The sequence below is a fragment of the Agelaius phoeniceus genome, chromosome 5 (assembly GCF_051311805.1).
Source record: "Agelaius phoeniceus isolate bAgePho1 chromosome 5, bAgePho1.hap1, whole genome shotgun sequence".
Lineage (NCBI taxonomy): Eukaryota > Metazoa > Chordata > Aves > Passeriformes > Icteridae > Agelaius > Agelaius phoeniceus.
This window is the reverse complement of record NC_135269.1, coordinates 49,764,250-49,908,428: the sequence shown is the minus strand read 5'-3', so window position 1 is coordinate 49,908,428 and position 144,179 is coordinate 49,764,250. Positions and strand designations below refer to the sequence as shown.

Below are 144,179 nucleotides of genomic sequence, written 5' to 3'. Positions count from 1 at the left end.
TCCCCTAGCAGTCCAGCATGTGCCACGTAATGGCACTCAGGATGATCTCTTCCATTACTTTGCCTGGAACTGAGATCAGACTGGCAGGCCTGCAGTTCCCTGGATCATCCTTCTGGCCCTTCTTCTAAGTGGGCATTACATTCACTAATTTCCAGTTAGCTGGAACTTCTCCAGTAAATCAGGAATGTGGGTAGATGATTGAGAGTGCTTGAGAGAGTGATTGAGAGTGGTTGGAGTGTCTCAATGTAGCCTTGGAGAGGCTGCTTTCCCTGCCTCAGAGGTGCGTTGCTGGCTCAAGTTCAATTGTTTTGGCCACCAGGATTTATAGTTTCTTTTTCTGCCAAGTTCCTTCCCAGGTGATCAGCCTAGTAGAGTGTACCAATCTGGAATACTGTATTTATCCTTAGGTACAGGACTTGCCATATTTTGTACTTCATTAAATTCTCATTTTCTATTTGTCCAGACTGTCAACATTTTTCTGAATGGCAGCACAGCCATTTGGGCCTCAGCAAACTCCCTAAGGGTGCATTCTGTCCTATCATTCAGGTCAGTAGTGAAGGTTTTAAACTCTATTGGTCCTTATATCAGCCTCCAGAACTAGTAACTGGCCTCCACCTGTACTTCAGGCCACTGACCAGAGCACTTGGAGCACAGCTGTTCAAGCAGTCAGGCCATTTGCAAGCCACATCCCCATCTAGACTGTACTCTGTCACTTACGTAAAGGTAAAACATAATCAATGGCAGTTTAGATTCCTTAGGCATAAAATTCTAGATCATCAGTTCTAATCCTTCACTCCAAGGTGAGAAAAAAATATTTAGACCATTCTTAAGAGATCTCAGAGAGAAATATTTAGACCACTCTTAAGAGATTTGTTCTCAGAAATTTTCATTAACGGTAATCCCACCCCATGCCTTGGGGGTAGCTTGCTCCTGAGGAATCCTCATAAGTAGAAATTGCCACCAATCTCAACTCTCCCTTAGAGAAAAGTAAGGAAGTTAAATTCTTGCACACAATGGACATGTGAAGGTTTTCCTTTTGTGACCACTTTTATTCTCCATTTTTTCTCTTCTAGAAGAAAACAACTCAGATGTTCAGCCTTTCATCCTAAATTTTATACTTTAAACTTCTGATTATTTTTATTACTCTCTTAGCCCGCTCTCTGCAATTTTTCAGCATCTGCTTTAGCATGAAATACCCAGTATGGTGATCAAACCCCAGCTGAAACCTTACTACTGCCTGCCAACTTAGCAGAATGATTAGTTGCCATGCCCCCAGTAGAAAACTTGCATTAGCATATCCCAGAACGACACCTCTTGTGAATGGCTTAGCATTGTGCTGCTTAGTCAAAGACAGTTTGTATTCACTCAAATCCTTCTTTTCTATATTAGGTGTAGTACTTTGCTTTATACTAATTCTTAGCAATGAATCCTTGTTCTGCCATTTTGTGCAATGTCATCTTAATATCCATCATTAAATCATCCTGACACAGAACAGTTGTTTTCTCCTTATCCTCACCATGCACTCAAATGTATCATACACAAGGGAAGAGTGTTTTCTACAGAATCATTTCACTTTCAATTCAACTTTAGCAAAATATTGAGTAAAGTGATAGAAATTATACAGTCAAATATATTCTATACCAGTGACATGGATGACAACCCATGAAGCAAAAATTCTTCCCAAAAGAATTAACCTTTCCAAATTCATGAACTATGTAACTGGGACAAGTAGAACCTGTGAATTAATACAAAATGCTACAAAAGACAACAACTTATTTGTCTTACATGCTTAATTGCTCATGTATAAAATACAAAACATTTTAAATTAAAACAACTGAGAGAAACAAGATGAAGGCTAAATGTTAAAATACAGACACGTAGCTCTAAGAGATATTCAAGCTAAAGAATGTAATATCAGAATATTTATAAAATTAAAAGGAAAAGTGAACTGTAACAAAATGGAATCATCTCAACCAGGGCAAGAGGAAATTAACCCCACTACAAGGTACCAGTCTGCAGCAAAATTTAAAAAAAAAAAAATAGAAAGGTGATTGTGTATTTAAAGACAGAAACGATGTCAGCTCAACCAAAATTAAAAAAGTCCTATGAGGCAGACTTACAATCCAATACTTTGGATTATTTATTGATGTCACTAGTACACATGAGCTAACAACAGTAACAGAACAAAAAAATATCCTCACCAAAACCAGGTACTCTGCTACACACAGTATGGAACAATAATGAACTAACAAAGAGCCAGACAGACATACTGAATAATCCAGCCTCAAGAAGAAGACTACATTATAATTTTCTAAATCATTTAGTCCAAATATTCAGTAAATGTCACTGTAGTTATTACACAGTAAATTGTCAGGGAGTTTTCTATGTCTTATGAAGAGGAGGTCTAGAAATGCCATCAAGATATGAAGATTGTATTCATGGAGGTTTTCTTTTTCTTAACTGTGTTTTTACTATTTTTAATATTCTTTGGTTTGTAAATGATATCCACTTATGCATTGCAGTTATCTCAGTAAAGAAAATACACTTTTATTTGGTAGAGGGGAAACAAAGAAAGCAAGGGAAGATGTTTTCCTTCTTGTAACTTGCATTTGACACAATGAATGAAAACAATGGCTGCAGTTCAGTAGTCTACAGGCTTTGTACTCCAGAAAATAAAACAAGTTACTGCAGTCTTAAAAGGAATCATTTTCTCTGGGATCTCCTCAAAAAATGCAATTACACAAATCTTGTCTGTTTATTCAGATGTGTTGGTAAGGAACAGATGTGGTTTTTTGGCAATACAAATATGAGGACTTGGCATAATTGATTTGTCCAAGGACCTGTGTACAGAAATACTTCACTGGGTTTCAGTTCATCACCTCTCCATTTTAGTGTCAAAGACAAGACAAAGAGAAAACTGAGAGGTTCAAGTCTATACAGTTATCAAAATTCAAGAATACTTAGCAACACACACACCTTTCTTCAAGTCAGATATTTTTCTGTTTAATTGATCATCCAAAAGCCTAAATGTACAAAAGTGGAATTAATTCTAATAGAGTTAAACCAGAATGCTTCCACTTGTGCAATAAAGTAATTCCCTGAGTCAGGTTTCAGTAAAATCCACAGCTAAAGTAGATTCACAAACACCAGTGGTGACCAGTGTTGATTTTCATAACCTCCAAGTTCACAGAAAGCTTCATTATTTTTTCCAGTGTGGGGTTTTCCATTGTCACCTGTTCTTACACATTACCTCCAAACTGAACTGTAGAAGGTTTCAACTTTAGATCACTTTAAAATTACAGCTTTAGAGTGCATTTCTCCAAATTTAGACTAGTACAAATTCCTGCAGGCACAGATCATCTGCTCTGAGGTCTGCATACAACTTCCCTGATCTGACAGTGCAACTCAAAACACTGGTCACTGTGTTCAAAGACTAAAAACCTTGCAACCTGAACTCTGAAAAAAAAAGTATCATCTCTTGCTGCTCAGAATACCTTGAAAACCACCCCGAAGCCTCATTCTGCAGTCATGACTGTTGTGCTCCCTTTTCTGCCTGTACCAAAGAACATGAAACTCACTATCCCCATTGCTTTGGAGTTTGTCTGCAGCCACCATGCACTGCTCATCTCTATGTGCCTTCTCTTTCCTTGCATCTCTTTGCACCTTAATCTTTTTCCTGCTATGAAATTTTGGTCTAATTTACTCTACTAAATGTATGTATCCACTAAATTGGTGATAAAACAGTGGAGAAAAAAAAAGGTGTATACATTCATGTTTTGGGATTCAATCTGAGTAGTGTAAAGCATTAACCTCTGCATTGTCTTAATTGCTTTTGTCTGTTTAAATGTACTCACTTTTAGATATATAGCAGTTTTTCCCTGCTTGTAGAAACACAACATTGGGAACCAATGTTCCATGCATATTCAGGACCAAAACCAGCAATAAATAAAAATTACTCTGATATAGTATTTTCTGCCTAGTTCTCCAATTTTGCTTTTGTGTGTTACTCCCACAGGTTGTCACACTAGAAGAATGCAACAAATACAGTGTTTTGCTCCTTTTAGAATTAATTTGAAGTCTCTATTTATTGAGGGTAAGTAATATGTACACAAGTAACTAGCAAAAGACAATTTTTTCTCCCAACAATAAATAATTCAAGAAGGAATGAACAATATTATTATCTCTTATTATATTTTGTGAACCAGGATATTAGAAACATTTAAGACAAATTTGCAAAACTGGACACAGATTCACTTTTTTTAAAAGGAGGAATAAAAACATGTATCATTAATTTTCTGAGGTTCCTCTATTTTTTTTTTTTTCCCAAATAATGAGTTTAAAGAAGTGCCATTACAGAAACATAGAATCAGAGAAGGGCCAAGGTTAGAAGGGGCCTCTTGGGATCAGCTTGCTTTCCTATTGGTCAGCCCCTATCTATTGATGCTTATGTCTTACCCAGTGCAGGGTGTTGCACCTCCCTTTGTTGAACTTTATGAGGTTCACAGCACAATTCTCTGGGATGTAAGTCAGTCCTCCTGTGCTATTGGTATACGTGGTAAGGGTATGTTCTGTCCCATCCTCCAGATCACCAGTGAAGATGCTGACCAGGGGCTGCTAATCATCAGCCTCCACCTGGATGCTGTACCATTGGTCACCACCCTCTGGGTCCAGCAGTTTTCAACCTCCTGTCTGCTCATCCATACTTCATCAGCTTCTCTGTGAGGAAGCCTTGTCTGTGTCCACTAGTACATACATTTATTTTGATTTTTAAAAATCAACAGAAGTGATTATTTTAACACTAGGTTTACTTTTCCAAGGGAAACAAAAGTCAGAGTTCCTAATTTTAATTATCCCCTTCTACATGATACTAACTTACATCTAATAAAAATAAGACAGCATCAAGTTTTAAGGGTTTGAAATGCCTTAAAACTTGGATACCTTTAAAGATTAACCTACATGCTTTATTTATGCATCTGAATTACAGATTTGGCTGTGATGGAATTAGTGCCTTCAAGCCCTATTGGGAGGCACTGTTTGAACACAGTGTTTTGAGGATTTTTTCATCAGAAATAAAACATATGATGTTTCCATTTCAGCCTTGCTTGTTTCAGCTGCACCTGAAGGCCTTCCTACAATTGTATTTCCTCCAGGAGAAGAGCAACAAATAACTTTATAAGATTGCATTTCAGGTTACTGTCTCTTACCAGTCCTGATAATATCTAATTTACTGAAGTGAGAGCACAGGAGGATGGAGAAAAGTGAAAACAATTTGTTCTTGACCACAAAGCTTAGTGTAAATTATTGGCCCATTCAAGGCAGATATTTAATACTAATACTCGTGAAGACATGTCATTATTACTCATTAAGTTCTCTGAAAGCAGCCAAACTGCATCTTATTTATGCCTGTTTACTGACCAATTCACCAGGAGCTTTCTACAATGTATACTGTGGCTTTTGTTTTGCCAACTGCAAAATTTTTTTAAGTATTCTTTTAATTACAATTAGACAATATGAATAAGTTTCTGCACTTGCAAATATTTGCAATGTTTCTAAGTTTTATAAGAATTCATTGTGTTTTATTCAATTTATAAGATGTGTGGACAGCAACTGTTTCTTTAATTCCTAAAACACACAAGTTTGTTTATGCTTTGCAATTAGCTACATTTCATCTTACCATATATCAAAGGAAAGGTCAAAACATTCCATTTAATTGATGACAAACAGAAGCCATGTATACTTTTATGGTTCTTGGACATCTTTTTCCATTGAACTGTTTCACCTCATTTGGGAATGATTTGGATTTATTTTGATCTACCCAACCATGTAACAGGAGTGCAGTGCCTGCTTTGATGTAAGTGTCACTTAGCTGTACCCATGCACAAGAGAAAAGGACTCATGGCTCCCCATATCACTAGAGTTATCTACTGCACAGCACCCTTTCACATCTTCACTGAACCTGAAATTCCTGACATTGTCATCTTGCCATGGCCAACAGTAACGTGTGAGGAAGATAAAGTGTGGGCATAGATGCCTTCAATAAGAAAACAAGTTTTTAGTTGGATATTGTTAATCCATAATGACTCCTCTCTGACTATGAGACATTATAAAGAAATCTAGGACAAGGATCCTGGGAAGTTTGTTACATTGGGTGGTTATTTTGATGACATCAGTCATTCCTTGCTCTGTGCAGGCTGCAAGTGGCATGTAAGTAAACACACTCTTCAGCAACCTCAGCCCAAATACCAGAATCTATTCCAAGACAGTAGCTATCCACTTGCTACAGATAAAGCAGAATATAAACCAGTTAAAATCAATCCAAGGTTCTGCTAAAAGCCTAAAAATTAACACTGCTTTTCAAAAAATCTATTAAGCTCGTTGAAAGTCTAAGAATTATTCAGTGCCTAACTCATGAGGTTGATCTGTGATGCTAGCTTTAATAATTCTCTGAATCTGCTCTTACCTTTAAATACATGCTACCTCTGCTCTGCAAGCTGTCTCCCCCTAGGAATTTCTGGTGATTTTTTTGTTCCTGTAAAAAAGAAGGGTAAGAACATTTCAGACTACCACTCCCCCAAAACAAATCTCTCTTTTCTTTGTAAGACCTACAAAGTCATTGTACAAAACTGCTATAAGCCACTGGGTCCTCCTCAGGCTGAGAAAACTGAGGGAAAACACTGAGACTGAAAGCAGTCTACAACTAAATTTAATTCCAAGTAATAAAATTTTCTACATCTCCAATATATATAAATAAAAATACTCAAAAGTATTATTTTAACTAAGATCTTATTTTACCTGTCACACCACTTGACCTGATCCCATATATTGACCTCAGTCTGCAATAAATCAGTCACCCAATAACATTGCAGGACAGGGTCATGTTCATGGAAAAATCATTCTCAGTCGCTATCCAAAATTGCTCAGCAGATTATTTGTAATTTGGTTTTGACTGTAAAGATTTCCTTGAGTAAGTTCATTAATATTTATCCAATGCTTAGCAATCAGAATTTAAAATCAGTAATAGAAGCAGCACAATTAGCACATATGTTCAAAGTCAGAAGGGTTATTTTTATGGTTAAGTAGAGTTGAAGAAACTTGTTTTACAGTTTAGAATTCATGCTAGTAGGAAAAACCAGTGCTTAGATTCAATTTTCTCCCATTAAAGTGGACAGGAGTCTTGACAAGTTCAAGGACAGTAGAATCATGCCCCAGAAAGATAGATGTCAATAGTCAAATTCAGAAGTCATGAATGAATATGAACTTAGCAGTAGAAGTTTATACCCTCACCCATAAGAAAATGAACCATACTATGGTTTTTATTAAAACCATTCTTTTTAAAACTAATTCCAGGAAAATTATATATCTTTATCCTGATTTACTTTGCGTTACATATTGTGTATTGAATACACAGAGTGCTTTTCAACAGTCTAAACCAAAAATCAGACAGTGCTTTTGCTTCATCTTAGGTTTTAACCTAATTATGGCAGGGCAGATATTTCTAGGGCTTGTAGGTACCAACACAGATTGAATTAATAAATGCAGTGATAACTAGGATTAAGAAATCCATCATGCGAGTGGGATCAAAACTGAGTATTCTTAGGGGGATTTCTTCTCAGTACAGTAAGTATCCTGCTACTTTTTAATCCTCTAGCAATTATATTACCATTAAATTGCAATTTCATATTTGTACTGCTGTACATAACCAATAAGCTCTTCCATCCTCCAATATATGAATAAGGAGCTGAACAGTAGGTCAGTCAAACAACCCATCAAAAAAGGGTATTATTTTGTGTGCTTGTGGGCAGCAGAGGCATGAAAGACACCCCACTCTAAATGGCAAAGTGACAATGCACCATGCAAGAATAAAACACTGCACCTATGGCATGGAGCCAGCAGGCTTTGACAGGGAAGCCAAAAGCTCTGCTTTTGCTCTGCAAATCCATAGAAGTCTTGCCTGTGTGTTTACATATGTGCATATGTGCACATACACTCCTACCTAATCAGACATCCCACGCTGCATGTGTACTTTGTATGAAAAATATAAGACCTTGTCCTGGTTTCTCCTGCATTTCCTTCACTTGTCCTTCACTTCAGAGGTAGTGACAGAGGAATATATTTGTGCAGGCTGTAGCATCCTTTTTTCCTCATTTAAACCTGGAAAATTCTGATATGCACATTCTAGGGTATATGAGAGATTGATGTGATGTCCCTTTTTCTAGCAATGAATCAACTCTTCAGTGTGATACGTGTACCTATTAATTATGTAGTGCTCCCATTTTATAAAATCTGTTTGCAGACTCTGTCTGGAATACTAATTAATTATACAGTACATATTATATGCTTTATTTCTCTCCAGCCTACATTCAGCTAGCCTCCGTTATTCATTAGGGCTGTATTTGTATGCCATATACACTGTTTAACCCTTAGCTCTTCCTGCATTGTACTGAACCCCTAACTCTCAGCTACAGAATCCCTAACCAGGGTTCCTGATAGAGCTGAGGTCACTGCCTGACTAATACTTGAGCAAGGGAGGACTTCACAGTCAGGAATACATGTAAGAGAGACGATAAACCCCATGCCTTACACAGAGAGGCAAAAGGAAGTGTGATCATCCTCTCCAGGCCAAGCCCAGGGGTCAAGACTAGATTAAACATATTCTGTGCAGACATTTATGCCACCTTCCAGATGTATTCAGTGTAGTCAGAGCCTGACTGGTATTATATGTTTTCAATTTGAAATCCCAAGGCTTATATACTTGTATTTCATAATGATTTATCCTATAGCCACTGATTTTTTAACAAGACACTTGATATTTGCATTTCAATCTGTTCTTTTCAAATATATCATCCTCTATTCAAGATGGAAGGGAAATTTCAGCTTCTAGTGGTCAGCAAGACATTTCCCAATTATTGTTATGGGATTTGATCACTGTCTAGATGAGCAGCCTGTCCTTGGCCCATTAACAGAAAAAAAGTCCAACTAAGTGACTGAAACCCACAGTATGAATGAAAGAAACAACAAGTGCAATTCTTTCTGTTGTCCCAGTTCTTATTTTGTCCAAACCATAACACATATAAAAATATATTTTGATTCAGATAAGATAGAAAATGAGATGTCTCAGTTCCCCTATGGAATTTCTTAAGCAAAAGCAGAAGAAAAAATGGAAATAAAAATATTCTGGCTGTTGAGATCTTGTTGCTCTAGTTCTTCAGGAAAATTGATATTTAAGATTGATAAGAAAATCAGATGTTCAAAAGCAACAGGATCTGTGTATTCAGTTAACAAGGAGCGGGAATACCACTTCAGATGCTTGAAAGTAACACATAGAAGAGAGTAAAATAACTTATCTGAACTATTTAATGTGACCATAGAAAGAGTCATTGTGATGTTTTCTTTTAGTAATTCTCCCATTAGTTAATATACTTGATGTAACAGAGAGCACCGCATAGCCTTAATGTCACATGGGAAACACAGATTTCTCCATAATTTCTGTACATCAATGGATAAAATTAATTAATTACATTTCATCTTGTGAAAGAGAAAGTAGAATTTTGTACTAAGATATTGATTCAATGATTACCGAAATTTACAGGGAAGATGTCTCAGAGGTGTCATCCTGTAACACTTCATCTTTGTTACAAGATGCATTATGGAGAAATCTCTGACATACTGTGACTTGTTCCCAACATTCTTTCAGACAGTTTTCACGGAAGCTATGTAGCTCTTTTTCCTCACCTCATTTTCCATTTTCTTACATATTCTTTGCTTTCCAACCCAACTTTTGCAGAGATTACATCTTACTAGTTCTGAGATCAGGTAATGTTTTTTTATTAAATTAATCAGGTAATGTTTTTTATTTATTAATTTTTTATTCTATCTATACATCTAGAGTATTTACAATTACTCTCAGAAATCTACAGACATGTTCTCCAAGAATTCATCTCTTGACTAGTTGTTAAGACTATCTAAACTGCAGTATGTTCCTCTTTTAGGTCTCCAGCTAAGTCTATGTCAAAAAGTTATAAAGAACCACTGAAAGAGATAAAATTCAGTGTCCCAGTTCTTCACTTCATAGGATCTGCATGCAGTTAAATTTTGAAGACTTGTTTTATTGTGTTCCAGGAAGGCATTTAAATCCCATGAGGAGACAATCAAATTGTTTTTGACGACAGATGCATTTGTTCCTTCCCCCTCTTTCAGTGAGTTATGAGGTCCAAATTAAGCACTTCTGGCAAAGACTGACATTCCCTTCTGTCCTTCATTTCAGACATTTTTATATTCTAAGGCCACTTTCAGCTACCTTTTCACAACATGTGGGTATGAATGTAAAGCATTCATTGATCAATTTTCAGACCAAATAGGACAAGTTATCCAAAGCTTGTGCTCTTCCACACTCTGCCCTGAACATTAAAAGCCTTTCAGGCACTGATCTTTCAAACACTTATTCATGCAATCAAGTTTTACAGAGCTTCTTACATGCTTGAAATTAAGCACCTACTTCAGTATCACGTTGAACTAGACTCTAACTCTTCTTTATTACCAACAATTACTAAGCCTCATTTTTTCTTTTAATTTTACCTAGCCTGTCAGACAAACACACCCATAAAACCCAATCTGTTATTGTCATTCATACATACAATAATCCCCAGCTGCCATCATCTGAGCCTGAAGTAGATAAATAAAGAATCTTACACCTGCCAGGGATAAAACAAGACAGTTGCAGCAATGAATTTGCACTTGAAACATTTTAAATATTTTTAGATTATAGCAAGTATAGTATTATTCTCAAGAAAAGGAAAACAAATTAATGTTCCTTTAGTATTAGCTCTTGAACTATCAAAGAAGTCTCTGATATCATGAAACATAAAAGAAGCCTGCAAAACAGCTCTGTGACGAAGACACAATGCCTGATGACAACATTGTCCATAATTGTGCAAATCTGATATGAAGCTTTAATTTGTATGCAGACACAACCCTGCAAATCTGTTCAAGTAATCAATTTCTACCAGATTTCTGGGAGTTTATGACATCATGTGCACCTGAATTTGAAGGATGTAGCCAGTGTCCTTCATACCTTCTTATAATTGCCCATCATGCAAAATCACTGATCAGAAAAATCAGTGGAGCTTTAAATTCATCTTTTCTTTTTTTTTTTTGCAAAAAATTTGGGTATGACATTTAAGCATATCTCATCTGATGCAAGCTAATGACCTTTATATCTTCCCACTCTGTACTTAATCTCTCCAAGGCTGTTATCAAAGTTAGTAGGCTGATACCTTCAACAACATATAAATTCCTACCTGTCAAAATACATGGACTCACACCACTGCCTCTTTCCACACTCCATCTGCTGCTTTTGTCATTTCTGACCACACCATGCCACCTCCCACTTGGGCCAACTTGCCTGTAAACTGAGCTCAGTCAGAAATTAGGAATGATCCTGAACTTTCTTGTTCTGCCTCTGCCTATGTTTCTGATATTAGATGAGGGCTATGCTGCCACCAGGATACTTTCTATGATAGAGGACCAAATCTTAATCTTGTTATTACACTAGAACTTCTGCAGAGTTACATGATGGGTTGTTAATAAACACTCAGGGAGTCAAAAATGGGAGACCACCTAGATCCCCAGGGAGCTGAGGACAGCACCCACATTGCTCTTCTCAGTGGAAGCATGTGCAGATCAGCAAGCAAAGAAACTATTTCCAGATTCCATCATGAATCATTCAAGTGATTCAAGTTTTGCAATGAGGGTAGACTTTTCACTATTTTTATTATCGCTGCATTGAAGTGATACCAGTAAAACTGAATAACGCGCAATGTAGTCTCTTCAAACAGTTACCATGACGATACTCATTAGATGTTCTATGCCAAAACAAAATGCTTCAGGTTACTTTGAAAATGTGAAAAAAGCTTGAAATTGTTCAGTTTTGTCCTAATTCTGTCACTGCATGTATGACACAAATAAGCAGTACTTTGATTTTTTTTTCTTACTTTTTACAGCAGTGTTTTCCCAAAATAAGATGCTTTGCTTATGCCTCACATTAAAAGGAAAGGGAACAGAATAGGATATATCATTAGGGGCACAGAAGCAGAAGTCAAAACAGCATTAAAAAGGAGGAAAAAAGAAGAAGAGCTCAACAGTAGTTGAGAGAAAAGAAGCGTTTCATTTCACAGTGATGTAAGGACAAGAGAAAATCCTCCATAAAGGCAAGATATCCCTTCACTTATGTTTAAGAAAGAGGAATTCAAATGTGAACAGAATCAAAGAAGTACTATCACAATGATTATGAGAATGGAAAATTTTTGAGAACCCTTAATATGTCTCATGATACAAGTTAAAATACTTTTATCTGCTTATCCTAGAAAGGAATATGATAAGCTTTTATAAACACATTAGAAGCAGTATTTGAGAGGGTGGAAAATTACCCAGATTAAAGGATAATAAATAGTACAGACACAAAATCAACTGTCAATTAATTGGCCAGAAATATATTTTCACTGAAAAATAGAAGTGTTCTTGTCATGTGCAAGGCTGATTACCCTATGATCCTATAATCTTTTCCAAAGGAAAATTAAGATATTTAAAGTTTAGTGCAGGCTCTAAGGTAGGGGCTCTAGCAGAGCATCTCTAGGAAACTTTCATGTAAGAAAATTTATAGAAGTTCTGCTAAGCTACACAGGTACTAATAAGCTTCCCCTGCATTTTTCTAATAATGGGTTTGTATGAGGCATGAACCTGTTTGGTTACCAATTGATACTGACATTGTTCTTCCAGAGAGGAAAAGTCACAGGTGACCCTAAATCTCATCTCCCAAACAAAACTTACATGACCCTGAATCTGATGTCTCAGAGCAGCACCAGCCAGGACAAAGAGTGGCTTATCACAGGAACGTTTCTGAGTTGGGGAAAGGTCAGGTAACTTAACTCTGGGGAAAACCTGAGGCTTCCCAGCTGCACACAGCCATGCAGCACCAGAGCTTCTCCTTTGCTGATGGACAAAACAGCTCAGCCATGAACAGAAGGCATCCTCCCCTATAGGTATAGCTACCAGCTGTGCCCATGCATTGTTTGGAGTGGCACAGCTGGCATGGGCCAAAGCCAGGACAGGGAAAGTGTGAAAAGTCAGACTACAGCATGTCCTTGATGCACGTAGCTGCAACGTACAGGTTTAGCTAGAGGGAATTTATCCTGTGCCTTGTGACCCATTACAGCACTGCAGCAGCCCTGTCCTGTTTGTCCCTGTAATGGAAAGCAGTGCACAATTTTAACAACAATGCTCTCAGGTGAATAAAATTCAGCTGACACCACTTAGTTATATTGTTTCTGAAGTGCTAGCAAGACTGAAAAACTAGTAAAAATTATTTGTAACGCTCACAGGCATGTTTATGAACAGAGAGAGGGGAACAGATTTGCTGAGTATGGAGGTGCTGTTGTATTTGAGAGCACAGCTTCTTGTAAGCATCCATATTGCCTAAATTTAGCATATACAATATTATCCACCATCAGATCAGCAAGTACTGTGTGAGTGAGATCAGCACAGGCAATTTTTCTACATGAGACAATCTTTAATGCAGTGTTGGGTGAATAACACTTTTTTTAATCTATTCTCAGAACAGGACAATGTTTCTTATTTACAAATAACACCTCCAGTCACTACTTTAATCTACACCTTTCATTCATTATGGATAGGCTACAGCATATAGTGATAGATCTCACAGTCTGGGGATTCATTAATCTATGGTGAGCTGAGAGGTGATTTATCTATGGGATAGAGGAGTCTCCTGGGCTCCCAGAGAGTGACAGTGTTACTGCTGACTTACTGTTATTCCCCCACAGCTGTTCACAACCAAGCCTGCACCTCTCCAGCCAGCAATGCAATCTCCAGCCCCAAGGATGTAAGGCTCAGTTAGAGTCTGGATGAGAACTGGCAGTGTGTTTGACACATGGAAAAGATCCCAGGCTCCATATCAAAACTCAGCAGCAGCCTACCTATACATGACACACATGCAGAAGGCCACACCACAAGGATTTTGCATCATAAGATACAAGACTACTGTTCCCTGGACTGTTGTTATTGTTGGGGTGCAGGAAAAATGTCCCCTGGTGTTGCCTGCCCTCATTGTCCTCAGGCTGATGCAGCCTCACTGCAGCAGCAGAGCTCCAGAGCACTCAGTTCTGCCACCACAGCCCACAGAGCATACTGTAAATTAGCAGGTTTCAAAACACTTCTCTCTTTTTTTTTTTGTTCAATGCATAAATGCCAAGCACCCACCTTCTCAGCTCCACCCACACCCACCACTAAATTCCTACCAATCATCTTTCTTGATGGAGAAGAAAATTCTGTGCATAAGGTGCTCTAGATAAACAGAACTAAGAAAGATGAACAGGATTTTCTTGCTCAAAAGTACACTGATGTTTTTTTTTTTTTTAATTTATGGCTATATCAGTTAACCTTCTTGTCATCTACAACTGGACCTGAAAGTAATGTCTTTTCAATTTCAGAACCCTGGGCTATAGCCATTCATGCCAGAAGTTTCTTTTATTTGAAATGGGGACTAAGTCTTGCTACACATTGCAGCTGTCAGATGTTTGCCTGAATGTCAAAAGCAGCTGAGTTGATATACAAGCAGTTGTTTATAGAACAGCTTGATTTGCAGACACCTCCTGATTTTACTTTAATTGTCCTAGAGCACCTGAACTGCAATGACAATAATAGTGGGTAGCTGCCATGGAAAGGTTTGTAGCACACAAGATATTTAATCAACAGAGGGAGGAATATATTTTTCATTTTCCATTAAGATAAATATGCTTTCACCTCTGATTGTATGCCACAGTTTACTACAGATAAAAACTACCTCCAGCCTGAGAATTAAAGAATCATTATGCATCTGACTTTTCCTGAGGTTTAAGGCCAGCATTCATGTTGACTGTCCCAGGAGCTGACTGTTCAGCACTGCCTGAAAATGAGACATTTCAGCTACATACACGTTAAGTGAATCAGGTGGCTGCGCACTGCTGCTCTCCTGTGGTCTACAATGGAGTTTCCTAGGAGAGGGCTGGGAAGCAAAGAAAGTCAAGTTCACATGGAGAAGGGTCATCACAAGGGACAGACAGGTGGGTAAAGGATGCTGTATATAAGGGGCAGCAGCATTGGGCCGCCAAACAAACATCAGAAGTCGTTTCTCCTGGGGACAGGAGACAGAAGAACAGAGCCAAGGGCAGGAGGAGGAGGCTCTCTCCTGCATTCCTTCTCAAAACTGCAGGCAGACAGCAGCACAGTACCCTGCAGTCAGAAGAAGCAGAGGTAGGGAGGGGCTGGGCAACTTATCAACCCAAAGTAGCATTATCATCTGATAAGGGATCTTCTTCAGAGATTTTCCAACAGCCAACTCAACGAAATTGCTCCCGGTACTGCTCCACCCTGGGTGGGGCAGGCACTGAGACCCAGCCTGATCCATAACCTACCTTGACCAAATATTTGTGTACTCTTGCAATGAATTCAATACCCAGTGTTTTGCACAAAACAAGTATGATTGTAATGTATACAATAAATGCAAGTGACCACCAAATTTCTTTGAGACATTAAGGGTACACCCAGAGGTGCAGCCTGGAAGGAGGTAGACAGCAGGCAAGTGAATTATCATTTTGTACCTTATGTTCTCAGAAAGGTAAGTGAGATAAGGGAGGAGAAACTGGGCATGCGAAGCTCCTGAGTGGAGTTATAATAGAAACTAAACTCCTTAGATAAATCTGTAGCAAAGTGGTAAGGCTGTAATGGACTGCTATATTTTATGTAGTGTTCTGCCCTTTAAATGGAACCATTCATTTAAGGAAGGACTACAAGGTATTAGGACTAAATATAAATAAGAGGGAAATAGAGGAATTTGTTACTAAGAAGAATAAGATATATCCAAGTGGGCTTTACTTATGTACATTCAGCCAGCTACAGACTCCAGATAACCACAGCAAGATTGCAGAACAACAAGCATTTACAAAATTTTTAAATTCACCACAATCCCAGAGGAGGAAAACTGTATTTGTGAAATGGACTTCAGCATCAAGCTTACATTTAAGGATTCTGTAAGTTTCTGAGACTATTAGGCAGGAGACTAAAGGGCAATGCAAAATACTGGCATTTGGAGGCCAGGAGAGTCAAAATTCCTCTAACAGCAGAAGAAGACTGAGAAACACCCCACTCTTTGGACAGCAGATTTTCTTTCTAGAGAGGTATCTTTTTGAGTTATACTGTATGCTCCTATAGGTTTGTGAATCCTCTTCAGCTCTCCTTCTGGTTTGCCTCTATTTCCTAACTTATGGCTAGCTTGGGAGAGAAAGCAAAATACACTGACTACCCAGACACATAGGAGTTTGCACCCACTACATCTTTGTATCAAGAGTTCACAGGAAAAGAGAATGTGTCCAATCTTCCTTGGGACCACTCATGAAGTCCATGAAGCTTGTTCTTACATGTGCCGAAAACCACCAACTCCAAAAGTAGAGGGAATGGTGTCTTCATGTGTCTCTAACTTACATTACTACCCATAGAGTCTCTGCAGGTGATGGACATCAATCTTGGCTCATAGGTAAGCACAAAATATAAATTAAAATACCCAGGTTTTGTTAAGTACTGTGTGTTAGAATCAGAACCTTAAATAAAAATATAGAAAACTGGCAAAGATAATGTATCTAGTGCATTGAAAGCCACAAACTCAGATCAAGATTTATCCTAGCTAGATGTCAGAATCAGCTGAGGATCCTCCATAATCCATAGGCTGGGGAGTATGAGGAATCTATAAGAACCCTCAGATACCTGAGTGCTGACACTCTGGGGTCTCCCTGGAGCCTTGTAGGACATGAGCCTTCTCAGGTCAGAACTAGTTTCTGCAGACACTTATATTCATAAATGCTGAGCACTACTAAATGTGAAGGCTTGACCCCAAGATGACAGACACTTTATCTTCTTTCTTCACAGAAAAAAAAAAGTTTAAAAGCAGAAATCCAAAACATTGTTTAGTAATGACAAAGAGCTGAGGACTTTTAAACATACAATAGCAGAATAAACTTTGAGAAGTTTCAGTTGTTAGTTGTGTGCTTTAGACCACATTCCTGATGATGATTTTGGGATTGTAGGAGCAAAAGTAGAAATTTTCAAAAGAAGGACAGTATTTGCCATGGAAAGTATTGAAATCACTTTGATGAATGAAGTAGCAAGTTAACTGTATAAAAGTCATGCATCCATCATGTTACCACAACCATCATAAGAGACTGCTCAAAAGATGCTAGTTTTAAAAAACAGAAGAACAAATCAAACAAAAAACCCAAAAAAAATGCAGAATGGCAAAATATGTAAGTAAAGTGGATTTATTCCATTTTAAACATAAAAATTTAAAAGTGTTTGGAGGGTAAGCCTGAAAGAAGTAATTCTGAATTTTAACAGTAGCCTCATCCTTGAACAAATGCATTAAAATAGTGAAAAGCCTTCACTGTACCAAGAGTAACAAAAAGTTCTTGATCATTGTATAGTAACATGCAATATTAGTATTATACTATTGGACTCCCTTCTCTCTCCAAAAAGTAACTGTCAGCAAAAAGAAAAAACAAATAAAAAAAAAACCCTAAAAATTTTTTCCCAAGACTAGATTACTTAGCTTTCATGGATTTGCCAAAAGGAGACTGGCCCTTTTTGATTAGAAAGGATGATAAGTTTCATTGCAGAGAAGAAAGAACACATGCAATTATTGAATCAGTTACACAGATGAGCATGGTTTGCAGAAAATGCTAATTTGACTAATGCCTTCTTCCATATCAATATCTTCACCATATGGTGACAGTTGAAGACAAATGGTTGTTCCTGTTTTTTAACAAAAAGTGACATGGTTGAACTATGATATCAAATTATGATGAAACTTAAGTAGCACACTGAAAATAGTACACAATGGAAAGTCATCTGTGTTGTCTGCAACAACAGTTTTTGTAATCTCAAAAGAACATAACTGGTACCAGACTTAGAGCAGAAGGAAAAAATATTCTCAGAGTTACAAACAGGCTGAAATTATTTAACCAAATATTCTTAAAGACTATTCTAAAATTGTAAGAAATTTCATTTAAAAAGTGTATATCAGCATTTTTGCCATGATGATACCCACACAGATATATCACATCACTTAAGCGCAATCTTAAGTAAAATACTTTGATGTTTCATCAAAATATTTGTACTTAAAAATCAAGCTTATTTTTGCTAAACTCTTGACTTGCTGAATTTTATGCCCACATGCTTAATTAAAAGACACTGACAGACACAGAAATGTTAAAAGTATTTTAATGAAATTATATTAATATAATGACATTACTCAGAGATATTAACTTTAGATTCAGGAGACCACTTCATTCCATGAGTTTGGGGAAGACTCCTATGAGACTAAACGAATAATAAATTTTGGAGAGGTTGCTCACTTTCCAATAATTCTCCATTATAAACATAGAAACTTCACGCTTAGAAGAAACATTTTTTAAAGTATGGGGGAAAGAAGATCTTTGAACAAACTGGGGTGAGGGAGGTAAAATTAGTCATGGAAAAGCTAAAGAATTAGAACTAAAATTATTTTAACAACAATACCTTCTTCCCCTTATGTTTGCATAGTATGACATTTTTCAGTTACATTGTGGACTCCTGCATTGCTTGAAGATCTCTGTGTCCCCCATTGCAATGGTAGTACAATTTCCAAATAAATGATCATAGGAAGGTGAATGTCTTTCTTCTGTGTTGAAAACGTACTCATCTACTGTCTATGAGTGACATGGAAAAACAAACAGACCATCTTTATCTCTCTTCTTGTCTCTCGTTGACTGGAAAATAGCTGGTAATTTAATTGAGCACTTTTAATGGAGGACAGATGTGATAGATACAAAATTCAGTTTGGTTTTACCTATAAAATGTACAGTGTTGAATCAAGCTAGCACAAGGCTACACTGTTGCATGAGGTCACCAATTAAGACCAGAGAACCTGACAGGTCTTTTGATATGAGCAGCCATTCACATCACCCCTTTGCTTGCTTTTTTGCGGGGGAAGAAGTTAAGTCTGAGAAAATGGACTCTGCACAAAGGCAAAGAAGCCATTGCTGCTGCTCTAAGTGCTGAGAAACAGCAGATGCATAGGGAACCCTATGAGATGGATTTGTGTCACCTTCAATGCCTATTTTACAGATATTTGTACACAGAGCTTTGCAGGCTACATTTTAATTTATACAAATAGAAAAAAATTCCATTTTTTCACCAAACATAATGAAAAAAATATGTACAATGTGTAATGTCATCTGCCCTATAACTAAGAAGTTTGTCTGACAGGCCATTCACTGATATGCATGATGCTATATGTTTTTATATGGTGGCCTTCTTGGCATATAGTATCACCAAACACTTCAAGGGAAAACTATTCTCCTCAGAGACAGGTCCATTTTGAATAACATTTGAATGACAGAAAAAGAGGTGGAAGGAACTGTCCAGTCCACATCTGTTATTTAAGCTGTTTTTAATAACTCTTTTTAACTGTCGAAATTATGGTGAGTGAAGGCAGAAAAAACAGTGTTCCAGATTAACTTTGCCTTTTATTTCATAGGACAGGTATTTTGCTGAAAACTGCTCATTAAATCGTCAGTCACTTTCACTGGCCAGAATATGTCCAAACCCTATTTCTCAAAAAGCAGTTATTAATTGCTGTACTAGAACTATCTCAAGTAAAAATGTTACAGGCAAAACTTCTCACAAGCTTTAGAATATGCTTGGATGTATCCCAGAAAATTATTTCTTTTTTATAGCTAGGATATAGACTGAATTTGCATTAAGCACCATATACCTGCCAAGCAGGCAGCTTTGTTCAATATCTAAACTTATTTTTGTTATTCGTGACTTTTGAATGAGTAGAGATTCTAACAAGAAGTATTATGTGAAAATTGCACCAGCTGAATAATAACTTCTGCACAAGTTAAGCACTTGCTTGAGCAAACAAGAGCTATTACAACTGCCTCCTGAGGAAAAGAACAGCCAACAACTTATGTTTTCAATGAGCTGTCCTGTCTTCTTTTTAACCATGATGGAACACATTGCTCCAAAACCAATCAATAAAAGACAGCCTCAGTAGTAAAGACAGCACTACATCTGCCCTCTATCTAACAGATTCCACAGAACAGAAAGCTTTTCAGTGAGACTCTTACATATGCTGATGTGACAGAAATATAGAAGAAGAAAAACTATGGTAATTAGTTCTTTTCATCTCAAGAATAATCTCTTCCTGTAGTATGAATGGGTTTGAGATAAGAGTGGAGGGAACTGGCTAGAAACAGATTTGCATCAATGCTTTGCACTAGTTAGGCTTTAATACTCCTTTTGGCTGGGGCATTTCTGTGTACACACTCAGGTTAGAAAGACTACACAAACCCTGCCTTGTAGGTGGAATCACAACAACATAAAGTCATTTCTGAAAGGGGAATAAATCCTGTGCCAGACACTCAGCTGGTTCCGAATATTTTCAATTTAATGATGCACCTTTCATGTCTATTTGACAGAGGTGAATTGTTAGAAAACAAGTAGATGTAATCAAAAATTAAGAGCTAAACCCAGAACCCATTCACCACTGACAGCCTTTGAAGGCTCTCAACACAAAGTCCACAGGAAAAGTTTAGTTTGGTATCATCACTCATGTACCCTTAACCAGTATAACCTTCCCTGTGTATCAACTGTTCTATTAATTATTTACTCCTGCTCATATAAATTCTTTTTTAGCACTGCAGTAATAGTGGTTGTAATATGATTTAGTGTTGATCTGTATAATTATGAAAGTATAGTTGACGTTTGAAAACATGTGTTGCACATCTGGGAAAATATCACACTTCAACACACACAGTTTAGTGGAATGGATGCATACAGAAACAAATCTGTCAGTGAAGGTGATAGGTGTGCCCAATTCTCTCAGTGGGTACACACAAACTCTCTTTGCTTTATGGACACTCTCCCCATAAAGAAATGCTGGCATCACTATAACTATCTCATAACATTACATGGACATATTGCATCGCCACAGGTGGCATTTCATTGCAGAAATGATGGCCTAGCTGACTGTAAGGTTGCTACATGAAAATCATTAATTTTAAAGCTTCCCTTTGATTAATAAATGTCTGGGCTAATTAATTTTAAGTCACATATGATATTCCCTTAGAAGTTAAATCCCATCTTTACCACCACTACTGTCATAAACTCAGTCACAAGCTCAGAATTCAGCAAAGAAATCTAAGCATTTCCACATAAAACAAAATTGTAAAGCAGTAAAGATCAGAAATAAACATAACATTTGCATTTTTTTATATCATGTTTACAGATTCCACTCAGAGGAACTTTTCATGCCTAAGGAAAAAAAAAAATCATAGATATGACTCAAGTTTTCTGGAACCACTGACAGCAATCATATCAGTTCCTGTACTGATGCCCTGATAGCATTCCTAAGGACCACTACTGCCCATTCTGGAAAGAATAGAAGAGACTGATACAATCAGAAACTTATTTGCAAACTTCTATGAAAACTCCAGAGGCTGCATTCTTAGTCTCAAGCAAACATTATCCCACATGAGCTCAGACTGGGCAAACACTTTCAGAAATAACACAATGGGTTTTCCCCTAGCAAATGCTCACCAAAGCTAACAAAATAAACCTGCACAGAACAAAGAACACTCATTCTTCTTCATACAGTACATGGTTTTAGTAATCCAGCTACTCACTGTTGCAGTGGAGACAGCCACAATACGCAGTATTGCCACACAATTTCAGAGAGCTTCAACCCATACAGAGCAACACCAAACCACATCAGAAGGCTTCAGGCATCTGCCCATACAGAGTAATACCCTATCACTTCAAAAGGCTACCTTGCTTGTTCTTTAGCCCCACCTTTTATATCCCTCGTGTTCATGCATTGCACCTGTGTGCCCTCTGTTCCCTTTGGTGGTTGGTCAGTGCCCCTGGGCACTCCATGGCTCATTGCTGTCAATGCTGCTCACCTGCTTTTCACATTGGGGATGAGGCTCAGTCACAGCCCCACTCCCAATTACCACAAACTGCGCCTATACCTCATCATCATTTGCTCCCTAAAAATTATAGGTGTTCAAATGAGAAGCAGTAACAATACTGCTGGACTTCAGTGACGAGTTCCAAGATGAATAGTAACAGAGTGCCTACCAACGGGAACATTTTGGAAGTGATCCATGGGAGGAATGGCTTGAGGTACCCAGACTATCAGCAAAAGTCACAGCTCCTAAGTGTTAGCACTCCCAGTCAGGCCAACCAACACCTTTAGCCACATGCAGAGAGACCCTACAAGCATACACTTTGTTTAAACTAAAAAGGAATTGTTTATTGATCAAAAAAAGCATAAGACTCCTCTGTATTTTTCTCCTCTGAGATTTTAATAAATTTTCAAAATGGATTTTATTTTCTTCTCAATCTCTGCCTCAACAACCCTATATCTGATTGCAATTTCACATTCCTTATCTCTCTGTAGACCTCTCATAGCTGGTTCTCCCCATAAGGCAATTCCTTCAGCAACATAAACCAGGGTTATACATCTGGCCCATGCAAAATAAAGCCAAGGATCCTCAGACATCACCAGTGCCAGTCTGGGCCAGGGGAAGGCTACAGAGGGGGTTACAGTGTGAACAGGTTGTGTAAGTGACTACTTAAATGAAATACTAAGTTATTCTATCAAGTACAACTACAGTTCTGGTTTTTTTAGCACTGAGAGGAAAGGTTTTTCTTCCTGCTAGCAGCCAAGCACCCCATCCTACTTCAGAGGCAGCACTCAGGATGACCAGCTTCACAGAACAACCTCTGCTGAGTCCTTCCAAAAACAGCGCAGTCAAAGTGAACTTTGCACTACAAGGATCTGCCAGATACAATATAAAGAATGAAATACTCAGACATACAGCACCAAATTACCACAATGACAGCTACAGTATAATGTCCCAAAGACTGATACAACTTCAGTCTTACTTGAGGGGCCAGATGGGTATATAGGCTGTGCATCCACAAAACCAGGGTCATATGGAATAATGCAGGAGAAAGGGTTATGCTGCCTAGTGCTACATCCATTCAGCTTCTCCCATCTTGTATTCCTTCCTGATGGCAGATTTGTCCATAAGATTGTGGGAATCTTTCAAAAACATAAAGGGGTCTTGATGTGGTTAACTTCCATTGGATGCTCACAAAAACTTGAGTTCTTACAGTTATTTGAACCTCTCAAGATGTCACTAAAATCACTTTTGATTTAATTATTGTATGCAAGGATAATAAAGTTAATTCTGCTTTGTGCTGTTAACAATCTGTGTCCTGAATTACACTGCCAACATATTACATTAATAATCCCTTTGCCATTTAATTTCTCTTGACTAGCTCTTCAGAATTGATTCATTTATTCCCCAAAGCATTATGACTTTGAGCACACAACAGAATACATTTAGGATTAGACTTTACATTTGCTGTAGTACTTTTAGGCTCCTGGACAGTCAAAACTAGTAAGACCATTTCTATAGCCAATTCAGTTTCTTATTTGTACAATTCCTCCATGCTTTTAGCTTACAAGTGAAGAGGTGTAGGTTACAAAGATTTGCAAAATATAACTTAATTATGCAAAATTTAATCAAGAAATTACATTTTTCTTATAGCTTGAAGTAATTCCTAAAAATCTAATTAAAATCTCTTTAATTACTGCTGGCAAAATTGTTCATGTGTCAAAGCAGATCATATTCCCCACCTCTAGCAGAAGTGATAAAATCATTTTACAATCTATATGCACTATTGCTCCTGGGAAAATATAGCCATTTGACACTTTCTAAACACTCTGTTCAAAAATGTTCAAAGATAAACTGTGCAATGAGTCATGCTGGCATTGTACCTCACGCACATGACAAGAATAAAAAATCATGATTATTCTGGCAAAAACAGTGTTCTGGGATGTCAAACACTGTGTCAGTCAGAAATGTTATCTGGAGTGTACACTGATTTATTACCAGTTGGGTGAGGCAAGGTACTCCATTCTGTCTAACGTGTTTTCTTGTTTTATTCATTAAACAATAACTTTTGAAACTTATGTCTGATCAGTGTCAAAAAGGTAGGGAATGCCCAGATAAATCTCATTCATTGTGGTCAAAAGTCAAAAAACATGAGAGGAGAAACTGGGTACTCACAAAAGCTATTTGTCTCTCTGTACCAGCAAAACCTGCACAGGTATACCTGTTCTTGGCAATATTGGCATGCTCCAGTGACATGCACACAGAAAAGAGCTTGAGCCTTTGCGGTGCAGGAGTTGTGTCCACTCAGCCTTTCATCATGTGCGGCACTGAGTAAATAGGGGACTCATTTTGTGCATCTCACCCCACAACCCTTTGCCAGCTGCACGTTCCATGACCACCACAGCACGTGCCACAGAAAAGACTGCAGCTGTCACAGCCTCCAGCCATTTCTCTGAATGTCTTTCCAAATCGTGCTACAGCCTTCTGCACTCATGGCAGACAGTAAGATGTGGACAAACACTAGGGCCAGCATCTGAGGAACATCCTCTCCTCCTGACAGGAGAAACTGTAATTGCACAGTGGTAAGTGCATGGCTGACAGGAGATGCACAGTGGAAAGACAAGAGGGAGTGGGCAGGGAGGGAGGAAGGGGAGGAAAAGAAGGAATGGAGATGTGGAACAACACAGTCAAAACAGAAATGGGGCCACAGAGAGTCAAATACTATGTCCCTGGGATTTGCAGCTGAGGGTGCACCATTCCTGGTGTCAGCTGTTCCACTCCTTTCCATGCAGCATGGCAAAAAATGCCAGGCACACTCAGCAGGTCTTCATTTCAGTGCACTGGTATTAATGCAAGACCCCTCCTGCTGTTTGTTCTTCTGCCTAATGGAAACTCACCTGAACAGTTAGTACAGACACTGTGTACCAAAAGATCTCTGGCTCCCAGCCCAGAAGAGCTATCTTCCTCATCACTGCCATGGATGTGGTCATGCAAGACAGCAAAAATTCAGGAATACAACAAAGGTAAACAGATCATAGAATCATGAAATCTTTTAGGTAGGAAAAGACTTCTAAGATCATTGAATCCAACCACTAACCTAATACTGCCAAGTCCACCACTAAACCATGTCTCTAAATTCCACATGCAGACAGATAAACATGCAAACACACATCCACACCTGTAAAAAATCCTCAGCAAAATTTCTCCTAATTCCATGACATATGATGAGATTCTTCTGCCTTCCCTCAGCCAGGAAGTGAAGGTATAGAAAAAGTCTGGGGGCACAGAGCTAGTAAGAACATAAGAGATCCAGGTCTGGTTGATTAAAGGTTTCACCTGGAGTTCCTACCACAACCCAAAACTGAGAGCTCCCTCTTCCTTTTGAAAATACTTTCCCTGCCACAATGGAGAGAAAACCTATCACTTTCCAAATAATGAAATGTTTTCTAGCAACTTCATTTTCCTTCTTTTTGATGCATTGTTCAGAACCTGAGCATCAGTTCTGCCTCCTTCAGGTCAGCAGGCTGTCTTATTTTGTGAGTACCTCAATTAGCCAGTAGTAGTAGTAGCAGTACATTTCTCATATCAACTGTCTTTTTCTGATTATTCTTTGAAATATCTAATATACATTGGAGAAGTTGGTGGGGGTAAAATAGAGGTCTGAGGGGTATCTCTATAACTGAAATCTGATTCTTTCAGAGTTAGAACACCTGCAAACCACAAGACATTTGCAATAAATGTTGTTTCTTATTCGGCATGAGCACAGGTGCTCTGGAGAGGGATCCAGTGATGATTCCCTGCTTAGTCACAGCCATACAGCCATTCCTCCTGACTGGCTGCTGTTATGGTTTTTACTACTATAATTAATGCTAACAACAGTAATAATAATATTATCTAAAGCTTGGTAGAGCTCTCAATTAGTAGATCTCATAATACTTCCAAGGAACCATTAACTTCTCAGTTTGTCAGTGGCATAAATGAGATGAACTAAAGCGCCACTTACTTTCAAATGTGCATCACTGTCTGACACTAATAGGACTGGCAATTGCCTTTATCCATGTATGTTAGCATAATTACTTATGGTTGTTGTCTCAAGTGCTGCCATAAACTAAGAATTAAAAAGTCTCAAACGCTTTTAAATAAGCTGCCTGCCAGAAGAATCAGGAGGGACATCAGCGTACAAAATCTTTAGACATAATTTAGACAGTGAAATGTTTCAGTTGGTTTTTCATATTTTCTTTCTACCAGACTGCAAATGGAAACTTTCCATTATTATCAGACACTTTTCTTATCATATATTTCTACTCAAAAATTTCTGCGTGGACTAAGTCCACGACTGGCACAAAGCCAATGGCACCTCTGTGCCTCAGCATTCATGCACCAGTGCAAACCATGTGCTAGTACAGAGCATCAACACCACAGCCAGTTCCACAGAAGCCAGCCCAGCTCAGAACATATACACCCTTATTCTCCCTAATAAGCTCTGCTAAGAAAAATAATTACCTGAAGTATAAGCCACCTGAATGAAGGCACATGGTGTTGAAGTTAGTGGGAACTTTTTGTGAGTTTTGATGTGCATTAGAATTTAAAGTTATGTCATGGTTTGACACTGGCACGATGCCAGTGCCCCCATGAGAATACTCTCTCCCTGGTTTCTGCTGTGAGATGTGACCGGGAATAAGCAAAGCAGGCTCCCACTTAGAAATAAAGAAGAATTTATTAACTAAACTACAAGGGAAAGGAAAAAAAAAAACACACACAAGGAAAATGAAAACTTCACAAATACATCTCCTCCTTCTCCCCACCAAATTCCCAATACAATACATCCCCCAAGTCATCGACTCTCGGTCCGGCACCACCCTTCAGAATACCCTCAGTTCATCAAGAGGAGAAGGAGTCCTTCTTGTGCCAATGGTGACCTCTTCCTTTCATGTCCAGCGCTCTCACCACTGAACATGGACCAGAGCTGCTTCTAGGGTCGACTTTTAAGGATGCTTCGTCCCACTCTAAAAAGGCACAGTCTCAACTTTGTCCCCCCCATATTTTTCACCCCCTGGGGCCGAGGGGTACCCACACCGAATCCTCTTGGTCCTGAGGCTTTGCCTCCCCCTAGAATGCAGTCTGTATCACAAGGAAACATGGCTCTGTCCATGGCTACACAAAAAGAGTCCAGCATAAGCTACTCCATCATCTCTTCCACTTGCATTCTTCTCTATTTCTCTCATGGCTCATTTCCTCTTATCTCATCTCTATCTCTCTTCTCATTCAGCTCCAGGAAGATTAGCATTTGTAAGGTTTCCATCATCCAAGAAAAGGGTTAAAAATCTGAGGCTCTGTCTGTCCAGAACTCCCACAGCTGCCCTGCCGGGCACCTTCTCGCACCCCCCCTTCTCCTTCTCGGCCGGCCACTATTCAATTTCAAGGTGGCACAAGCACAGGCACAGGCTCTCTCTCTGTCTCTCCTGGGGGGGTGGGGGGTGGCTGCCCGATGCCTCTCAGTGCTCCTCCACCCTTCCATCCTGCAGGGGCCTTCCCCTCCCTTCTGTCCAGGCCCCGGCCTACCTCACCCGGCCCCATGGCTGCCCCTGGGCCTACCTCACCCGGCCCCATGGCTGCCCCTGGGCCTACCTCACCCGGCCCCATGGCTGCCCCTGGGCCTACCTCACCCAGCCCCATGGCTGCCCCCGGGCCTACCTCACCCGGCCGCATGGCTGCCCCTGGGCCTACCTCACCCGGCCCCATGGCTGCCCCTGGGCCTACCTCACCCGGCCCCATGGCTGCCCCTGGGCCTACCTCACCCGGCCCCATGGCTGCCCCTGCCCCGCCCAGCCCACAGCCAGGCAGGGCAGCTCTGAACCTTTCCCTGACCGGAACCCAAGAGAGCCTCCCAGGGCAGAGCCCTGCTTTAACCCCGTGCTCTCAGGCGGACCCAATGTCCCAATGGCCACATTAGGTGCCGATATTAAAATCTGAGCACCCATTGGCCTGACCACAGCATCCCAGAAAACATATTTCCTGTCAAACCACCACAAGTTAGCAAAACAGTTTTTAAAGCCTAACTTCTTGTTCCTTTTATTATGGATATGAGCAGAGAATAAAAGGACATAAAAATGAGTTAGAAGAGCATTATTTATGTATATGCAATGTAAATTTATCTGCTGGAAACATGTTCCCAAGCAGAGTAATAAGCGTTATATTTTCCGGATTATGCCTAGTATCTTAATTTCTCTTTTATAGTCAAGTAAAAATTTCTCTTTATTATATAATGATGATATAGTCCAAGAAATAATTACATTTTTAATTAATTATGACAAAGGTATACATTGCAGGATTTAGAACAGGCTGGAAGAGATGAAGAACTATGCTATTAGTTGACTCATGTATTTCATGCTATAAAAACACATAACACAAACATAGCAGTTATAAAATTTACCCTAGATTTTAAAATTAATACACAAGCTGCTAACTTGGTCACTGCAAATAAAAAGAACATTCAGTTACACAAGCAAGTTGGACTCAGATGATGTTGAACACTGCGGCTGAGCAATCACGGTGCCTTTTGCTCCAAAAATGAGTAATTTTTACACCATACTCAGTACAGCTACTCACAGCATTATTTTAACTTTGTTTGAATAATGCATTGGAATATCTGCCCTGAGCTATGAGTTTGTGACATAGTACAAATTCATAGCTCAGGGCAGATATTCCAATGCATTATTGCAAACAAAGTGAGTCTTGTGCGGGCTCAGTACAAGGCCCAGCTGTGACCTAACAACTTTCTGTCCTCATGTTGCAGGCAAAGCTTATTAAAAATTGCTAACAAAAGTTGTTGCAAAACTGCATAAAACCAGATGTAACATGAAGGCATATAGGTTTTCCTTTTGGATACTTTTCATGGACACACTAAGAGAGCCAAGGTATTTCTTTCTGGTTTACATTTTTTTAATTGCCAGACTGGGTCTCCCCAGTCTGGCAATTAAAATTGTGTGAGATTCAAATTTATTTCCCCCAAATGTCTGTGCTAAAATTTCCCCCTCAACATCTCCCTTGACTATGCAGAAGTGTTGCACTGACCTGAATGGAAAATCACAAAAGCATCATTGTAGGAAAGAAATATTGGAAAAGGTAATAAATGCATAATCTTTTCCTCATGAACATTATCTGGTTCCTGTTAAGAGCAGAGTTGCATACTGCAAAATATGTTTTGGGGTTTTTTAGACTGAGAAAGCCCATTACTAGCAGTTCATTCATTCATTAAGCACTGTGGAAACCAAACTCTAATTGTATTAATTGACTCCTTATGCATGCTAAATATGGACAACACCTGTATTTAGCAGATTTCATTGATTATCACTGCTCCTGAAGTGTAAAGAAGTGCTGTGTACATTTAGGCCTAAAACATGTACATGCCTCTTTTTTGTTATCAGCCAAGGGCAGTTAATCCCTGGAGGAGCGGAGGTACAATGTACTTTTAGTTTGTTGTTCTCAGTATCAAACTTGATCGTCTTTAATTCTCCTCCATTACTTCCTAAAGCAAACAACTGGTTGTCTGTTTCCTATTCCCCTGTGGCTCTGCTATTTCAGGCTGCTTGTCTGAATTTCCTTGAAGAATCCACTTTCTTCCAGTCAGACTTCAAAGGAGAATTATCAAGTGGGCATGGCTATGTAACTAAAGATTACTTTTTCCCTTGGCATCCTCCTCACCTTTTTCCACACACAATTTTTTTTTTCAAAATCTCAGGTTCCTCTGTACTTTGAACAAAATCTTAATCTTCTTTCTCTGTCCTATATTTGTCTCCAGTTGCATGGAGACAGAAGTTTGATGGGAGCACACAGCTGTGATGACTACTGAGGGACTGTCTGAGAAAGGAAGAAGTTGGAGATGATGGTTCTTAGCACAAAGACTGTTGTTGGCAGAAGTCTGAGATGAGGTCCTGAGGGAAGCACTTCTGCTAGGAGGAGTGCTTTGAGGAAGAGGATGAGATAATTTAAGGTGGAACTGTAGGAAATGGAAAAAATTGGGAAAGATTAGGAGAGGAGGAGAATACAGTGGTGAATTCACAGCAGGATGAGAAAGAAATGGTAAGTACAATTCAGTTTCTGAAATAGAGGCATTTCGTGCTATTTGAGATACTCTATAGTATTTTAGACATCTCCATGGGACTGGCAGCTAAAATACGGAACACAAGTGAGCATTCCTGGACTTGCAGGGTGAGATTTCCAAGGACATTTCAAAGGAAAATAGATCCCTATGAGTATTTGATTGAACTATTCCTGGCATATGTGTCAAGACATAGAAATTAGGGAGAAACAAGGAGCACTCTATAAAGAAAGCACAAAAATGTAATCACAAGAAAATGGTAAAAGCAAAGTAGAAAAAGGAAAACTTGACAGGTCATATTAAAGAGAGAAAACATGCTGAAGAGTAGAAAGCACAGAAGCAAGGGATCTCTGGGGTAATAGTAAACAAGCAGAAAACTGCAGTGCTGTATCTTTTTTCTTACTCCACTAGTGAACTACTGGCTGAAACTCTGTACACAAGTCAGGTTAAATTTCAAAAATATCCATGTCCCACAAGCCCTCAAGTTCAAGACAACTCTTATTCTGTAATGTCAGGACCTCATCCATGGGTATATAGAATTAACATGTGGAGGTTCTAATGATACCTTTTACTTAAAGGTAATACATTTATCATTTTCTAAATTAAAAGCTAAAACTAAGGACATATGTAGGTCAGCCATTGAAGCACATACTTTGCTTATATTTGAATCCATCTTTCTTTCCAGTTGGTAAGAGTGAGCAAATAAAGCATCATAAAGTTCTTTATCCAGTAGAAGGAGAGGGGAAGGAAGAAGGTGGAAAGGAAGCAGCTTCATCCTCTTGCCCTAGATCAACTGGGCATGACTTCAGGCAGTGGGCTGTTTTTCAAGCTGGAAGCAAGAATTTAATTGATATGTTCAGATCCAGGCTCAAACTGAACATTTTTCACCATGACTTGCATTTGCATATTCAATTCAAATCCTGATTTAGTTTGATTAAGGACTTGAAAAACATGCTATTTAATAACAACTCTGCCTGGATAGACTGGAAAATAAAGAAAGATGGCAAATAATTCAGCCTAATAGGTTTTTACTATTGCCAAACATATTTACAGATTTCATTGATTCTTCTACGGGAACAAGGAATGTATTCAAGATGGGAGATAAGGGCATACATTTAGTGGCCCCAAATTGCCCATCTTAGGGTTTTAAGTCTGTACAAAATGCTAACGTACTGGAAGGAAAAAAATAGAATTTATTGACACCCCTAATGTCTCACCACATAACCAAAATTCTGTAAACATAAATTGTTCTGTATAAGGCACTTTAGCAGGCAATATACTGCATTAAGAATCAAACTAGCTCTGGCAATGGCTTGACATGCAAACTTGACTTCCTGTGTTCTTGTGTACCTTTATCCATTTTTCTTTCACTGTTAATGAGCTGCAGCACTTACAAAGTGTTATGTAGTACCCTGACAAAAGGAGAGTCTCAGTTCCTATGAGATTTGTGAATGCAGAAATAAAAGTATTAAGAAAGGGTATCCATAGCATCCAACTGTGTGATCCTAATCTAGCCTAGGAGCCCACTCTGTAGGTCAGTAAGCCACAGTTCCTGGGAACTGCCTATGGCTCTTTACTGCTAGGCAAATGTTATACCTGTTTAGTGAAGCATGGTGCCTGTTGCTCAGCAAGAGAATATCCTCTCAACAGAAATGTACCCCATGTTTGGAGAGGCCTCGTGGGCCTAAAATGCAGCAAAACAAAAGTAAAATAAGAAAACTTCTGCTGTTGACTTCCTATTGTACTTCTCACAGAAGGGGAGAGTAAGAAAAAAGATACAGCAATGTAGTTTCTATTTCAGAACAACTGAGAACCACCCACAGATCACTGTAGCATACAGTCATTTGATACATGTGAATAGAACCATCAGTGCCCAGCCTGGGAACACAGTTCATGTTTTCCCTAAGAAATTAAAGTAACATTAATCCTTGATGAATTGAAGTGTCTTCTAAATACCAACCCTTGTAATTTGTTTTAAAAGCATTTTTTATCACCAGACTATAAATGGGGCAATATGCCTGTAAGCATGTCACTCTGTAGAGAACAGAAGCTGAATACCTATGACAAAGAATTGTCTAATTAGTCTACATTTAAAAAAAAAAATTGCCATCAACCATTTAAAGCATCTTTCTGGAAACACATTTCCCATGGAAGCAATTGAAATGACAGGATGTGGATCCCTGAGAATATAAACCTTCCTCAAAATCAGTCCTATTTCTGTTGAGTTATAGAAAAGTATATTTTCAGTGCTATTTTATATTTGAAGTTCTAAGCATAAAATTAAGGAAAGATATATTTAAAGGGTTTTCAGGGCTCCAGCAACAGTACTGTTCAACTAACATACAACAGCTCATTTTAAATGACAAGGCCAGTGATTTATTTTATGGTATAAGCTAAGTGTCCCTAAACTTAAAGCACTGCTGTTGGTTTTTCAGAGGACATAAAGCCCATGCATTAACAGTGGCATGAACAGAATAGTGTGAGGTTGAAGAAAAAAGGGTTGAATATTAAAGCTGTCACTCCAGGGGAATATGGAGGCTATTTTTGTATCTTCCTTTTAAATTGTGCTTAGAGCAATAATGCATTCATTATCAGACTTCATGGGTACTTCTACAAGGTAAAACTTATTCTGTATGCAGTGGTACAGAGGCTAGGTACTTTCTAAGATACTTTTACATAATTTAGAAAACATAAAGCATATTTCAATAAATATTAGTATCTTTAGCAAAGCTCAGATTAGCTATTTTCCAATACCTCATTTTGTATCATGCCTTCTTATTCTAACAGCAATTAGGCACCAGGGAGAAAACAGATCTCATACTAGGAAAAATAACTAAATTAGAGATGGCATAGACTTATTCTGTTCTAGTTATATCCCTGAGGATGAGTCTGATGTGATGTAATCAAGAAACTGCTAAGAACATAGGTGAAAACTCTGCTTAATTATGTATTGAACATTGGTGTTTATAGGTTGGCATAACTCAGCTCTTCATGTAGTACAATTTGTATGCTGTGATTTACAAATCACTTATAGGTAATTTCTGTTTTTTTCAAGGCAAGGGTTCTACACCTTTAAAGTTTAAAAATTAGGAAATTTAGAAACTGGGGAAGTTTTTATGTTCACACTTACCAGGGCTTTCAGCAATGCATCTGCCCACAAAATACTTATTCTCATCCTTAACACCCAAAGTACTATGATATTTAAACAGGGGCTACTAATGTTTGCTTGCAAAAAGTCTTTATTTCATTTTTTACCTTAGAGAAAGATTGTGATATTTGGCTTTCCGATGTATATAAGCAGAAAGAAAAATCCCTGCTAATTTTAATATGCCTTTGGAGCACAAAATTAATGACTACTCTGAAGTTTACACACTAGAAACAAAAAACCCCAAACCTCTCTTTTGCCATCTGAATTGGCAGACACCACATGTAGGAGGTTTTGTGTTTACTTGCCATTCATTATTGGAAATCTCTTAACATCAGCCTTCAGGACTATTTTTGTCACTCTATCTCTGAAGCAAGAACCCTGATTTTCTTTCCACATTCAATATACAACAGATAACAAAGATGGTATTACAAAAAGAAAAGAAATTCCCTGAGATTCATTAAATTAGTGATTATTTGACTACAAGACCTAACAGGAACATTTTCCAAAATACTGTGTTCATTCTTTCAAAATACTTCATTCATTCTTTTTGCTAAAAAAGCACCCCAACATATCAATACCTTTAGATGTATTGCTTCTAGGTACCCATATACCTAAATCTAAGTTTTATTTTAGCTAGCTTCAAAAATGTCAAAAGATATCCCTTCACTTATACTACAAGGCCACAGGATTGCCTTAGAATTCTTTTTATTTGAAAACTATTTATATTAAAAGATTTTTAGTTGAGTTGTGTCTATATATATAATATATTACCTATGTGTGCTCTGAAAAATAGAAAAATGTCTGGATTTGGAACTATAACTATTCTTTTCCATGTTACATGGACCATCAAGTTTCCATAATAAACAAACCAGTGACATTACTGATATTTTACTTTAGTACATGCAAACAGTATCCAGATAAGACTGGACAAATACATCAAACAATAATAAGCCATATTGCTTATTGCATATTGCTTAGGTATGTGTTTGGCTTTGATTACACTTTGTGTGTACTATATGCATCATTTTCAGGCATCTCTGCTATAAGTAACTAGAGTGGTAGACTCTGTGAAGAAACAAATGGACTCTGTAAGGCAATATTCTTGGCTATACAAACATCAGAAATTAAGAAAACATGAAAAATTAAGAACCTAACTGGGAAAAAACTTGGCATACCACATCAAATGTGACAAGCAATGTATTAATCAAATATACTAGTCACAAGTTTACTGTGGTGAGTTATGGAAACAGGTCACATTGTACTTTTGTGTAATTTTTAGAAGGAAGTCTGAGCATGCATGCCTCCCACTCTCCCTCATTTGTTCTGTCAGCAACACTTGTCTCTTTGATGTCTAATTGTAAATTGTCTGTATAATGCAATTCTGCTGGTATACACTACACCCAAGCTCTACTTTATCAAACCAAGTTGGTTATTACTGGTCTGAAGTTAATATTCTTGATTCAGTTCTCAACAGAGATGTTATAAATCCTCAGATAACACTGAATCTTGTAGGTCACACATGACCCTCCTGAAAAAACAGGTCATAAACTTGCAGTCCCTGTCAGTCTACTTACTACAAACAATTCAGAGGAGGAGGCAACAATAAAAACTGGCATCCCATCCAAAAGATGGTAAATGACACAGGGATGTCAGAATGGGGAAAAGCACAGGCAACATTGCAATCATCTATGTCAATTTGAAGAGAACATAATTTACAATTCAATGTTATGTGTAACAATAACAAGAGGATAAAAACAATTATAAAGAAAAATACAAGAGAATAAAAGGTTTTTCCAGTGAATATGAGGATAAAGGTTACAATGAATATAATTGGTAAAGCCATCACTGCAATGCAGCTACAGAAGAGGAAATCAAGTAAGTGAAGAAATTGCCTTTTAGAAATGTTTCTATGCTTTTATTACAGAATCAGCATCAACTGAGATTTAAATCTCAGGGGCTTTTTCACATTTATTGCTATGTAAATTGCTAATGTTTCAACTGGAAAAAAGCTCCAGCCCTTAGTGCTGGTGAAGGGGGAGAAAGGAACAACATTTTTTAAAATAGGAACATCTCTATTGCACCAAGCCCTGGAACAAAATCTTACCACTGGGGCCCATGTTAAACTCTTACAGCTACCAACATAATTGAAAAGGTTTATCTTCCTACAAAGAAGACAACTTTCACTGAACTACTGTAAAGCACACATTTTACCATTTCCTCCAAGTTCCTCTTGGCTGCCATCCAGTAGATCATATATAGCTGCTGTGCTGCAATATGCAGTGGGCTTTAAAGCCTTTTCTGCAGGGACTACTGGCATGTACATTTTTACTGTTGCATCATGTCATTAAAAGCAGAATAAATGTTGGTGCACATTGCACTGGCATGTATCTTAGATGGGAAAAACATGTTATTGCAGAATTATTTATGTGATCCATTTAGTTCCTCAGAGATACACTTGGTATTGGCCTCACATAATTACTACAATCTCTATTTTTGCTTCTAGAATACAGGTTGTATTCATAGTTGTAATACACCATGCTAAACATTACATGGTAGAGATCTGCAGCAGGGAATACACTTTTGTTCATAAGATGCTCTCAAGATTTGAGGAATCAGTATGGATACAGAGAATTCCTGTTAGCTTCACAAATTTTTTGCAGTTCCCTTTTGGTTAACTAACTCACACCAGACAATAATGAGAAACTGTCTTCACTTACAGTCAAAGAGAAATATGCTTTACAGTCATGGAAAGTGATAATATTCAGATTTGAATGTGAAGCCAATTTAAGCTCAATAATCAAATTTAAAAGAAGACTCTGAAAATTTTAACATAGCTCTAGTGATATTGGAATAAGAGTGTGTGAACTCAAAAATAGCTGAAGTCTCTTGAATTTATCTACATGCATACATCAGACCAAAAGTAAGAAAGAAATTTCTTACTGTGAGGGTGATGAAACACTGGCATGGGTTGCCCAGAGTAGTGGTGGATATCCCATCCCTGGAAACATTCAAGGTCAGGTTGGACAGGGCTCTGAGCAACTGATCTAGGTGAAGATGCCTCTGCTTATAGCAGGGCTGGTGGGACTAGATGACCTTTAAAGGTCTAAGAATGCATCTACTTAAGCATCACTGTCATTTAAATAAAATAAACTGATCAGATGTGTGGGTTTCAGCTGGGATAGAATTACTTTTCTTCTCAGTATCTGGTAAAGTGCTGTGTTTTGTATTCAGTATGAGAATAATGTTGATAAAACACAGATGTTTTAGATGTGGCTAAGTAGTAGCTACTCTAAGCCAGGGACTTTTCAGTGTCTCATGCTCTGCCAGTGAGGAGCTGCACAAGAAGCTGGGAGAGAGCATGGCCAGGACAAAGGGATATTGCACACCACAAAACATATACTGTTATATGTTATAACTTATATACTGGATGCCCAGTATATAAACTGGAGGAAGTTGGCTCAGACTTCTCCTCAGGGACAGGCTGGGCATCCATCAGCAGGTGGTCAGCAATTGTATTGTTCATCACTTTTTCTAACTTTCTATCTTTTTATTTTCTCCCTTTTCATTACATCATCATTATTGGGGTTTTCTTATTATTAATATTAATATAAATATTATTTCAATTATTAAACTGTTTTTATCTCAACCCACAGGCTTTACTTTTTTTCCTATTCTCCACCCCATCCCACTGCGGCAGAGGGCATATGCAGTGGGCTAAGCTAATGGCTGAATGGTACTTACTTGCTGGCTTGGGTTAAAACATGACATCAGTTAATTCAGCACTTTTTTCTTGAGGCTGGGAAAGTCAGCTGATCATTACCATTACTACTTTTAAATCCCTGGGAGGCACTCTGATACTCCAGTGACAGAAGTACACAAAGTCTGAGCCAGGTAAATAGATTTTCTAACTGAAATCTAAAATATTATTATCAGGTTTTCCAGAAGATGTGATGTTCTTCCCAAGGGCAATACAGTGATGGGGACACACTGCTTGATGCTATAAATCCCATACAATTTTTCATTTCTGTCCCTTTCGTCTCCCTTGTAACATGACCCATCTACATGCAGAGAACTGAATGGAAGGGACTTTTGTGGTGGTGGTCACAGGGGTCTTTGGATGAGGGAAGAGACGAGGATTTGACTCCATATTTCAGAAGGCTTGATTTATTATTTTATGATATATATATTACCTTATAACTATACTAAAAAGAATAGAAGGAAAAGTTTCATCCCAGAAGGCTAGCTAAGCTAAGAATAGAAAGGAATGAATAATAAAGGTTTGTGTCTCAGACAGAGAGTCCAAGCTACCTGGGCTGTGATTGGCCATTAATTGTAAACATCCAAGATGGGCCAATCACAGATGCACTTGTTGCCTTCCACAGCAGCAGATAACCATTGTTTACATTTTGTTCCTGGAGCCTCTCAGCTTCTCAGGAAGAAAAATCCTAAGAAAAGGATTTTCATAAAAAGATGTCTGCGACAGACTTTTTACTGGGAAGATTTGCGCCTGGAAGGAATGAAATGCACTTTCTTTGTTATCTCTGTGAACAATGGAAGATCTTTCCTGCAACAGCGACTAACTAGGCACTACTGAATCCAGACATGAAGTCATGAACATTTCACAATATTTTCAGAAATGGGCAAGCAGTTGTAGGGGCCAGAAACTTTTCAAGTAGATGACATCACACTGCAGCTTCCATCTCAATTAGTTATCAGTTGAATGTCCAGAAACACATGCACATTTTTTTCTTTTAAACCATGAGTTATATAAAATAGGAAATAATACTTTTTTCAAAATAAAAATCTGGCCTTTTTTGTACATTTAATTCTCCAGCTGCCAAAATTACTTCTCCAAAAAATATTTTTTAGTGTGAAGCTTTATAATGGAAATTGTTGTTTAGTCCTTACTGTGTATCCAACACAGTATTACCCTTCATCATGTAGGGAAATTTTATTTTCAAGCAAAATTATTGCTTGGAGTGTGGAATACAAGTACACTAAATGATTTTGCTGTTGTTATTGTGGTTTTAGTAAATTGTTATTTCAATGCATGATCTCATTTATTGTCCCGTACTTACAAATAAGGGGAAGAAGGAATGGCTTAGCTAGAGTTTAATTTCTCTACTGATGTCAAAACCAGCACACTGAGCTACAAGCTGGCCACAAAATACACTGACAATTTAAAATACATGTTTGGTAAAGTCATGGCTTTAACAAGAATTCACACTTAATCATAGCACTGTAGAGATGACACTATATTTCATTACCTGAAGAGTTGAGTTCAGGATCTATCTCTCTGTGTTATGATTCACTGTTTTATAGTATTGAACTGAATGTATTTGAAGTACAGACTATGACAGGCAATAATGGAGTGTGTTTAACTACAAACTGTGACAGGCAATAACCACTCTCTGGTTATCAGGGAAGTATTATACTCCTAGAAATCTTGAAACACTAGTAAGAGAGATTAACATGAGTCTATAAATCTAGTGAAGACATTCTGCATTAATCTTTCCTCAAATGATAGTGACAAGACAAATTTCAGGCTGTAGCTATCATGAATTTAACTTCTGACAACTTTCTTGTTAGAGTGCAACAAATATTAAATAGTCAGTCACAGGTCTCCTTGGGCACCAGTGAGAGACAGCAGAGTAAATACTCAGAAAAAAGAAATAATGGTAAGAAAAGAAGTAATAAAGCCCATAAAGCATCTTAAAATAGCTCTAAGTGTATGGAAGTCTTTTGTATAGACTTCCATAATAAAATGGAAGTCTTTTGTATAGACTTCCACTCAATAATTCAGAATATCATGCACCTTAAAAAACATGAGGAAAAAATAAAACAGCATTGAAATGCATGAACAGCAACTTTTCTGTAAGCCTTTATCAATGAACATGTAATGTTTTCATCTAACAACAACTTTAGCTTTATAACTGGAAACTTACACATTTTGCAGTATTTAACCTTAAGTGCTTTGGAAAGAAACTGCAAAAAGTAATCTAGTTATTCTTTCCATGTTGAGAAATGACTGTGCTGGAATGGGGCTAAAACCGGCCCAAGTGCTTCTTCCTCGTAATCTAAAGTCTGCAAGCAGTCCAAGTAACTTTGAAAATTTGAATATTTAAATAGCTACTTACCACATCAAGACTTAAACCTAACCAACAAATGCTAACAGAACTATAAATGCAATAACATTAAAAAATACTGAATTATAAAAATCAAATTGACATAAATAAACTCATTTAGATAAGAACTCAGTTTCCAGCATCTATCATGCTGAAAGAAGTATGCAGCATGTCTTTTTTTTTGTTCAGTCTAATGCTCTCCCAGCTGAGCTATTGAAACATCCAGATCTCGACCTCACTTGCAATGGGTCAATGAGCTGTTACAGCAAGATGGTTTTTTACTCTTTGGAAAATGTAATAAAACATAAAAGGTGTTTGCAGTACTTTGTGACAGAAAGCATTAGAACAAAGGAAAGCATGTTAACCACGCATTTTTCAAGTATTACATGCTGCTTTCTTTTTCTAGCTGCCCAGTATTTTGACTAAACTATAAAACAAGTACCAGGAAAAAATAAAATAGAAAAATGTACAGGGGTTTGATAAAAACTAAGCAAATCCAAGAATTCCTTTTTCCTTCTTTTGTCTTGGAATCATGGCTAGGTGAAACTAAGTGCTTTTCATGCACATGTCTTAGTTTTTCTTTATCTTGTTAAAGGGTAAGTAACTGGTTACTTTTATAAAGTTTTTTTAATGCATTCCTGTCACTGAGATTGCTTTTTATGACTCATTCAGGTTCATCTACTGCATTCTTCCATTTATTGCTATCTGAAATTTTATATGCAAGAAACTCTGCAATGACTGCATTTGCACTCTTAAGAATTTTTCTTTTCCTTTCATTTACTCTTCTTTCCTTTCTATATTCTTCTCCATCACCTAGTCTCAGCCCATTGAGGTTTTATTGCTAGTGAAAGAACATTTACTTACATGAAGCAAGCACCCCATTTCACAAATACATGTGAAACAGATGACATGGCCACAGAAAACAAGATATATGCATCCAAGTTATACTGTACCTTGCAAATGCAGTTTGATAACTTAACATTAAAAGCACAGGAGAAATGTACCCCTCAGGTCATCATTATTCAGATCAGTACAGATGATTGGATAATTTGGCTTATTCAAAAAGCATTCCTTTATGTGATTTAAATGTCACCCATTGAGAAGAAGTAAGTCTTTGGACTGTCTCCTGTAGGGAAGGAAGATTATATTTATGACAGAAAATGCTGAGCTGCCAGTGTAGGTCTTGGGTCCACCAGCACTTTTTTAGTCCAATCTCTTCAGTGTCTATTTAACATACTTATTGGCTCCTACTGATATAGTTTCTAATCTGAGGAACATGTATTCTTAAAATCTTGTGGTGTGAGAACTAGCACTGCTCCTATTCTCACAGGTGGATGGAAGTTCAGTCAGAGGCACAAGTATTTTAAATCATTTGTTCAGGATCAAAGAACAAATTCCTGCTCCTCTACAGTTTAAGTCTGAGCTACAAATGCTCTAGTCAACTTAATGACTTCTGAACTCTCAAACTCACTGATGAACAAGCAAAACAGGGCAGTGCCTGGGTAGCATCAGTCTGATGTGGGGCACATGGATGCCTAACAAGTTCACAAACCACAAACTACATTACAGCAGAACAGTCTTCTCTTCCACAGGTCCCTGGCATATCCATCAGCGCTCCGCTGGTGGACAGAAGTTCTAGGGCTGAGACAGGATCAAATCCATTTAAGTATTGAAATCAATGCTTACCCTAAATAAAATGGAGTAAGAGTACAAGGACTCTGATGCACACTGCTGAGTGCATGTGTCCTGAAACTACACAGGCACCTTCCCCAAAGCAATTCTGGGATAGAGGCAGGTTCAGCGCAAGCTTTTTCTACTTCTTTCATCCTGCTGCAGCTGGTGCAGCAAGAACACACCTTAGAGCCATTACAGGCAAAGGAAACAAACTGCAGCATGGAAGACAGGGCTGCTGAAGCACAGCTGTGCTTTGGTTACATGGTGCTGGGCCTGATGCCTTTGGTAGGGAAGAAAGGCCTCTTGTGGCCCTGAAAGCCTTCCTGGGACCACTTATGGGGAAAAATACCCATCATTAGTATAGATAGGAACAAGGACATCAGACTGAAAAGGTGTTTTGTCAGTGACACAAAGTCTCATTATGGCATTTGCTATTGGCTCTGGGAAAAGAAGCCACAGAGCTCTGTACTTAAATCCTCTGAGTCCTCTGTGTTGGAAAAAATTACTTCTATCTGCCCTGAATGTATAAATCAATCCTCTTTTAACATTGCAAATACCTGCTTCCTGGCTCTTTGAGATCCAGACAGTCTCTAATAAAGAAGCTGAGGAATTTAACGTTCTTCCTTTTGGCTGTTGAGAACACTTGCCCACCACTATTATGTATGTCACCTAGAACGTCCTTTAGTAAGCTTCCTAAGTGCAGCTTAAATCTAAAACTGATTTAAGCATTTTCAGAATAAATCAAGCCAGATAGGGGCACTGGGCTAAATCTGAGCAGAAGTTTTCAGAGGTAGGTCAGGGGGCCTTTCCCAGGTGGGAGGTGATCAAGCTTAGCTGAGCCTTCCTGCAACTCCTGGCTCCCAGGAAGAGCAGAGTGTCAAGTGAAGGTTCATGGCTACTGTCAGTAATTTAGGAGCAAGGGTTTTCAGAAAAGAAGACCTGTGTTGATTGTTTTGTGTGAACAAAGGTTTGGGATTTTTTTTTATTACTTTTCTCTCACTTGAGCTTCAAAGTAGCCAGTAGCTTTGTAATGCATGTCTGTAATGTTTCAGATGTATGAAGATATGAAGAGTATGAAAATCTGTGGAAGGATATTGCTGTCACTTCCTAGCCCCAAAGCTGTTACAAGGGAACAAAATTGCTTGTTCTGTAACTAAAAGAAAGTGTTTAATATTAAAACTAGCTTATTCTAAATCTGTTAGCTTCAAAATAGTCCTATTTGTACATAACTTGGTGATCCAATTTCATTCAGTTGCCTGTTTCAGTGTATTACTCTGTCTGATTCAGCTGTAGGAATCAACAAAGGTAAAATCACTGGTGAATTGATCTGCTTCAAGCTCATTCAAATCACCAACATCAAATTTCTCAGTGGCCTAATTTGTGAATCAGCAAGAGTTTTACTGAACCTAGCGACTGTCACTGATGTCTGATAGCATATTAAAGTACTTGCTTTTCTAATTTTTATTACTTTTGATAGATAATAGCTCTAAAATTTTCCCATCCCCACCAAAATAGTTTCTTCATTAACTGCAGCCTACCAGCTTAAATATACTGTATATAGTTGTACAGTGTTTAATATTCCCTGACTACTTTCTATTTACAGTATCTCCTTTCCTCCCTCCACTCACAGAAGAATATTATATTTTGGCCCCTTTCTCCCATTTATATCTCCTAAACTGAAGTAGCTGTTGCCTTTTCCCTGCTGTTTAAAATGTCTTCCAAGCCATCCATCAATTTATGTCAGAGTGGCGCAGTGAGGGAAATGCAGCAGGGCTCTGCACCTGCACCAAATCCAGTGTTATGCTGGGCCAGTGAATAAAAGCAGCAAACTGCAGCATAACACAAAAACAACCCAGCAGATTGATTACAGCAATGGATAATACAAATGTCTTAAATTAAATATGTCTGACAGGATCCTCATCCATTTCTCACACTTGATGCCAGGATGTGCTTAACTTCAGCACAGTCCATGGCAGCCTGCAGCATTATAACAGGGATAGAAAGAGTCCTGATCCAGGGGGAGAGAGAGGGGAGGGGGAAGCCACGCAGCTGTACAGCACAGACATCAACGGAAAAATATGTTTTGTGTGAGCTGATCCTAATGGAAAGAATAAAGCCTCATCCCTGCTGCTATACCTATGTCTGGTTATTACTTGGATTTCCACAAAAATATCAACACAACGAATTCATCTGCCCTGTGATTCACGTACATCTTATGCAATTAACTTGTCATGACCAAGAGGTATGGGTTCTTGAAATATTTACCCATCTTCCAAAAGCTGGTACAATATAATGTATTTGAAGTCAAGACACAAGACAACTGAAATGAGACATGTATTTCTGAAACATACAGACTTTTTCACAACACTTATTTGCATGCACTTAACCTCCAAGCTAGTTTTGCTCTAATATGATCTATACATCACTATCATGCATTTGCATGATAGTGAACCCAAGACACTGCCCCAAGCAAGAGAGTGGTGACAGTACAGGGCCGAGCCATGCAGAGCACACGCCCCAGTGGAGTGCCACCAGTGCTGGAGGCAGCTGCTCAGAACAGTCTGAGGCTGCAGCACGGCACAGTGCACATGATCTAGTTTCTGAGGGGGTTTGTTTGCCCTAGATCTCCATTGCTTTGTCAGACAGAGCAGTGGGAGCATTGAGCAGTGGGAGCATTAAGCTGTGGAAGCTGTCATTAGCCATATTGCTCCTGTCTTCCCAAATACCACGTGGCCCCGGCACAGGGACAGTTGCCATATTGCCTTCATCTGGGAAACCACACAGGGCACTACCTTAGGGAAGTGCTCTTCTTTGCTTAGTGGTGAATATCCTTTTGTGGATAAAACACTCTCTCTCTTTTGTACACTTTTTGTTACTAATATTGTTGTAGTTATTGCAATTTTCAGTTAATTGTTATTCCAATTCATAATGTGTCCTAGTTTTCCTCCATTATCAGAAGGGGAAGGGGAAAGGGAGAAGCTTGATTGTGTTTAATTTTCCAGCTAGGTTTTAAACCACTACATCATCCTTCTTTTATATAGAAGTGTATCAATCCTGCAACCCATCCCAAGTACCCATCTCCTGCACCGCACATGGTCCCTTCCCCACTTTCACTGGAATGCAGGGATAGAAGCAGACCCAGCAAAAGAGGGCCATGCCATCCACTTATGCAGATCCACATCAGAGAAGCTAAAGAAAAGGCTCACCCTGAGGGGGAGCAAAGGTTGGGTCAGCTGTCCGCACTGCAAAGGAAAACCAGAAAATGAGGACCAAGGGCTAATAAGAGAGCTAAAATTCTTTCTGCACCACAGTGAAGCACATCTAGACCATTTTCTCTTCAAGATTGCCTGGCTTCAGCAAGTTCCTTCATAATTCCATGAAATACAGACGATGATGCAACATAAGACTTTAATAGAGAAGCACTATCCCAATATAATCCTAACTTCAACAATACAGCACACAAAATGCATACATTTGGAAGGAGTGATACCAGACTTTGTCTTGATTAATACTGTTTCCAGGCTACAACTGAGTAATTTAAATGCAAAAAATCTGCCTTTGTATACTGCTAGGGTTAATAGTTTACATAGAGCAGGAGTAAAGAAGGAATAGAATTATATTATTTGTCTGCCAAATCAGACAAAATTGATCTATACAGAAGATTTTATATCTAAAGAAAGAAACACATTGCCCACTAGAAGGTAACAATAAGACTCATGTCATTAGAGTACTACAAATAATCTAATTTGTATCATAGATCACGTCACTACAGAATTTTGAAGGGTGCATAATGTAATCTTGTTCTACATCTTAGGAAGTTGTCCTGTGGGCACATGTTCCATGTTATGCTTTTGTAGCTTGAAATAAAAGAGATAGCTAATACTGAGTAGGGTTATTTAACAAGAATCAAAACATTTAACTGCATCAATATAAGAAGCCGTCTGAATAGAAAAAAATTATTGTAAAATTAATCACTCCCAATATTAGCAAATCCTAAAATGTCTCCATTCTTAAGTAAATTACTTTGTCACCTTAAAAAATCACTTTCTGGAGGGAAACTTCCTAAAATCTCAGAGACTGGACTTGCCTGGCCCCCACTGTCTTCCCATGTGCACTTTCCTGACCTCTGTTAAAGCCTCCCTTGTGCTCTCTATCCATCAATTTTTGTGTAAGACATTACAACGCCCTTGGGAGTTATTTGCAAGTTACTGAAGCTGAACAGGTAATCTGAGAAGTTCTGAAAAAAGGACTGAAAATCTGAAGAACTCAATTCTGATTAGAATCCTCCTACATTAGCAAAGAACTTGGTATTGCCTTTACTATGCAACCAAATTGCTTACAGCATCAGAAATATTAACATCAAGGTTTTTGGGTTTTTTTTACCTGCTTTTCATCACATGAGATAATGAAAAACCCAACTGAAAAAACTACAATGGAGTACACCAAGAGGAAGAGAAAGGAAGCATAAAATTTTGCTTATTATAGATTAGTTGATATCCAACTGCCCAAAAGAGAGATGGAGAAAGATGTCGTGCTTATCTTCTGTTTTCCTTCTCTATCTCAAACCCCACCTTTCACCTGTGATCAAGTTATAAAACTGCTCTTAAAGACTTAAAGGCCAGAAAAAAATCCACTCCCATACACATCATCTGTGGTAAAAAGCCTGCATGACTTGTGTCATTGTGTTCTGGCATAAAAAGAAGACAGTACAGCTTATCGTTATGCCGAATACTGGATTATGGATATTCTGATTATATGAGTCTATAAAAGTAGAGTTTCAGTATTGCTGAAAATATCCTGTACTAGTTCACCAATTATAAATATTTTAAATTTCTCACTGACATTCTGGAACAGCCCTAGCTCATTAATTACCGCTTATGATTAGGAGGATCAAATTAGTGACTAATGGATGAATACATAACAAAGCAAGGCAATGTAGCAACAAAAGTCTGTTAATATGTTTGTTCAGAACAGTTTCATTCATTTTTAATGCAAAGATTTGTGATTAGAGTCAATTAGAACTCTTTCTTTTTTATAATTATTTTTATTTGATTGAAAAAATACTTTCCCTGTGGCAAATGCCATTTTATTAAAATCTGAGACACCATGCAGTAACATCTGAATGCAAGAAAAAAATTTACAGAGAAAAGGTGTACACCTCCCTATCTCTCTGGCATCCTACCAGAGGTTACACTGCTTTGTTCAAATTAGTGTCAGGCAGAAACACTGAGTCTATCTCCAGATAAACTGCTGCTCCCACAGAGCAGCAGTCAGTGTTACCCAGGTTTTTGCTTGGGTCCCATATGCAGTACCCAGCCCATACTTACACAAACCTCTGCTCATGCACATTAGCCTGAACAATTCTGTGTGCCTTAGAGTGTCAGGTTTCCAACCTGGCTGGTTCAAAAAAGCCTTGTGCCATACATTCTCATGCCAAGAGATAACCAGCAGCCTGGCAGCTCTTAAGTCTCCAGTAGAGATTAGGGAAGGCCAGCAAGCATCTCCTGCATCTCCTTACTGTAAATATGTATGTATACTGATAACAGGATTTCCTCATATCTATTTTGTCCCTGTGTACTGTCCACAGAGCTGATCAGGACTCTTTCATCCACTCTAAAATTAGCAGAGTAGCTAATTACTGTTTCTCCAAACTGAAAAAATCTAATCTAATTCTTTTTCCATAGAAATTGTTTAAAATCCACTCCCTTTTTGTTTAATTCATTAAATGATAGGATTTCAGGAGCTGCCATGTGTGACAATAATAATGGTACGCTTAAGCCCTAAAATTCAAACTAAAAGTTACTATTATAGAAAACCTGAATTTTCTTCATGTGGCTGTGTTCTACATTTCTCCCTTAGGAGTATCCCTAACATTACCAGCTGGATAGTGAAGGATATACTGGAGCAGGCAACGGCTCCCATTTGGCATCAGGCATCTGTGTTACCTTCCAGATAGTGTATTTATTGGAAATATATCTTCCAGAGGGATTTGAATATGAAGGAAATCCAGAAGAAAACTCACTTTTATGTAAAAAATGCAAAACATTAATAAAATGCAAGTTTGTAAAATTTTGCTTTAACACTTCTTCCCAAAATATGATTGATAATCTGCCATGATAACAAAAAGGCAGAAAAGAGACTATACATATAAAATAGGAAGCCAAAAGCTGCTAATTAAATAAGAATGTTGAGCTCCAATGATCCCTGCATAACTCTCTGTAAAGGAAATGCACCACTGAATTTGCCTGTTCTTCTAGCAGCTATATATTATAGAAACACACCAAAAAAAGGGAAATTCTCAGTGAAAGCTGAGCCCATGGACGTCAAGTGGGGGATGTCTAGACAGATGGACTTGGGCTTCTTGCTGCTATGCCCTACACTGAGCCGTGAACAGGCTCATCCCAGGAACCACACAACCATATTTGTTAAATGCAGACCTGTGGGCAGTGGGAACAGACATGGCTGTGTCACTCTACACAGGAATGATGCCCCAGGCTGGCTTGGCTTACATCTTCTGCCAGGGATTTCTCTGCTGGCTGACAGCACTGTGTTAGCCAACATTGTGGTGCTCTGCCTGGGCTCACAGGTTACCCAGTGGTGCTCTCCAGCCTGAGAAGAGAGTCCCCATGGACAGCAAGGCTTCACACTGTTCACACTGAGATCAAGCAGTGCCCCTGAGCCTCACCCCTCTCTCTTCATTACAGAGCATATGCACAGAGTATAAATAAGCTAATTCACCAGGGAAATTATTTTCTGTGTCGCTTAATTTTCTACAGCCTCTCCTTCCAGAGGCCTGAAAAGGCTGGTATTGAGCAAACAGGCAAAAATAATTAACCTCTCTCACCTTCCAATTGATCAGCTGTGGCCATCCTCCTTTTTATCTGGCTACAAGGAATAGGTTTCTGGAACAACTTTTCTATGGTTTACCACTGGTTGCTGCATGAGACATTATGAGATCTACTGATGCAGAAAAAACTTATAATTAACTATCTGAGATCTTCAAAAAACTGAGCTAAAGGGTCAGAGATGAGATCTCAGCCCTTATCACATGTTTGGGGAAAATTACCAGCTCAGTGACAGAGCCCAACCTCCTGCTAGCAACAGTCTACTCTAGAGATATTTAACTTTTGGTCATTATTTTTCACATGGAAATTCTGTTTCCATGCTGCTCCAATGAAACACCTTGAATGAATGTGCAGATTTGCCTTTTTAGTAACCCAGTTGCAGAGATGTCTAAATATTCACAGGTAATGGGCAATGCAGGTCTCAGGATAGCTGTCTGCCTCCAAGCACCTTTTAACATTACTCAATAAGCCATTTTCACATTTACTGTGAAAATGGTTCCAAACTTGTGTTACAAATAATCTTCTCAAGATAAGACAGTTCTTTCCATACATGAAAAAAGGCATGGATCTTTTTCTCCTGGACTAAACCTTCCCCAGATTTTGAACAATGACCTGTGGAAATGGTCAGAAAGTGTCTTACAATAACTGTTTTGTTAGAAAGTCAGTGCTCTTCCATGGACTGCTCTGTGTTACGAACAAGACCCCTTATGCAATGCTGACATAGGAGTTCTTGTAACTCTTCTGCCCTGTTTTTAGACAGAGAAAAGGCAGAAGAGATTGGAGATCACCTTGACTGCTGTGTTTCAAGTGGTGTTTTGTTCAGTGATGTCATGCATCTTACAGGCAGTGACAGCCCTGAAGGGATTTTGAGGGAGAGAAGTGAAGGGGGAAGTGAAGCCTTGCAGGGCTTCATGGGTGCCACTGCCTTCTGGAAGCAAAAAGCATGACCACAGCAAGTGAGAAGCTTAGTCATCACCAGGTGACCAAGGAGATTATCTTCCTGTGGTTGTATCAGAGGTACTGCCTGCAGATCTTAGGTAGGCCATCTTGGAGAAAGAGAGGATGCTAGGGCTGATTCGGAGGATTTAATATTTAGGCATGTCAACCAATGTCAGAATATAGAGACCTGTTACCCCAACTATCCCAATGGAAACAGGATGGGTAGCCTGTCTCTTAGACCAGAGTAATGGCCCTGGTTATCCCTGCTGTCTATGGACAATGACTTTTTACTCTGCTATTGAATGACCTAGACATATTAATTATGGTCCTTGAGCCCACTGAGTCAAGTATTTTTGAAGCCTACATTCAGCCTGCATCCAATTGCTGTGTGTCTGAGGTGCCTGAGGTTTTACTTCAAAAGCAGTCAACCTTGAAGTAGTTTGGCTGCTGTTGCCTTAAAATTAAGAACAGGTGCTCTGTGTGGAAACACAGACACACTGTTCCCCATCTTTACAGTTAAGACTGATCCAAATTATGAACATTTTACAGGCTGTATGTACAGGTCTCTTTTAAATATTTTTCTCTTGAGTATCCCCATATGTAATTTCCTCTCTTACAGTCTTTCTTTACACCTGTTTTTGTCTGCTCTCTTCATATCAGTGCACCTGCTAATTCATTTGTGTTGCAATTAAACTGAACTTGAACATACAAGGAATGAGAGGCCAGTATTGTTAATCTTAAATAATCTGCTCTACAGCTTGTTATCTTGCCATAAACCATTACTCCCAAGATGTTTGACAGACACAGCACAGCTAGTAGTTCAGTAGTAGATCACAGACTCTGAGGACCTGTGCAAAACATGAACCAGGAAGAAATAATTAAATTTGTATGCTCTACTGAGGCCTACATGTTGTACTTCTGTGAGAAAGAAGTGGCCAGCTGAGTAAAACCCAGGAAACAGAAAGATGCATTAAGATAATGCCAAATAATATGGAAATCTAGTGGTTCTTCAGTAAACATTCATGTTCATCCATACCTAGAGCTCACCAAGACTTCCAAAAACAATGGAATGCACAATATACAAATAAAAATCTCCAGTGGGAACTGCAGGAACTCAGCTACCTAGCTAGCATTCTGATTGCTAGGGTGGGACACAACTAAGCCAAAGGCTCTTGCAGACAAAGTGCTGAACAGACAGGTAAGCAGTCCCTAGAGGACAGTGACAGTAATAATGACACTCCTTTTTTTTTTCCATTGTGGTCAAGCCTAGAGATATATTACTGAGATTAAGTAGAATCAAAATCTCTGTAACATCTTTCCCTGAGAACAAAAAAAGCAGCCTGGTAAAGAGGTTAGCAACAGCCATCAGATCTCTCAGAACAGCACAAGTATTCACTACTGACCCACTCACTCTATGTTGCACATAGCTGCTAGGGGCAGAGGAGAGAGAGCCTTCTGACATGTGGTATTACACATATGACAAACTAGGCACTGCAAATATATCTCTTTGGCTTTTATATAAGAAAATGTACTTCTTTCTATCCTTCTTTATCCCCTCTTGGAACAAGGAGAAAAATATCCTTTTCTGAATTTGATCCCTGATGAATTAGAATTAATTATCACAACACTGAATTTCATTTTTGTGGGGATTTTTTTGTTTGCTTGTATTCTGTATAAACAAAACAAAGGAGATTTTTCCCAAGTAGCCTAACACCACAATTCATCTGAAAACAACAAAGTTTGTATTCCAAAGTTAGCTACAAGTTTTAAGCAGACTATCAATTGTATTTTATATACATACTTACTCAACTACATACATACATATTTATTATGTATATAAAGACACAAATAGTACAAGGTGTATACAATACACCACTGTAATTTGAAATCTATAGCAACATGCAAGGAAAGCTCCAGTCTTTGTAAATATGAATAAAATTACTGATTTGTGATTATTAACTTAAATATCTTGTTAATAGAAACCAACCAAAGAAGAGTATATACCTGGCATAACAGCAGAGGCAAAACAAAGAAATGTACCCAGTTCTTTCACAACATTTATAAAATGTTTTTCTTACACAATTAATATTTTCATCATCAAAAGTAATTCTTTCATTAGCTTATGTAAAATTCATACCCTGTCTTTCAATAACACATTACTTAGAGTTTAAAATACAGAAGCCAGTGTTTATAGAAATGTGATGCTGAAAAATAAATTCATCTACACTTCCTAGCTTGCCTATTGTATGGGTGATTCTATTCTTTTCTGCCTTTTAATTACATTTTAATAAAATGTAATGGCAAATCAAAAACTTGCAATCTGTGGAAATGCTGCACTATATTTCATTAGATTCAATACAAATACCTTTGTATTTGTTGCTTATTTACCTCTTACCACAGTTACTGAAGAGATGGTTGTCCATCCAGTAATCACTAGTAGGCCAATAAAATGATAAATGTCCATTTTTGCTCTAGTTACAGGCTAGACTTGTAAAACCTAAACTATTATAACTCTGCAATAGCAGTGGAACACTCAATGCCCTTTGCAGCAAGCTCTGTACAGATGTAGTGAGCCACATGGCCATTCAAACATGAAGTGAGAAACACGAATGGTTAAGTAACTGAAAATATGGAGAAAGGTGTTAAGAAAGAGCTAACTGCATTCAGCATACTATCCAAAACCAAATACACACCAATAAAACAGGGTAATTGTCCAGTTACTGTAGAATACCAAATACAGTCAGCTGAGCACTAACTACAGAAGGAGGAGAGTTGTTTCACCATTTCTAGCTACTTATCTTTTAATTACAAATATCACTTCAAGAGAAGAATTTGCCACTTCTTTATATCATTCTTACAGGTACAGTTTCTTAGCTTCTTTGAGATAAGGGCTCTGCCCCAGATTGGTACACTACTTAGCCATTCCACACCCCCCACCAAAAAAAGAAAAAAAAAATTGGCTTATTTACTGGGACTATTTATGTGAGTGCATTTGTAACATCCATGTTTGTTGGGCTCCTTATGTATCAGCACATCAAGTCTTTGACTTATTCTGAAAAAGTCAGTCAATACCCCAATAAGAAAATACACCTTCAATATATCTGTTATTGTTATTCTTTTTTTCTTTGCTAGCCTTCCTTAACTTTAGCTCAAGTTCTTGTCTTGAAGTAATAGATTTTTATAAATAAAATGCTCATCCCAAGAAGATGCACGGAAAACATATGAATCCTTTATACTGTGCAGCATTTGGGCTGGACCATTCACACCCCCCTGGATTCAGCCAGACTGGTAAAGCTGGTTTGAGGTGTTGGTTAGTGGCACTGTCTCAGAATTATGAGGGAACAAATTACCATGTTTGCGTGGAAGCACATTAACTTTGCAAACAGCCACCAATATCCATATGTAAAGCTACTACCCTGAGCCTGGGGGGTTGTTTTGGCTGTTTTTTTTCCCCACAGCTGCTTCAGGTGGAATCCAGTCAATCACTTTAAAAGGGAAAGCCCATGAAGGAATCAGGGCAACCTTTTTCATTCTGAGTGGATGGCAAAAGCACAGGGGCAGGATCATCCTAAGTCACCACATATGCTTGCTAAACAAACATTTATCAACTAAACATCTGCAAACGGTTTAGCAATTGGGGAGTAGCCATCTGTGAAGTTTCCATAGGGTAAAGCAAATTAACAAGTTTCACACATAGGAGAAGCGAGCCACTAGAGTTCAGTGGGGAAACAGCTCTGTAGTCACACAGCAAACATGGTGGGATAAGAGTCTTGTCCTCATGTTGTCCTGGTGAAGAGGCTGAAGATACTGCTAAACAAGCTCACATGCTTATGGGTGCAAATCTAGCCACAACAACATAATCTAATTATGCTAAGAAAGTTCCCCTATCATGGAATGTAGATGAGAACCCTCCACTTCCTTAGATTAGAAACCTTAGTTTCCCTCCTCCAGTGCAATGCAACTTTGAGCTGTGATTTGAATATTCCTTTTTGACTGGACTGTATTCTGCACAGTGTTTCTGTATCTTGGGAATAATGCTTGGTTTAAAGCCAAGTGCATTGTCTAAAATGCCTGCTTACCAAAGGCAGGTCTTGCATAGTACTTTTCAGACATTATAACCTCCTGGAGACTATTTGGCCATTTCAGTGAGGTTTTTCAAAATTGCTCCTAGGTATTGCCCCCTGTTTTTTTATCTGGAATGCTCCAAAGTTATTTCTGGGGAAATCAGAACATGCCCAAAATAATCCACAAATATATGCACTTTATGCCATGTCTACTCCTGTGTGAAACAGCTATCCCAAAGAACCACAAATTTATGTGCTATGAACTTTTTGCATGTACCACCCATGCCAGTGACTCAGTTCCTCAGCAGTAATATGGATGGATATTATCCCTATCACTTGCAAACTGGTGGGATTACAGCATGTTTCAGATATGGAGTAACCAATAGCAGGTCTCTAATTTCTGGATGTGAAAAGACACATATTTGAATAGTCTCATATCAGGTGCTAGAACAAGTCATCAATAAAGACAAACCTAGTTCCAGTTCATACCGTTTCAAAAGTGGATGGAAGCTCAGGAAAATGGCCACATACAATCCCTACAGGTGTGCAGAACTGTATTTCAGTAAAGCAAATTCCTCTAAAGCAACTTGGCATTGCTGTTGTGGAGCTGTTTTAAGTACCTACATGTCCTACAAAACGGCTGCATTTCAGAGACACAGCATACCTAATGATTATGGGAGGCACTCATGAAACACACACTCCCATCAAAATACAGGTTTTCATTTTAGAGGCTCTACAATCATAGAATTGCAGGATTGTTTAGGTTGAAAAAGATCCTTAAGGTTGTCAAGTCCAATTGTTAAGCCAGCACTGCCAAGTCCACCACTGAACAATGTCCCTGAGTGCCCCTTCTGCACATCTTTTAAATAGTTGCAGGGATGGTGACTCAGCCACTTCCCTAGACAGCCTATTCCAGTGCTTGACAAACCCTTCTGTGAAGAATTTTTTTCTTATTATCCAGCATAAACCTCCCCTGGTACAACCTGAAGCATTTCCTTTTGTCCTATGACTTGTTACCTGGGATAAGAGACTGACCCCCGCCTGGCTACAATTTCCTTTTCAGATCATCATGGAGAGTGACAAGGTCTCCCTGCTGTTTCCTCTTCTCTAGGCTAAACAACCCTAGTTCCCTCAGTCATTCTTTGTAAGACTTGTTACCTTCCAGGATACATCCCTAAATCAGCAACCAGGTTTCCATACGATCACATAATGAGTATTTGGTTAATTAACTCACAAGTCCATTAAGCTTCAGAAAAGCACCGATTTTGAGCACTCCTGTGGTTTTACTTGACACTGGACCCTTCACCCAGTCTGACCATTCCATCGAGTCTGCTGACCCTTCACCACAGCGGTACAGTCAGTAGCATGGATGGAGAGTTGCACCTTGCTGCTTGATGGATGAGTCGTACAACAAAGTTTTGTATAGTGCCTAAAAAGTAAAATTGTGAGGCAAACAGTACACGAAGACATACGGGCTGCCACTAGATGGCATAAAGTGCCCATGAAAAGCAATAACGCGTTTCTGAGAGCACAACTAATGGTCTCTTCACTTAGAGGAGTATTCTCGGTCATAGGGAAACAGCTAGGAAGGCAACAGGGCAGCACAAAAGCCCTGCCTGAGTATATACTGTTCCTTTCGAAAAGCTGTATTGTATCCCAACGCTGTCTAATTCTTCACCTCCCATTGCATCAAGCTGTGTTTTAAAGCTAGCTAACAGCAACAAATACAACAAATATAACAAATACAACAACAAAGTTGCAGCTGAAGCCCCAAAGGCTGTTTAGGTAAGCTTTAAAGACAGAGCACAATAGAGTTCAGAACTCTGGCTGCAAGAGACTATGAAGTTGTGACAATATTGAAAGAGGAGGGCACATAGGAAATTCCTGAGCCATTTGAAAGGATTTACTCCAGAAGTCTTGTTGTTGACTTGTGGAGTGAGTATGGGACACAACACATGATATGAACAGAGATTTAAATAACACAAAATGACCACACCTACACTAGGCCTGGGGACAGGCAACACTGTGGGAGTCACTTGAGAAAACACTGGCACCAAACACTAATTACCACTCTGATGGTGGTGTAAGTTTTCTTTTCCAAAGATACTGGGGAACAGATCCCACAGCATACTTCCCTCATCTACACAGCATCATCTCCTTTTAACACTAGATTGGGAAGTGACTCTTACTGTCACTGCATCTTTGTGAATACAAACTGAGATGTCCTGAGGGCTGAATGACTGCAAGGGTCACAGGTTAATAGGGCAGCAAGGACTTGTGCTATACATCCTGGCAGGTCTGCTACAAAGGACCATATTACTGTCAAGTTTCATTTATTCTGGCACAGTGCTACAAAGTCAATTCATCCCCTTTTTGCATCTACTAACCTTCTTCACATCAAAATTGCCTCTCCAACGCTTCTTCAGTTTAGAAGACTTCGCTACACCATGCAAAGCACGATGACTCAAGAAAGAGCAAACTGAGGCCGCCCAGAAAGCAAGTGCAGAACCTCTGGGCCTTCACACTCTCTTGGGACCAACAGGGATGTGTTTTCAAGCGTGTTTGCAGCAGGCCGCGTGCTGTCGCTTGCCTGGTGGAGCAGCAAAACACAAAATCAGCATTGGCAGCTGGCATAGCAGCAAGTGCCAGCAGTTACCATGGTACAGGGGGATAAAGAGTCTGTCTGCTCTTCAAGAGGGACAAGACAGAGGAGTTGGGGAATTGTCCTGGAACTCCGGCATTGCAGCCTCGGAGCGATCACCTCCGAGATGCCTGAGAGCTCCGGTGGCCCCGCCCGCTCGGACTGGGATCCGACCCCAGCCTGAGCTTCATTTTGGGGCCATGAGCCCAGCGGCACCCTGGCCGTGCGCTGAAGGCAGAGCCCAGAGCGGATGAGGCGAGAGTTGCTCGAGCGCCTGCCGCAGCCCCCGGCCCGGCCGGAGCAGCCCGGCCTCTGTGACGCCCCCGGTGAATCCCCGCGCGTGCCGCCGGCCGTTGTGGCGCCGCAGGTTCTGTGGGTGCCCGGAGCGGGCGCTCAGAGCTGCCCAGCCCGCTGGGGAGCCGCAGCGCGTCCCACGCTGGCAGCACTGCCCGTCCCTGCCGCCCTCTCGGGGGATCCAGACCGCCGCCACTGCGCGGGGCGACCTTGTCTGCCGTGTGCCGAGCGCCTGTTCTGGTCCTTTTCGCTTCCTTGTCCTTCATTCTCGCCCTGTCCCTCATCCTCGTCCTGTCCTTCATCCCCCATCCACACTCGGGGCCAATCAGCCCGCCGGGTGCTTCCTGCTGCTGATCGCCCCCAGCAGGGCCATGTCGTCGCACGCCCTGCAGAAGAGAGTCGGGTGGCTGTTCGGCAGTAGGCGACGGCAGTGGCCATCCAGCAGCCCGTCTGGGCAGCCCTGTGCCGCCGCCGCCCGTGCCTCCGAGCTCAGGGACAAGGTCCAGGGCCGGCTGCACCGCGCGGCCGCCCGCCGCGACCGGGCATGGCTGAGGCCGTGGCGCTGGTGGTTCAAGAGAGTCGGCATGGAGCCGCGAGACCAGCTGAGGCGGTGAGTTCTGTGGGCCACTGATGGGACACCTTGGCTGCTTCTGGCAGGCGCTGCCACGACATTTTCCGAGCCAAGCTCCACTAGTCCTCAGCAGGCTTCTCCTCAGGAAAAGGCAGAACGAGAATATCAGCAGGGTGTGACCAGCACCCCACAGCAACTTTCGATGCCGCGTGGAAGCCCCCGCCCTTAAGGCCGTGTGTGGGATCGCGTTCAAGCTAATGGCTTGAAAAGCGAGATTTGTCCTGTCAGCTGGGAGAGTGAACTCTAGGGTTTTTCATGGCTTGGAGCGGCCTGGTTAGGTGGAGCACTGTTGGAAGTGCATGCTGCCGGCCTGCCGCTTTGTCGTTGTCTCTGCAGGGCTGATTCACAGCTGATTGGACCTCACCCATTCACTTGTGCCCTGTGGCTCTTCCTGTGTGACTGATAAATGCAGGTCTGCTCTTGGCTGCTCTTAGACCTTCAGTTGTCTTGTATTTTGTCTGCTGAGGACTGCCAGAATGTGTTGTCTGTGGTGCACTCTCCTCACACAGAGCCAGACTCACTGGGAAAATTTGCCATTAGATCAGCAGCAAGGTTGCTCTGCAGGAGAGGGGGTTTTTAAGCAAAGGAACTAAGTGCTATGAATGGGAGCACTGGGAGAAAGAGAAGAAACTTGTCCAAGGGGAACTGATGGATTCCAACCACAGTTGATGGATTCCAACCACACATGAAGATAAAACATCTTGCCCTGTAGATGGTCAGGCAGTTGAACAGCTTGCCCCAGGAGTTCATGCAGCTGCATCCAGGGGGATTTTGAAGAACAGTTGAAGGAGCATTAAACAGCATGGCCTTACCCCGTAGTCGAGGCTGCACTGCAGAGGTAGTAGGACTGGAGACATCCTGATGTTCCTTCTAAGCTGAATTCTCCAAACTTCTGTGTACTTGGTTGTCCTTTCACTGTTCTTGTAGGAAAGGGGAAGGAGTAGACTTGGGAGCAAGCAGGGAAAAAAATGATGCCGAATTAGACGTTTCCTATCAAATTTTGGATGCTTTAGGACTGCTCTTGCTGTTACTACAAGCCATGAGGCTGATGAGGAAGAAGACAATCTGAGCATGCAGGAGGAGTTGGAGAGGGTTGAAGCAGAGGTATGGAAAGGCTGTTCCTACAGGAATAAACCATGGGGTGCTCGATGCTTTCCTGTCCATCACGAAAAAGAACAAAAGAGTATCCTGTGGACCAGAAGAGAAGAGACCTAGGAAGTAGTGGTTACATTGGCTTTGATCTTCCTCAGTCCCTTCTGACTTTGTGACCCACCATGCTGAGGTAGAGCTGCCTCTCTTCAGGGTTTCACTACTTCCCAGTCAGGGTGTGGGATTCCTCTCTCTGCTCTACATTCGAGGTCTTCCTGGTTTAAGAACACTCCCCAAGCACCCTTGGGGATTCCCAACTCCAGAGCAGGTCTGATGGCATAGTTCACCTGGAGCCATTGCTGAAATGGTGCTCACCAGGATACAACTGCTGCCATCCCTCCCGGCCCCACCACACAGAAGCAGAGCTGCCATTCCTCAGGAATCCACTGCATCCCATTCAGCGGGAGCTGCGCACCTCTCTCAGTGCTGCATTTGAGGTCTCTGCCACTTCAGAAAACTCTCCCTGGTGCCATGCTGTGCTCCAGAGCAGGTCCACTGGAGCAGTTTTCATCTGACACTTCCAAGACTCCTTCCTTCTTTCTGACTAAAAGCATTTCAGTTTATGCTTTCCTGCAGTAGCAGATAAAGTGAATACAAAGAGCATCCGAACAGGTCCCCAAAAGGGTCGGGGCAGCAGTGTCAGTGCTTAGAGCTGTGCTCTAGGAAATCTGTGGAGGGATGGGAGAGGCCGCTGTAGAAGATTAGGAAGTAACACAGCTTGTGTTCATTTGCTAGTAGAAGGTTTGAAGGTACTTGAGACGATTACAGTTCTTTGGGCAGTGGGCATGGGCAGATATCTGCAGCAGGTGAGTCCTTGGGCAGCAGCTGACTGCCCTGTATAAAAGCTCACCTGAAGACTGTGGACTCTTGCTGTCATTTTACAGCTGCAGGAGATGAAAGAAAACTATCTTAAGTCAAAGCATTTTACTCATGACTTGAAGATTGCATTGGAAGATAAGGATAGAGAAGAGCTGTCTGCTGTCCAGGAACTGCAGGACCAGCTGTTGGCATATTTGGAGAACCAGACTACTGTGAAAGGACTGGAAGAACATGTGCAACGGTAAGGGAACAATACGGTGGGATGATGTGTGTGTTGCTTGCAGGGGCTGGGACAGGGGCCTGCACAGGACACATACTCTGATTTTGAAAGACACTCTTGCTTTTGATTCTGTTACTTCACACTGTTTATCTGGAATTGGAGCTCTCCTTGTAGAATTTTCTTCAATAAGACCTCTATTTCTCCTAAAGCCTTGAAATTCAAAATACCAAATTGGAAGCCACTGTCCAGCAACAAAACAACAGGATTGAAGCCCTGCAGAGAGACCTGCAAGCCTCTGCCTCAGTAAGCTCCTCGTAAATTTCTCTCTTGGAGACTCCTGAGCCTAGTTACCTATTTCCATGGGGAAATTGTATTGTGGACTTCTCCTGAAGACCTGAGGAAAGCTCAGTGCCTTCATTCTCCTGAATACAAGCTTCTCAGAAACCAGCTGAGGACCTGGCATTCACAGCAAGTGGCCTTTGAGTGGCCTTTCAAGTCTCAAATAGAAGCAGTGAAGTTTTCTCTGTTTCCCACTGCAGCATTGGGCTGCTTGGCTGGAAAAAGAGAAGTGAGAGTTCACTGGGTTTTTTTGGCTACCTACTGGTGGCCAGCAGCATTTCTTAATTGAATTCACTCTGAAGACAGGCGTAATTCTGCAACTGAAGAAGTAAAAGCATCCATAATATGCTCAGCAAAAACTTCAGGCTTGTGGAACACCATTTCCCTAGGACTCAGTGCCACACCTGCACTTTCATTGGCAGAAGGTTGCCAATGCAGTTCTAGAGCAATCTACATCCAGAGCTTCACTGTCAGTAACAATGAGCCTTGAGGCTGACTTGGGGAAAGGCAGCCTGTAAGGAATTGGCTAGGGTTTGAGCAGAGTTAGGGAAAGCCTGTGCCTTTAGAATCAAGCTGTGCATGTCTCTTACTTCCAATACATGTTGAAAAAGAGCAAGACAGTATTCCAGGGGGAAGGAGAGAGACCTAGGAAGTGGTCGTTACATTGGGCTTTGATGTGCCTTTGTCCCTCCTGCCTCCTCCTCTAACCATGGTGAAGTAGAGCTGCCTCTCCTCATGGTTTCCACACTCAGGGGTGTGGGATTCCTCTCTCTGCTCTACATTCGAGGTCTTCCTGGTTTAAGAACACTCCCCAAGCACCCTGCCATGATTCCCAACACCAGAGCAGGTCTGATGGCATAGTTCACCTGGAGCCATTGCTGAAATGGTGCTCACCAGGACACAACTGCTGCCATCCCTCCTGGCCTCACCACACAGAGGCAGAGCTGCCATTCCTCAGGAATCCACTGCATCCCGTTCAGCGGGAGCTGCGCACCTCTCTCAGTGCTGCATTTGAGGTCTCTGCCACTTCAGAAAACTCTCCCTGGTGCCATGCTGTGCTCCAGAGCAGGTCCACTGGAGCAGTTTTCATCTGACACTTCCAAGACTCCTTCCTTCTTTCTGACTAAAAGCATTTCAGTTTATGCTTTCCTGCAGTAGCAAATAAAGTGAATACAAAGAGCATCCGAACAGGTCCCCAAAAGGGTCAGGGCAGCAGTGTCAGTGCTTAGAGCTGTGCTCTAGGAAATCTGTGGAGGGATGGGAGAGGCCGCTGTAGAAGACTAGGAAGTAACACAGCTTGTGTTCATTTGCTAGTAGAAGGTTTGAAGGTACTTGAGACGATTACAGTTCTTTGGGCAGTGGGCATGGGCAGATATCTGCAGCAGGTGAGTCCTTGGGCAGCAGCTGACTGCCCTGTATAAAAGCTCACCTGAAGACTGTGGACCCTTTCTGTCATTTTACAGCTGCGGGAGTTGGAAATAAAATACCAAAATTCTGAGTGTTGTGTTCAGAACCTGATGGCTACCTCGGATGATAAGGATAGAGAAGAGCTGTCTGCTGTCCAGGAACTGCAGGACCAGCTGTTGGCATATTTGGAGAACCAGACTACTGTGAAAGGACTGGAAGAACATGTGCAACGGTAAGGGAACAATATTGTGGGGTGAGCTGTGTGTTGCTTGCACGGGCTGAGTGGAAACCACAGAATAGATACTCTGACTGTGAAGGGCACTTTTCAGTTCTGTGACTTCTTGCTAGGATGGATGCTTGTACTGGTGCATTTTCTGGCAATAAGACCTATATTTATTTTTAAGCCTTGAAATTCAAAATACCAAATTGGAAGCCACTGTCCAGCAACAAAACAACAGGATTGAAGCCCTGCAGAGAGACCTGCAAGCCTCTGCCTCAGTAAGCTCCTCGTAAATTTCTCTCTTGGTGACTCCTGAGCCTAGTTACCTATTTCCGTGGGGAAATTGCATTGTGGACTTCTCCTGAAGACCTGAGGAAAGCTCAGTGCCTTCATTCTCCTGAATACAAGCTTCTCAGAAACCAGCTGAGGACCTGGCATTCACAGCAAGTGGCCTTTGAGTGGCCTTTCAAGTCTCAAATAGAAGCAGTGAAGTTTTCTCTGCTCCCACTGCAGCATTGGGCTGCTTGGCTGGAAAAAGAGAAGTGAGAGTTCACTGGGTTTTTTTGGCTACCTACTGGTGGCCAGCAGCATTTCTTAATTGAATTCACTCTGAAGACAGGCGTAATTCTGCAACTGAAGAAGTAAAAGCACCCATAATATGCTCAGCAAAAACTTCATGCTTGTGGAACACCATTTCCCTAGGACTCAGTGCCACACCTGCAGCAGAAGGTTGCCAATGCAGTTCTAGAGCAATCTACATCCAGAGCTTCACTTTCAGTTACTGTCAGAGCCTTGAGGCTGACTTGGAGAGGGGCAGCCTGTTCTTGCATAAGGAATTGGCTAGGGTTTGAGCAGAGTTAGGGAAAGCCTGTGCCTTTAGAATCAAGCTGTGCATGTCTCTTACTTCCAATACATGTTGAAAAAGAGCAAGACAGTATTCCAGGGGGAAGGAGAGAGACCTAAGTAGTGGTGGTTACGTTAGGCTTTGATGTGCCTTTGTCCCTCCTGCCTCCTCCTCTAACCATGGTGAGGTAGAGCTGCCTCTCCTCATGGTTTCCACACTACTCGCTCAGGGGTGTGGGATGTGACGGCGTTCACAGGGGTTCTTGGATGAGGGAAGAGACCAGGATCTGACTCCATGTTTCAGAAGGCTTGATTTATTATTTTATGATATATATTACATTAAAACTATACTAAAAGAATTGAAGAAAGGATTTCATCAGAAGTCTAGCTAAGAATAGAATAGGAAAAGAATGATAACAAAGATTTGTGGCTCGGCTCTCTGTCCGAGCCAGCTGGGCTGTGATTAGCCATGAATTACAAATATCCAACATGGGCCAATCAAAGATCCACCTGTTGCATTCCACAGCAGCGGATAATCAATGTTTACATTTTGTTCCTGAGGCCTCTCAGCTTCTCAGGAGGAAAAATCCTAAGGAAAGGATTTTTCATAAAAGATGTCTGCAACAGTGGGATTCCTCTCTCTGCTCTACATTCGAGGTCTTCCAGGTTTAAGAACACTCCCCAAGCACCCTGGTGTGATTCCCAACTCCAGAGCAGGTCTGATGGCATAGTTCACCTGGAGCCTTTGCTGAAATGGTGCTCACCAGGACACAACTGCTGCCATCCCTCCTGGCCTCACCACACAGAGGCAGAGCTGCCATTCCTCAGGAATCCACTGCATCCCGTTCAGCGGGAGCTGGGCACCTCTCTCAGTGCTGCATTTGAGGTCTCTGCCACTTCAGAAAACTCTCCCTGGTGCCATGCTGTGCTCCAGAGCAGGTCCACTGGAGCAGTTTTCATCTGACACTTCCAAGACTCCTTCCTTCTTTCTGACTAAAAACATTTCAGTTTATGCTTTCCTGCAGTAGCAGATAAAGTGAATACAAAGAGCATCCGAACAGGTCCCCAAAAGGGTCGGGGCGGCAGTGTCAGTGCTTAGAGCTGTGCTCTAGGAAATCTGTGGAGGGATGGGAGAGGCCGCTGTAGAAGACTAGGAAGTAACACAGCTTGTGTTCATTTGCTAGTAGAAGGTTTGAAGGTACTTGAGACGATTACAGTTCTTTGGGCAGTGGGCATGGGCAGATATCTGCAGCAGGTGAGTCCTTGGGCAGCATCTGACTGCCCTGTATAAAAGCTCACCTGAAGACTGTGGACCCTTTCTGTCATTTTACAGCTGCGGGAGGTGGAAGAAAAATACCGAAATTCCGAGCATTGCATTCAGAACCTGATGGCTACCTCGGATGAGAAGGAAAGAGAAACAACAGCTTCTGTCCAGGAACTACAGAACCAGCTGTCAGCATATTCGGAGACTGTGAAACGACTTGAAGAACACATGCAACGGTAAGAGAACAACACAGTGGGACAAAGTGTCTGGTGCTTGCAGAAGTTGGGTGGAAACCAAAGAATAGAGCCCTTGTTGCATCAGAGCAAATCAATATGGTTTTGAATGATGCATTTGCTTTTCAATATTTTACTCTGTTCTTTTGGAATTGGTGCTCTGGCAGATTTTTATAGTAAGACCTATATTTCTTTTTAAGCCTTGGATTTGAAAATACCAGTTTGGAAACCACTGTGCAGCAACAAAGCCACAAAATTGAAGCCCTGCAGAGAGGCCTGCAAGCCACTACCTCTGTAAGCTGCTCATACATTTCCCTACTGATGAATCCTGAGGCTAGTTACTTATTTCTATAGGGAAATTTTGTAGTGTGGTTTTCCCAGAGAGCCAAGTGGAGCTCAGTTCCTGCATTCTGCTGAATTGAGGCTCCTTAGAAAGCAGCTGAGGACTTATCTGTCTTTCATAGCAAGTGGCCTTTGAGTGTTGTCTATGCCCTGTCCTACAGAGATCGTGCCCTTTCATTAGTAGATTTGAACAGTAGTACTAATTTGGGCTTCATCCTGAGTGAAAAGACTTACGGTATTAGCTCCAGGGTTCTGCCTTAACTGCTGATGGTAGTGAGAAGGCACAGCTGCCTCTGTGAGCCAGGCTGGGCCCTTGAACTTGGGTACATGCAACTGACAGGTGGGGAGAGTTCTCTTTTTCTTTGTGGTGGTTGAAGGTGCACTGTCTCTTTCAGGCACAGGCTGCCACTCAGGAGTTCATAAAACAAAGCAGAGCCAATCATGACTCACTGACCAACCAGCTAAAAGACAGAATTAGAGATCTTGAATATGAATTGGACAGGATAAAAGATACTGAACAAGAGAGTACTTTTCAAAAACAATGTATACAGGCAGAAGTGGAAAAGTACAAGGAGCTGTATCTGGAGGAAGTGAATATTAGCAAATGGCAAGCAAAGGAACTGGAAAGGCAAGTCCATATTTTTTGTAGTGGTAATAAAAGTGGCTCTTGTTTCTTCATGCATCTTCCTTCCAAATCACTCTTCTCCACCTGTTTAGAGTCATGTGTGGAACCATGAGATGGCATAATTCTGGTGAAAGACCTTCCCCTTCATCAGCCTTCTCTTCATTTCTCTTTAGTGTTCCAACAGCAACACCACAGTAGCAACATTATGCCATGAATAGGATACTTTTCAAGTTGATGATTTTTTAACTAGCAGCTTTGTTTGCCATTCTCTATAATCTCTTCATCCTGTGGACCACAGAAATGATTAATTTGATGTCCATTACTCTTTAAGTATGAATAGGCCCCTCAGAGAACAGAATTGGATTCTGTGAAGGAAAAAAAAAATATCTTTTTTGGCTTCTGTTTAAGCAGTGGTTCTGAGCTTTGAGCTTTCTTTGGGAAGGGGATCAGCCCAGAGTTGTTACAGAGGTGATGCTACAGAAGAAGCTCTGTAAACACATGGCTTTCACAGAAGGCTCTGAAGCCCTCATGCTGAGCACTCCTAAGCGTTGGTGACGCTGCTCCTTGCACCGAGTGTGACGTCCTAGAAACAGGCCCTCCAAACAAGCTCAGGTCAAATGATGTACTACTTTTGGAGGCTCTTCATCTCAGAAGTCAAACAATAGTTGAGGACCTGGAGAGTAACTCTGGGACAGTGATGCTACTGAAGGTAACTGTTTGTGTGCTTGCAAATGTTTCAGAGCTAATGAGAGACTTGAGGAAGCCAATGCTAAGCTCCTCCGGGAGCGCCATAAAAGCAAATCGTTAATCACAAGCAGCATTGTCAGCGGAGGTCTGGCTGCAACTCCAGTTCTGTATTCAACTGCACTGGGACATCTTGGCAACTGTTTAGGACTGGACAGAAGTCTTATTCTAGGAGGAAGCTTCCTAAGCCAATATGAGATGATCTTATCATCAAGAAAGAGGTTTGCAGCCTCTGTGGCCAAGGTAAGCATTCTGAAATACCATTCTCGACTCCTGCTGAAGAGTTGCCATATGCAAGGTTCTCCCTTTTAGCCTGAAGTTAGAATCCATTTATTGTTCCATATTGTCTAATAGGCCAAAGCAACTGCTAATCCTCAGAACAGCTGTATGTTGTAAGGCTGAAGATTTTTGGTCATCAGGGTTGTAAAAATTTTAAACTCTTAAAACCTCTCTGAGTCATAAATAGGAAGTACTGTTAGTGGTCTGTGTACCAGAATTTGAAAGTTGGGGCCTTAGGCAGAGAATGTCTCTGCAGCAAGTATTGCAAGAAGATTTTGGGACTCAAGGCCACTTGTTATATTTGCAAACTGTCAAGCTTCCATCCTAACAGCTGTGCCAAAGGCTGCTGCAAATTAATGTGGGTGTCTAGAAAAGAATAGTGAACTCTGCTAGCTGCAACCAGTGTGAATTGGTGGATTTATGAAACCAGTTTCCCTACAAAATGTTAGAAAGGGAATGTCAGCTCCCCACGCTCTCTCTCAACTTTTGTTCCTTTTCTGGCTTCATTTTCCAAATGCCTCCTTGTATTTTTAGTGGTCTTTCTGTTGTGAGATTTTTTCCTTGCCTCATGTATATGTAGGCCTTGTTCTTGTGTCTTACTGAAGACCTTTGAACTTCAGGTTGTTTTTCTTTCTTCAGATCCTTAATCAAAAATCTTCTCTCTCTTCTTTGCAGCCAGATATATGACAAGGTTTGTAGCCTGAACAGTTTAACCTTGGGTGCTATTGCAAATAGTTTTGTCTATTTATGCTGCTAGGTTTGATTCAAACTTATTGATGCATTCACATTGGCCTAAAGCTGGAGACACTTTGAACTTGCTGGTTACTAAAATAAATAAGAGGCAAACAAGACCTTTTTCTTCTCCCGATTAATCTGCACATGTAGCAGAGGGTCCTGTGGACCTTCTGGTCATTGTGAAGGCTTCATAAACTGGGGAAAGTGCTTTCTTCCAACAGCTCAACTACTATGGCTTTGCTTAGGATTAGTCCTGTTTAGGTCATCTTTTGGTCTAGGCCTGAGATTTCCTGCTTCCTTCCACTACCCATGTCTAATTTCATGCTCTGGAGGGATCCCTCTTCCCCTGGATTTTACTGTCCATGCTTGAAAAAAACTTGAGGCTTGGAGGCAGGTGGACTTTTGGTACCACTGAGAAGAGTTTGGCTCCATCTCTGTTACTCCACACTCTAGTAGTTAATACACACAGACAAGGTCGCCTGAGCTTTGTCTACTTCAGGAAAGAAACAGTCACAGCTCTCTCAGCCTTTCCACATAGTTCATGTGGCCTTCAGCATCTTCTTGGCCATCACAGGCCATCATCTCTATTTGGGATGATATTTTTAGGTTTTATCATATTGTCCATGGGGTGTAAGAATGTTTTAGAAATTTTAGCAGTTACATTTGGGTCATATTATGTATATTATGTCTTAACTATATTTTTGATGCATAATTCTAGGCACAACAGGAACTGGATGAAAAAATCACTAAGGAACTGAAAGAAGGTAATGTGTCATTCCATTTAGAGGGTTATTAAAGAAAAAGGTGTCTATTTCTAAGTCTTGACATGTTTCAAGCCATTATTTTCAACTTCTCCTGCTAAGCACAGAGATTTTTTTCTGCAAGCTCTCCAGTTTAGACTTGAATGTGAAAAATTCCTGCTTCCCAAAATACTGCATAGAATGTTATGGACTTGCTTAGGAAAAAACCAGCAAAAAGAAAATTCATCCACTGCTCCACTCAGAAACACTGAGCTTAGGATGAAGCTGCTATTCACTAAAGTTAATCTCCAGCAAAAACATCAAAGAAGCCCCCAGATTTTTATAGATCTTTATAGACTTCAGCCATCCCTTTCTTCCCTGTACATGGATTGCATTCAGTACTAAACCATACCCTACATATTCTCTGCTCTTAGATCTTGATTTTTTTTTTTTTTTTTTTTGCTATGATTCATGGCTTGTCTTTGTAGCTTAGGTGTTGCAGTCTTGTTTTGAATAATTAAAAAGAACATGATCAGGGATAAAAGACAACATTTCTTTAGGAAGAGATGGTTCAGTAGTGTTTAGGCAAACATGAGTTCAATGCTTGCAACATGGAGCCTAAAACACACCTTGTAACTTGAGGCCAGGCATCCAAAGAGGAAATCCACTTGCTTCATGATAGCTGGTCCTCCAGAGTCCCTGCTTTGCAGGGACTGGAGCTGTGTAGTTGTAGTGTTGCAATCAAGCACAGCTTTGAACGTTTACAGAAAGCAAAGACTTCAGGTTGAAGAGCTCTACAGGGGCTACATTCAGAAGCCCTGTTAAGGGCCACTGGAGTCATGTGGAGTCCCACAAGATGTTCAGTGTGTAGCCTCTGGAATGTCCATCAGTAGCTTTAGAAATGCTGTTGCCTGATAAGCACATGTGCACAAAATGTGTTTCTTCCTTTGTGCCCAGCTTGTCCCTTGTTAGGTGTCTTTGGAAATTTTAAAGTCTTGTTCAGATTTGCAGACTAGCAAGTAAGGTAAAATCTTCTTACAGTGCCTTATTTCTCCATGTCTGCTGTAGAAGTAACATAAGGAATTTTGTCTCTTTTCCCCTCAGCCACCGCTGAACTTGAAACTGGATTTGCTGGATCTTCCAAAAACCTTCATGTGGACCAGAATCCCCTTTGCAGAGCAATAGAGGAGTACCGTGATGTTTTAGCCAAAAATTACCTAATTAAATGAAATGCTGTAGAAAGGCTCTGAAGACTTTTTGCTTTTATAGAGCATCTCTGGTTTCCCTTCTCCCTAGTTAAGATGCTAAAACTTGTTCATTGCAGACTGAATATAAACTCTATTAAATAGATGTCAAGCACAGTGCACCCATCTGTTGGGTTTTTTCCTGCATAGCTGGTTTCTTTTGTACTCACGATAAGAACCACATCTGTTTTTTCTGACCAGGAGATTGACTGATCTGGATCCTTAAGCTTGACAAAACTGTCAGAAATGTTTCCTCTTACAGTAGTTTCATTGTGTTACATTATTCATGTTCTTTTTTTATTTAACAAAAGTTAAACCAAAGTTTCCCTTTATTTTTTCTCATCCTTTCCTTTAATGTGTTTGGAATGTTTCCAGTGTTATTTTCATGCTTAGAGACATGTTTGAGACCTGGAAGTCAAGAATAAAAACCATTCCCAGGTCTTGCTGGGAAGTGGACATCTATGGAATTCCACCTCACCAGTCTTCATTTCCTCAAATTCATGAAGGCAGGCATTAGAACTCTGAGACATCACTCTCCACACCTATACCAAAGTACAGTTGGCAAAAAGTGCATTAAAATAATGTTCCACCTCCTCTCCAGGTGATTGCTGTGAAAGTTACATTTATTAGCAAATGTATGGGTTGTACGTCCCAAATGCCCTTTGGAGGCTAACAATTTTAATTAAACAGTACATTGCATGAGTTCTTCACATAATTGAGAATGAGACCTCTGCTCAGAGGAGGAGAGGAGCAACAGTAACTCTAAGTAAAGGCACATGACGTAAAAGCAGCAGTAAGCTCTCTGGTGCCATGTAAGCTGATGAAATCTGGCTATTTAGCAATTTGATCACAGCAAGTATGTTTTGATTTAGCACTGATTTCTTTTTGTCTGATGCTGGCTTGATTTTAAACACCAAGTATGCATAATTGTTTCAGGAAGTCTCAGTCTTTCAAGAAATTGAAACTAACTTGAACTTGAAAAAATGCCTAATAATCAGTATGTGAGGGTCACAGAAAAATCATTTACCAACTGAAGCTTTCAGGGGACTTTTCTGGGAACAATCATGGTTCTCTCCCTCAGTGTCTGTTGAAAACCATGTCTAAGCCTATTCTAAACTCAAATTTATCAGTATCTGAAACACAGCTGGCACAAACTGTAAGGACAACAAAACATTTCATCAGACAACAAAGTGAATAATGTCATCATTGACTTTCTGCCTACTCTCTTATTAGTTGTTCACTGCTGGAAGGATGAAGGCTCCCATACCTCTCCATCAGAATGTTCCTCACACGTTCTCTGTACTCAAGCACAGCTCCTAGGCAGGGCTGATATTTGCACTGCAGACTCAGATTAATTGATGTGTTAAGTTCACTGTCCGGATGCACCAAACCCAAACACAGGTCTAATCCTACAAAGCATTTCAGCTCAAATTATTTCATTGCCATTACTGGAATCACTGATAGACTCTTCATTGGAGAGGAATGTACAGCCTTAATGCAGTTGGATTCTGAACATTCAGCACTTTTCAGAAAAAGTAAGACTGGAAATTAAGATTAGTTCTGCCATCATTGCTGCCATGAATAAAACTTTCTACTTGATTGTTTGGCATTGTTCTACCTAATTTAGCCCAGGGGTATCCCAAATATCTTCTACCTGGGTAGGTGGTCTGTGATTATGCTCTCAGGACCTGACATTTTGTGGCTATCCCAGAGCAGGTGGCCCAGGACTGCACTCTTAGGACCCAACAGCACTGCTCAACAATGGCAAAAACACCTCTACATCATCATCATCACTATGCTCAGAACAAATCAAAAACACAGCCCCATACCAGTCACTGTGAAGAAAATTAACTCTACCACAGCCCCACCAGCACAATAACACACTGTTTTGGCTGTTGCTGAGCAGTGCTTATCAGAAGTCTGGGAGTTTTCAATGTCTCATGTCTCAGCCAGTGGGGAGATGCACAAAAAGCTGGGAGGAGTAAGCTAGGACAGCTTACCCAAACTGGCCCAAGGCATATTCCACACCATAGAAACTGGGTCAAGTTATACAGGATGGGCATCAATCAGTGGGTAGTGAGCACCTGTATTGTGGATCACTTGTTTCTTATGGGTTTAATTTTTCCTTTTTTAGAAATTACAATTCTTACCTTTTTGTTTGTATCCATTATTAAACTGTTCTTATCTGAACCCACAAGTCAGGGGTTTTATGTTACTTTTTCTAATTCCCCATCCCACTGGGTTGAGGGGATGGTGGTGTGTATGCAGGGGATAGTGATCATGCAGCTATGTGGTACCTCAGTTTGGGTCTGAGGTTAAGCCACAGCATTTAGGAATTGGAGTAAGTTCTCAATGCATTTCAGTCCTACTGTCAGCAGACATTTCTCCCTTTCTTGTGGTTTATAATTTCCAAGTAGTTTAATAAAAAGAAGGAAGACAAAGGTCTTACTTTGCATTTCTCTCAACTAAAATGAACCAAACCTAACAAATCCAATTGCGACCTACCTGACTCCACAATAACACAGAGTTCATTCCATAACTGTATACTGGTAGCCCAGAAAGTGTGAGCCAGTGAATTTGTGTGGTTCTGAATACTCTAATAAGCCTCTTCTGAATCATAGTATCACAGAAGATTCTGGGTTGGAAGGGACCTACAAGGATGGATCATCAAGTACAACTTTTAAGTGAATGGCCCATAAAAGGATTGAACCCATAACCTTAGTGGTGTTAGCACCAATCTCATATAGTAACTCCTTTAGTGTATTGAAAAGAAAATAAATTTTCTTGCTCATCACTTAAGAGGAAGCCAAAAGAAATCCCTTCTACATCCTGAATGGAAAGCTAGCTGTTAATCCTACCATGTGCATCGGATATGGTGTGTCAGGCTGGACTGGGAGCAAACTGCCCCCACTGGACTCACAACTGTCCAATGACTCTGGAATTCAGAGGTGGCACACCAGAAGCACCCCCACAGCTGCAGCTCTGCTCTTAGAGCAAAAGCTGCTGAAGTCACTGTCTGCAGGATATGTTCTAACTATCCTGTCCCCTTCAAAGCCTCAGAGTCGGCATTACTGAGACATGCAATCCTCCCAGGCAGCTTTTCTAAGCTGTATCACTTCTTCTATAAATACAGCAGTTGCAAAGCAGGTGTACTATACCAGATTCTTAGCAGCATATTGTTATCAGCCCAAGTCTTTACTGACACTTTTCCTTCCTGGTAGACAAAATACACCAGGTGGTCTAATAGGGGAATTAGCCATACTGGCAAAGGGGAATTTCAGACTGTCATTTTATACCTCAGCTGTACAAAGATTGTGAGCTAAATTATCCAGCTACAGTGAATCATGTCAAAGGAAAGGTGTACCTATAGCAGACTAATCCAAATACCAGTGCTTATGCAACACTTAAGTCACACTTAAGCCCTATTTGGAAATCTCCCTGTGATACAGAAGTCTTGTAATGAAACAAGAATTCAGGAACAGGGATGGAACATTTCATGCAGGCAGGAAAAGAAACAGCTGCTATTAGATGATACTGAGAAAACTACAGATAAGCATATAGAACCCTGAACAGAATAGGAAATACCAAAATTTAAAAAAAAAAAAAAACCCAAACCTAAATCCAAAAAGGAACTATAAAAATTAAATTTAAAATAGAAATAGATCAAAACTAAAAACATACACTTTGGTATCTTCAACAGCACCCTGAGCCAACACAATTAAAGAAGTAGTATTGATAAAACAGCTGACAGTTGCTTTAGTGACAGAGACTAGCTATTTCTTTTGCATCTTTTTTGGCTAGTAAGGAATGAACAGCTCCAGTTGTACCCATATGACTCTTATGATCCCATCTGCATCCCCTATCTTCAAAAGCATGAAACTAAATTTTAGCCCATTCAGCTATCAAATTCACCAACTGAAACTGACATTGTAATCACAGGGTTTTTTATTGATACCATTCTGAAATATTTGACATAGAATTAGGGTTTCCTGCTCTTAGCTGGGGAGTAACCTGTAAAAACAAAACTATCTGTGGCTGAGCATGTGTCCACTTGAAAAGTTGAGATAAAACACTTCCTCCTGAAGAGCAGAGAGATGACTCATGTTTATCCCATGTTGCCATCTTGTAAATAAAAACTTGCCTTTCTTCTAAGATGGCTGGAAGAAAACAAATATATCCAGTTAGAAAATGCATTTTGCTCTCCATTTTTCCATTAAATGGTCAGACTAACTATAGAGACACTCTCAAAATGGTTACTAGTAATTTCCTAATACTCATAGAAATTTAGGTTTTGCAGCCTGAATCTACTTAGCTGCAGTTTCAGCAAAAGAGTATTTTTACATCTTTTTAAAATTATTGTTATTATTACTTTGGCTCTTCTTTCTAGTGTCAGGTCTGAAAAAAACAGAACACTGCTAATACACTGAGAATCAACTAATGAAAGTATCTGTACATCAGTCACCGCAACAGAAGAGAATATTGCCAGAAGCAAACCTTTGATAAAGCTGTGAAGGTTCATTCTGGAAAGGAAAATAAAGATTTTAATATATATACCATTCTTAGTGATGAAGGAAAAGAAAATATTTCTAAGGGCTGAATCACCTCCCTACAAAGTGGTACTATATTCCTGTCCAGTTGCAATAAATATTTTTAGTGCTTATCATAGTGAAATGCATTTCTCTGTTTGAATTAGGTTTTGTTTGCCATCTGTTTTTCAGAAATTCATATGCAAAAAGTAGTTTCTATAGATAGGAAGAATTGTTTTGGCAAGGTGTTCCATTAGCCAAATACCCTAGGGTATACTGTACCATGGCATCAGCCCCAAATTATATGGTATCTGAACTACCCAGTAGCATCACTGTAGCAGTACAATATTAATAATTATTCCAAACTTACCCAATATTTTGCTTTCTCTACTACAGTTTCATACAGGCCGTCTGCATGCATGTTTGTATTCCTCTGTGTCGGTGCCAACTTAGCCCCAGTTATCAGAAAGTAACTTTCTGAGTCCGTCATGGATGTTAGGGAAGCTTCCCAGTCTGACCATTCACAAAGCTCTGACAGTCTCACACCCCGAAGGTGTCACAGCTTCCACTGCTGGAAGCGCAGCCCCCACGGGTCCAGCGCGGTGAGGGCGGCTCGCCGGACACATCTCCCCGCACCCCGACTCTCACACGGTCACACCAGCTTTCCTTACCGTTCGACCCCGCTTTCCAATAGCAGAGTCCCAGATATCTCGTTCCATAAAGCAATTTATTCCTGTGCAGTAACACAGAAACAGCTCGAGCTGGTGCCTCTGAGGAGAGCACCTCCATAAAGAACCTCTGGACTTCTACAGCCTCACAGTCGCCCCCTGAGCCAGTCCTGCTCTTCCGCCCGAGTCTTCGGCTCTTGTCCCACTCTCCATGTTCAACGACTTGGCTGGCGCTCTTCATCTCCTTTGCTACCCAAAAAGTCGGCAATTCCAGGCTCCTGCTGTGTCTCCCAGAGTCTGTTCACCTGACTAGCATCACACATCTTCGCGCTCTTGGCTATATCCCGAAGGTTGGCAGCTCACGGCCTCTTGTCTTGGGCTCCCACCCAAAGCTCAACCTGCATCTCAGTCGGCAGCTTGCGATCCCAGCTACCTGGACCAGACATATTCCTCAGCACCTGCTCAGCCACGGAAGTAGATGATGTCTGAAGCTCGGCTCCATCCCCTTTCCACTTGTATTAATCCTTCCTGTCTGTTCTTGTCAACCATTCACCCAAGCCCGATAGCGACACCCACGCAGCACTGAGTGCCCTGGGACATTAATTCCATCCGAGCACTATTCTCCTCCTAACTCCCCGCCTCCCGCGGCCGCGCCTGCGCCGGGCCGCCCGCGCCTGCGCGGAGCTCGCGGTGCGGTGGGACGGGGCTGCTGGGGGCGGTGGGCGCGGGCTCTGCCCGGGGGTCCCGCCGCGCCCGGGGTTCGCTCCGCAGGAGCCGCATCGAGTCGAGCTCGGTGCCGGGATCTCCCCTCCCCTGCCCCTGCTTGAGGCACGGTACAGCCCGCCGGTGCTTCCTGCCGTCGCTCTCCTTAGACGGGACTGTGCCTGCGTTCCTGCTGCAGGATGAAGAGGATCTTCGGGTTCGGGAGGAAGAGGAAGGGGCAGCCGCCGGCCGGCAGCGCCTCCCTTCCCTCCCCCGGCGGTGCCTACGAGCTTCGGCAGAAGGACCTGGGCAAGCTACACCGCGCGGCCGCCAGCGGCGACCTGGCCCAGGTGCGGCAGGGACTGAAGAAATACGGCATCGACGGGCGGGACAAGGCGGAGCGGTAAGGGCGGGAGCCGCCGGGCGGTCTCGGGAGCCCCAGGTGCAGCTGTAGGAGCCCCGCGAGCTCCCCGGCGCAGGAGCGGAGCGGCAGCGGCGCTGGGAGGAGTGGGAGTACGGGCGCCGCAGCCCTTGGCTGGCTGTGGGAATCAGCCTTGGGCTGCCAAAAACCCCTTGAATTCGGCCAACTGTCGCCTTACCGTTTGTGACCCGGCTTCCTCAGTGCCCTCATTCCCGGACTCCTATGTCCTTGCCCAGGGGCGCGGGGGTGGAAGCGAGCTCTTAGCCTGGCAAAGGGGGACTGCAAGAGGAGCCTTGTGGCCATTCTCTAGACAGGGTTTGAAGTCTGAGTGTAATCGCATCCCTCTCTGTGCACCTCTGAGGGCTCAGCCTGCAGGTTCAGTAGCTGAGCCCGAAGGATGTGCTGCCTCAGCTGGGAGCAACTTAAAGAAAGGTGGAAAGCGTGTTGTTTATTGATGTTGCACGCATAGTTGCTTTTTTTGAGTGTGATGCGACAGCCTAAGCCACAGTGTGGTTTTAGTTGGCAGTTAGTTTTTTGTTCTGAGGCTGTGGTACAGCTGATCAGTACCTTGGACTGGAATATCTGTTCAGTGACTTGCAGGAGAAGCTGTTGCTTTCAGGCAGGTGTTGTGTGGGGGTTTGAATCAAGCACAGCAAGCACTTAACAGTTCTACCTTCAGGAGAAGCCCTGGGCTGCAGCATAGTTCCTAGTGATCTATCATAAGCAAAAGGGAATCACTTTTTCTGAAAAGGCTCTGAGTCAAATCCTTTGTGATGTTCTGAAGAGGGTCTGGTTTTAGCAGAGTAGCTCAGCTTCCTAGGCTGGACTTCTGGCAGCAATAAAGCTCATCTAGTTTTATTGCCCTAAAAACACCTACTAGATTTGTAGGAGGAAACACGTGCAAGGACTTCCTTGGTGGTTGTGTCTTTGTGTGCAAGTAGATTGGTTAATTGACATCAGACCTAAGATGTTGTGGTTTGAAGGACTTCTTTTCCTTCTGGCAAGGCTTTAAATTGAAGAAGTTCAGTTTTCCTGTGCTGGTTATATATTGTGGAAACACAGTATTGCCTCCTCGGAAAGGACTTAATCTGTAGTAGGCTTTTTATGACTATGATAGTTAAACATTATAGGAAAGTCAAAAATTACTTTCCTGTAGTCAGGATCAGAGTGTTCTGCTCTCTGGTTTGCTACATGTTGTTAGGGGCACTTTGGTGCAAATGTGGTCTTGGTTTTGCTTCAGTAGTAAAAAGCTAGAGAAAAAGGGAAGGTTCTCAAAGCGAGGGTTCAATTCAACCCATCTCTAACATCTCCAATACACTTCTGGCCCATGAATGATCAAAGAAAAACTTAGAAGTTGATTTGCCAGCTCAGATTGCCTGGCTTTGGTCTCTGTTGCTGTGCCACGTGTAGTCCCACACTACAGAGGACAATACCCAACGCCTGGGCACAGGAATCTCTGCAGACTCTGTTTTGCAGTGAAGGAAGTGTCCCCCTACTAGCAGATGCTGTGGAGGGTTTTTGCTAGCAAGTCCCAGCTGGTGTGCAGCTACTGTGCAGCTAATGGAGTGTGTTCTTAAGCTTGAGATTTGCAAACTCAAACTTGTGGTCACATCTGTTTATCAAAAAACCCTGAAATTATCCCTGTCTGTGCTAATTCAATTTATTTAATTTTTAGGACAGCTCTGCATCTTGCTTGTGCAAATGGCCATGTGGATGTAGTTACATTTCTAGTAGAAAACAAGTGTAAGCTAAATCTTTTTGACAATGATAACAGATCACCACTGATGAAGGTACGTGGACTATGGTACGTTCTTGCAAGTAAGACTTACTGATTTTGAACTAAATGATGTATTTTTCAGTATTCTTTATGTGGACCTTTGTAAAATCACGCATATTGTGATTGTTGTGGAATGGGCATATGTTAGCTATCTTTGAAGGTGCTCTTAATTCCCAGTATTGGGAAGATGGAGGAATTGCTACAAAGTGAAACTGAAAATGCTGGAAGTTTTTTGTGTTTTGTTTCCAGGCAGTACAATGCCAGCAAGAAAAATGTGTGGCTATTCTGCTAGAACATGGTGCTGACCCAAATCTGGCAGATGCTGATGGCAACACTGCCCTTCACCTGGCTGTCCTGTCTGGTAATACTACTGTAGCAGGGCTGTTACTTCAGCATAATGCCAATATTGATGCCCAAAATAAGGTAAATTTTATATTTGCTAATGAAGTGCTTTCCAAAAGGTGCATTCATATTTTTCTTAAAGTTTTGTTTGGTTGGTTTTTTGGATTTTTTTTTTAAACTTTGATTTTTAACTTTATCTGCCCTTTCAGGAGGGATGTACCCCTCTTATTCTTGCTGTCTCTGAACATCATGAAGAAATAATGGAGTTTCTCCTTAAAAAAGGAGCTGACGTCCATGCTCGAGATCAATGTGAAAGGTGAGGGGCTGTCAAAACTTTACACGGGTCTCTTTAATGTTCTTCAGCTTGGCTTGAGAGAGGCATGGGAGTGATGTTTGAAAAAATACAGAACAAGGAGCCACACAGAAGCAGTTACTTCTGTGTGACTTGTGAAAGATGGTCATACCTCGGTGCTTGCTGTCGTATCTCGTTCGATGCTTTCCATATTGAGGATTGTCTGTGATGGCTTTTCTGGCAGGAAGCCTGCCACTAGCTCAGTGGCCTTCCCTCAAATTGAAAAGCCATCTCCTGCATAGTAGTAGAGTTTCTAAGTGTTGTCTGTGTGACAGCTTTGTTTCAAGATTAAACATTTAATTGTTTTGAGACCCTCTCTGATTTTATTGTTTATCTTAATGAAAAATTATTGTTCTTTTGTTTGTTATTTTAAAGTAAACTTTTTTGAGGGCGAACAGAAACAAAAATATTTATGGTGACTGTAAAGCAATCTATTTCATATCATATTTCTTGGATCCTTCAGAACCCCACTTATGACTGCTGCTTCTGGTGGAGAGCTTAACGTGATAAAGGTTCTTCTTCGGTATGGTGCTGATGTTTCCCATAAAGACACTAATGGATGGACAGCTGAGGATTATGCTGTTATTCATGGATATTCTAGGTAAATTTTAAACCGTATCATTAGAGTAAGTTTTCAGTTATCAGTGTGGTTTTTGATAATTTTTGATAACAGCACCAAAGTTTAGTAGTGTGCTGAGACTTGTGTTGAAGGTGCTCTCAGTGATGTCTTCATAGAATTATTTAAATTGGAAAAGGCCTCTGAGAAACAACACTGCCAAGCCCACCACTAAACCATGTCCCTAAGTGCCAATCTACAACATCTTTCAAATACCTCCAGGGCTGGTGACTCAACAGCTTCACTGCTCAGTCTGTTCTAATGCCTGACAACCCTTTCCCTGAAGTAATTTTTCCTAATACCCAGTTTAACCTTCCCCAGCACAACTTGTGGTCATGTCCTCCTGTTGTCTATGTATCATTCCAATGTCTAGTGTGAACTTGGAAGTTGAGGAAAATTTTTACCCAGAGTTCTCTGTTAGATTTCAGGTTTTATTGCTAAGCTCACATTTGCTCAATATAAACTCTAAAATATGTCTGTCTCCTACAGTTATCCAGAGGTGAAACTTGACAGGTACCAAGCAGGAGTTAATACCTTTGTAGGTTTGAATGTGACTGTAGAGTGAATGTGACTGTAGTGAATATTGAAGTATGTAATAGTCATGCAGTAAATGCATATGAGTATTTAAAAGGCTACGCATGGGATAAGAATAGGTTGGATAAGAAGTGGCTGTTAACTCTTCTATTAAATGGTATATGCAGGTATGGGATTATTTTTTACCTAATGCATTTTCTCTCTTTTTCTGTACAGTCTTAGCAAACAACTGGCAGAATATGCAGACTGGGAAAACACAGGAGAAGCTTCTACAGGTGGTGGTGCACGAGGCATCACAGCACTTGGCACTCCACACAGGGCAGCAGCTGCTGGCTTCACCTTGGGTGCACCTGCTGTGGACAGAGGAGGTAAGACCCTTCACCACAGAGTAGCTCACGAGGAGAATCAGTGTGGCTTTTTCTTAGTGGGTTTGTGTTCTTAGTGCTTACTGTGTTCACCTTTTGCTTTAGTGGAGGCATCAGATGGAGTAGCAATAGCTTTGTCAATGTGCTTATTTGATGATAGTTGGAAGTGCTGCTTGTTAGGCTGTGAAAGCATTTGATTTGCATTCTGTGTTCGCTTCTTAGGGTTACTCTCTGTCTGTCAGACTGTCCACCTATTTGGGTTTTCCTTGAGAGAGCTAGGAGGATAGGGAAGGAACTAGGCAAAAGTGTTTACTTTTCAAGCATGTACTTTTACCTAGAGATGGCAACTCAGATTGTGAAAATCCAATTACAAAAGCAGTGGGTTCTACCTGAGTAGTTGTTCCTCTTTCTGTACTTGGGAAGCAACAGAGAAATGAGCAGAAAGGTATGTGTCTTGTTGATTTTCATGAAGTTTGTGTCTTCATTTTAATGTTAATAGTTCCATCTGCACTAAGGTCCTTTTTGCATGTCCTATTTCTCAAAATCAGTTTTAACTGTTTCCATGTAGGTGCTGTAGAGACATACTTAGCAAATATTATATTGGAAAAGTAACTTTGTTGACAATAACATTGGAGTGTCTGTGAATGCTGCATTGGCTAGAGCATAGTTTGATTTACAATAAAAGTAATAAGAATGCTTTTCTTCCACTTTCAGTAATTTTTATGAAATTTTTTAGAAAATAATTATTATCTTGTGATCCAGAAAAATTAAATTGCCTTGTGATCAAAAAATTAACTCCTTCAGTGAGTTTTAAAAATTCAGCCTATGGTTATGAGCTCAGAGTCCTAGAGGAATCTTAGAAAATGAATACCTTAGTATAAATGAAATAGTGTGTCTTGTACTTTACATTTCAAGCCCTACAAGTGGGAGATTTTACTCTTTCCAAATTTTTAAGGGTGTTACTTTGGTACTATCTGGCAAATGGGCAGAAGACACTGCTCAAACACAATTCATTATTCCTTTAAATACAGTTCCTTACTCCATTTTTAAATATGTCTAGAAAAATGAGCAAAATATGGGATATTTTTCCTCACTGACCTTTCCTAGATACAGGAATTTAATTTAGAGTCAGGCTTTGTTGCTTTGACTTAGGAACACTTGATTTGAACTAGTCAGAGATTTGGAGAGTTTCTTGATAGATTGCAGGGATTTTTTCTTCTTTAAAGATTTTGATACCGGTGGTTTAACCAGGAAAGTGTTGCTTTTGCCCAAATAGTGCACACTGTTACTGTCTCTTAGGGATTAGTAACATGAAGAGAATATTTACCTGCATTAATTCTGCAGTCTCTACCTTGCACACAAAAGTACAGGTCCTGTAGCAGGAGAGTCCTTCTAATATGCTGCAGTAACAGACTTTGAAGCCTCTGTTAGAGGAGAACTTGGAATGATCTCAGGAGAACAGAGAAACCTATTTTGGAATTATTTTTGTTTCTGTTGCTCTTCTATACAATTTTTTCTGGGATCTTCAGTGTTGTATTTGTTCTTTTTGCTGATTTTGCACTTGTTGAATATTTTTCAAAATACCCTCCTCTAATGAGCAATTCAGCCTACTTCAAAAGTTGGCTTTTGTTTATATGAATACCGTGTGATGTGTTGTTCCTTTCGTGTTCCTGGGTCCCTATGGAAACTGTGTGGTTTCCATCATAGAGATCTTTAAAAAGAATTCAGTGATTTCTGTCTCCCAAGTTCAGTAATAGCTGTCCTGTATTATCCCTTCAGAAAGCTGAGAAATGTAGAAGACATGAGAAACCATCATGCAGTCCTTTCTTAACTCTTTAAATGTATCTTGTTTTGATGCAAGTACATTCCTTCCTTGTGGTAAAGTCGACAGAAGCAGGACACCCTTCTGTTCTGAGACAAATGTTGCATCATGAAGGAATTTGGTGTCAGTTAGCTGCAATAACAGAATGAATTCTTGCATTTTACTAGGTGGGATGGGTAGAGCAGATGCATAGTGATTTATATTCTGAACTTGTGCTCCACAACACACAGACATGTACACACACAAACACATCTGTGTGATACACCAGTCAATGCACCCATTTTAGTCCAGTTGTGGCCTGCTCTATAGCCCTGGGGGAACATGCTGCTCTCTTGTCATGTCTGAGTGGTCCAGCATGGTCAAATGAAGGACTCTTCAAACTGAGGTAGAAGTGGCCTATGTTTGTATCAGGCACCAACTGACACAACTTTTCAGATGAGCTGGTTTAAGGCAATAAGTTACTGGGTTCCTTTTTTAGCAAGGGATAACAAACATGCTAAAACTGTAACTTAAGATGAGTTTGTGTAAATAACAATGTCTCAAAGTTGCATGCTGGTCTGAGTACAGGAAGCCAAGATTTCCTTGAAACTTCTGGATGGTCTCCAAAGTTTGGTTCTTGACACATAAGGATTTTTGAGATGCGTAGAATAAGGGCTTTTGTGTGCTGTATGTGTAAGGCACTCTACAACCATGAAGGAATTTAATTAGCATCTCTGCTAGAAAAGTAGTCAAGTTGAGGGAAATGCAAAATTGTCAGGAGAGTATATTTCTGATAAGATGTTTCAGTGTTTCAAAATGCTGAAATATAGATGTTTTACAGGGAGCAAGTACATTAAGTTACAGTTTTACACTGTCCCTTGAGAGCAGAGTTCTTTAGACTCTGTTTGGGTTGTTTCCAGCACTTCTAACTGTAGAATAGGCTGATAGTTACAGTGTGTTCTCCCATTGCTGTAGCTGCTTTCATGTACTGCTTATGTTTTCCAAGTTTCTGGAAATTCCAGTTTATTCTGATGTCATTGTTCCATCTGTCCTTTCCATGCCTTTTCCTAAATGGATATAGAAATGCAACAATCTCCTAACCAGACATCAAGAACAGGAAAATCAAGGAAAGGTATTTTGTACAGTAGCATTTAAAATATGAAACATGTTGTACAGTATACAGATATCAACACATCTGTGATGTTTATTATCCTGGAGGCTCCTATTTTGATGGTTCTGGTTTTATGAACTACATTTGAGAGCAGGCTTTGTGTGGTTTTTGTTTGATTGCATGTTTTGCCTTGTTCTTTATTATTGAATTTAGTGTTTGCTTTGTGTCATTTGTGATAGTAAATATGTTTTTCAATAAGCCCTTCTTTTACTCTGAAATGGAAATGGGCTTGAATTAAAGTGGAAGCAAGCAATCCCCAGAGACTGCTTTTCTAGATCCCATTTCTACTGTAATCAGAGTTCTGTCTGAGAGGTGGCTCATGAACTTTCTCTCTTGCCTTCTAAAGGACAATGTGACTTGTTCTTGGTCACTGCTTAAAGTCACTATTTACAGAATGACAGAATATTTGGAGTTAGAAGGGACCCACAAAGATCATCAAGTCCAGCTCTTAAGTGACTGGCCCATACAGCGATTGAACCCACAAACTTGATATTATTAGCACCATGCTCTACCCAACTGAACTAATCTATTCATTGGAAGCAAAATTTCAGAAAACTTACTCAGCTCATTTGATTACTTGAGTACTAATTGAAAATATAGCTGAAGTCACCCATCAGGCATGATAACTGACTGCTCCACACTGGTGGAGGCATTTTTACTCAGCTTGGGAAATTAGCAGGTAGGTTAGACTGCTGGTTCTGATTGAGTTAACAGGAACTGTGGTATGTACAAGTAATTAATATTATTTAAATATTGTGTGTTTACAAAAAGAAACAGTAAAAATTAGAGACTGTGTTGGTATTTTTAACTGTTAGCTTGTCCTTGTTTCAGCTTCTAGGCTTTCTCTACATGACACGCACACTGTATTTCATTGTCCAAAAGTCCAGTGCAGGTCTGGAGATGTACTCATGAACATTTCTACACATACCCTGTCTTTAAAACAGCCAAAATTCCTATGCTCTTTTGTATTTACTGCTAGTGGAGGAGATGTCTTCAGGCATATGATATGCCTTTGTTTTCCTTTCCCTTTAATGATTCAGCCAAAGACCTTGGATTGGTTGTTATGATAGTTGACAAGAATTAGTTATCAAGAATTGAGGAATACCGAAATAGGTACTATTGGAAGTTGTGGAAATTGTGTTTGTTTTCCCCTTCTGTTTTGGGAATTAAGAGTCCTTTTATATGATCTGAGCTGTTGATAGTTGAGAAGGTTCTAGGACTCTTGAAGCTGGATTCTTGGAGGTGAGGTTTCTTTAGTGGATCAGTGATATGCTGGAGTGCACTCTCAAAAAGTTTGCAAATAGCCCTGAGATGGGAGGATCAGTGGATGCACTTCAGGGCAATGCTGTCATTGAGAGGCATTTACTCTGACATACTGTGTAAATGAACTCTCAGGCCTTTCTAGCAAAATTCAGCCTGGGCAAATGCAAAATCTGCACATGGAAAAGAACAACCCCTTGCTAAAAGCATGGTGGCACTGCCTGGCAGGAGAGATGCCTTGCTGAGGAAGCCTGATGTGTCTTGGCAGAGTGAGCTGAGAATGAGCCAGCAGCAGGGTGCCCTGACAACAGTGTCCTGAGTTGTATTAAGAGCAGCATAGTCAAGAGATTGAGGAAGGTGATTATCCACCTCTACTTGGCACTCTCTGGATTATGTCCAGTGCTCTGGGTGTAATTTGAGCCTCCAGTTCAAGAGAGATTTGTCTTTCAAAATTGAGCAAGCTCAGTGGAAAGCCATCAGATTCATCAGGGACAGGAGTATTTGGCCTTTGAGGAGAGGTTGCAGAAACTGGAATTTTTCAGCCTAGAGAAGTGAATTTGCAGGGGACCTAGCAGCAGCTTCTAGTGAGAAGACAGAGCCAGGTGCTTCCCAGTGGTACACTGACAGGAGGCAGAGATATAAGAGGCATAAATGGCAACAAAATAGTTTCAAATTGGATGTGGGAACAGTAAAACAGAGAGGCTGTACAGTCTCCCTCCTTGGAAGTGTTTAAGACCAGACTGGATAAAGCCCTGAACAGCCTTCTCTGACCTCATAACTGAGCCTGCTTTGAGAAGGCTGGCTAAGAGACTTCCTGAGGTTCCTTCTGACCTGACTTATCCAATTATCCTACGTGCAAGTCGGGTTTGTAACACTGATAAAAGCTTGGAGTGTCCTATAGAATGCCCTGGGTTTGCCACTTGTGTGTGTCTGCTGAATTCCCTTTTTGATGCAGTGTACAGAAGTGTTGGTGATTCTTCTACTTGAGCTCTAGAGCTTGATTATGATTTTGATTTTCATTACCTTTGCAAAACAATCTGTATCTGGGTAGAGCAGTGGATAGTGTAGTGTTAGCATAATGTTATACATAATGCTGCATAAAATAATAAATCTCTGCATGTGATGTGTACTTGTGGGTAAGATGAGTACTTTGGAAGTCTTAATGTCTTGCTAAACCACCACCATTTTGTTAATTGTTTACTAATGTAGGATATTAATGTTATACTTTTTTTTTTTTTTTTTTTTAAGTTTAGGGGTGTTTCTGTGCTTTTTAAACTTCTAGGTATAAGACTCCAAAAGAGATATAGCTCTGGTCTTTTTATTTCCTTTTTTATTTTTTTAAAATTCAGTGTTGTTTGAAGATGCAATTTTGTTTTGGAAATGCAGTCATTTATGCCACCTTGTACTGAATTTACTACCCAAAGCATTGTTCTATTATGATGTGCAGAGTTGTCCATGTAAAATATTTAATTTTTAAATGGTTAATTTTTAGCATGCTAAATTTAATTTCAACATGTTGATTAATGTTTGAACAGCAATAGATGACTTCTCCCAAGGAGACTCAATAAGGTGAGACTTTAAAAATAATAACACTTAACCTGAGGAATGACTTGAGAGACACGGTACTCATTTTGCTTTGCTTTTAAAGAAGCTCTGAGAAAGAGGGGAGCGATGACAGTTGGCATACCTCTGAGGAAGAGGAACTTGATTTTACCCCCAAGGTATGGTGCATTTACAGGAAAAATATCCTGTAAAAATAAGGGGTTTGAAGGCAAATTCTTTGGAACTGAAAGAAACTGCAGCTCCAGCCAATATTATTTTCTCTTTAACACAATCTCTGGCCTGCCAGCCTTCCTTCTGCTGTTTTTCCTAAAGGACCTATAGCTGTGACAGAGTATGCAGTAGATTTGTAATTTGAAGCCAAAAAGCAGTAGGTGACAAGATAACCACATAGTTTTATATTTTTTCTTGTTCATGTGAGTCAGATTTGCAGACTTCAAAAAATTGTGATTTATTATTATAACCTATCCTGTTCTTGTCCAATCATTGTTATTGTTTTCTGTAAATTTGGGGATAGATTCCTAAGTGATAAAGGACATTTATTTATCAAGATCTGTAAAAATCCTCATCACCCAGTTCTCCTTTCCTCAGCAGGTTCCTCAAGAGTACTCAGTGAGCAGATGAGTTACTCAAATGGGTCATCTATTTTCTTCTATAAGATGACATTCAGTACTTGCATGTGATCTCACACTGCATGTTTTTCCTCATTTTTTTTAATGCTTGGGTAGTACTCTTTTTGTTAGTTACAAGCTCTTATGTCTGCTGTTTTTACTAATGATCTGTAGAATTATGAACTTCTGAGTGATGTCTGGAGCATCATCTGTTGCATTGGCATTGTGCTGTAATGTAGAACCTGAGTGTGGTAGCTCAACCCACTCTGTAATGCTGGAGATGCAAGCATGTTTACTTTTAACTTGATTTTATTTTCTTGTACTGATTTAAATAGAAATGATAGATTTTTCTGCCATGATTTTGAGATTTAGGGGTATTTTTTAAGTGTACTTGCAGGGACTAAATTTATGCATTAAGTATGGGGATATTAACAGTTACCTTGTGTACATTTGCAAGTAAGCATCCTGAAAATGCACTTTTAAATATAATTGAATTTTACTTAAGTATTGCTCGTATTAGAAACAGATTTTTAGAATAGTTATGCACGTAAACATTTTTGGAAACAATTTGCAGAAGGGTGCCTGCACATACTTACTGAATTGGATATGAGAGGAGTGTTTGTGTAGTTAGAAGTATAGGATGGAGCCAGCATTATCATAAGGACAGTGATTATATTTACTGTTCAAGATTTGATGTGAACAAAGGATTGGTTGTTGTTACTGTTAAAAAAAATCTTAAATCTTTATTTACAGAAGCTGCAGAAGCCAAACCTGACGCTGTTAATGAATGCATCACAGCAGTTCAGGAAAAACAGTAAGTTAATTTGCAAAAGGTTGGATGATACATTGATATATAAGGTAGACTTGCTAAGTAGGTTTTTTTGTCAGTTTGTTTTTTTTTTTAATAGTAAATAAGAAAAGTAGCATTTTGTAAACACTGCACTGTTTACAATTCAGAATAAAATAAATCATTAAAATGAAGATATTAATCACCTCCTAAGCCCCTTTTCTTCATCAAGTTCATCCTCCATCCTGCCCAACCCTCTATTTCTAGACATTCCTAAATGGCTCCTCTCTTGTATATTAATCTGAGAACATCCCTATTACTGTTTACCTAATTCTTTCTGTTCACATGCTTTTTTTTTTTTTTTTTTTTTTTTTGTACTTTAAGATGATGGTGGTGGTTCTAGAATTGAAAGTCCTAAGTCACCAAAGAAAAGTCTCAAACAAAGAATCCCATCAGGTGCAAATGTGAACAAAGGGGACAGTGAAGAATTGTTTAATCAAGATGTCTCAGCTGCAAGCAACCTGGATGAAGAATTGGAGGAGGAGGAAGAAGAAGAAGAGGATGAAAATGACAATGAAGATGGTGATGAAGATTATGAGGAGGAAGAGGAGGAGGAGGAGGAGGAAGACGATGATGAAGATTTTACTGAAGATGAAAAGGAGGAGGAAGAGTTGAAGGATGAAGGAACTCAGTCTAATGAAATACTGGAAGAGGAGAAAACAGAACCTAAAGGGGAAATTCATCAGAAATTAGAGTATTTCAGTAAAGCCAAGTATGAAGGGGATGCTCGATGTGGAACAGCAAATGTCTGTGATGATGATGAAATAAGTAAAGAGCGTGATGAAAAGTTGGAGGAATCTGTTGTTACTCCTGTGTCTTTCATAGCTGGGTCTTGTGAAAGGTTTCAAGAAAATACAACAGCAGTGTCTCCAAAGATCATGAATAATGAATTATCTTGCAAGTCAGTACCAAAACAAGCTGTCTTTCAAAATCTAAATAATCTGCAAGATAGGCAAGAAAGCTGGACCAGAAAAAGCATGATTGAGGAAAAATTTCACAGAAATACTGACTCCTGTTTTCCAAACTCTGAAGGGACAGACTGGAAAAAAGAGATACCTCAGCCTCTCTTAGATAGTTGTGCTGTTAGGGAGAAAAGGCCAAACTTCAGTGATGGCTTTGAAAGTGACAATAATTCTTGGTTAGCAGAAAAACCCCTGGGACCTGAAAGGGAAAGACCAACGTCTGTCATACTTGAACATGTGGATGGTGAAGATACTGAAGAAGAGGAATATGAAGGAGTAGATGATCAAGTCTATAAACCACTGAAAAAAGAAGGTGAAATTTTGCACTTAAATAAGCAAGAAGAAAATTTGAGAGCAGCATTTCATTCAAGCAGCGAAGTAAGTATATAAGGATGATTCAATCACAAGGGTGTTTTCTAAGGGTCAGATAAGTAAGAAACACATACTAAACCAGATTTCTCTTAATACTTATTTTTCACATATATCCATCTTTTGATCATCCATTTTTGATGTTAGTGTCTTACTTGGAGTCAAAACAGTTTCTTTGCTATGCTATGGTAATACATTATAGTATGGAAAAAGAATAGGCAGCAGACTCTGGAATCGGTTAGATTTTTCTAAGTTCTATGTTACAGCTTTTATCTGTGAAGTTTTACTACCATTTAGGGAAATTCATGTTATGATAGCTGAAAGTGAGGAAACAAAAAGAATTTTGTATAAAATCAAGAGCAGGAAACAAATGATTTTCCATGAGGCAAAGTAGAGGAAAAAAAGAAATATGCTCTGGAATGTTGGAACTTAAATGAAGCTGGAGTTAGACTGACATGAGGAATTGCTTATGGAGGAACAGCAAAGATAATGTGTGTTACTGTTCTTTTCAGCTGTTTTCATTGGTCTCTTTTAGGAAGAATCATCTGAACATGAAGAGAAGGAGGGTGCTGGCAAAAAGCTACAAATTAAAGTTGCTGAGGATGTGAAAAATTCTGTTTGTAATGATAGGCACGAAGTCCACAAAGCTTCAAAGGACAACTCTGGTGAGAGAAATGACTTTGTAAATCCTGACCCAAGTTCTTCCTCTACAAATATTAATGCATTGAAAATGAGCTAAAATGGTGATTGTCTCCTATGATAGCAAAATTTTCTCTTTCCTGTGAGTCCCAGTGGGCATTGGCAGAGAAGGAAAGCAGATTGTGTTGCTTTTCATTCATTCTTAAAGAACTGAAATTGTAGCATTGGGTGTGGAGCAATGCAATATGAAGCAGGTGTCATTCTTGATTTGTTGCTATGTTCTTCCTGAAGTGATGTGAACAAAATGCACATATAACAAAGAGAAGGAGGCCTAGAGGGTCTTGAGTGACAACAGTATTCCCTTTTATCACGAGTATTGTCACAGTGAATGGCTGTAATTGCTCTTGGCTGAAGCCAGGGAAGGATTTGAGTCAAGCTGAGAGAAAGCTGTTCAGTGCCTCACCTTGTCCAGTTTTAAAATGTAGAAGGTCTCTCCAGCACCACATGTGTGTGCTTGAAAACATCACCAGCCTAGTCAGAGTAGAGCACTTTGGTACTTACCTGAGGTCTGACAGTAGGAAGACAAAGCACCATTTCCATTGTCTGTCTCCAGAGATGTTACTAGAGCATGTGTAGCTGCTGCTCAGATGCTGCACAGGGGACACTGGCAGAACCTGCTGTAGTGTTGTGCCTATACCTGCTCATCCACCTATATGTGTTTTACTGTATGTATCTGGCATAGTGTAAGTAGTCAGAGTTCAGATTGGAGTTCAGAGTTCAGTTGCCTCTTCTGGAGTGGGTGCCCTCACAGGCATCCAGGTCCTTGCCCCTTCTTTATGTGTATGTGTCCACACAATTGAATCCGGAATCAATTTTTCCTAATGGAGTAGCTTAAAATAGAAATACGATAGTAAAATCTGGCTAGTAACCCCCTGAGACTGACTCTTAAAATTGTAGGGAAGAGGTTTGAATTTTAATTCCACCCTCCCCAAGACAGAAATGGCTTTTGTGTGTTTGGTTTAAGTGTTTGAGGTGTGAGCCTCTATTTTTAAATAGCAATGCTTAGGTGTCTAGCTTTTGGGAAGGGGCCGGGTAACAACTTTGTCAGGGAAGATCTTTCCTAGTAGCACAACAAAGGGAGGATTGTTCCTTGGTGACTTTGTGCATGTTAGTGGGAGGAGGTTTTGGATAGTGTTTCTGTGGTATCCCCTGTACAATGGAAAGTGATAGCAAATGCCAAATTTTGGAGCTATGGGCTGGAGACCTCTATATACAGCAGAACTGCAGGATACTGAAGTATCTTCCTGAATGTTACCTAAGTATGTTGGATATTGCCTGTAGCTTTGTTAGCTGTTGTGCATAGCTATCTTCTGATAGAAAGGAAGCAAAAGAAACTGGAAGTGTAAAGGAGATAACATGATGTGTCTGCGTGGGAAGAAGCACTTGAATAAAACTTGCTTCGTAGTTTGTCCTCATCAATGGAACCTGCATCTTTGGATGTACAAACACTCAAGCATCTCACTTCTTACCTTATTTGTAGGTGACCTTCCAACAGTGGGAGCAGAGCAAGAGGAAGATGCTGAATCTCCCTGGGATTCCGAGGTACTCTTTGTGAAGGACACAAGGGTTTCCACTGCAGGAAGTAGAAGAAAGATCCAGAATCACTTGAGAGCTTCCTTTTCATTTGGACACTACTGTTGATAAGGCTTATTTCCTCCTTCCTTCCTTTTGCTGTATGTTTTTAACTGGGGGCCCTTGAAATAATTCTGCTCTAGCCCAGCTGCTCAGTTAGGATTGGGATGAAGTTAGGGTGAGCTAATGGCTTGGGTCACAGCAACTGGCTGAGTTTGGTTTCTGGTATAGTCCTGAAACAGTGAAGTTCCTTGCTGCTTAAAATACTCTGACCTTTTCACAGAGGCTGTCAGGATTGTTGCATTTTCACCATACAGCCCCAGTCTGCTGACCTGGTTAGCTGTTGCCCTTTGGCTCTACAAGCTAGATGGCGTGCTGCTTCTGAATAGATCCTCTCCACCTTTTGTAGGTTACTCTGGCCCTCTTGACAATCATGTTCAACAGAGGTGCACTGCACATGCTGGCCCTGTTTGCCTTTTTCATTTTTTCTGTCCATGGCAATCAGCAAGGTCTGAGGTAGCTAAGGTAGCTAAGTCCCTCTGGTTCTTCTTTTGAGAAAAAAGAACTCTTCCCATCCCCTTCTTAAAAATACAAGGCTCAAACATTGTTAGTTTCAAGGTAATTTTAAGCTCTGCCTTGATAATCTTTGTTCAGTCCAAATGGCTCTTGCAATTGGGAGCAGCACTGTGTTCATTCCCTACTGCAGGGAATGTCAGTACCAGCTTGAATGTCATATACAATTTCAGTACTAATGCTGGACCACTGCAGACATGTAGCTGTTGGTTCACAACCTGTATCTTGAGTTACCATATTAATTCTTGTTTGTGGTTATCCAGTCTGTCAAGGTTTGTCAGCGTGGCATAATAGTGGCATGAAGTTTTTGCTTAAGATCTGAAAACAAACACAGTTGCTGTGATTTTCCAATATACTGAGTTTTGATGGATTCTTGCCAAGGGCCTTAAAAAACATTTTTGTATCTAGAATATACTTAGATACCGTGCTACATGAATTGGTTTAGCGGGAACTTTTTATATAGAAATGAGTTGAAAATGCATTTGTACTAATTTTCATTCGTGTGTTTTAGGTTACACAGGCGGATTCTGAAATGCCAAATAAGATACCATGTGGTGTGCTGCTCCCAGCTGCAGAGAGACATGGAACATGCTCCCAGTTTGTTTCAGAGGAAAGTGACAATGGTAACTTCCTGGTGGGCTAATGTTTGTCTGTAAGCATTTATAAGCTTAAAGTAAACTTTTATCAGTGTCTGTCCTAGAAATGCTGTCACGGTGTGAGTGCAAACCATACCTATGAAGTTCTTATTGTTTGTTAACTAATGCCAGTAATCACAGCACTTGCTGGCCAGTTTGTAAAGGAAATTCTTTGCATTATTTGTGTTCTTCCAGTGAGTATCTAGTTTTTTTGATTCAGGTTCTTGTTTCATAGTGATGACAGTGTATGTCTATTAGGACTGACCATTCTTAGATGATAATGCAGCAGAAGACAGCTGTGATCTGGCTTAGCATTTCTGTTGCCCCTAGCTTAACCTTTGATAGCATTTTGATAACTATGTTGTACTTTGCCTAGGAGCTAAAGTAGGACTGCAAGTACAGGGATTTTGCTGAGGATTTCTGCCTGGAGTTCATGACACTGTCTCTTGAGTGTCTTGAGCAAAACTTTACAAGCTTCCAGGAGTTTCAAAAGTAGTTGTTAACTATTTGTCACGGAATTCTGCTTAGACAAGAATTCTACTAAGACAGGTTTAGGATCAGTGTGAAAAGATGGTGAAAGGTGGTTATGGTAATCTTTCTAAGGTCTTTCCACACTGCTGGACCACCAGGTTTACTGAAATTGAATACTGTTTGTTTTTTAATGCTGGTTTGGATTTTTTAAAATATAAAGTATAAACAATTTTATTTAAATAAAAAATTCTTGCCATGAAGCCATTCTTAATAATTCTAAGTATCCTTTCATATACTTCTTTAGTGAGAAGACTCAAACCATAACATGACTTAAGGGGAGGATTTGAGAAGTATAGGTGGGATTGTGTGGGTTTGGAAATTATTTAATGTTGAACAAAATTAAAAAAAAATATTTGGAACTATACTATAAATGTAGATTAAAACCAGACAACACTTGTTTCTGTTGTTCATTTGCAAGCTAAACCACAACAATCTGATGAAAACTGCCTTGATTTTACCTTGTTAGATATGTATGAGGTTTCTCTGTCTGCACCCATGCTTTCTTAGTCCCATCAATGGAAAAGAAAATGCTCCTCAATATTAAGCACTTGTAGAATAATCACAGTCATAGTGCTGTTTGATGATCATTTATTGCAACAGACCAGCTTTGGCTTTTGAAATAATCCTTTCAGAAAGCAGGATTCAGCTCCTCAAAAGGACTAAATATTTTAATCTTGTTCTGTTAACAAGCATGACCTTACTGCTTCACCTATATTGTCCTAGTTCTGTGATAATCATTTTTTAAATCCAAGGTGTATGATGGAAGTATGCATTGTTCTTTTCTTGTATACTAAGACACATGCTGCATGATGAGGTAAATGGAATGTTCAGTATTGTACTCTTGATGAAATAATGCTTGTGACTAATACTTAGTTGTAGAAACTACTGACGTTGAATGAAGTAAAATGTACCCACAATTTAAAAAAATAACATTTCCCAAAATATTTTTCACTTCCAGGCTTTTTGGAGAAACCCAACAATTCACAGGTAAGTATTTGTTCATGTTAGACTGACTACTTATTCTGCTCATTAAATTGTTAGTAGTTACTTTGAACTTGATGTTTTAACATTGAATTCTCTTTCACAGCTGAAGACTCCCACTTCTTCTTTGGAAATGAACAAAACTTCTCCTGAAAACAGGCAGCAGAAATCAGGTAATATTTGCCTTAAGTAGTTCTGGATTTAGCTTCATAATCTTTTAGGAGTATTTAATAAGGCATCTGTTTTATGTTTTGCAGATCTATTGCAGGAATTTGATTTAGAAGATGTTGAGGATATTGAAGGTATTCATGACCGTCCCTTTGTCATGTTCTTTCATGGACAGACACATTGTAATCGCAAATCTTCTCTTAATTTTAAATTAATCATTCTAACAAGGTGTTCTGGAAGCAGAAGGACTACTGGAATATGCACCTGTACATGTTTGCTCCCTCCTACAGTCTACCCTTCCATGATGTTGGCTTCCTCCAGCATACATGTTGTCATCTCCCCTTTTCAGGCAGTCCTGAGGGTGGAGGAGCATTGATGCCTTGTGTCTTTCCTGCCTTTTCCCTTGTTCTCTGCCAGTTACACAGAAATTTCAAGATTGGTTAAACACTATGTGAAACAGATCTTATGGGCTCCAAAGATCCTAAAATCTTACTTGAAGACTGAGACTTCAAACTCAACATAGCTGCTGTTGAAAACTTCTCTGATGGGCAAGACTAAATGGGAGTTAGAGTTGCTTTTGATTACAGCAGTCTTGATAGGGATAACTTAGGATACCCTCTGCAGTAATTTCTGTGGTGCTACCTACAGATGTTCCTTGACCACCAGCACATCTGTCTGGTTTTACTGCTGGCTGGAGCCTTCATCTGTACCAGCAAACAGCTTGGTATTGGGATATCTAATAAGCATGAGTGAAGTCTAAAGCACCTCTTGCTGAAAAACAAGGAAAAGGGAAAAATGCCTGTGTTCCTTGTAGAATGTTATCTTTAGATAATCCCTAATTATTGCTGTTATTATTGTCTTTAGTATTTATCAGACTATCTGAACTGCATCAGTTATCAAGAGATCATCATAGCAACCCTGTGAAATAAGTGCTGTCAATCCACTAATGACTGTTGTGTAATGCCTTGTACTGAAATACCCAACAATCAAATCTACAAAAAAATCTCAAATTTTACCCAGCAGTGAGGTGGGAGGAAAAGGTTGTTACTTCACACTGTGTAACTTGGGTCAGAATGGACCTCTGGAGACCTTTGATTGACTGAGGAGTTCAGACATTAAGTTGTGACTCTTGTATCAAATGTTAAGAACCCTTCAAGGAATGAAGGCTTGCAAAAGTATTCACCTAAAGCAGAAAATGCCAAGAAGTGAGGTTGTGCCCTTTTGTATTTTTATGAGGATACCTATGTATTTTTCTCAGTCTGGCTCATTTTTTTTGTAGGAAGGATATTGTGTCCCTCTTTAGCAGTGAAACTTTGTATATAGAAATGCTATTGTGTAGAATCCATGGCATTATGGAGCAAGAGAGGAGGTGCAGAGTGATAAGGGTGAAAAGCCTCTATCTCTTGTTTTTAGATTCCCCACTTGAGTTGCTAAGATTAATTTCTTTCTGGAAGCTTGTCACTTGAAAGTGTACAATATGTCTTCCACAAGAACAATGACAGTGAGGTGCTGCTTCTAGATTGTGTCTGGGATTATCTGGAGTGCAGTTCTCTGGTGTAACAGAGATTCAGGGTAGGCTGCCAGACTGGGTGAATACCTCTGAGAAGTTTGTGACGGGCCCATATTATATAGAAATTCTGAGAGGGGGAAGAGTGGAGTCCGTTTTCAATAGTATAAGCAAAGTGTTGAGATCATGGATTGTTTCTCAGCTTTACACAAGTCTGTCTTTCAGTTTTCCATTCTGCAACAGATAAGATAGCAGTTTGAAATACTCAGTCCAGATCCATATCTAGAAACACATTTCTTTCATGGACAAAGTAAAGCTGGGGCCTTAAAATATTGCAAAGCTGTGATTTTTTCATGATTTTTTGTGTACTGCACATATACATATAGGGGAATTACAGCTGCTGGAACCATGTAACTATTTACTGTATGGCTTACAGTGTTTCAAAGAGAAAGATCAAGACAATGCACCTTTAAGAAACAGGATTGGTTAATTTGTCACCACTTGCAGCAATTTTCAGCAAATTTCCTTTAAATGCCCTGTAAGAAAGCAATGTACACAGATACGTCTTCAATCTGTTTTTGGGTAATTTTTGTCTCTAAGAGCTCACAAATTAGAGGCAATGCATTATTTTGTGTTAAGATTTTTCTCACAAATATGATTCAAGATGCACTCTAAATGTAAGTAGTATTAGGTCATGCTGGTTATCAAAATATAGTTTTCTCATTGTAGGTGAGTACTCAGGACCTACTTTTCATATGTCATCAGCAGCTGAAAAAGAAGATAAGGATGCCATTGAAAACTATGGAGTGTGGGTATGTAACACCAAAGGTTTTGAATTAGGAGGCTGAAACAGTAAATTGTATTTTACACTGTAAAGCAAAGAATTATATGTTATATACGTGTAAAGTGAAGGAAACTTACCAGTCAATGAGTAATTCTTGAGAATTCTGTAGATAAAGGTTGTATAACAGCCTGAAGTAAAATGGAATACAGTCTTCTTACAATGGGGAAAAATCCTTAGTGTTATAGTGGATACTTGCTGTTATACTAATTTGTTTCCAGCTGGTTTGCTTAGACTTTGTTCAGTGTTCTTCCTTTTGCACAGTGCTGAGAAACAGTGCAGTCAAATTCTTTTGTTTCCCTATGCAACATGCACATTCAAGTAAAGAAGGAAATTTGTCTATAAGTATGCTGATCTATTTGATTAAGTATGCCTGGCTTTCCACTTTGTAACAGAAGAAGAAACAAAAAAAAAGTTAAATTTTGTGACCTCAGTGCTTTCCCTGTCTCTGCAGAATATGTGCTTTTTTGAGCATGTTAGTAAGTGTTCGAAAAGGTTTTTTTCAGAGGGTGTTTTAGACAGGAATAAGGCAGACATCCTGTTTGTGTTGGGCCTACAACACGAGAGGGACAGGGCTGGATAGAGGGGTCTGGAGTCTTCTGTAGCACCTGAAGCTACAGTGGAGCAAATCCCTTCTACCCCACACCCAGGTATGGTGAGAAAGGACCATGCTTAATATTGACACACAGAGCATGGAACTTCGGCCTACTGGAAGTGGCGGTGGGTGGGCAGTGAACTTGGGGATGGTGAGGCTGAGACAGATGGGAGCTGGCTGAGGTGCTCCTTCCCTGTCCTGAAAGCAGGAATTTGGCAGAGAGAAGGGCTTGGCTAATGAGAGAGAGGAGGTGAATGGTTTTAGCCCCTTGGGACTGAGGCTGCAGGCCTGTATGGAAGGCACTAGGAAGCAATGGGGAAGGAGCCTGTGAGGAGCAGGGTGTGGGGTCAGGGACAGGGGGAGACTGAGGGGCATTGAGTGAGCCATGCTATGGTTTTCACGTAAGTTTGGGTTCCTGACTTTTGGGATGAGGGAAGGAATGGACAGGTTTCCCTCATAAATGCTTTTCTTTGGATCTTGGAATGAAATTTAACATTCCTGTACCTTGGGTGAAGAAATAGGCCCAGTTGTCCATGTTGTGGACAATAAAAAGGTTGTCGTGTTCATTAAGACTGCATAGCTTAGCTGGCAGGGGATTGTAAAATGCCAGACAGTATGGAGGAAGGAAGGTGAGGAAATATGGGCAGTTCCAAAGAAAAATGGTATTAAAGCAATAAAACATGAAAAAATAAATTGCTTTCTAACAAAGGCCACTGGTTACAAAAAGCAAGCAGGCCTAAAGGTGAAAGTAACCCTCATCTAGACAACTCCATTCCTAGAAAAGCTGTTGTCTCTAATAAGTCCTAGTAGCTAGTAAGTCCTTTATTTTTAAGAAAAAGGTGAGTCAATGAACCTTTAATTTAGTATCCCTTGATTTATGTTATAAAATTTGTTTTCAGAATATCTTGATGCTGTTATTTCTGTTACACGATAGGATAAGTTTGCAATGGAAATTACCTAGATTAACTTCCTTTTTCTTGGTAATCTTTTTGTCTGTACTGTTTACTTAAGGATAAATATATTTTAGAAACTACCAACTTTTTAGAAAACACAGCACATGAAAACCAGACTGACAAAGCAGAAGTTTCACATCAGGAAGCCCTAACAAAAAATGAGGAATCGCACAGTGCTGACAAGGACTTAAATCTAAAACCTTGGGAAGAAAGATATGAAAGAATGTGGGTTGAAAATGAGAAAAGGGAATTGAAAACAAATTTCAAAAACATTACAGCAGAGCTGAAGCAGTTGTTTGGTGAAAATGAAGCCGGGGAAACTGCTTCACTTGTGGAAGAAATACCAGAAGATGGCATTGGTGAAGAATTGAGGAGTTCTCACATTTTTTCATCTCCTGTGACAGAATCAAGTAATAATTTAGAAAGCCAAGGTGAATTTGGGGATATTAAACCTACACTAGGTGGAAAAATACCCAAAATGGAAATTGTATTTCCAAGTCATGGTGTTCTTCCTGATCAAAATAGCTTAAAGACATATGTAGAAGATACCTGGAATACAGATGAAGCAGTTGGCATTAACAATGTAGATAACAGAAAGGTGTCTCTAGCTAAAGGAGAGAAAAAGAAAATGCCTACTATGGAAACAGAAGAGAATGATAATGGAAATAGTAAAAGTGCAGAGGAAGGTCCTGCTTACTGCCTGAGACATAGCTTAGAATCAAGTATTTTGGGTGACATTTCTAATGCACTTCCTCAAATAAGACCTGTTTGTGCAAGGGATGAAAGTGTACATTCTGTAACAGAAATGAAACTTAAAAAGTACTCTGGATTTAATGATGATGTTCCCAAGAACTGCTGTATCAACAGTAATATAGGGGAAACTGAAAGTCTTTTCATTAGTGCTCAGGAATCCTGTGACATGCTGGAAAGGAATCTTGATGAAGAGCTAAAAAGAGATATGGAAAGATTTAAGAGTAAGGTAGGAATGCTGCAAGCAGTATTCCTGGCTTTGGAGAAGGAGAAGGTACAGCTGCAAAAAGAGGTAGTTCACCTGCTACTCCTTATTCTTTAGTCTTTCTCCATATCAATGGTCCTGTTCACTTCAGCTATTCATCATTAAATGAAGAAGCTTTGTGCAAATGAGTTGTTTGAATGAAAATACAATACTTAAGAATCAAGACAGCAGTGGAGAGTTGCCTTTTCCCCTTTTTCAGAAAACCCAGAATGTGCTCTTGTTGCACTTTAACACTATGTGGCACTCTGTTCCAGTGTAAGAAGTTATCACTTCATTGACATTAAAAGAATTGCACACAATTGAATCAGTTTTGTTTCTGAAACAAAGAATGAAAATAGCTTCTGAACAGGGTCTTGACTGAACTTCTCATTTGCTGTGATTTCTGCATGGTGTGTCTTCATTGCCCTTCACTTAAATTCCTGTTTGCTGTGAGTGGAGATGTTTCTACTTGTGGGTTTGGCATCTTTTTCCCTGCTACCCTGCCTATCGTCCATGAAGGAGGCAGTAACCAAACACACTTCCATTTGATTTTTTTTATTTCTGTTTTTATAACAAACATTGTGCAGTCCTTCTAACTCTTTAATCCATCAGTAATGCTTTTGCATTTTTGTTGTTCATGGTTTAAGATACATTGTTGTTTTCTTTCTAAGGACCATGTTTCTGTTACATCATAGGATCATGAGTGAATTTGAAGGACTTTCAATAACAATACATTTTGTAATATAATTTTTGTAAACATACTTGTCTATATTTTTTTTCATTTTGCACTTCTTCAGAGGTAAACGCTGAGTTATTCAGTCTTGGATATTGTGTTTCTCTTTTATGGAAAGACTGATTAATACTTGAAACTTAATTTTTGTAGGTTGAGAAGGAAAAAAACAAAGAAAGAAGTTTCAATACACAGACAGTGGCAAAAGAGGAAAATGGTGATAAATTAAATACACCACCAGCCAACATTACTAATCAGCAAATGAAAGAAAAGCTTTCACTAAAGAAGAATGACTCTTTGAAAATGGAGGATGAAAACACTACAGAAGAAAAAGTCCACAAGAATTTTTCACCTGAGGAAAGGTCAGAAATTATTAAAATGCCAATGAAAGTAGAAACTAAAGACATGATCTCTAATTCATATCTGTAGGAATTCTTAAGTATCTTTCAGGTTTTCTAATATTGTACTAGTTGAAGCAGTTTCTTTGATACTGAAAGCAATACTGAGCAGACCACTGCTTCACAAACATTTAAGAAAAACAGGTTTTTTTAGGAAGAGGGAAAAGATACTACCAAATGAATATTAAAAGTTTGAAGGAGGCATTGATATTTTTATGAAATCCTAAGCAGGAGGGTTTTTCTGTCTGTCCTTCAAAGGAATCTCTGCTCTTAATATTTCCCCTAATGTGAATATAAGATACTGCCTGAATCACATTCAGGTTCCACATTCCCCCCTCATTCCTAGGGCAAGGTTTTTTAAATACTTTTAAATACTCCACAATCCTTGGAGTTAAGTCTGTATTTTATCAGAGATATTTTTAATCTCAGTTGTTTCTGAGATCTGACAGATCTGAGTTTCTGACATCATCTTATGTCTGTTTCAAAGAAATATTTTCTATAAAGTTACTCAAGTGGTATTTTTTTTTTCTCTGTTTAATGTAGTGAACTTTCCCTGAATCATGATGTTGCAAAGAATAATAAAGGACAGACTTCAAAGCAGAAGGCTAATCAGCAGATGAGCTCTTCCAGTGGGAATAATTTTCGAGTACCAGATGATAGCACTTCAAGTGAAACATCTCAAGAGGAAGGAAGGTACTGAATATAAGAACCATTATGACTAAAACTTACTTAATGATAAAAATTGACCTAAGGCTAAAGGTAAGTTTTTTTGTGAACCTGATGTGCACAGTGGTTTTTCTTCCTTCATGTGACAATATGACTTGATTGTGTTCCAAAGCACTACCTTTTTGCTTTATGTGCTTTGAACATCTTACCCAAGTTCATTATAAAGACAAATGTGCACAAGTGCTGGAAAATTACCTGAAGGTCAGTGTATATGTGAACATGTATTTTTTTAAAAGGGAGGCGAGAGACTTATACAAGAACACAGTTGCTATTTCATCACATGCATCTTAGGGTTTGAGTTTTTTTCTTTTTTTTTTTTTTTCTTCATCTGTATATCCTCTTGACTTCTTGCCTACTTAGACTTAACTGTGAGGGGCAAAATGAGAAACAGAAATTGTCAACAGGATACAAGCACTGTTCAGCAATAGCTAAAACACTGGTGTGTTGTCAACGCTGTTTTGGTCAGAAGTGTAACACACAGTATTGTGTGGGCTGCTCTGAAGAAAATTAACTCCACTCCAGTCAGCCTAAGTACACTAGAGAATCTAAAATTACAGTTCTTTGACCTTAAGGGAAAGAGTCTAAATACTGACGGGAATGAAACCTCTAGTATTAAACAGGGAATGCACATAACTATGTATCTATATATCTCCGTGTCTGTAGCTATATGATTCCTGTCACTTTGAGTGAACAGTTATTTCAACTCTTTGCTTAATATCCAGTAAAAAAAAAATCTTCCAATAAGGATGATAATTTTTTCCAGTATTCACCTACGTCTAAAAATACTCTTGTATTAAATTTTACTTTAATTCCCTACTGAAATTACATTTTCAAAACAACTTTAGATATTGTTCTTAATGCAAGATAAACATTCTAGAACTGAAATACGTTTCTGTTTTCCAGACCTGCAGCAAAGACAGCGAATGAAAAGAACAAGGTACTGAAAAATTAGTTTCTTGATAAATAGTTTTATCAGCTTGTAATCGCTCAGATGGGACCAATCAGATATGGACTGTGAATGAAAGAATCAGTCATTCATGCATCTGTAATATTACATAGTTGTATACAGAAAATACTGTATTTTTTGTAGGTCAGCATACACATGGATGTAACTGATGACCTCGATTTAACTCACTCATCTGACACAACATCAGAGGACGTCAAGTTACCAACGTCCACCTACAAAGAGGCTGTGTTGCTCTTAGAACAGCTTACTGTGGATCATACAGGTATGTTCTAAAGTCACTTTTTCCTCAGATGTTACAAGTTTTTCTTTTGAAACATGGTTTCTTTGTGCGAACTCCTAGGTATCTTGGTTCATTTATATTTAGGATAACACCTCCCCACCACCCCCTTCATTGCTGACATGTGTGTACAGAGCAGCTGTTGTTCCTATTTTTTGCCTTCGCCTGAGTGGTGGTTTTGTCTTCTCCTAAATATATTTTTATGAGGTGCCACCAGCATGGCTGAAAGGCTCAGTTGTGCCCTTGCATTTGGTCCATTGTCTTGTGTCTGGAATGGGGCCAGCCCTGGCCTTTTCTCATAGAGAACTCCCACTGCCTTCCTTCAGTCTTCCCACTGCCAAAACTTTTATCACCTGCACCAAATCAAATAATTTACACATTAGAAGGTATTTATGCATATGTGCAACTTTGTCTTCTCTATGTCAAAATAGGTTCTGCTATTTTACTGAAAATTCAAAACATACTTCTTAAATATGAACAAATAATAGAGCATGAAAAAAATCGGTATGCAGCAGTCTGGAGAGAAGTAAAAAAACTGGAAAGTGAAAAGGAGGAATCAAAATTAATAGCAGAAGAGACTCAAGATTTGAAATCCATATTGGCTCATCAAGAAGTGGAATGGAAAAGTGATATCCAAAGCCTTAAGTATGTAATCTTGTGTTCTGATAATGTGTTATCTTGTAACAGTATATTTACCTAGATAAACTTACAAATGATAAAACAGTCAATAGTTTATTTCCATATACTATAAACGTGATACCATAGATAATGGAATGATGATAGAATTCTTTAAAAAGTTAAAAATTCGAGTAAAAATATAAAATCTGAAAATATTTAACATTTTTTATGGTTTGAGTTGTTTCTGCAAGTTCATAGTATAGAATATCTAATTTTTGTATTAGTGCTTTAGTTTCTCAACTATATTGCTAATTCCCAGGTTTACTTTGAAACAAGAAGAAGAAAAGAGGCTCAGACTAGAAACACTATATGAGAAAACAAAAGAAAAACTCAGAAGGAAAGAAGAGCAATATTGTAAAGAGATGGAGGAGAAACAGCAACTTGAGTTACAATCAAGGAATTTAGAAATTGAGTTAGTAACACTGAGAAAGCTCCTCAAACAGGTATGTTAGACAATGACTTAAACACTTGTCTTCTTATTTTCTGCTTCTTTTTAATTGGTGTTGTGTTCCAGTATGCCTAGAGAAGTGGTACTTTGTTCATGGAAGAGGCATTGGGTAACTATTGCCAGATTTTGCAAACAGCTGATTTCCAAGTGTGTGTTCCCTTTTTTTTGTTTGTATTTCAAAGCCTAACTTTGAGTTATTTTTCAAAATTATTACAAAATAATAATTAAAATAACTAAATTATTCTGTATTTCTTCTTAATTTTCAGAAGAAAATTAAAATTATAGATGGATTATTGTAACTCTGGAAAGCAAAAATATTTAAAAGAATAAAAGGGAGAGTGGAACCATATTGCTAGCTTTGATTTTTCTGAAGGTGCAAGTAATTTAATTGTATTATTGTAGGTTGAAGACGAGCGTGATGAAACACAGAGACAGCTCTCTCAGGAAAAGAGTGCCAGAGTCCTGCAAGAAGGCATTTTGAACAACCACCTTTGGAGACAAAAGGAACTAGAAGAAGAGACAAGAAGAACTATAGGAAAAAGTTCAGATGTAAGGAGATTTTTTTTCTAATTAATTCAATTTCACCATGTTTGTTCTAAACTTATAATAAAATTTATAATTTTTTTTCTGCTTCTTGATGGATTATGTACAGTGTGATTTTATTGTGCAAACACCTCTTCTGTTTTCCCTTTTGTCTTTAAAAGTTTTGAGAAGCAGTATCAGCGCTGTATGTACAAGTAGAAAGCTAAAAGAAAACATTATTTACACAATTTTTTGCACTGTCTTGTTTTTATTTCCTTGACATTTTATCACCACTTTTTGAGGTTTCTAGCATTGAAACACCTAGCTATCTACATCCAGATTGGCCAGGAAGGAAGTTGACACTCTGTGTTCCCATTACTTGGGGTTTTTTAAATTATTTATTCCCTGATCAAGCTTGAAGTATGAAGTTCTGTTCCACCTCCACATATTAAAGTTTTATGAAGGAAGATCAGCAATAAAACTCTCAATACTAGTTAAAATAATTGAAGGAGAATAAGCAATCATGGACACTAAAAAAAAATAAAGTCTTGAAAAGTTTAATGAATTTACTAAGAATGTGAAATTCATGGAAGAATTATTTGTTCTTGGCTGTACTGCCCAATAAATATAGGGTGAATATGTTTACATGGAAAATAATTTGTATAATAAACAGGCACTATACAAGACTCTTGCATTCCAGGGATGGTTCAGCTGTATAGCAAACTTCCAGTAATACCAAAAAAAGTGTCAAGAAGACATTTAAAAAGGAAAATACCCGTTTTAGCCTGGTAAGCAGAGATTTTACCAGATCAGTAACACAGCTAAATTAATCTAAAAGGGAATATTTTAAAGGCATGCACACATAAGAAAGCACTGTTATTTTGTAACCTTTATACCTGAAATATTTTAAATAATTTTATTATTTAGTTGCTGGTTTACAGAAAAAAAGGCATTGTATTTGGCTTGTTTATTTATGGATGTGTTACGCCTTCATTCTATGCCTGCTTTGGACACATGCACTGGTTCATAGAGTAGCTTATGTCTTATCTGAAATTTCATTCTCATCTTTGCAGTCATGTTGCAGTGTTAGAAACATTAAAATGCAGTTTAATGCTGAAGTGGTTTTGTAGATTTATTTCCCACCTGGATATTTATTCGTGTTCTCTGTCTTTCAGGAATCCGACACTGAGAGAGAAAAGGATCTGTTGTACAAAAATCAGTTACTGCAAGATGAGATTGCCGTGCTAAGACTAGAACTTGATCAAATAAGACTTAGACACCAGGAGGAAGAAGGAAAATATTTAGAGGAAAATGAGACCTTGAAAGAAAAAAATGAAGATCTCCAAAAAGAACTTAAGCTGAATGAGGAAGCCTTAACGCAAACAGTTTTTCAGTACAACGGACAGCTGAACTTACTAAAGACAGAATCTGCAATGCTAACTTCCAAACTTGAGCAGACAAAAGAAAGCAAAGACAGGCTAGAGACAGAAATTGAATCATTTCGTTCCCGCTTGAACACTACTGTTCAAGAACTTGAACGTCAGCAGTCATCAAGAAGCGATGTTGAGCGAACGTTTCAGAGAGACCGTGATGAATGGCTTCGCCTGCAAAACAAGCTCCATCATGACCTCTCAGATGTGAGAGAAGCCAACAAGAGCTTGTCCCAGCAGCTGAGTAAAGCTGAAAGCAAAGCTAATAGTCTAGAAAATGAGCTTCACCAGTTAAGACAAATGCTCAGAGAGAAAACATTGCTTTTAGAAATGACACAAAAAGAATTAAGTCAAAGCCAGTGTCAGGCAAAGGAATATGATCATGCTCGACAGCTTGAAAAAGACCAAGTAAACAAACTTATAATAAAGCAGGAATCCATGCAGGAGCGATTGGCCCAGCTCCAGAGTGAAAACCTTTTGCTCCGTCAGCAACTGGAAGATCTGCAGAACAAGGGGATCATCAAAGAAAAAGTAGTTAATGATGTGCAAGATCGGTTTAATGATATTTTCAACAAACTCAGAGCTGATACTGAGAAGCAAGTTTACCTAGTGGAAGAGAGAAACAAGGAATTAAATGCCAAATGTATTGATTTAAGAGAACAAGTCTTCAAATATGAGAGTGACAAAATAGAGAGAGAGGTAAAATACAGAGTTACAGCAATTTAAAGTTTTCCAGTTCTTGAAATTGTTTTGTGTTTTTAAAGTGTATCAGATATAAGCCATATGCATGGGACCAGATAATGATGATTTGTTCTGGTTTGTTGTGTTTCTCTTGAAACTGGAAGGGTTTGCTAAATGGGGTGTTACTGCTCAGATCTGAGCAGAGAGCAGAAAAAAGGTATCCAAGTCTGCTTTAATCAAGAAAGGTGATTCTTCTCTAGAACTTCTTTCATCTCTTTTCCTTAATCCATTTTTGCCCTATAGAATTGGTTTAGGTATTTGATGATTTTTTTTTTTTTTTTAGTATTGCATTGGTGGCACAGGTAAGTGATGTAAAAGGAAGAATGATCTAATATATGACAGTTGAGAAATGAAAATGCAGATGAGTGAATTGTGTGAGATGGACTTATATTGAGTTCCTACAGAGGAAAAACATTGCTTCTCCCTAAGTTGCTATCAAAATTGAAGAGTATTTTAGTGTCCAGGTATTAATTTATGAATATTCTGGGGGCTCTAAGGGGTCTGCCTAGAGACTGCATCAATATCTATGTTCCTAGGAGTAAGTAGGGTATTCTGTAATGATAGTGTTCTGGCCAATTTCAGGTAAAGTAAGATTTAAAAATTGCTTTACCCATTTTGTTTAATCTCCCTTACTTTCTAGAAAATAGGAGCTAATAAAAGTCAGTATTTAGACACAATGGTGTATCGTTTGTTGCCTTTAGTGATTTGAAAAGTGATTTAAAATTACACATCCTTCTTCCTAACATGTCCAGAATCTTTGAGTGAGATAAATATAGGCATGTGTGAGATAACTGCTTTATTCTTCATTTATCAGTTACTGTAAGGTGTGTGTGGGGAGAGAACTCCAGCAATACTATCAGTCATTTTAAGCTGTGAATTGCTGTGTATTCTTCATACCAAAACAATAGGTTCCCTCTGACAATACTAGATCTGTCTAACTGTATGAACTATCCAGGTTTTAGCAAACCTAATATGTCAGTATAAAGGCAGTTGTTATTATAAACCATACTTATTAAGATGGCTGTAAGAGGATGTGATTCAACATATTCTTAGAGTGTATGTAAAAAGAACTTCTAGGTATAGGTATTCATTTAATTATATTTGTAAAGTGTAGGAATAGAACAAAGAATGATGTGATATCAAGTCCTGCCTTTGGTCAACAAAATAGTATCTGCAGTCAGATTATGGCTCTTGCATCACAACAGATTTCTTTGTATTCTCTTAGTAAAATTCCCGTGATTGCAGTGTGTGCTTATGCATGGTTTCAAGAAGAACAATATCTGGATCTTTTATGTACTAGGAAACAAAAATCCTCATGAACAGCTGCTGATAGTTTGAGGTGCTCAGCTGAGAAAGATGGAGAGGTGATTGTGCACATGCCTGCTGGTGACAGACAATTTCACTTGAGTTCAATCCAAAGACAAGTCTAACTCTATAATGAAATAAGTCAAAGTAAAGGCATTTTTCATTTTCTTACAACTTTGTTCATGCTCATTTAATTGTTTCATTAGGGCATGATCCGACAGCTGCAGCAGGAGCTTGCTGATGCTCTTAAAAAGCAATCTATGTCAGAAGCTTCACTCGAAGTTACTGCGCGCTACCGGAGTGATCTGGAGGAAGACAAGCTGCGCTTGCAAAAGGAATTGGAAAAGGCTAAAACCAAGGTACACGATGTCTGTAATTATATGAATAAATCTTATGCTGGCTGTTAAAAGTAGGATTGGATGTCATCCTTAAACCCAAGGAAAAAATAAAACAGGATAGATTTAATGATGTGGGAATCAATTGCATTGTTTTAAAAACTTGGTGTCCACGTCTTTGACATGCGGACATTATGCCCTAACTTGGACAAAATTTTTTATTTGCAAAGGTGCTTTTCCCAATAAATTTGTGTCTATATTTATGCCTTGTTACCTTTGGTTTAGCCAAGCAGATCGCCTGATTTCTGAATTTCTACAATATTCAGAAATATTGGACTGCTGTGTTTGGACATTTTTATGCTCTTGCTTTCCCCTTGCCCCCACTCCCCTACCCTGCCCCGTCACCCGGTAACATGTCAAATTTTGAATGCTTTTGTACTTATTCTGCATTTTTCCCCTTTGGCCCTGCTATAATTTGCCATCTTAAGTGGTTTTCCTGCAAGGGAAGTGTAAGCTCTTTCTGAGTTAGGGACTACCTTTTCCAAGGTGTGGGCATAGAGAGGCCTTGGAGTTCTGAAAGGAAAATAATTTAAAATCTGATCCTTATGAGGGACTTGTGAAGTCACTACAGACAGATGAACTTCTTAATTCATGTTTTCACAGAGGAGAAAATGAGTGACTACAAAAAGCATCCTAAGTCCCCAAAAGGGTCAGGGCAGCAGTGTCAGTGCTTAGAGCTGTGCTCTTGGAAATCCATGGAGGGATGGGAGAGGCCGCAGTAGAAGATTAGGAAGTAACACAGCTTGTGTTCATTTGCTAGTAGAAGCTTTGAAAGTTGAGATGATTACAGTTCTTTGGGCAGTGGTTATGAGCAGATATCTGCAGCATGTGAATCCTTGGGCAGCAGCTGACTGCCCTGTATAAAAGCTCACCTGATGACTGTGGACCCTTTATGTGATTTTACAGTTGCGGGAGGTGGAAGAAAACTATCTTCAGTCTGAGCATTGTGTTCGTGACTTGAAGACTGCCTTGGATGATAAGGAAAGAGAAGCAACAGCTTCTGCCCAGAAACTGCAGGACCAGCTGTTGGCATCTTCTGAGACTAACACTACTATAAAACAACTGGAAGAACACGTGCAACAGTAAGAGAACACAGTGGGGCGAGGTATCTGTCACTTGCAGGGATTGGCTGGAAACCACAGCATAGATAGGTAGCCTTGTTGTGTCACAGCAATTCATGAAGATTATTAAGAATGTTCTTGTTTTTTATTATTTTGCACTGTTCTTTTGGAATTGGTGCTCTGGCAGATTTTTATAATAGGACCTGTTGTTTTTTTTAAGCCTTGAAATTGAAAACACCAAATTGGAAGCCACTGTCCAGCAACAAAGCAATAGGATTGAAGCCCTGCAGAGAGACCTGCAAGCCTCTGCCTCAGTAAGCTGCTCATAACTTTCTCTTTTGGTGTCTCCTGAGCCTAGTTACCTATTTCTGTGGGGAAATTTTATGGTGAGGTTTTCCCAGAGAGCCAAGGGGAGCTCAGTGCCTGCTTTTTCTGAATAGAGGCTGCTCAGAAAGTAGCCTGCTCTACTTTCCAGCCATCCAGCTTTGAAAATTTTCCCATGCTATAGCAAGTCAAACATAACACTCAAAAAGGTAAGGATTTGACAGCAGTACACTGGTGTAGCTATTGTCTGCTTTTAGACCCTTCGTAACATCAGATGCTGCTTTGGGGACTGCAATGTGTTCCATTTAAGTTATTCATCAAGTTTACTGGTAGAAATTCCACAGGGTATATTGATGCCAAGCCCTTTATGCCAGAGATCTGGCTGACATCATCAGACTGAAACAAAAATTACATGTCCCAGAGCTTTTGCTGTGCAGAATTGCTTTTTCTTTGGCTACTTGCTGTGTGTCTGTTCTCATGAAACAGTGAAGAGGACTGCTTGTGGTATCTACAAAACTCAGTTTGAGCCTTGGAATTTACCACAGCTTCTACACAGTGGTTAATTTTGGCTTTGATAAGGTGCTAACATCTGTGGCCTGAATTAAGAGATTTTTTTTTTTATAATTGTTGTAGTTTTGTATTGTAGCCACTGAACTAGGGTTCTTGTTACGACTGTAATTATCAATTATAGCTAAAGGTATTTTGAAAATCATTACATGTGATAGTCAAACTTTGTGATGTACTGATACTGTGACTGCCAGTGGGAGGGCAGTGACAAATCCTTCCACTTTGATTGATAGGGCATGATTTTCAAGTGTGCTGGGGATGAGAAAAGCTACTCCTGCCTGTTTTCAATGAAGATTCTTTATATCCCACATGGTCTTTTCTCTCTCTCTCACTCTCTGTGTCAAATGCCAGAGGTGATGATTGCTAACAATTTTACAGTGACATCAAACTAAGGCCATTCTGATCATTGTTGTGGGTATAAATAGTGTAGGAATAGTGTAGGTTAAGAGGTTTTGTGTAATACTTTTGTCAGTGAGGTGTAACTTTAATCTAGCAAGTGATAGTGTGCCTTCTTGCTTCTTGTAATGCTTCTCTAGGTTCATAACCGCCTGGAAGACTTGATAATGAGCTTGCAGACAGCACAGGCAGCTGCAGAGGACCACCACAAGCAGGTACATGACAGGCTTCTGTGAATGACTGTTTTAGTCTTTGAATTTTTTGTGTATAGGTAATTGATGAAAAGATCATGTGGGTTGTGTAAGCACACAGCTGTTAAATATCCTGGTTTTAGGGCAAGGCACCCTCAAGGGAAAAGACTGTAAATTTCCTCATTTTCTTACTGCTGTGTTTTATATGTGTTGTGGTGTGCAAAATAGTTGTGTTCATCAGTGTGATTCATCTGATGAATTCTCTTCCCCATGCCACCTGCAGGGAGTGAGCCAGTTGCTGTGAAATGCTTAGCTGCCTACCAGGGTTAAGCCATAGCAGATGACTGATAGAGTGGGTGTTGTGGACAGCATGGGGATCTGTGGTTGAAAGCTGAGAGAGGAGAGCAGACTTTACAGATCCATATTTTCTTTGTAAGTTTGTCAGAGCTTATCTTGAGGCCATGTTAGTTTTTTTCGTGAGACCCCAGTGTTTTACCTCCTCTGTGAGGACTTGTGAAAGTCATACACCCTAAGGATTTTTTTTTACCTGAGACTTTGTGTTAAGTGTTTTGTCACTTTCTGTAGCCAGTAAGCATCTCTTGTTTTTTCCTTTTTTGCTTTTGTAATTGTCTTTTTTTTTTCCTTAAAAAATGCCACTAAAAGCCTCTAGTCAACTTCCAGTCTTTATACTTGAACTGAATCAGGAAGTTGTGTTCAACTCAAATGCATCTGTTGGGCAAGTCTTTGTCCCTTTAGATAGAACCATCAATACCATTGTCAATTTCAAAACGTTTTCTTGCTGTGAGGAGATATACAGCTGTCACAGAAGCCATAAGGGTAGGGTATATTCTGTGGTGGGCACTAGAAAAGACTGCATTAGAAAATATATAATGAACCCTGGAGAACGTTTGGAAGAAAGCTATGGGGTGATTTTGTGTGTTTGTTATTCCCCAAAGTTCACCTCATCTAACTATCCCTATAGCATTCATTCTTTTCACCATCTTCAGTTTCTCTTATTGGTTGTGTTTCTTGGTTAGCTGTGTTCTACATCCCACATTAACATTAACCATAGACATGGGATGGAGAGAGGAGAGAATTTCCATTTAAGTTACAGCTTTCTGTTCCAGTGTATTCTTTACAGTCACCTTAGTTTCTTCTTCTGCTATTGTTGCTTTTACAGGTGCAAAAGCAGAATGTGCTGGCTCTGACATCAAAGGACTTGCAGAGCATGTGGGAAGAGCAGTTTAAGTCAAGATCTAACCTCGAAGAGCGTGTTGCTCAACTTGACAGGGAAAAGGCAGACCTCTTTGAACAGGTAAATCCAGAAAATTCTCCAGAGACCTAAGCCAGTACCTGAGAGTACTACATTAACCTTTTCGTCAAGTTCTTAGATAAAGAGCATTTTTTTATTACCCCTGCCATTCAGGCTCTGGATATGTCATGATTTGTGGATCATCCAGGAAGAAAGTTATCTGGGTATCTTGTGTAAGTTTTGGAGTGATTCTCTTTGAGAGAGTTCCCAGTATGGTTTGCCTCAGTTGAACACATCAAGCAGGGCTTCAGTTCCCCAGGTCTTTCTTGGATTCCTTCTGGCTATCTTCTGACCCCTTGTTTTCTGGGCAGGGTTGAAGTATTTCATTTTTCCAGTGCAGTGCAGGGAGTAGCAGCAGCATGTTTTCAGGGTAGTGGACACTTAAAATCCTTACAGAAAAACATAGTGAAGGAATTCTGGGGAGATGAACTAGTGCTTGGGAAACCAGAAATGGCCGACAGTTGCAATGGGGCAGTCTTTCCCTCTTTGTCTGTAGAGGAATAAAGGAAGTAAAAAACAATTAGCACATAAGTAGCCACAAAGAAGGGGTGGAAGGGAACAGTTTATTGAAAAAATTCCCAAAGATAAATTCCTCTGCCTGCTTATCAATAAAGATCCTGTAAAAGCTTTAGATTAGTTTGTATTCTCCCATGATAAGAATACCTAAATAATCCTTACTATGAGTTGAGAACTCTTATAAGTAGTCCAGTATCTTCTCCCCCTTTGTTTCAGTGGAGGCTTCTATTTTTGTTCTTCGATATTTGCCCAGTTTACTGTGAAACCTAACGTGTAACTTGGCTAACAGAGATGGACTGCAGCTTCTAGAGAAGCTAGAGACACATATTGCACATAGCTGTTGTTTTTACATTTTGTGCATGTCATGTGTCTTTTCTGTTTTGAAAGTGTGAGAGTGAAAGAAAGAAAGTGAAGAAACTGATAGAGTTAAAACGCCCAGTTGAACTCCGTCTGGACCAAGAAATGAGACGAAACTTGGAATTGCAGAGAGACTTTAAGAGGTATGGCTTTTCAATATGGTGAAGAGATATCCCTGAATAGAAGTGCAGTTTTATTGAACTGTAATGTAAGAATATTGGAATAATTACCAATATAGCCGGACAGGACATGCCTGAGCTTCTCTGGCCCTTGCTGCTTGACCAAATATGGGCAACTGTGGTGGTTTCACCCCAGAGACACCTTTGGCTGGGTGGATGCTGCAGCTGGGTACCTGGAGACAAGTCCAGGCATGCAGGAGCTCAGGTTTACCTCTGACAGAGAAGCTTTAAGGCGATGGTGAAGGAAAGGAGTTGGTTCTGATGGAGGGTTTCGATCCAGAGCTTTGTTCTGGCCCACAGGCCTCTGAATCCAGCAACAGCTCCAACAGAACTCCCAAACTGTGTGGTTGCTGGCTCTTTTAACCCCGGGCAGAGGGGGAGGGAAGGGGTAGAGATCCCACCAACCAGGTACGTGATAGGAGGTCTCAAGGGACAAAGGACTCCTGGATGGCCCAATGTCCCCCCAGGGGTAGATGGCATCTTTTGAATTCTGCCAATCACTCCACACCCTTCTGGAATGCCAGGATTTCCAGACAGTACTCGGCAGGGGGCAAGGGTGGGGGGGAAGGAGAGGTGACTGACACACCTGGCAGGGAATTGTCATGGGAGGAACCCGAGGTTATGAGGTAAATCCTGAAATCACAATGAAACATAATAGGTACACATACTCTGCAAGCAAACTGAAGTCTTGTGTTAGTTCCTGCAAGGTACCTCTGTGCATGAGCCTATACTTATGGCTGCAAGAGGAATTGCCAATCCAGGTGGCCCTGCAGTTCTCCAGGGTTGGGGAAGATAGTCTTCAATTCATCTTTTCAGCTGAAATTTGGATGTGTCAGGTGATTTGTGGCACAGGAAGACCAGGTTTTTTATCATCAATTCCTGGTACTTTCAAGTATGTTAAAGATGAAGAAAGCTATTTCTGCATGCCTTACTGGAGAGCTTATAGAAAAGGTTGCTTATTCCTGTGTTTCATTGTTTGCTGAACTGATTTGCTATTTAGGTTGAAGAGACTTCTCAGTAGAGCTACGAAGAAAATAAAGGTGTATGAGGAGAGAGAAATGGAGTCACAGCTTAATTTGAAGGGAGAAATGAAGAGTAGATACTCTGAAATGGTCAATGAAGTTGATAGATTGAGAACAAAGGTGAGCTCTGCTTAATTTGAGGTTTGTTTGGTTGTGGTGTTACTACTTTTCAACCCTGTGTGAAGCTTTGCCTGTTTTTCTTGGCATGTTGATGATTTGCTTTCCTTGGCTGTATTTTTGATTTGATTGGTCTCTCTCAATGGTTTTTCTACTGTTAGAGAAGCAGGTGGCTATTAACTAATACTGATGTAGTCATCCATATGGGTAAAGATGCAATCCTAAAGTGGAAAGCAGCATCTGCAACGGCACCAGAAGGGCAGACTGTCATGCAGAGGAAGGGCAAGCCAAGAGTGGCAGCAAGGCTGGCAGGGTCCATGACCTCATGGGCCAAGGAGCCATCCCACAGCCACTCACCAAGAAGAACAGGACAGGCCTGGTGACAGCAGGCAGGGTCAGCCAAGAGTGCAGATCCTTAGGGAGGGCCTTAGGGATGGGCAGTTCTGCTGTCCCACCAGGTTGTCATGTCCATGGGTGAGGGTCAGGGCTGAGTATGCAGATGATAAATAGTCTCCATGGACAGCCCCTTCAGTGATTTTAACAGAATTCACTGCCTTTAGTTGCCTCTGAGTTTCTTTTTTTTTTTTCCCACATATAGGTTGCTGAACTTTCCCAGCAGCTGGACATGGAGTCTAGAAAAAGCATGCAGCTAGAAGCCCAAAACCGGGATTTGCGAGAAGAGCTATCTACCCTGCACGGGAACTGTGAAAAACTGGAGAAGAGCAAATGCCAGCTGAAAGAAGAAGTGGCAAAACTCCAACATCACTTAGAGACTAATATGGTGGAGCACAGCCAAATAGAGCAGTATAAAAGAGAGGTTGATGAACGAGCAAACCAAGAAATAAGACAAAAACTACAAGAAGTCAACCTATTTTTGCAAGTGAGTGACTTTCTGACATGTGTCTGTAGGCACTCTGTAGACTTTGGTTGTGGTCACCATTTTTTAGTGTTTTGTTTTGAGTGCCTGATTCTGTGTGTTAGTGCTGTACTTGTGTCTGTGCCAAAGGGCAGTGGGAGAAGGGCATATGGCTGGGCAGGAGTGCTCTTATGGTGTGTAATGTCCCTGAAGGCAGGTCCCTGAATCAAAAGCTTGCCCAAGGTAGGTTTCCTTTTTGCAGTGCTTGGGCTGTCTCTGTCCACTGGTCTGCTCCTTCTTTCTGCTCATGCTTGAAGAGGTGTTGCACCTTCCAGCTGTCACAGGCAGACCTACAGGTCCAGTTTTGTCCTTGTACAAGGGAGAGTGCTCAGAAAACAAGTGACTGAAGTTGCAGTGTGGAGATGGGGAGGAGGTGAGGCATCCTGCTGAGGTCTTTGAGGAATCCTGTTCTCCATGCCCTGTCCTACAGAGATAATGCCCTTTCATCAGTAGCTTTGAACAGTGGTGCTGATTTGGGCTTCATCCTGAGTGAAAAGAATTATTTACCCTGGTGGTGGATCCAGGGTTCTGCCTTTCCTGCCGATGGTAATGAAGAGGCACAGCTGCCTCTCTAAGCCAAGCTGGGCCCATGATCTTGGGTACATGCAATTGACAGGTGGGGAGAGTTCTCTTGGTCTTTGTGGTGGTTGAAGGTGCACTGTCTCTTTCAGGCACAGGCAGCCTCCCAGGACAGACTAGAACACATCAGAGCAAGTCATCATGCTTCTCTGAGAAACCAGCTAAAAGACAGAATTAGAGATCTTGAATGTGAATTGGACAAGATAAAAAATACTCAACAAGAAAATACTTTTCCAAAAGAATGTGTACAGGCAGAAGTGGAAAAGTACAAGGAGCTGTATCTGGAGGAAGTGAAAACGAGACGATCCTTAGCAAAGAAACTGGAAAGGTAAGTCTGTGCTTTCTTTGGACTGGTAATAAGAGAATCTTTTTTCCTCATGCATATATATTTCTTGTTAATTTCTCTTCTGCACCTGGCCAGCATTGAAAGCCTATGATGACATGTTTGGGGGAGAAGTACCTTAAGACCCTTCCCATTTAGCAGGCCTTCATTTCTCTTTAGTGTTTCAACAGGAACATAACTGATCATGGCATGAACAGGAGACTTTTCAAGTTGATGTTGTTTTAACTGGCAGCTTTGTTTGCCAGTCTCTATAATCTCATCCTCTGTACAACAGAAAAAATTAATTTCATGTCCTTTATTGTTTGAATGAGAGTAGGCCTATCAGAGAACAGATTTCTGTTCTGTGAAGGAAATATAGGAATTATCTTTTTTGGCTTCTGTTTAAGCAGTGGTTCTGAGCTTTGAGCTTTCTTTGGGAAGGGGATCAGCCCAGAGTTGTTACAGAGGTGATGTACCTTCCAGAAGAAGCTCTGTAAACACATGGCTTTCACAGAAGGCTTTGAAGCCCTCATGCTGAGCACTCCTAAGCGTTGGTGACGCTGCTCCTTGCACCGAGTGTGATGTCCTACAAACAGGCCCTTCAAACAAGCTCAGGTCAAATGATGTACTACTTTTGAAGGCTCTTCATCTCAGAACTCAAATAATAGTTAAGGACCTGGAGAGTAACTCTGGGACAGTGTTGCTACTGAAGGTAACTGTTTGTGTGCTTGCAAATGTTTCAGAGCTAATGAGAGACTTGAGGAAGCCAATGCTAAGCTCCTCCGGGAGCGCCATAAAAGCAAATCGTTAATCACCAGCAGCATTGTCAGCGGAGGTCTGGCTGCAACTCCAGTTCTGTATTCAACTGCACTGGGACATCTTGGCAACAATTTGGGACTGAGCAGAAGTCTCAGTCTAGGAGGAAGCTTCCTCACCCCAGCTGAGAACACATTATCCTCGAGAAACAGGGTTGCAGCCTTTGTGGCCAAGGTAAGCATTTTGAAATACTCAAGTCCTTCTGAAGAGTAGCCTTATGTAAGGTTCTCCCTTTTAGCCTGAAGTTAGAATCCATTTATTGTTCCATGCCATATTGTCTAATAGGCCAAAGCAACTGCTAATCCTCAGAACAATGCACAGCTGTATGTTGTAAGGCTGAAGACTTTTGGCCATCCGGGTTGTAAAAATTTTCAAGAGGGTAAAGGCCATAAAATATTTAAGTCAAAGCAGTGAACTGTGTCCTGACATTCTTTTACAAGAGAAACTGTGACAAGGAATACTGTGGCATAGGGAGCTCCCAGCTAAGCTCATCATGAAATTCCAGTGTATGGTTTGGCCAACCTGTTTAAAGTGGCTAACATCACGTTGAGTGACAAATCCAATCAGACATCTCTGAGACACTTTTTTCTTCTTCCTTGATCTTCACTCCAGCAGTTTCTTCACAGAACTTGCATTAGTATGTTACTACCAACAAAAGGATGCTTCAAAAATAAGATGATATGAATGGGATGGCATGACTTTGCTCTCACACTTCATTGCAGAATACATACTATGCATAGGAGACATTTGTTCTTGTAGTTCTGCCATGTGTTATTTCATTAAATGGTAAAATTACCTACTCTTTGGCAAGTCTTCACAGCTTTCTTATTTTACAGCAATGCTGTAACCTCTGCAATGCCTCTGGTCTAAGTATGCCATGTAATTACCAGTCCCTGTGATAGCACATCCCTCACAGAAGGCTGAACATTATGCCATGAAAACCCCACACCAATAGTTGTAATCAGTGAGAGATTGACTCACTTAACATGGCCGAGTTTCTCTGTTGAGCTGTTGTATTCTGCTGTCAAGGAAATGTGACAAGTATTTCTTCACTTTGAAGTCCATTTCAGTTTGATGGTCCCCCCCTCATTGGAAAGAACCCATTTAAACCATGTGTCTACACAGAGCACCTGTTCTACAAAAACAAGCCAAGACAACAGATGGGACCAAAGCAGCATTGGAAATGTGTAGCTGTAGCAGTTACAGAGATGAATTTGTCTTTGTAGCTGTGAACACTCTTTTGAGGGCAGAGGTGGACAGACATTACTGGAACAACTCATGAAGTCGTTTGTACTGTATCATCTGCAGGGGCTATTCTGCATACAAGCACTAGAAAGGAAGGAAAATACAGGGACTCACTGTGAAAGGGAAGTAAAGAGAAGACCAGGAGGGGTAGGGAGCACAGAACAAAAGAGGGAAAGAAAGGACAGAGAGATGGAAACAGGACATTAAAAAAAAGGCAAAAGAGGAAATCATGCCTCTTCTAGGCAAAAAAAAGCTGCCCTAGGTTATAAGGAAAAGCTTAACAGTTGTGGTTTTTTTGGAGAAGAATGAGGAAAACAGATAGTGAAGGGAAAGAAAGTGGAAGTACTCAGTGCTTCTTAAAACTCAATTACAGCAACAGTGTTCAGGTAGTGCTTTCCATTTTCATTTTCCAGAACACATTGGAACTCTCTGAGAATCTCAAAGTTCTGTCAATATCAAGATCGGCACCTTCACGGGTTTCTGCCTTCCCCTAAGTAGGGAAATTTAATTACAGAAATTAAATATTTCTTCAGGCTATTTTGTGGCTCATTGTTTTATACAGCTGTTAATAAATACAGATGTATAGTTCAAACTGCTGTATAGACCTTTTCAATGTTTTTTGAAAAATGCTTCCAAATCCACTTGTGAAAAATATTTGAGCTGATTCCAAGACAAGTGTGCATTAGATCTGAGAATGGTGATACTGTTCCCTCTCAGTGTCCTGACTTCAAGAGCACCCATAGAGTTTCTTTCCAGAGCATGTGTGTCTCACAGCTTTGAGCATACTCTCAAGGAAGTTGTTGAACAATTATGTATGACATTTTCCCAGTCTTCAATTACTAATGTCCAGTATTTTCTTCTTAATTTGGGAGCTTTCTTTTATACTAACATTTTTCCTTCCTAGTGCAGTTTTGTTGATAGGACTTAGTCCCCTGAAGTTCTTTTTGCTCTTGATCACAACCTATGGTTGTTGTCACCAGAGGAGCTGAGGATAATTTACTCTCACTATACACAGTTTGTCTTCTTAGGATTCCCTTTGAGCTCTAATATTGTATCAAATTCTGAAGTTTTTCTCCCTGGAATAAGGGTGAGACAAGCAACTGCTATACCCACAGAAAACATACCTATTTCTTACCATTTCAAGCAGGTTCTTTTAAGAGAAAGCTGGAAATCTCAGCATGCCAGATTTCTCTCAATGGGTGGTGTCTGGGACTCAGATTTCCTGCTGTGAATTTATCTGCCTTGATACTAAATTGAGCTGCACATTCTATTGTGATAAGTCTTCCTGAAATCATCAATTAGGGAACAACTGAGACTGTCATGGCACCACCTGTAGCCTAAAGTACCTGAATGTTCATTGTGTTCATGGAAGTCTTAAAACTTGGTCTTCCCTCTCTGAGTCATAAATAGGAAATACTATTAGTGGTCTGTGTACCAGAATTTGGAAATGTAGTGCCTAGCCCAAGGCAGAGAATGTCTGACTACTTGCTGCAAGTATTGCAAGAAGATTTTGGGACACGAGGCCACTTGTTATACTTACAAACTGTCAAGCTTCCATCCTAACAGCTGTGCCAAAGGCTGCTGCAAATGAATGTGGGTGTCTAGAAAAGAATAGTGAACTCTGCTAGCTGCAACCAGTGTGAATTGGTGGATTTATGAAACCAGTTTCCCTACAAAATGTGAGAAAGGGAATGTCAGCTCCCCACGCTCTCTCTCAACTTTTGTTCCTTTTCTGGCTTCATTTTCCAAATGCCTCCTTGTATTTTTAGTGGCGTTTCTGTTGTGAGATTTTTTCCTTGCCTCATGTATATGTAGGCCTTGTTCTTGTGTCTTACTGAAGACCTTTGAACTTCAGGCTGTTTTTCTTTCTTCAGATCCTTAATCAAAAATCTTCTCTCTCTTCTTTGCAGCCAGATTTATGACAAGGTTTGTAGCCTGTACTGTTTAACCTTGGGTGCTATTGCAAATATTTTGTCTATTTATGCTGCTAGGTTTGATTCAAACTTACTGATGCATTCACATTGGCCTGAAGCTGGGGACACTTTGAACTTGCTGGTTTCTCTTGAGTAAAAGAGTGACTTCCTGCCCAGTAGTTCTGTGCTTTATGTCTTTGTGAAGTTATGGCTTCTGTGGTAGCTCAGCTTCTGTAAGATGGCACCGTATGTATGGATTTCACCTCTTCTGATGGAACTTGGTTAAACTAGAGGAGAAGGCTCTTTACTGCCCTTGTCTGTTCTGACAGTCAAGAAGTTCTGGGTAGCAATAGCAGTTGTGTATGCTGTAGCAGTGCTGCTGTGAAGTTGAGTTCCTAGACCCTGAGTATCATCTCATGGAGTCTTGGAGGATCCAACTTACTCTGTGCTCAAGAAGCCCCATAGGTAAGCAGTAAGTCAACATCACCTCCTGAAACAGAATTACTGAGGTAGTGACTGCTGCAAGTGACCCAGTATGCTACAGCCTGAAGAGCTAAGCAGTGAGAGTACCTGCTCAGGACACAGACACCGACTTGAGGAATAGTGGAATTTACTATAATGTAAAACTGCAGTGAATTCTGGAAGGATATGCTAAGCTAAGCAAAGCATGTAATCATTAGCAAATAATTATAAAGGACAAGCTAAGTAATGCTCCTAATAATTATTACAAAAGAATGCCTATAGTGATAAAGAAAGATACATCACCAGTTACTGCAGTACTTTGCTATAAACCAAGTCTGAGACACCTCAGCTGTCAGGGAAAGGTGTCATAGTGAAGGACTGGAGAACGAAGGTAACTGGGAACTCCTGTGGTGCATCCACCTTGCAGGCCACCAGGCTCCCCCATCTTTGCTGTGAAAATAGCCCAGCCTTTAAACTGTTAAACAAACAAGCTAACATGGTGTGTAATTTCATTCACCTGTTGGCTTTCTCCCAAAGCCTGGCCAGGGCTCAAGGAGGAATCAAGTCTTAGATCCTATACCCCCTTAGGGGGTTAGGCCAGATTAGTTTCTAGAAGCGCAAAGGTAAATACATGTTCTGCCAGTAAATGTACACATATAACAATACTTTGTTAATGAGCAGATATAAATATAGATAACATTTGGTTGGAAGATTCATTTAAAGTCAACTTTGCCTCCAGGCCTATTGTTGAGGTCTCATTAGGGCCTGTTGTTCAGTCCTTGGTACATCATGACTTTTCCAGAGGGGGCAGGACAGTGGAGACATTGTCAGTCCTCAAAGGTGTATTTTCATTCAAAGGCCTTTTCCTTCCTTTTCAGAGAAATCCATGTGTTTGCTTTATTTCCACACTTGAAAAAAAACTTGAGGCTTGGAGGCAGTTGGACTTTTGGTACCACTGAGAAGAGTTTGGCTCCATCTCTGTTACTCCACACCCTAGTAGTTAATACACAGAGACGAGGTCACCTGAGCTTTGTCTATTCCAGGAAAGAAACAGTCACAGCTCTCTCAGCCTTTCCACATAGTTCATGTGGCCTTCAGCATCTTCTTGGCCATCACAGGCCATCATCTCTATTTGGAATGATATTTTTAGGTTTTATCATATTGTCCGTGGGGTGTAAGAATGTTTTAGAAGTTTTAGCAGTTACATTTGGGTCATATTATGTCTTAACTATATTTTTGATGTATAATTCTAGGTACGACAGGAACTGGATGAAAAAATCACTAAGGAACTGAAAGAAGGTAACGTGTCATTCCATTTAGAGGGTTATTAAAGAAAAAGGTGTCTATTTCTAAGTCTTGACATCTTTCAAGCCATTATTTTCAACTTCTCCTGCTAAGCACAGAGATTTTTTTCTGCAAACTCTCCAGTTTAGACTTGAATGCAAAAAATTCCTGCTTTCCAAAACATTGCATAGAATGTTATGCACTTGGCTAGGAAAAAAACAGCAAAAAGAAAATTCATCCACTGCTCCACTCAGAAACACTGAGCTTAGGATGTAGCTGCTATTCACTAAAGTTAATCTCCAGCAAAAACATCAAAGAAGCCCCCAGATTTTTATAGATCTTTATAGACTTCAGCCATCCCTTTCTTCCCTGTACATGGATTGCATTCAGTACTAAACCATACCCTACATATTCTCTGCTCTTGGATCTTGATTTTTTTTTTTTTTTTTTTTTGCTATGATTCATGGCTTGTCTTTGTAGCTTAGGTGTTGCAGTCTTGTTTTGAATAATTAAGAAGAACATGATCAGGGATAAAAGACAACATTTCTTTAGGAAGAGATGGTTCAGTAGTGTTTAGGCAAACATGAGTTTGCTTAACTCATGGAGCCTAAAACACACCCTGTAACTTGAGGCCAGGCATCCAAAGAGGAAATCCACTCGCTTCATGATAGCTGGTCCTCCAGAGTCCCTGCTTTGCAGGGACTGCAGCTGTGTAGTTGTAGTGTTGCAATCAAGCACAGCTTTGAACGTTTAAGGAAAGCAAAGACTTCAGGTTGAAGAGCTCTGCAGGGGCTACATTCAGAAGCCCTGTTAAGGGCCACTGGAGTCATGTGGAGTCCCACAAGATGTTCAGTGTGTAGCCTCTGGAATGTCCATCAGTAGCTTTAGAAATGCTGTTGCCTGATAAGCACATGTGCACAAAATGTGTTTCTTCCTTTGTGCCCAGCTTGTCCCTTGTTAGGTGTCCTTGGAAATTTTAAAGTCTTGTTCAGATTTGCAGACTAGCAAGTAAGGTAAAATCTTCTTACAGTGCCTTATTTCTCCATGTCTGCTGTAGAAGTAACATAAGGAATCTTGTCTCTTTTCCCCTCAGCCACCGCTGAACTTGAAACTGAAAGTGCTGGATCTTCCAAAAACCTTCATGTGGACCAGGATCCCCTTTGCAGAGCAATAGAGGAGTACCGTGATGTTTTAGCCAAAAATTACATGATTTGAATGAAGTGCTGTGGAAAGGCTCTAAACACTTTGCTTTTATAGAAAGCACATCTCTGGTTTCCCTTCTCCCCAGTTCAGATGCTAAAACTTGTTCATTGCAGACTGAATATAAACTCTATTAAATGGATGTCAAGCACAGTGCACCCATCTGTTGGGTTTTTTCCTGCATAGCTGGTTTCTTTTGTACTCACAATAAGAACCACATCTGTTTTTTCTGACCAGGAGACTGACTGATCTGGATTCTTGAGCTTGACAAAACTGTCAGAAATGTTTCCTCTTACAGTAGTTTCATTGTGTTGCATTATTTGTGTTCTATGTTTTAACAAAAGCATTCCCTTTGTTCTGTTTATTCCTTTCACTCAATGTGTTTGTAAGTTCTCCAGTGTTATTTCAACGCTTAGGACATCATTTGATGTTCTTTGAGCCCAGTGCTTCAGTCCTGATGGAGTACTAAGTTCTGCTAATTAACTTATAGAGGTATTCAAGCTGGAGAAAAGGGCACTTTACATTGTTGTCACTTTATGCAACGTAAGTTTAAAATGACTGTGAGTGTGTAGTAGTGCCAAGACTTGTTTTATGGTCTTTTTGGTATTTTTATTTTGTATCACAGAATGAGTGAGGTTGGAAGGGACCTCTGGAGGCTATTTTTTCTAGCCCTCCTGCTCCAGGAGGATCACCTTTAGCTAATTTCCCAGATCTGTGTTGGTTTTTTAATTTAAAAATGGAGACCCCAAAGCCTCCATAGGCAACCTGGCCTCATGATGAGTCACTGTCACAATACACTTGAATATCATGAGGGGTATTCAAACTCAGTACCTCTCATGGTATTGCTGTTGATTTCTGTATGAAAAATTGCTGCAGCTTCAGACTTTTGCAGCACTTGCTTAAACACGGTACACCTGAAAACACTTTCAGTGGGAGGGGTAAAAAAGGAACATTAATATTATCACCACTCCTCAGTACTCTCCAGAACTTGTGTGATAGCATACCCAATCTTTTTGTTGCTGCTAGCAGCTAATGATATGGTGTCTGTAGCACAGATGTAGTGGAAAATTGATAGCAACCATATACGCAGTTTTACTTATTTCAGAGTTACTGGTTTTTAATGAAGATGTGTGTTGTCATTTCCCATCTGCAAAAGTCACAGTTCTGGAAAAGTAAGAATAATTGTACTGAGATGAATCAAGACTGAAAGAATTTTAGGATTTTACCCACTATTTTAAGGACTTGAGTTAACAGATAGTGAGAAAAGCATTAAATGCTGCTGTAACACTCTTCCTTTTTATATGAATACATTTTTGTGAAGCTATTACACTGTATTTAATTGAACTTGATATTTAATAAACTTTGCAGTCTAGAACATGGCTTTGTTTTATTGTTCCTTTTTCTTGACACTGCTTTCCACCCCTTCCCTGCTCATAGAACTCTCCAGAACTCTCCTGTGCTCACAGATGCACCTTGCCTGTCCCCCTGTAAGAGACTGGCCTGCTACAGATGACTGACTCAAACACTGGACCATTTGCAGTAACTGCCCAGGTGCTGCAGGAGACTGGACTGGCTCAAACAATCAGCTGGGTGCTTGGCCACTGCTGCACAGAGTGGCCTCCCCAGTGCAGGTGGGTGTGCACACCTAGGCTGCAAACTGGGATTCCAGGTAACGGAAGAGGCTGATAACAGGCAAATCCTGCAAAGTGGGATTGTCCTTCTTACCATGCCAGATCTTCCCTTACATAATGGCTCTGCTGTGAGAACTCCCCTCTGAAGTACTATAGGATGAAGGTATTTATCTCAGCTGGTGGGCCATGATTAATTGAGCTATAATGGGTAAGAGACTGCTGCAACACCTTAGAAGATGTCAATGACTCAGGTAATGTCCCATGATCCAGTACTGCATCATCCAGGGGAATTACAGGGGCCCTTCCACTTAGCCTCAGCTAATATAAACCCCATGGACCTGGTGTTTTGTGGGCTCTTTCCTCCTCACTTGATGGGTACAGTCTGCAACCACCACATCATCAGGACTGCAACCGCCGACGAGAGAAGAGAACCAAGAGGCTGTCATTGGAACCTGTGGGGTGGTGATACTTCTGATGTTTATTCTGTTTTTCAGTCTCTCTTCTCTCCCTCTCCTCTTCCACTTGTCTTTTTCCTATCTCTCTCTACCTCACATTTACTGATAAATGAAAATCTGAACTAATGCCTTTGGCATATGGTCTCACTTGCACCTTTAGTCAAACAGAGGCTTGCCTCTAATAATTTTAATAACTGGTCAGATCTTAACAGTCAGAGGCCAGGCAAATGTGTCCTGTGGTAGATGCTTTGTCATCTTAGAAGTTTCTCACTTTATTAAATTACTGAGGCTCAGGTGGCCCATGGCAGAGAGCATGGCAACTTCAGTCCTTTCAATGCTTTCATAACTAATGCTCTGCTGCTTAAAGACCCAAGACAAGGGAGGGCATTGCTCAGGCATTCCTGTGTGTTGAAGAGTGGCATTAACAGTAGGGTAGCCTGATAATTCCCTTTTAGCTAAGGGCCATTTTGCTGCCATCTGCACTTTGCCATTGAGACTCAGAAATAGCATAATTAGAACCAAACTCAAAACTACTGACACGTACAGTGTGGTTATAAAACACTGTACACGTCTTATCCATCAATGAAATGGATACATACAAACATATTAATGTTTGCATTTCTTACTCCTTTCTGCATTGGCTGGACTTTTGTAAAATAGTGAAATCAGAAGTTGCAGCATAAAACTCAAAATTACTTCATGGCTGTTATAAATGATGCAAGAAGTTAAACTAGTCTCTAGACAAATCAGGACACTGTCCCATTCAGCCACATAATGATCATCACTTAAATTATAACAATTGCTCTGCTCCATTCTTATCAGAGACTGTTTCCACTTGGATCCTGACAATTTTCATTGAATGTGAGCTGATGACTTTTCACAGAAGCTGTCTTGAAAATCACAAGCATGATTCCAGAGGGATCCTACCTTATTACAGTTACACAAAATAATCTTAAACCTTTCTTTTCAAAGTCCTTGACCATTTGCCCTTCCTAGATTTAAACCTCACTTACACCTGACTCTTGTATCCAGGATGAGTTAGGACAACCTGTAGAAGAAACACAGCAAAAAGCAAGAAGGCTGCTTCCGTTCAGCATTGATGAGCACAGGCCTTCATGGATTTTGCACTTTAATCATGGAAATCATTCTGCACGCTCCTGCTGCTAATGATCTGATTGTTAGGAGAAAGGCTGGCCCCAGTCCTATTGACTGTTTACATCCTAAGGTGCTGGTTTTTAAATCTGTTTCCAAACTGACTGAGCTTCTATTGTCTGATGTTTCCTCCACAGCATCACACATTTTCAATTAGCATCAGCTCCTTAGCCATAATCACTTCCTGTCTTGGCTTCTGTTCAGTCTTGTAACTCAGTGCAAAACAGAACTGTACATTAGGTCTGTATGCATCAAATGGTGCAGATGAGGTGGTATTTATGTGGCACTTGGCAAGAAATGGTTTTATTAATTGGAAATGCTACAAACCAAATTTGAAACTTTTATAGATAGCTTGGGGGGGTTAATGCTGCATGTTTATTCTTGGTCTTTTGCATGCATGCTGCTTTGAATACAAGCTTGACAGCCTGTCCCCTGTATGCAAGGTCTCTACATCACACATGTGTTCATCAGTGTGAATGCTGCAGATCCCAGCCACACACCACCGGCAGCTCTGGCCAATTTGCAGAAACATGACAGCATTTACGTGCGTACAGGTTTCCATCTGCATCAGCAGCAGAGTTGAAGTCTGAAAATTACACAAGTGAGAATTACCAAAAATTTAAGCACAAAAATAAAAAGCAATAACCATAATTAAAAAGTACCATTTTAGGATAGGAAGCTTCCATATAAAATTCCAGTGCCTTAAAATACTTCTGAGTAGAAAGTGTTTTCTCACAATTTCTCAGTATTTCTTATAAGATGAATGATTTATACAGATACAACAACTGTACCTGTGTTTAAGAGAATTTCACTACAATGACCACTGCTGTAAAGCCCAATGTTATTCACATTCAACAGGTTTCCATCCTAGTTATTTCTATTTTTTATGCATTACAGTACTTCAGGTCCAACTTCTTCAATTTCTCCACTGAATAATTTCCACTCACATTTCTATGCACTGTAATCATCACTGGATTCAACACTAAAGATAAAATAAACATAGAGTATAAAACAATACGGCAGGAAAGCCATTAAAGAGGTTTTAGCAGACAAAAGCAGCACATGCACATGTGCTTGTCGGGTCTGAAGCAATGAAAGCCTTTCATCTAAAAGTGCAAGGAGCTGGAAAGAAGTTGAGCACTGAGTGAAATTTTTTGGCATCCGGTGGCACTGCTACTGATGTAAGGCTGACTGGCAGCAGCACATTGTTCCAATCCAGTTCCAAAGCTCCTAGAATGTGCTGCAATGCTCCAGGAAGGAGCATTAACATGTAGATAAGTCCTGTTTTTATGGCTAGTAAGCAGGTTTTGGCAAAAGTCTGAATGCTGTTGCGTTTTCAGCTTTGGTTTTCACCTGCATCAGTGGAGCTTTTATTTCCTTCAGGGAAAATGCTACTGATGTAAGAAATATCAGCATTTCTGCCATTACTGTAAAAAAAGGCCCCTGAAAAGGACCCTAAGACAAAATATAGCACTCTGAGAGAGGCCATCAGGAACAGGATTTTCAGAACAAATACCTGGGTCTTTACTATCTTCTGTCATGTATTTTTAACCTAGGTGTTGTACAAGCTTTCCCTCCCTCACCTCAACAATCTTGAATTTCTGGCACATCTGGGTTTCATAGTTATTTGTCCATGAATACCTGATACTTGAAGTTATAATGCCTTATTATTTAAGCAACACAGAAGTTCAAACTGATTGATATGACACAGTTTTTCTGGCTACTTCAAATGCCACTTAGCCCACTGAATTATTTTCATTATTCTTATCAATAAGCTGCAGTTCTCTCAATTGTAAAGTAGAAATAAGAATCCATTAGTAAAAATTAGTAGAGTAGCGTACACTGGTGCCACAAATGCATCATAGACCAAATATAACTAGCAAACACACCTTGGTGTTCTAACTGGCCTAACTCACATTCACAGTTTCCAAGTCTCTTCAACTGAGGCTTCTCCTTGAGAAGTGCTGTTGTGGTCATGGTAATTTAATTCCTAAAGGAGCAACAGCAGATGACTTACTATTTGTCATGTTAACAATGGAATAAATTAAATCCTTTCATACCAATGCATGGAGAATACAACTCTGGTATTTAAGGATAATTTCTATATTAATCTGCAGAATAAAATTCTTAGCAGAGTGCAGCAGAGGCTAATTGGTGGAATTATGGTGCCATGGGTACAAAACACCTACTCAGGCACACAGATTTGGTACATCTGCTACAAAAGTAGTAGTGGCCATGAGATGAATACCATCAACCTGCACTTTATCTTCAGTTCTAGCACTGAGTGTTTGATGTGTATCTCAGCTGTTTACTTATAAAATGGATTGGAGAATAAACACCACCTCCAGGGCTAAGGACAACAGGCTATAGTTGATAGGAAAGGTCATGTTATACGGAAATTGTCCACTGTGGGATTACATCCTCAAAACAGTATCCGTGTTCAATCCAGTACATCCAATAATCCACTTGTAGGCCATGCAGTATTTGAAGCACTTTGATGTGGATTGCAGTTAGAGAAATTACCCTTGGACCACAGAAGGTGGTTTCTCTGTTTCTTCATGCACACCAAATTAATTTACCTAATCTCCTCATAAACCAGCTCATCCATTTCACTGGAGGATTCTTCCCCTAGTCAAGAGTTGTCCTTTCACTCCAAGATCTCAATTAACCAAACAAAAGGAGGAAGTGACCAACCTATGACAATGCAGGAAATTTAATGGCATATGACAATTACCTCCAATTCAGCATTACTTCCTTTTGGCCTTAGTATCACCTTTTTCTGCCCTTCTCGTTTTTGTATAGTATGTTTATTAGTCCTCTGCAAGGACTCACTAGATTTTATTGAATATCCCTGTTATTTACTGAATATTTAATCTAGGCTCACTGCACGAAGACAGTTTCAGGAAGAAAGTATTCCTGATCTCAGCAGGGCTCTTCATGTACCCCATGGAACCAGGTGACAGCCATAAGGCACCAGCAGTCAGAACTCTTAGGGAGCACCTTCAGTTCCAAAAGAGAGTTACTCTTTCTTTGTTAAGAGTACTTTTCTCTCCAGGAAGAATAAAGCAAAGGCTTTTTGCAGACAATACTACTTATCTCCCAGGAGAAATTTGCTTTGCTGCATCTCTGCAATCAGTGTTAAACAGGAGAACCTTCAACCCAGCCAGCTGGCACACAGCAAACATACCCCTTCTCAACACAGAACAAGAACCTGTGGTGCTCTTTTCTCATTCCATCCAGTCCTCTTTCATACCTCTTCAGCATCTGAGTTTTGCTCTTAAAAATTCAGCTCTGCTTTATTTGCTCTGTTGTACCTTTTTACTACCCTCAATGTGCTTGCAACACTGACTGCAGAGTTCCCCTAATGTGAAGACACAATACACAGGCTTTACATGTGCTGAGCTTCCACCCCACTCTTCCTCCAGGGACCAACACTCTCTTCAGAATCACTAGTACTAGTGACTTCTTCAGAATCACTACTACTAGGCCATCAGTCTATGGCCACTTTGTGGTTTCAATTGCATTGATTTTTCCCATCTTTTTTCATTTATGAAAACAATGACATAAATTACTCTCATTGGTGGTCTGTTTTTTAGCCTACTGTGCTACAGTCTTGGTTCAATGAAAATACTCTTTCAGACTGGTTATGTAATTCAACTTCATGCATTAAATACTGTTTTACTGAGTGATCTCTCTATACTTACAGGTACCTAGTAAGCCACTATAGCTTAGAGTCCCTGAAAGTTCACAAAGCTTTAATTGCATCTTAACGTTTTTTAAAGCATTATCAAGTCCTACATTTGATTTTAATAAATACCTTCTGACTAGGTCTCCTGGCTTTGATCCCTTCACCATTGCAAATGTGTTTGAGGTAAATGGTCTCCATAATGCATTAGCATTCCATGATTTATCTTCAAACATAATTTCTCAGCTATAAGACAACATATTTCCATAGTTTTTCCAGTGCTACTACAAGTATTCAATCCATGTGTTTCAACTATAACTCTCCTAATACATCCAACAATAAGTAGTGCATTAGTGCATCCTGACTCCACTCTTTGCCTCTGCACTTTTTGCTGAGCTCTAAAATACCTAATTTAATAACCTGCTTTTTCTTTATCAATACAATTCAGTTCCTATACTTTCTTTTCTCTTGTGAAGGTATCAGCATTTCAGTAGCAAAAAGGCTTTTTTCTTGATTGTTTAATGAAACTGATTCTCTTGACATAATCAATTATGGCCAGAATTAGTACTGACTTCTGGTAATCACAGGAAAAACATTATTTGACTTATTCAATGTTTGCTCAGCAGTTCCAAAAAGAAATGTGGACAGAACACAACACAGTACCAGATCACAAGATAGATAAAGGCAAAAAAAAGGTCTGCTGGGCTTCACATGCGCTACCAAGAACAATCTTGTAAAACAAGGTGGAAGCTACAAGACTTGAGAGATATTTTATGGAAAACAAGTATCTTCAATGTATCTGGTTTCCAAACAGTGAACTTGCAATGAAAAAATCCCACTTAATAGTAAAATTAGTATAAAACCCCCTAATATGCACATTAAAATTCCTTTTTGTTTGTTTTGACAGCACATTTATATACAGGGGAAAAATACTGGACCTGTGGGACACTGGGGAATAACAAGAGCTTTGTTCAAGAGTACAGACTTCATGCTGATATGGCATCAAACACAGTATGCTGCACAGAGCTTGTCCTACTTAGCTTGGTATAAGAGGTCTGTATGTGACCATTGTTACTTGGGATCCTTATATCCAATATTAAGCCAAATTTCTTTCAAAATAAGTCATTTACCTACCAAAAGTACTTCTGTGTCTTCTAAACTACATTCTAGAGACAATAATTACACATTAGCAAACACACAATTCTCTTTCTGTAGGTCTTACCCAAATTTTGAGCTACACAACAGCTGCTGAAAGGTAAAGATAGAGAATTAATGGGTCTGGAATTTAATGGGCTTCAAATAAATGCATGCATTTGGGTTTTTTGTTCCTGCTCAAAAGTCTGTTTCTCCAATTTGTCTGCAAGGATTAAGGCATTACGAACTCCTGCACCTCAAGTGGACTCAAGGTCTGACACCACAAAAAAAAAGTACTATGTGCATATGCCATTAATTAGACTGTGAAAGCTTCTAACGTTCTTCCTTTCTGCACTACACACATACACAAAAAAAATGACAAAGAACAGTTTTCTACATACAGCCACAACTACATTTAGAGATGGTTAAACTGACTGGCACACATCTACCTTCAAATAATCCTGGGTTAACTTGAAAAAAACCTTGGTTTACCTTTAGGAAAGAGATCTTATTTTAAGAACAAGATATATATACTCAGTACCAGGACCATCACTGATACTGATTGCATTTCCCAGTGAAATTATGCAGCCTGAAATTCAAAAGAAATTCAATGAAAGTATCTTTAGCAAAATGTAGAAACTTTAATTTACATGCAAAACTACAACATGTTCATAATAAAAAACTGGTGACTAAACAAATTAAACACAATTTGTAAAAACTGTCCACATTGCTAAATAGGTCTGTACAACCAAAGATTTACAAAGTCCCAGTGCATTTTTATCTTTTCAGTGCACAACTGAGTTTAAAGGTTCTGCTCGAATATTCCCCAAGTCAAGAGCAGAATCTGTCTCTTCATCAATTTCACCAATGACAGCACTGCAAATAAAAAAAAATCAGGTTATTATTTGTTGAAATCAAATCACACAGTTCTAAAACAGAAGCTGTATTTTATCTTCTAACAAGCCTTACATCCTGTTGAACTATACCAACTTCTGATTGATGCTGTTTATTCCATGAAAGCCTCTAGTGATGCACACTGGAATGCTCAAAGTACTTTGTACCATGTACTCTTTCTTTCCTTTTATTTTTCAACATCTTCCCTATTTCATGAGAGTCCCCTATTTTGAAGTTACTGTTACTTAACTGTTCATTCTTTTTACTTCTTCCTATAAGGACACTGAATTTCAGCATGTTGAAGAGTTGCATGAATACATAATTATTACTTGTATTAAATATGTTTGAATTTGTTAAGACTGCAAAAACAATTCCATATCACAGAAGCATATTCTGAATATATTTCAGTAATGTGGCTGTATGATGATGTCTTTCATCATACATTTCAATTGTATGATCAAGCAGTGAAGTAGTAAACCATTATCTGCTGATTTATACACATTTTCAGTATCTGAATGAAAAGCTACTGGTAGAATGGCATACAATGTGTCAAATTAGTTTTTCTTAAAATTTCAGTCCAAAATGATGAAAGCATTCAGAATGATCCACTTTCTCAATGATATTAGATAAATGCACCTAGATATCAATTTAAGCCTTTGCATTTTGTTGTACAGAAGTATCCATTAGAATTAGAAGATGAAAATTCCTATCCAGGCTCATGTGTTGGTCACTGCAGCATACTCTTTTTCCAGCTGTGATAACAAAATAATCTTACTTTTCCCATTGGTTTCACAATGCTGCTGCAAAAGTAATCTTCCTAGCTGGCCCACTTACCAGGCCTTCTTCCACTCCTCCTGTAACCCTCCCATGGGTTTGGCACACCAGCTACTTCCCTCTGCACTCATTGAGCTTTCACCCTCATTTTGTAAAGGAATTTTACATCAAATACCAACTCATCCACTTGACACATCACTACATTGGCTTCAACACTTGCTACACTGTCAAGTCAGAACCTTCAAGGATTTTCCAGATTATAAAGTGCTCTCTGTGCACATCTGCTCTAAAGTAAAAAAACAAAACAAAACAAAACTGTTGCAAGTCAACTTTGTATACCAGATTGTTGACTTTTTGCAGACACAAGTTCTAGCTCATTTTTTAGTGATTATTATGTCTTTTCCTTCATCATCTCCCAGCCTGTCCTTGTAGGAGAGATGCTCCAGCCCTGAGATCATCTTCAATCTCAACATTACAAGGCAATCACTTCTGTAAAAGAAGTGTAGATGCTTGCTATTTAATACAGAATCACAGCTGTGTGTTAGGAAAGATCAGGTCCAACCATTGACCTTACACTGCCAAGTCCCCCACTAAGCCATGTCCCTAAGTGTCACTTCCACACATCCTTTTAGTACCTTCAGCTTTGACAATACTTTCAGTGCCACCCACAAAGATGCAGGGTGTGTGCAGCTATCATGATTTATACAGATTATGGAAATATAAATATACACAGACACGTGTGCATCCACACACAAAGTCTGTATGGAAGGATTTAAACAAGAGCATGCCGTACTTACACGTTATCACCTCTCACAATGTATAAGCCCAGCACCACTTGCTCAACTCCTTGTGAAGAACTGAATACTCGTTCATGGCTTTCATCCAAAATCAAGTTTATGGTCTGGTCAAAACCTTTGAGTGTTCCCTGAAAAAAAAAACACAAAAAAGCACACTGCCATTGCCCTTAAAAATTGCCTCTGTGCTGTCAAGGATACCGTAAACAGAGTGGCAAAATAAAGGTACTGGAGAACAGATGTTCTATTCAGGTTTTACTCTTTAGCTTAAACACAAAAGCTAAAGAATGAAATTTTAAAAGCAATAACCAATTTAAGAAAAGCACCCATGTGTTACTGTGTGTTCATGCTAAAAGACAATAAGCTTAAGCTTTATTATTAAAAAAATTAATTTTCATTTTATCAATGATGTTCCTCTAGACAACAAATTTTACTATTTCTACACTGGTTTTTTGTATGGACGTTTCCAGAAATTAAAAAAAAATTAAATAAACAAAGAACAGAAGAGTTGGATTCTTGTGGTCAACAATATTGAAACCATTCCTAACAAGCAATTTAAAGTGGTATCTCTTTGAAGGAGATTACCTTGTGTTTATTAAATTATATAAAAAATAAATTTAAAATACAGTATTTTCTGGCACTTAAGTACACGTTTGGAAAATTCTTAACATAAATTTGCCATCACTAATTAAGAAATTCAAACTCACAAAAAACAGCCCTTCAAACAGCCATAATATGCATTTGTATCATCTAACAATGAGTCCTATATACCAACTCCATTCAAATCTTTATTGATAAGAAGTATCTTGTAGCACACACAGAAAGTTTACCAGACTGACTTCAGCCAAGCAGATTTGGTGAAGCCAACAGATTTCTGCTCTCTCTTTCCAGAGGCTGCACAAAGCTAAGTACAGACAGAAAGATACAATCCTGCTGCAGCAATCATACTATTAAGTTACACTCAAAACACAAAAGAATAAAAGATGAGGGGAAGCAATGCAAGAAAAAAAAGCCCCAGAACACAGAAGCAATAAAGCCAAAAATATTATACAGTCTAATGTATTAAGTTGGCCTATCCTCAGGTTTTCAGGTACAAACAGAAGCCCACAACACTTCTCCAGCTGATGTTTTTCTACAGCAATAGGGAATGGTTTTAGCAGGAAAGCTGAAGAGCATACAGAACAAAGTGGACATTTTAGATAGAAACTAAATTACTGAACAGAAGAGGAATGCATTTTTTGGTGCATTCCCACAGGAAAAGCCATTTGACAAAAAGGCCAGAGCATCTGCAGAAACAAATTTATCAATGGAAAAAAGCTGACATGACATGCAAGAACAGTAAGTGTTCATAAAATTATCTTTTTAAGCTTTATGGAAATTATTCTATACTATATAATTTGGTTGTGTGAATATGTGAGACTATCCTAACAGAGCTTCTTTATTGCCACAATGGAAAGTCTTTATGGGAGAAAATAAAACATTAAAAAAAAAAATAAGTCTTACCACAATCATTCTTCCATCAGAAGTAATTACTGCAACAGTACCTGATATTTCATTAAGGAAACATTTAGTCATATCTGGAATAGAAGCATTAACATTTTTTGAAGCATTCATATGGAATACAGGTTTTATGAGCCATTTAGAGCCCCAAAAGCCTATCAGCACTTATTTTAAAGCAGCATGGTTGACAATAACATGTGACAATGCAGTATTTTTCATTAACATCTCCTTGAAAGTCTCTCTTCACCCAACCATGGACAGTCATACACAAACGTGAAAAAAAGCCTTAAAAACAGAATACAGATTTGAGCTCACTTCTCTTCCCATTACTAACTGCACTGCCTCAAAATGGAAACAACCGTTTTATAAACACTCTAAGGCCTTAAAAAACTTTAAAAGTCCTTAAAAAGCTCTGCAGTGGTGATCTCGAGGCTAGTATTCTGCATTCCTTCTTCCTGAAGATCTGACTATCCCCATTCGATGATCACATATTCATCATCTTGACTAATTCTGGGTTACTAGCTTACTGTTTGTGAATAAAACTGAAAACGTCCACGGGTTACAAGAAGCACAGAAAAACTAACACCAAAAGCGTTGCAAGAACCCCAGCTGGCAGGTTCTGAGCAAATGATGCGAAGCTGTTATTTAACCGCACGTTAACAGCCCTTTAAGGGCGCAGGCCCACCGCGACTCCCGCTCCGCACGGGCAAAGCTCAGCCCGGCAGCACTGGGTGCTATAGGGGACCCCATTCTCCGCGGAACCTCCGGCCTGCAAGGCCAACCTCCCATGAGAGAGACCGACACCGCCAACAGTGTCGGGCCCGAGCAGCAGAGCGGGCGCACGGCGGGCCCGCAGCAGAGGATACGGTTGATGTAGTTCTCCAGCGCGGAGGTCATGGCGGCCGACTCTCTCCGCGGGGCGCCGCCACGGCCGGCGCGCGCCGCTGACGTACGGGCCGCCGCGCAGGCGCACAGCCCGGGGCAGGGGCCGGCCGCGAGCGCGGGGAGCGCGCACGCGCTGGGGGCAGGAGGCGGCCAGAAGGTGGGAGAGGGCCGTACCAATGAACGAGCCGCGCGGGGGGGCTGTGGCGCCCCCTCCGCGGCACATGGCACCGCCCGCAGGGACGCCGGGAGGCGCGGCCGGGGCGGGGGCTTGGTGTGGTGTGGGGCGGGAAGGTTCATCCCTGCAGCCGAGCGGCCGGGGTGGGACTTGGTGTGGGGCGGGAAGGTTTATCCCTGCAGCCGAGCGGCCGGGGTGGGACTTGGTGTAGTGTGGGGCGGGAAGGTTCATCCCTGCAGGCGAGCGGCCGGGGTGGGACTTGGTGTGGTGTGGGGTGGGAAGGTTTATCCCTGCAGCCGAGCCCAGCTTCAGCGCCTGCTGCAGCGATTGGCCTCTCAGTGGCCGCAGGCAAAGAGCTGAGGACAGGGGATCATTCTCCACGTGAAGATCAGTGACTAGTGGTGTCCTTCCAGGGGCTGGTGCTGAGGGCAACTCTGTTCATCTTTATAGGTGACATGGACAGTGGGACTGAGTTGCTCTCATCAAAATTGCTGATGATACCAAGCTGTGTGGTGCCATCGAAATTATGCTATCCAGAGGGATCTGGATAGGCTTGAGAGAAGTTCCATGTGAATCTCATGAAGTTTAACAAGGCCAAGTGCAAGGTCCTGCACCTATTCAGGGCAATCCCAGACACACCTACAGGCTAAGTGGAGACTCGATTGAGAACAGCCCTGCAGAGAAAAACTTGGGGGTTGATGGTTGATGAAAAACTCAACATGAGCCAGCAGAGTGCGTCTGCAGCCCAGAAAGCCAGCCATACCCTGGGCTGCATCAAAAGTAATGTGGGTAGAGAATTGATTGTTCCCCTCTCCTCTTGTGAGACCCTACCTGTGTCACAGGCTCTACCAGCAAAAGGAAGACATGGAACTGTTGGAGCAAGTCCAGAGGAGGGCCATGAAGTTGATAAGAGGACTGGAGCACCTTCCTTATGAAGACAGGGTAACAGTTGGGAATATTCAGCCTTGAGAAGAGAAGGTTGCATGGAGGCCTCATGGCAACCTTCCAGTATCCAAAGGGGTTCTACAGAGAAGCCAGAGAGGGACTCCTTTTCAGAAACTTTAGTGACAGGACAAACTGAAAGAGGGGAAATTTAAGTTAGGTATTAGGAAGAAATTCTTTACTGTGAGGGTGGTGAGATACTGGAACAGGTTGCCAGGGAGGCTGTGGATACCCCAGTCCTGGCAGTGTTCAAGGTCAGGCTGGGTGAGGCCTTGAGCAGCCTGGTCTAGTGGAGGGTGTCCCGGCCCATTGCAGGAGAGGTTGGGATTAGATGATCATTAAGATCCCTTCCAACCTGTAAATTCATATGAGTCTTGCTAGTGTGGGAGCCATGTTATCCTCCCTTGGTTTCCTGTGGGCTGCTGGTGTGAGGTGAGCAGGAAGGAGGCCTGACTGCTGCCCTTCCACACAGCCACCAAGTCCCACACAGCTGCTTGCTCATTTCCCAGTCAGTGGGATGGGGGAAGGAATTGTAAGGACAAAAGCTGGAAAACTCTTGGGTTAAGATAAAGACAGTTTAATAGGGTAAGCAAAAGGCATGCACACAAGCAAAGCAAAAGAAGGAACTAAGTCACTGCTTCCTATGGGCAGGCAGGTGTTCCACCATCTCCAGGAGAGTAGAGCCCCATCACACGTAATGGTGACTTGGGATGTCAAATGCCATCACTCCAAACATCCCCCCTTTCTTCTCCTCCCCACTTTATGTACAGAGCTTGATGTCATGGTACAGAATATACCTTTGGTCAGTTTGGGTCACCTGTCCCAGCTGTGTCTCCTCCCAACCTCGCAGTTTAGATTGTCCCTGTCAGTAGTCCAACTTCCTTTTCTTTATTCTCCTAACATGCCATTTTTTTTTCTTGCATTCTATAGCCATCTGAACCACAGGGAAAGCAAAATTTTTTTTTTAAGGTAAATTAGCCAGAAAAAAACCAAAAAGGTGTTCTTTGGCACCTATGAAGGTACCTATAGTAGAGGAAATGTATTTAAATACCTGTATAGAGGCTTTGCCCCGGAGGTCCCGGTTGTCCTTGATGGGCTGCAGCTGCGATGTCCTTAATTGTGCTGCAGCTGTGACCAATGAAGATAACTGGGGTAAAAGGGGGTGGTCAGGGAGAGCCTTGGAGGAGCCCTGAGCTGAGAGAGAACGAGATGCAGAAGAAGGAGTCTGTGCTGTGAAGATCTGCAGCCATGAGAACACACCGAGGAGGTATGGACTTTAGAAATCTGATAGAACAACAGTATGAGACTCTAGAAATAGAACAACAGGTACCTACACCAAAGTAGTCCCTGAAGAACTTGTCCAATGGCTCAGCCTTTATTAGAAACATGACAAGAGATGTCAGAGAACAAAATGCTTTTGGCATTGGGCATTACATAATTCTCATCCTCTTAAGCTTTTATTATAAGAAGCTTAACAATTTCCACTAATGGTTAGACCAGGACTGCAATAATTATTCTGTATTTCATGTAAGAGGCTAAGGGTTTTTTTGGGGGGGGGATTGACATTTTCCATTTCATACTCTTCTTTCTCTCTGTCAAGAGACATTCTCAAAGGCCAAGAGCATGAGATCATTGGGATACAAGGATGTAGGATGAAATTTTAAAATACTTGCAGAACATTGCCACAAGACGTGATGTCAAGGATCTCTGATCTACCTGTTTATATCACAAGTGTCCCTGAAAACCAGAGAAGGGCTTTTTAAAAAACTGTTTTTATTTTACAAAGGAATATTAAAATCCAAAGAGTAAGGCCAGACACATGAAGTCTGGTGCCCAGGCTTTGCCAAACCAGGTGCTTAAAAGCAGTTAGCACCCTCAGTATAAAGGAACTCTGAAAAGAGAATTCCTGGCTTCGTCTACTCTTAGGCTCTCCCTGAAGGCAGGCGGCTCAGCCCTTCTTCCCACAGCCCTAACTGAGGTTCTGTCCTTCCTTTGAAGCCACCGCTGCTCTTATTCTCTCCTTACAAAACACCCCCACACAGAGAGGGAATGGCGAACTCTAATGTAAACCTGTATCTTTTGGGGAGGGAAAAAATATCCTGCCTCTGCCCTTCAGGAGCAAGGTTTGGCAGGCTAAATGACAACTTGGGAGCACAAGTTGCGTAATTTTGTGGAAGTTGTGCCCGGTGCGGAGGGCGCGCGGATCCATGAGGGAAGGCCCGAGGCTGTGGTTCGGCCGCTTGCCCAGCAGGGGGCGCCCCGCGCGCAGCCCGTGCGCTGAGGGGAGGGAGGGCAGCGAGCGGCCCCGCGCCACGGATCCGCCGGCTTCGGCCTCGGCAAGGCCCCTCCGCCTTCTCCACACAGAAAAATCCTGCTCTGCCCGAGAATGAGGTGCGTTTCCCACTAAAGACGCCTGTGTTTCTCCGGTGCTTACATAGCGAGCCTACTCTGAGTAACTCACATAGGGACATTTCACAGGTTCAAGCTTGCATTAGACCAGACACGTTTTATTTCTGGTGACTATGTAACATTGGCAACATTTGGGATCAGAAAACTGTAGCTAGCAAGGCTTTGCCCCTTCCTTCACTTGCTGCGGAACTGGCCTTGGGGACATACTAAGTAATTATAATGCCCATTAAGCTCTCAGTTGAAGAAACAAAAGACCTTTTTAAAAAAGCTTCCTTTTCTCTTACATTGTTTAGATATAGCTTACTTGCTAATTACATTTGCTCCAGTAATTAAAATCAGTTTATTTCTGCAGTTGATTCTCCAAACGTTAAGGTTGCTATGGCAAGTGATTGCTCCATGTTATGCTTTCTGCACAATATGTGACCAACTAATCATCCCCTGTAGTGCCTGCACACTTTCCACTTTCCACACTTTGCTTGAAGGCTGCCAGGGCAGGGAGGAAGCCTGCAATGGTAGCTGTAAGGTGTGTGTGCAAGCAGCTGTGTGCAGAATTGTTATCTAGCCTAAGGCTGGTAAAATGCCTCAGTAAAAGCTTTGTTGCTAGTCACTGTATAATGCCTGTCAGTTTTACATCTCTTAAACCATGCTAGCTGCTGCTGGCTGTGCTTTCCTTAGTTACTCAGAAGCAGCCAGGTTTTAGAGAGCCTGCCAGGCTGAAGGGTGAAATGGCTTTGTGATGCCCTCGTGAGAAGAGGGGCCCTGACTGCTACTGCTGTGCCATGGCATGTCAAACCATGTCCCTGTCAAATCAGATTGAGAAAGATGCAAGACTTATTCCTCCAGCTTCCTTGGAAGCTGAAAATCTAGTATAATCACCTCATACACTGTTGGAATAGGAGCTTTAAAGAATTTAACAAAACTCCCCAAATTAGTAACATCTGTCAGCCTGCTCAACAAGAATTGCATCCCTTAGTTGCTGCTCAAGAAAAATAGAGCACCCAAGGTAGGAAATAATGGAGTGATACATACTGATGAAGAAGAATCAGGCAGTATGTACTCCACAGGAAAACTAAGCATCCCCAAATCCCACATATTTAATTTACTTAATCTGATAACCTTTCTAGTACTTTCTGAGACTCAAAGTTTTAAATCTCTCTGATTTTCACCTACATGCTCAGAATATCACTTCATAGAAAGACCTTAGCCCTTTAGCTTGTCTTTAGTTTATACACACCCAAGCTGGCTAAATATGATTGGTTATGTATGTTCAGGAAAAACAGAAACATCCCTTCACCTCCACTTTATTCCTCTGAATCTGTAGATACTTTAGGGCCCATTATCAGCAATGCAAGGACATAGATTTGGTTTTTTCTGGTAGCTGGAGAAAAGTAGCAATCTCACTCATCTCATGCATGACTAGCTGCAATCTAAGCTGAGCTGTGTTTCATGTATATTATTATATCAAATGACAGGGGTTTGCAATTAAACAACTGGAAAATATCATAGAAAGTTAGCGGTCTGAAAAGGGTTGGTAGACTGTGAATGTGTTACAATGCATTAGAAACAAATCTGTAGCGTGAGGTCTCAAAGTACTTTTTATTTATCTTTAGAAATTCATTAACAAACACCTGATCTAAATTTTGTTATGATAGCAACTTCTGCTATGGGAAACATTAAAATAATTTATTCCAGGTGCTCCTTTATATGAGAAAGTGCATATTTTCCCCAACAATTTTTGCTAAAATATGCAAAATACCATAGCAATCTTAATGAGACTATCCCTACTTTATGTGTTAGCATAAAAAATAACTTTGCATGTTTCTGTTGGCAGGAAAACAAACTCTTTTCCATTTTCCTCCTTTTATTTTACTGAAGAAATGCATAACAGCTGTAGAAGTTCAGTACCATTATCCTCTTAGCTAATCATTTTAGGGGGTGTTACGAACTAGTGGTAGGAAAAATGCCATTGGTAATGGGTTGTGTACCTACTACAAAATAACAGAGCTAATGGATTCTTGTTTTCAGTTGGTCTAGGCAGAACAGAAAGACAATTCTGTTGAACCTAGAATAAATAATAAGCTTCAAGTCACTGACATTTACTAGCATGTCATAGAATCGTTTTTACAGTTATAGCTGAAATTGCATTTGCTAAATTGCTTTCATGAAGCAGGCTTTTCCTTCTGATAGATTCCCTATTTCTCAGAGTATAATTCATCTTCCTGTGAAAGCACTGATCCTAATCTTTAGTCTGCGTTAAGATGACTAGATCTTCCAGTTTTAATTATAAAGTCCTTTATCTTAATACTCTGCAGAGATGCCCATTTGACCCCATTCCACTTCTTGTTTCATATGCTCTGTGGCACATAATCACCATGTAAAAGGAACAGCACATTGTCAAAGGGCTCTGTTCAGAGGTGACTTACATTTTGCCTGCTGCCAGATATAATGTAGATTGCACTAAAAAATCAATATATTTCTGCTTTGTATTTTATATAGCATCATTATTTTTGAAGTAGGTTATCTATTGTACCACAGAGCAGTCTTTTGGCACCAGGACCTTTGAACAAATTATGAAAGTGGAGAAAGATTATGCTGCAGATTTTGTCCTGCCTAGAAGCTGGGTTGGAATCCTTGTTGGAAACCCCAATGAAAAATGATCGACAGGAGCAGAAGATAAATAGGACTACATGCTTTCCTTTAATAGGCACTGTGTCTTTTCTGGTAAAAGGCATAAGGCCAGAGGGCAGCAGAAGGCTATTTTTCTTATCAGTAGGCTATGCTGTGAAAAGCAAACCTTGAAGAGTAAGAAACAGAATTTCACCAACAGAATGAAGAGAGGTGGCACACAAGGATGGCAGATGCTATTCTTTCTTCAGAGCCTTGAGGCAGGCTGTCTGTTTTGTCATTATTTCTAGCCTAGGATTTTAAAAGCTACTGCTTCAGCTGGGTATTTTCTCTTATTACTTCCATGATCTCCTTGGTAATCACAGCTGGCATCCTTGTTCACTGCCAGAGTATGTGCTTGTACTTTTAGGCACTCTCTTCATGTCCTCTGGTTCATGTTTCAGCTGCCACTTGAGACACCTTCTAGTGATGAGTCTTTTTAGCTGCTATTGTTGAGATACTGAGGTTGGTTAATGTATGGAGAGAAAAACCAGCTTCAGTGAGATATTTGAGCTTTACTGAGGGCCTTGCTTGTCCCAGCTGTGGTAGCTCATGATTCACTCAGGTGGGCAGCTGACACCAATGGCAGGCTCAGCACTGAGGCCTTTGGTGGGAAAAAGAGAACTCTATATGCTGCACCTTGGACACCGTGCTGTAGCCAGCACAGGGGGATCTGCAGGGGAAGGAGGAGCTATGATTGCAGAGATTAATAGATGTAAAAGCAAGTGACAGCAGGAAAAATCCTTTTGGTTGGCTTTCTGTTTGTACAGTTGGTCTAAATTGGGGAACACCTTTGTAAATAAACAAAAAAAACCAAACTGGGGCTTTGGATCATGATGAGATGGAATTACGTTGTAACTTCTTGTTTGAATAAATACTGTCATGGGTAAAGCTTTTTGCTTGAGGCAGATCAGCTTCATGGCAAGTTGCACACTGCTAAGGGTTTTTCCCCCTTTTAATTGCAGGAAAAAAAAATTGTTCTTAGATTACCATGATCACATGTCCAAGGCCTGATTATGACTCTGGAGTGATGGGTGGCACAGATAAACTCTGTGAAATTTCTGGGCTATTTGAATTGGTACATCTGGCACCTGACCTGAAAGTACTGCATAGGTTTTGCAGCTCTATAGTGCTGTTAGAGCTGAGGGGGGCAATGATAAAAGGCCTTGAGAAGTGTCCTTCTGTTGGAGTCTCACCTGCTTACCTGGCTCTGGTGTAGAAGGGTTACCATCACTGCACAGTATCTCACATGAGAGAAGAGCAGTGTCCCAGAGAGCACAGTGCTAACCACTGGTAACTTCTGCCTTTTCATTATCATCCACTGTGCTATTGCATTATTGATTAATGCTGTTGAAAGCCATCCATGCTGGTCTCTTGTGTTCTTACTGAAAAACACTTAATATATTAGCCACATCTAATTGAATACCAAGAGGGAATGAATGAAATACAATTCATAAGCACTCCCTTTATAGTCATTGACAAAAATATATATGTCACTGAATGTTGAGCCCATCCTGAAGGCATAAAATCTCCAAATATAATGTTTTTTTAAGTACTTTACTCAATTTCTGCTGGATATGGTGCTGCTATTAATGTTCTGAAGATTCACATGCTTCATTTATTGTAGAGGGTAAAATTATTATTTCCATTTTGTTGAGCATTGCCATATCTAAAAATGATTGGTAAATATTACTCTAATCATGTACTAAATCTGCAAGTTGAACTATGTAGATGTTCACTGAAATAGCAGAATTTCTTTTGAATTCAGTGGTGGAACTATAAATAGAAATTAGCTATTTTTAAAATATTGGTATTACAATGACTCCAGAAGGCATCAATCAACATTAGGGCCTCATTATGGTTAACTGTGGAGGGATAGAATGTAAGAAAATAAAGATAGTGCAGAAGGTAGTCACACCTGAGGAGTTGCAGCTGTACTTATCCCCAAAGAATAGGAACAGGCCTGCCCTTAATGGGCCACAGCTGTGTCCAATAAGAAGACGAGTGCTACAAAAGGGTGGGTTAGCTGGGTGAGGAGGGAGATGGAGTTTGTTGGTTGGGCTGTGAGGAGCTGCCCGTGAGACATCACTGAGAAGGTATGGGAGCTTTGCAATACGATGACAAGAGGAAACCTCTACATAGGCATGTGAAAAGAGAGCAAAAGTTCTGCAAGTACTTTGCATAGTGAATAGTTAAGAAAAAGTGCAGAGAGAAGAAAGTATTTATGTCTCCATTTTTAAGCCCTTAGTAACATGTCTTAACTTTTGTTCAGCCCAGAAGTAGTTAGACGGACTACATGATCGTTAAAGGTCCCTTCCACCTGAAAATGATCTATTCTGTTTTATTCTATAGTATTTTACAGAGAGAGTGCAAAGAAAAGTAATTTGCCTAGGGCTGCTCTGTTCCATCCATAGAAAAAAAAAATCAAATATCTGAACTAAGTTCTAGGCAATTTCTAATAGTTTATTTTACAACACCCTTTTGGTCTTTGAGGAAGGCTTTTCTGCTTCCCCCTCAGCGTGTAATTTGATACAGAATATGTAAGATCATTTCCCATCTTGCCCCTTCTTATGTACTTTCCAGAGACTTCAGGACTTTGCTCATCACCTTCATTGTCTTTCAGCCTCAGAAAGAGAAGTTTCAGAGTGGAATATAGATGCTACATGTGACATTAGAAACTATTATCATCTGCCTCACCTACTTGTGTGACTTAAATTACTAAACAAACAAACAAAAAGATAATTACAGGCATCCAAAAGAAATAACTCGAATGGAAGGAATATTGATTGCCATTCCTGGTGATACTGGTGTGACATATTAGGGTCTTTATACATCTTTCAAAAATGGTTTGCGATTTTTTAATGTCAGATAAGTGATGGGGCAGGTACCACTCTTAGGCAAAAAAGGCCACTGCAAATTAAATCACAGTAACAAGATAAGGCTGTCACTGTGCAGGTCTCTGCTGCCCTGAAACTAATGTGCACAATCTGTTTTTGCAAGTGCTTTCGTATTTTTGCTCTTTATTATGAACATATACAGCATGTAAGTGTTTTTAGTATTGGCTGACTCTGGTATTTTGTAGTCACGATTGTGGTATTTAAACAGGAGATGATCTGTTCTGCACAGAATAAAACAGAATATGGAAAATGGGCTGTGTTAAAGAGGAAATAATTTTAAAAAGCGTTGCTATTTTTTGGCAAGAGGATGTTATGTTTATTTCTCAAAGAACATACTCGGTGTTCATTATGTTCATGTACATGCCCATGATGATTTGAATCTGATTTCTATTCTGTGCCTCGGAAGCATTATCACTGTGTTAGAAATGCAAGTATGCTATTAAATTGCAAAGTTCTTATGTGCATATAGTCTCATCTAGTTCAGATGTTGTATAACATGACTTCCCAATTTCACTCTAGGAGCTGTGATTACTTAGACTTAATGAGCAGTGTCATTTGAATAGCAACTTTCATAAATAATGGGGATCTTTTCATAAAACTTCATCATTTTGTTAATATCCAAAATGCATGTGGTAGGGAAAAACAACACAATTCCATTGGTTAAGAAAATTTTGTTCAAAGAATCTGCCGGGCAGTGATTTTTAGGACACATTTCAAGACTTTCTGAAAGTCTTGAAATACAAACATGGCACGTTTGTGTTATGAAGGTGTGTTTGATGAGATGAAAGCAATGTAGATTTGAGAGGAGTGAGTACTGATGTTATCTCCTGAATAAATTAAGAATCAATAAGTTTCTTGATGGAGAGCAAGAGTCAAGGTGAAGGTGAGAAAACAGGCAAGTAGGAAGTACTTTCTCTCTGGCTGAGATCTTCTTTAGACTTGCTTCCATAGGATATGATGGAATTGAATAAGGACGTAATTCTGAGCTCTGTGGTCAAGGCACTGGTTTGACATAATAAAAGAAGCTGTCTGCATATGAGCTAAAGATAGGTAAGTAAAAACAGTCATCTTTTGTTTGTGTTCAGCCATTTTGGTAACTTCTGTTTCTATTCAGCAATTTTAAGTGAGAAGTATAGTGCCCTAGGCATAATTTCCTGCCAGCAGATGGGTCCTCTAGGGGGTCGGTATAGATACCAGAAGATGTGAAAAGTTAGGTAGGATGATTGGACCCTGAAGGAATCTTAACACTCCCTTTCACTTCTTCCTGCCCATCAACGTCAATAAACCAGTGCACAAAAACACTGGCTGTTTGGAAAACAGCCAATTCAAAACAAAACTTTGTGTGTCATTGTCGTTATATGAATGCTAAGCAACACCTGCAATGAAGCAAACTGTGTAGAAGCTGTTGTGCCCTTTCAGAAACATTTCATAGAGTTCCATTAAAAAAAAAGGTAAAATGTCTTTGGTAACAAAGTCTAGCCTAGAAACTTTCCCCAGCAGCTTTCCATGATGGTTTCAGAGTAATTTTTGTCGAAAAATTCAAATATCAGCAGAAACTGTGACTTCATAGGTATAAAGTGACTCAGTGTGACATCATGATGATAGAACTGTGATACCATGGCGAAAAAACACAGGAACTTCTGTTATACTTGTGTGAATAGGTGTGCAGAACCCAAACCCCCCCCCCCCAAAAAAAAACCTCACTGAATGTCAAAGATACGATTCTGTCAAAGATATTACCCCATCTAGCCTGAGATGACGACATAAAATTGTGCAGCATCTCTTGACTTAGTAGGTCTTTCATAGTTGATGCTTTCTGAAGCTGTGTGCCAAACAGAGTATCACTGTCTTTCAGTTCATTCAAAGTGTCAGATGGGGAAGACCTATGACCCTTCCCTGTGTGCTGTGGCCCAAGCTTGTCCAGAAGACAGTGAGATGTGTGCACATTGGCTGTCATGTCACCCCAGGAGGCACAACTCCAAGGCTAGACTGTAATCCTTATCACATGTATATCAGTAATTCCTTTCTCTTCAGTGGAGTTTCACTGCTGTTGTGAGGAACATCAGCTACAATTCCTGACTGTTGGAAAGCAACCAGAAATTTGATTTCTATAGATGAAACAATAGTTTAAAACAGCAGATTCAC

The 144,179-nt window shown here is 40.1% G+C and overlaps 2 protein-coding genes and 1 long non-coding RNA gene across 11 annotated transcripts; 1 reads left to right on the top strand and 2 right to left on the bottom strand.

Moving 5' to 3' along the window:
* Nucleotides 1–71,641: 71,641 nt before the first annotated feature.
* Nucleotides 71,642–73,578, bottom strand: LOC143694156 (uncharacterized). The gene is made up of 2 exons (XR_013182453.1): nt 72,912–73,578; nt 71,642–71,871 (listed from the first exon to the last, which is right to left on the bottom strand). It is a non-coding gene; the product is annotated as an uncharacterized LOC143694156 (long non-coding RNA).
* Nucleotides 73,579–73,584: 6 nt separating this feature from the next.
* Nucleotides 73,585–121,420, top strand: ANKRD26 (ankyrin repeat domain containing 26). Of its 8 annotated transcripts, none has more exons than XM_077178975.1 (39): nt 73,588–74,013; nt 75,707–75,821; nt 76,058–76,231; nt 76,360–76,466; nt 76,966–77,103; nt 77,869–78,020; nt 80,900–80,950; nt 83,785–83,818; nt 83,901–83,970; nt 85,174–85,234; nt 85,592–86,607; nt 87,134–87,263; nt 88,778–88,839; nt 89,954–90,065; nt 91,567–91,595; nt 91,696–91,762; nt 91,847–91,891; nt 93,994–94,076; nt 95,712–96,695; nt 97,531–97,739; nt 98,319–98,468; nt 99,405–99,438; nt 99,592–99,730; nt 100,177–100,390; nt 100,683–100,866; nt 101,274–101,420; nt 102,569–103,522; nt 105,076–105,228; nt 106,171–106,346; nt 106,546–106,639; nt 107,753–107,827; nt 108,984–109,118; nt 110,019–110,131; nt 111,168–111,309; nt 111,905–112,186; nt 112,894–113,129; nt 113,867–114,113; nt 118,813–118,858; nt 119,937–121,420. In XM_077178975.1, exons 1-39 carry the CDS (start codon nt 73,811–73,813, stop codon nt 120,056–120,058), a joined length of 7,485 nt encoding a protein of 2,494 aa, XP_077035090.1. In that variant the 5' UTR covers nt 73,588–73,810; the 3' UTR covers nt 120,059–121,420. The 8 variants fall into 8 exon arrangements, 7 of the variants coding, with proteins under 7 accessions (XP_077035090.1, XP_077035089.1, XP_077035091.1 ...); XM_077178974.1 differs by having other exon boundaries at nt 83,898–83,970; XM_077178976.1 differs by lacking the exon at nt 80,900–80,950.
* A 7,301-nt stretch (nt 121,421–128,721) lies between these two features.
* LSM8 (LSM8 homolog, U6 small nuclear RNA associated) lies at nt 128,722–133,077 on the bottom strand. 2 transcript variants are annotated; one of them, XM_054632076.2, is made up of 4 exons: nt 132,929–133,077; nt 132,066–132,106; nt 130,566–130,693; nt 128,722–128,976 (listed from the first exon to the last, which is right to left on the bottom strand). In XM_054632076.2, the coding sequence occupies exons 1-4, from the start codon at nt 132,957–132,959 to the stop codon at nt 128,886–128,888; spliced, it is 291 nt and encodes a 96-aa protein (XP_054488051.1). In that variant the 5' UTR covers nt 132,960–133,077; the 3' UTR covers nt 128,722–128,885. The 2 variants fall into 2 exon arrangements, with proteins under 2 accessions (XP_054488051.1, XP_077035095.1); XM_077178980.1 differs by having other exon boundaries at nt 132,066–132,139; nt 132,845–132,974.
* Between the last annotated feature and the right edge of the window lie 11,102 nt (nt 133,078–144,179).

Bases quoted from the DNA above. Each gene is read 5' to 3' on its own strand.
- ANKRD26 (XM_077178974.1), top strand. From the start codon at position 73,811: ATGAAGAGGATCTTCGGGTTCGGGAGGAAGAGGAAGGGGCAGCCGCCG. The intron at 78,021-80,899 runs GTAAGACCCTTC...AAATGGATATAG, and splicing joins ACCTGCTGTGGACAGAGGAG to AAATGCAACAATCTCCTAAC. The intron at 99,439-99,591 runs GTACTGAAAAAT...TATTTTTTGTAG, and splicing joins CAGCGAATGAAAAGAACAAG to GTCAGCATACACATGGATGT.
- LSM8 (XM_077178980.1), bottom strand. From the start codon at position 132,959: ATGACCTCCGCGCTGGAGAACTACATCAACCGTATCCTCTGCTGCGGG. The intron at 132,140-132,844 runs GTTGGCCTTGCA...CTTCTATTCCAG, and splicing joins GTCGGTCTCTCTCATGGGAG to ATATGACTAAATGTTTCCTT. The intron at 128,977-130,565 runs GTAAGTACGGCA...TTTTATTTGCAG, and splicing joins ATTGTGAGAGGTGATAACGT to TGCTGTCATTGGTGAAATTG.